Source organism: Larimichthys crocea, chromosome XV (genome assembly GCF_000972845.2).
Source record: "Larimichthys crocea isolate SSNF chromosome XV, L_crocea_2.0, whole genome shotgun sequence".
NCBI classification, from domain to species: Eukaryota; Metazoa; Chordata; class Actinopteri; family Sciaenidae; genus Larimichthys; species Larimichthys crocea.
In genome coordinates, this window is record NC_040025.1 from 17,542,626 (window position 1) to 17,665,170 (window position 122,545).

Genomic DNA, 122,545 nt, shown 5'->3' on the forward strand with positions numbered 1-122,545 from the left:
TGAAGGAAGAAGTGCTATTTTTTTAGATTATTTTTGGACTTTTGAAGCTTTATATGACATAGTGACAGCATGGTAAGGAGAGAGTGGGGATGACATCCAGCAAAGGGCCACAGGTCAGAATCTAACCCTGGGCCGCTGCAGCAAGGCCTAAGCCTTCGTACATGGGGCACTAGCTCAACCAGGACACCACAAAAGTGCTTTTTTTTTTCTTATATGAAGTTCGCGATACCATAATTCAAAACAGTACTGCATTCAGAAATCTTACTCAAGTAAAAATGAAATTATGAAATTAAAAATGTGATGGTTTTTGAATGGTTGAGAAAATGATTTAATCCTTTCTGTTGAAAATGTGTCATTGAGCTCCAGTAAAAGAGCTCATTTAGTTTCATTTAGATTTCATCATCTCGTGCTGAATGCAACTGAATCTGCAACTATTAACTATTAATTACTATTATGAGATGATTTGATCTGTTATGCTGTGTTGGCAAAGAAGAACATTTGTTGTTGTTTCAGTGCACTCTCAGCCCTCACAGCTCCTTCTGACTCTCTGGAGTACTTTACTAATGCTGCTTCTTTTTAACATCTTCCCACAGCCAAACTGCCTAAATGGCTTGTTTCATTTCCTTTCCAGACAGCTGGTCAGAAATGGACCCAGCAGTTTTGTCGGCTAGCCCACAATGGTCTGCATCATGTCCAGTGTAGACTACCACAGCACCACAAGCTAAACTGCAGTGTGTGCACATCCAGGCTCAGCCAGCTCTGATACAGCAGCACTGACATAAGTTGGGCTGTTGGCCAGAGTAAAGGCTGCACACGCTCATGCATCCATTGCATCGCAGACGTATTATGCACTGTCGACAGGGACACATCATCTGCCCTTTGAGCTGTGAGGTCCATCACCTGCTGGCTTTTTAGAGCGGCTCACAGTGGCTCATAGTTTATTCAAGTGCAGTCATCATACATCAGGGTCACACAAGAGACACATCTGCACAACTCCTGTTGTTTTCATGTACTTGAGTTTGAAAAATGACAGAGATGAGTATTCCAGTCTAAATGTAGCTTCTCTTCTACTGAGTGGTGGCTTTAATAAAATGCTTCTCCACTCCCACAGGCCATCTTGGAGTCTATAGAGTGACGTTGCTTTAATTGATATTGGACTACATGTACTCAGAGTCCCAATAAAGCACAGACCGATGCTGCTGCTGCCACTGTTGTGTTGGTTTTGGCCACACAGATTGTGTGCGTAAATGTCAAGCTATTTGTCTCCCAGGCTGCGTCACACTTCCTCTCGGCTGTCCGGTGCACTTTGAAGAACATCTCACTATTCTGTATCCTGTAAACAAATCATTTCCCACCACAGTGTAACACATGATGTGTTACACAAATAGCTGAGGTGACTTGATAATACACAGACTAGAGTGTATATGTGCACATATTAATGGGAATTCCACCTGCAGGATCTTTTAGATGTTTATCTAAAAAACAGCACAAACAGCCAACAGGCCACTTCCCATTTTCCCACTGCCCCGCCACCTGATCCAGGAAAAGACTGTGTCGGTGGACATTTTTCACACTTTGAGCGGCATTTTCCTGGCAGATCAGGACTGCGTGGGCAGAGATCCATCAGTCTTATTTTCACATGGCTCTTTCAGCTGCTGTCAGCTTCCACAGCAGAGGCCAGATGGTCCTCCGTGAGGCCTACTCAGAGGACTAACCCGACAGCCGCAACAGCTCATTACTGTTTGACCAACTAGTCTCACTGCAAACAACGCTGAGCTTTAGCAGCATTCTCAGTGAAGGAGGCCACATGTTGCTCAGTAGAAAGAAAGAATGTGGAATGGATGGTGTTTTTTTTTCTTACTTATATCTGATTAATGTGACCTTAAGAGACATCTAAGCCAAATATGTTTTTAGCATTGCAGGCAGCTTGGCGAGATGTGCACAGAAAAAAATGTTTGAATCCTTTGACTGTGTTCAGCAGTGGATAAAAAACTACACAATGTTGCTTTATAAAGTCTAACTAAATAAAAGAAAAACACTGAGCACATTTGGAGATTTCTGCCACCAAAGATGGGAGAAAACCCCTTTCAGAAGCAGGATTAAAACAAGTTATTAAACCTTGGGGTTATACTATAAGTAGGTGAAGTGGTGAGGGATATAGATAGCAGTCATAATCAGCTGGAAGACTATTCAGACACAGAGAAACAGGTAGAGCAGGTCACAAGAGGCAGCTGTTTCCGCTCCATTTGTTTTTTCCTGTTGGATGAGCAACAAGTTGTGTGCGAGACTTCATGCACTGCTGTGAGAGCCTCAGAGGTCAATTAACTGACGTAGAGTGAAGGGAAGTAGGAAGCAATGAGACGACTTTAAGAAACACCCAAATTTATTTTGGAACATTTGTTTTTTCTTAAATATATTCAGACACATGTAAAGATATATAGCTACTTAAAACAGTGATCTTTGCATTAGAAATAACAGTAATGTTAAATATAAAGATCAAATTGTTAAGAATAATCCATCACCAGAGACCATCTCACAGAAAATCTTGAGGGCAGAGGAACATGGCAATTATCTCCACACTCAAGCCCTGATGGACCACAATGCACCTTCTCTTCCAGGATCCCAATTAGACGGTTGAGGTGACTGTGGCCTCAGACACCCACTGACAACCAGCTACCTTAATAACTGCAGCATCGCCACAAACTGTAAAGAGGAGAACCTTTCATGTTTCACTTGTGGTGTGTTAAAGGAAGAGCCAAAAATATCTCTGGAAGGACAATAAAGATGAAATATTGTGTTTTCAGCTAGAACATTTTAGCAAAGCTGGTTGGCTTGTAAAAGAAGCTGTTGATGGATAGAAAACCTTCTCACGCTAACAGTGAACATAGGAAGTTAAAACTGTAGACCCAAAATGCAAACACCAATCACAGACCAAATGTATTAGGTAACAAAAGTGAAATGTGCAGGGGCAGGTGGAAATCTTGCTAAGAGGGAATCCAATTGTAGCAGCAGGGCTGCTGGTGGCAAGGTCCAAAACGGGAATGAAGACAAGACAGGGCTGAGCGTGGCAGGTGGATGGTAGGTGGATGTCCTGAAGCACAGGGAAATCAAAATTGGCAAAAGCACAATCAGAGAGTTGGGTGTTTGTTACCACGATGGAGACTGAATTATTTGGTGGAGTCAGGGAGGTTGAGCCAGTCTGCAGTGGTTGGTTAGATGGTGAGGAACAGGTGGTGAGGTGGTCAGACAGGTACGGCCACACCCAGAGGGAGAGAGAGAGACAGAGAGAGAGGGGGGGGGGGACAAGGGAAGAGAAAACACAGGGTAACTATGAGGCAGACAGCTTCATCATAGCAAAAGCAAAATAACACTCTATTAGAGATAATATTTATTTTATTAATTCATTTGACGTGTGCCTACATGTAGGCATTGTTACATTCAAATAAAAATGCAACCAAAGCCGAGTATATGAGACCTCTAGCCAAAGCTAATTTGCAGTGCATGTCCTTGGTTAGGCTTTTAAAGTGTAAAACGCAGAATACTGCGCTCAGTTGGTTTTTTATTTAGCAATACTGTTTAAACACAAAACAACAGAGGTCACGGTGAAACAGGAAGAAGTTTTAAGTGCACCGGGAAGAGAGAGAGGGGCGGGAGTGAAGTGAAGTCTCAGGATCCATCAGAGTAATACAGTATAAACAAACAAGACCATAGACAAACACTGCCATCTGAGAGCACCAATCATGTCTTGATTGAATCTATCTGGAAAACATTAGTGTTGTAACAACAGCTCAACTCTGTTTAAAAAGAAAGATACTTCTGTGAAAACTTTTAATGCAAAGTGTCCTGAGCATAGACTAAACAGACAAAAGCATGATATATGAATCCGTGAATGCACTTTAAACTTCTGTATTTTGGTATACTATATGTATTTAATCCCATAACATACAGCTTCGCCCTTGAGTAGCTTTGAGGTTGATGGTCATTGTTTAGTAATCTGAGAAATGACGACACTGAGACAAAGAAAAGGCATTTAGCCTCAAACTGGGCCACGTTTATCAGCTGATGAATGAATAATTAGGTTTTCTTATAGCTGTATAGTCATATCTTTGTTTACAAAGCCTTTTGGACTATAGTTTTATTTATTGTGCTATACAGGGAGGATTAGCTGGATGCTGATGCAGCAACTAAATGCAGACACAAAGGTAATAGTGAACAAAACAAAAAAAAAACTTTAAGAGTAACACAGTAAAAAAAAGGCAGCTGAATAGTCTAGACAAAAACAAAGTCAAACAGTCAGCGAGTAAATCGGTCCACAATCAAGTCCATACAAACAAAAATCCAGAACAGGGACACAGGAAGAAGCACAGAGACAAAACAGGGACCTGACAACTGAAACCAAAAAAACACAGAGACTAAATGCACACGTGAAGACAAGATGATGAGACACAGCTGAGAACTAATCAAGGACAGGTGAAACTAACAAGGCTGGAACAGATAATCAAAATAGGTGAAACACAAGGCAGGAAATAAAGTAACACATGACACAAAAAACAGCAAACACTAGACCACAGGTGTGGTTTAAGTACAACAAAAATGTCTAAACAGATGTTTTAGACCTGTGGATCAAGGTGCAGCGCTCTCTCTTCCAATAGCTGGCAAGTCGAAGTGCCTATTTTCTGTACAACATTTTTATGGCTAAGCGTTCTTTCAATTAGGGTTTAAACACAAATCTAGCCTGACATAGTCATTATTTTTATAGGAAGCTTTAAAATCTCCACTCCAGTCTGAGATGAATACAATGTTAGCTAAACATTAACAAGACTTCTGGTGTCACCAAATTCCAAATGAAAAAATAAAGTCCACCAAAACAAAGCATTACTCATCAGACATAAAGGCCAGACATATGAGCAGATGAAAATGTCGACATGGCTTCCTGTGATGAGTGTAGGGAGATATCTGGCAGCAGGATCTCTGGAAACCCTCGGAATCGGTTCATTCCCTCAGATCCTTGTCCTGCAGCGCTTGGCAGGAATTTTGTACGTCAATATTGTGCTATTGATCTCTCTTAATCTAGCGTCTTAACTGAAAATACAACACACTCTTTCACATGCTGTGACAGTGATGGCTCACACCAATTTCAAAGGCAGATATTCCCCACTTGAGTTATACTTACCTCTGTGTTCCTGGAGGGCGCCTCTTCAAAAAATGTGAGAAATTGGATTTTACTGCAACAAATGAGTTTGTGGTTGCATTGTAAAACACAGATATACACACAGTCATACACAGATATGACATGTAGCTGAATAATGACTTGAGCTTCAGGTGAAAGTGAACCGTCCACACTGAATATATATTTTCCATTTCCATGTTCCTGAGCTTTTGTCCCACGGTGGTGGGTATCTCCAGATGGTTGATGAGGCTGATTTGTTGCATTGATCACTGCATTGACTGAAGCTGCTCCTATGGAGATCCTCTTTGGTTGCCATGGTTTCAGATCTACACTAAATCTGTCAGTTGATGCTGCCTCGTGGGAGCTTTTTGCTCATACCAGGAAGGTTGGTGTGAATGAAGAGATCCAGATGGTGACCCAGATGGTGACACCTAATGTGCAGATATGACAGTGTAGGTACTTGCATGTTTCGTCCCTTTGGAGTTTGTCAATTTGAAAGTGAATTTAGCAGCTATACCTCGAGAAGTAACCCCTTTACAAACACACTTTGCATTAAGACCACTAATTAATTATGATCTCATGAATGAATAATGTATATCGTGTATGACAAGACACTAACAAATCATTCATTTGCTTGTTCGTTTCTCAGTCCACAGCCCTGTAGCTGAGCTACACCTGTCATGTGACAAATGAACGAAGACCTGAGGATGGACGCACAGTTGAGTGAGTCGTGAACTAATCATTTCTGTTTCCTGTCCTCCTGACTGAGCTTATGCAGCTGCCATGTGGCGAGGGACGGTACTGCATGAAAATGAACGAATCACTCACTGAGATGACTCATTACTCCCGAGTCATATAAAAGATTAGTGACCAATGAACAAATCGTTCATGACCGAAACATCACTACCAGTTTGAAGTCAGATAATCCACCCACATACAATTAAATGCTCCTTGACGAGGCTGCAATCAGTAACTAGACAGCAATATCAAATATTGAAGTCTGATGAATAACAATGGCGCCTTAATGATTCCCCACCTAGCTAGGGAAGGCCTTATTACTAATGCATTAGCCATTTAGTGTGTACTGGGCCAATCAGAAGGGATGATTGCACCCATTCAGCCAGTCTGTTGGAGTGCAGCTCCAAATGCCCCGTCCGTAATGACAGCTGAAGAGGAGTGGCTGCTGATTAGACTTTTGCTGAGAAAGAATGCATGTTCTCATTCTCTAAGTCTTTGTTCATTTCAGAGTGATGTAGAGACTTCATAATGCATGAGTAAACTTGACATATTGTGAGATCTTAATGTTGCAGTGTTACTGTAAAGAGATGTTTTAACAGAGACATTAACAACATGTGTTGAAGTGTTTTTAGGGTCGCCTGATATTTATTCATGAGCTCTTACTTTTCACTTGTATTATCCAATTGAAATTTTTGCTTTTCAAAGTGTCAGGAAGTGACTTCAAGTGAATGTATCTAAATGGGCTTTGTATTTCAGAGACCCGAGAGAGGGATGGCGAAGAGGGAAATGCACATACTAATGGCTGTGTTATTTCCCGCCTGTCTTTAGGCATAATGGTCCAAGCTCTTACTGTATACAAGACACCCTCACCCCAACCCCCAGTTACATGACTCTACTAAATGGTAGCAAAGAGCTTTAAGAGAGGCTGTCCAGGGTTCAAAGTTTCATCCAACTTTCCTTGCTGTGTAGCTGACTCCAGATTCAAAACAAGGATAAGCAGCCACTGTAGACATGTCACCCAGAAATGGTTACTTATTTGTCACTATGATTGATTATATTATTGGTAAGTTTGTTCAAGATATAGAAATGTTTCTTGGAAAAGCACCCCATGGTTGTTCAATTGTTTACATTCACAATCCAGATGGGAGTTATGTTCAACTGAGGCGCTGACTTCTCAGAAGACTTCTTTTTACAACCTGGCACAAATCCAATCCGCCGGGTCACTTGGTCAAGGTTGATTGTTAAGACTTCCAGAGCAGGAAGATGAGTAAAATGTTCAACAATCAGGAAACCTGAATGGAGTACACATGGGTCAAAATGTATGTAGCTCACACTTTATGTCAAATAGCAGTGTATGTTATTCTTATTTTATAGATAGATCTTCAGTCCACAGATACACATTACACAACAGTTCAAACAAAGTCATTTGATTGGACATTAACGCTTGTCAAGCTAAGCTAAGCTCAGCTGACTCTGGACTCATATTTAACAGACAAATGTGAGAGTGGCATTAATCTTCTCATCTTACTTTCACAAAATGCTGAGCTATTCCTGTAAGGTGCAGCAGTAGCTCAGTCCGTAGGGACATTGTTTGGGAACTGGTGGACTGCTAGCTGAAGAGGTGCCACTTAAAATCCTGGGCACTGTTGAGGTACCCTCCACTGTTGTGTGACTCTCTCCACATTTGCATGTCTATGAGCCCTTTGTGTGGTTGTATTTCGGACATATATGTGTAAATTTGAGTGAAAAAAAAAAAAAAAAAATTACCCCATTCAGGGATCAATAAGGTTAACGTTTTTCTTAAATATTGCTAATATTTTAATGATGTTTTGTGTCATGTACAAAAATGCTTTGGCAACACAGCTGTATGAACTAGATTCTTCATCACAAATCCAGACACCACTTTCTCATATTTTCCTCCCCCAGTCGAGGCCAAATGAGCTTATAATGAAGCGGCTCTGCTGCCTGGCCTTTCCATTGGCTTGCAAGCTGCTTCTTGATCACTCATTAAGATGTGCACGCACAACATCTGAGTCTTGTGGACAACTGATGAAAATAGAAAAACAAGTATTCACAAATGCAGACATTTATACTCAGTCCTAAAAACAACACATAAAATAATTTACTGGGATTCATGCACATGTTTTATTATTTACATATCTGTACTCCATGTTTAAACATAGTCATCAGCAATATCACTGATCAAACCTTTCCTGTATTATTTTAATCACAAGCTGTTTGCAACTGAGTCAGCTGCCTGTCTGTTTCCCATATGTCCTGATAACTATTTCTGGCCTCCACTGGGTGTGGTGTTCAGTAAACTTCAGTACTTTTCAGTGTCAGCAGTAGCCATTCATCACACATTATATCTAGTTTACCTGTAACCAGCCAGAATGAAAGTACTCGTTCAAATAAAACAATATTTTTTCTGATTATAGTGTTTCTCTGTGTTCACACACGACCATTGTGTGAAGGTGGCTGAGGAAGACAGCGGTGGCACTGGCATGAGTGGAGGACCTGTTGTGATGTATAGGCCACCAGGGTCAACGCTGATGGAGCTCCAACTTTTTACAGCTCACACACACACACACACACACACACACACACACACACACACACACACACACACACACACACTGGGAACAGGGAGTGCTGTCCATTAGTGACCCACAAGAGACACACATAATGCTTCTGCGGCAGAGAGAAAATCCCTTTAGGACAGTTGAGAAATAATTCTCCTGCTCTTCACAGATCATTACATCTTCATCCCTGCTCGCACATTTGGATTGGTTTCATTTATTATTTTGGGTTTTGTTGGGTCAGTGGGATTTTTACTTTAGGACATTAATGATCACGAAGCACTCTGGCAGAACCGTTGTAGAAGAAATGTTGATATTTGATGCCCTGATGGCAATATAGCTTCAAACGGATGCTCTGTCCTTCTGGTTTATTTCACAATTATTTTGCCTGGTTATGATTGTTATAGTTGAAGTCAAATGCTGAGATTATTCACATTAACGTAAGCGCATCTGAAATGTCAAAACAATCCCTCATAGCAAAGGAACTGCTTACATCCACGGTAGGGAAAGTTAAACCTGGAAGTCAGTCTGCAATTTATGATATAAAATCATCATGGAAAGCTTGAATAATAATTTTACAGTTTGCCTTTGTTTTCTGATTATTCATGTTTCTTACCCTGTCAGCAAAACTGCTACATTGCCAGTACATGTTGTTATTGCCAATATAAACTATGTAAATATGTTGCAATAAACCGTAATTATTGGTAGCCCTTGAATCTTTCAAAATATTTGATGCTTGGTTGGTTATGAGAAGAATCGAGACTTTTTGTTGTACTTGAAAATTTCAGCTCTCAAAAGAATCACAGTTCAGACTCCTGGAGTTTCTGACAGCCTGTGTAATATATCATGTAACTCTTTCCTACTAAAAATAAGTTGAAAGCTTCTCTCAGGGTCAACTGCAGAAACACAACGCAGACTGAATCATCTGTCCAGCAACAAAGGTCACTACTGTCACACATTAGGAGCTCAAAAAGAAAGAAAATGTCAAAGAAAATCAGGATAGAAGAGTGTGTGCATGTGAGTGTAGTGATGAGGCTACACAAATGTGGGTTTAATCTTATTCTTTAACAGAGGTATTTCATGTTTTACTTTTACATCTTATAATCAGGGTTGCCAAATATTCAGGCAAATACAAGAATTTCTTCTGCGCTCGATTATTCGATTTACTCGATCTATGAAAAACATGACAATCAACACAATGAGTTGTGCGTCCAGACACAGCATGCCACGATATCTTCTGCTCCCTGTAATGATGGCAGTGAAGAGCTCCTGTGGCTCTACGTCTACTCATGTTCTAAAAGCTAATAGACGTTAACTCTCCATATCGGGATGACCTCTGAACTCAGGAAGCAGAGAGCACCAGAGCTCAATCTGTATACCAACCACATTGTGCATCTTCTCCTTTAATGGCTGGTGGAGCTGGACTTAAAAAACTTATGTCAATACTGTAAGAGAATCTGTATCATTGTGGCTGTACTGCAGGCTGGGTTGTGACTCAACTGCTGCTGAATCCCCTTCAAAAGATGTTTTTTTTTAAAATCTGTTTGATGGATTTTATTTGTTTCTCTTTTTAATTTTTAAGCCAGCAGTTTGACCTCATGCTTTGTAATGTCTCTGTTTCAAAAAGATCAACTTTTGTTGTTAAGTCGTCTTGTCATTCACGTAGATTTAATCTATTTTATTCTTTTCTCTGTCTATTTTAATTTTTGTTCATTGATTGAGCATCTTTTTATGGATGCCCTGTAATTGTTTTAATTCTGTTTGTAACGACAGATCCATAGTCCTAATATTGCAATTTAACACTCCATGCAAACCTCTGAAATATAAAAAAGTAGTCAAACCTGGAATAGACAGAGTGCAGGTAAAAGAAATAGGTGTACCCTTTTATTTTGATTCAGTTCTCTCCATATGTCTAAAATATCAGGTCTTCCATCCATCCATTCCTATCTGTAATCGTATTTTTTTTTCTCTCCTGAGAAGCAAAGCTTTAAAGAATCGAGGGCCCCGTCAATCTTAAGTCGTCAATCTTAAAAGTGAGTCTTATCCGTGATTAAAAGTATCTTCTGATTGAAAACAAAGAGTTTAATGGACTGTCTTTTATTCTAAAAGGAATGACTTGCATAAAGTTAGTTCAATACATTGATCCAAATCTCACTTTTCACATACTTTCACTGCCTGGCCAAAGCGATTCAATAATGATGCATAATTTATATATTACAGTGGAGCTCCTTATGTATAGTGGAAAGTCCACATTGCCTGCTGTAACCTCCTCATAAAGCCATAAATAAGTGAAAGTTTGTTATTCCACCAGGCAAGATAAGAAGTCAAGATGGTCCCTTTTTTTTCACAGCGTCACACCGATGAATGAAATGGTGAAATGGCTCGGGCTCAGCCTTTCTCCATGGAAACTGTGTTCAACATTGTCATGACAACCCTCAACGGAGGAGAAAAAAAAATGGGGGGAAAAAGAGGAGTAATCAAGGATGACAGGACAAGCCCTGACAGATTCTCTGTTTCAACTTCCAGCTCGGACTTGTCTCCTTTGCCCGAGCTCATCTCGTTTTATGAATCACAGCCTCGCAAATCTGTCAATCATCTCTCCTCCAGGGCCCCTGAGCCAGAGATGGTGCTCCCTTAATGGAGTTATTCAGGTGTGGAAAACTATCAGTGACTAACATGATGAGCTTTGTGTTGATAGAGCCATCAAAATATGGCATTCAACCAAATCAAATGATCCAGCTGGGCAATTATCACCTCTGAGCATAGACATGTACACAAGTTTAAAGAGGACTGTTAAGGTGGTATTAAGGTGGTATTTCCCTCTGGGATTAGTGAGATAATTTGTGTTGTATGTTATCTATAGTGTGGCTGCTGCAGTCGTGAGGTTGCCTCAGTTGTTAAAACCTGGTGATTAGGAACATTCAAAAATGACAAACATTAAAAGGTGTTTTTTCTACATGCTGAGCTGCAAAACATCCAACATTCATTTTATAGATATGTGTTTGAGGCTGGTGTTTTATCTGCTCTGAAATATGAATTTTTCACTGTTTTCACTGTAAAGTGTCAGTTCATCCAAATTACAAAAAAGAAAACATCTTTTCTCATACTTACCACTTACCTTTTTTTGGTTTTATTTGTCCACATTTAAAATATATAGATCTCTCTATGACAATACAATACAGGTGAATAGAGTTTTGTTTGTGGTGCCCACAGCACTGACAAATTACTTTTTCACCAATATTTTAAAACCAATGAAGTGACAGGTTATGAGATGAACATAATATAATAAAATTTTAAAGTATTTAGCTCAGTTGGTAGAGCAGCCGCCCCCCAGGGTTCGACTCCGACCTGTGGCATGTCATTCCCCATATCTCTTTGCCCACATTTCCTGTCACTCTTCAGCTGTCTCTATCAAAGCTTGAAAAGACCAAAAAAAAAAAAAAATTCCAAAGTTGGAAGCAAAAAAAGTGTCAGATTACGAAGGACAAAAATCATGCAGACCGACAGGAAACAGCTGTTTGCAACAATACAATGAAGATATCAGTGCAAAACAGCATAAAGTAACATAAATGAGCAATACTGTTACTAACCCACATTTAAAAACTGCAAATGTTATCAGGAAATTACTTTCTAACAAGTGGCAACTTCCATGACTGTGAAGTTAAGCAAAGTGCCAAAAAACTGCAGTTCTTTAAACGGCCACTTGAGGCTGGCTACAGAAAGAGTCAGTCTCCATAAGTTAAAAAGTCTAACTTAGCAGCAGAAATAAACATGTTTACAGCCTGGTACAAAAACAGTTTTGGTCTCTATAGCTAATTTTCTTGTTCATGACATCTATACTGACTCTGAATTTATTTACAGCATGGCTGCTTTTTTAATTGTAACTTTTCAATATTGTGAGCACCTTATACTCAACCTACATTTATTCTGTTGGGCTGAAAGCAGAAATCTAAGTGATGTATATTTCAAAACAAGACAGAAACACATACTGTACTGCCCCTTTAAATACCCTTTAATTAAATACACCTTGAGTGTTTAATAATATATTCAATCAGATCCAGGTCTTAAGATGTTTGAGACTGAACACATAACTTGCCAATTTGTGGAGATAAGCGGAATATTTCTCTTCGCATGTTTATATCCTTCCTGGAGTTAATATCAGTGCAGCCGAACACTGGACTCGTCTGTTTAAGAGACAGAATAAGAACATCTTGTCATGTCGCTCGCTTCTATCAGTCGCAGTCTTGTTTTGCTACAAAAGACCCCTTTGTATGAACACATGTTGTCTGCTTTCATATTCATGCAGCCTTGACTCACCCATGACACCCTGCCCCCCTCCCTCCTCTCCCTTCATCACCACAGTGCACTGCACAATACACCCCTAAACATCAAAACGTTCCTCACAGGCAACAACAGTAGTGATGATTATGCTGAGCTGAGGTAAGCATGTGTGTCTATGTGAGGGTAGAGAGAAAGACTGGTGTTTCTTTGCGTGTGAAAGACAGAGGGAGGGGGAGATGGAGGCAGCCGAGCAGTAATTAGTGTTGTCTGTCATCCCAAATCTCCATGGAGATGTGTTCTGTATGCCATCTACACTTTCGGTACATAATCATGGAGGCACAGGAGAGCAGAAGGCACAGTTGTGACTGCCGTTACACCACTTTGAGCAAGCACAAGATCAACCACCAGACTCCACGACTATAAATAGTCGTACAGTAGATGACACAGCAGCGGCACTACAGCCGCAAACTGTGTAGTTAATGGAAAAAATGCAGATTCCACAATGCAAGCTGGGAATGACAGCACAAAAAAAGAGATACATAAACGACAAGATTTTATCTTCAACACCAGGGGGGGAATGGACTTTATTTTCTATTTCTGCATAGAAACACATGCCTACATGATACAATGTAACACGCACACACACATTCACACTCACACACACACACACACATCATCTGACAGTTGGAGTTTAAATCCATCACAGTCACGTATACAATCCATAATGCCGAGATATTAAACTGATGTGCTGTTTGCTTCTCCGTCACATTCGAGTATCTACAACAGGGAAAACAGGAAATGAGGCTAAATAGGTGAATTATCAAAATAATCATCTTTCATTATTGGTTAACAGTTATTTCATGATGCATGTCATATACAGAGGAGAAGAAGAAGTTAAAGGAATGATCCAAAATATTTGTACTGTGTGCTACATACGTACAACTGTGCTTATACATAATTACAGACCTCTGGGTCAGCATAGAAACAGAGCTAATGAAGATGAAATGAACTTTCCCTTTGTTTATTAAACATAAGGCCACTATGGTAGACCATGAGGAATATATTATAAGTCACAAGTGAAAGAAACCACACTCCTCCTCCTCTTTCCTGCTCTCTCAGTGGAAACATGTAACATGGCTTCTACAGATCTGACACAACCAGAAATGTTAAGGAATAAATCTAATTACATTACTGCACACATTTAAGCTCCATTACTCAACATGAGGCACAAGTGGGACTGATGGCATTGCACTGTATGTGTTTATTTTACTAACGATGGTACTGAAAATCTACCATGTAATCTAAAACATTTGGTCCGGACTCAACCAGTAGTGATGCATCAATTTTATATGGCTAATGTAATAGACAATACTGCTCCATTGATTTTTTTTTTCTTTTTGTTAAACTCTTTTATTGTACAAGGATTTACAAACAATGTGTTGCCTGAGCAGCATTCATACCACGCTGTGTCTCGACAAAATATCTGCATGTTGTCCCTGTGGTTAGTGTTAAAAAGCAGTGGCACGACAGAAGGCAGAGACCGGATGATCAACAAAGAACTCTGGGTCTGTTTTGATGAGGATTGAACAACGAACGATTTCAAGTTTTCATCTAATCCTAGTTCACAGTTCAACAGTTTTGCTGTACAAACTCATATTCACAAGTGTTTGCGTTAACAATGAACAGTTAACAACATTTATGTATATAAGACATTGACACAAATGTCAGTGGTGTTTTTTTAGTTCAAAAAAATAATTTAAAAAAAGAGCTCAAACTGACATTTTTAGTTTTAGTTTTTTTTTTTACATATTACTCCAAAAGAAAATAACACGCTGACAAATGCAAAGCAAAGCTGTTTCCTTATAGTTAAAACAGACTCAATTCAGGTTAAAGTCCCTAAAAACGATATATTAAATCTTAAATCTTCCTCTATAACATTAAATATTCTTGGCGAAATAAGCAACAGTCAACGTTGACAAAATAACTAATAAGATAGTTATTATCTATTGAGAGTTGAATTGAGACAAAAACAACCCACCAGCTTTCATCGGATTCTGGTTCAAATGTTGCTGAATCCTGTTTGGAGCACAGAAACGTGACATTACCTTTTCCCAACAGAGCTGTGCCTGCTTCAAATCAGAAAAAAGGAAAATCTGTAACATGAAACAAACTGTTTCAATGTTAAAAATGTTCATGTATCATTATAACAAGAAGCTAATTCAGAAAATATGTTTTAAGGGCCTTTAAGACAAACTATGACATGTCCACTAAATGATAAGCATATAAATGGTAGCCAGTACATCATACAATGCTAGATCATGCAATACATGCAAAATGCTTTGGAACATGTAAATGAGTGTAAATATGATAAAGCTACTATGCAACTGATTTTGTACCACGGGGTTTTGGATGTGTGACAAAAACAAACCAAAGACATCTTGTTTTGAATGACAAGAATCCGGTCTGCAGTTCATTGATGAAGGAAAAGAAAGCAGGGACCAGAGCTGAGGCTCTGCACAGCATGCACGCCACCGCAGATCCATGCTCTGTCTTCTTTTCATAGCCGATCCACAATCAGGTCAGAGTGGTGACCTCTGGCTGAGCGTAGTTTCCAGTGGCAGCGAGGATGTCTTTACAGCTCTCTGAGACAGAAACACAGTCAAACATGGTGACTTATGATATGAACATGAAAGACCTGGAAAATAGACCTTCAGACTTTGAACCCGTCATGTTAAGTCTGCAACTTATGAATATTTTGATTATTCGTTAATCTGATATTTGATATTTAAAAAAGAAACCAGCATAAAAAGTTTAGTTTCATTTAAAACTTTCTGTTTTTACAGCTGATTGGGCTCTACATAAAAGGAGAAGAAGATCTGAACTGCAGTGGCCAGCAGGAGACTTTTATTAGACCACCCATGTTGTTAATGGAAACCTTTTAGCAGTGATCATCCAGAGGAGTCATTTGGGAATGTGGAAGCTCATCCAAACTCAGAGGCCTTCGCTCTGCTCGTCTGTATATCCGCCTGCTGCATCCTCTTAGCAGCACTTGAACGGTTTGCCACAACCATAATGCACTCATCGTAAGGAAGCAAGCTGCTGTTTGTCACAGTGGTGAGATAACGCGCCTTCGACCAGGACAGTGGTTACTTTTGACAACGAGCGCTAACCCTGTCACAGACTCCCTGTGACGACCTTAATCAGTTCAAATCCACCAGCATTCTGTTCCCACTGGAGGGCGGGAGACCATTTCCTGTGACTGATAACCATCTGAACATCTTCAGACCTGCTGCATCTATTTGTCCTGTTCTCCGTTTCCTGCCATACTGCTCTGTTGAAATATTATCCATACATTATATCCTGTAACACGGGAATTAACCTAACCATCCCCTATGGGTGTAGCTCTGAAGAGCAGAGCCACTGTACCATAAACTCTGTCTGTCCATCTAACCAATGGAAAATGGCTGCAATCACAAAGAAAACCTTCTGAACAAAAACAAAGGTTTATCTATTTTTAACTGTGCCACAACAGTTTTAACGCTGTTAGGAAACACTGAAAGTCCACTTGAACCCCTTTTGCAGGTAATGTGGACTAAAATGTGTTGTCTATGTGTGATATTCCCTTGTAATAGACTGGGATGTCATTATCCTCATACTCACCAGACACAGGGCTCGGGATTGAATTACCCCCTCCTCCCTCTCTCTTTCTCTCTCTCAAAGATTAGTTTTGAGGTGTTCTGGCTTTTCTCAGCTTTTTCACTGTTTTTGTCTCTGTGATTAGAAGACAATCTCATGAGCTACCAGATAATTTGGCGTATTATTAGAGAAATCAGTGTGAAACCAGACTGGGGACAATTTGTGTTTCCTTGTATTTGTGTCTTTCCCAACAACAAAACAACAACAGTGATCGTGAGGCCGTACATTTTATATTGACGGATGATTTCCTCCCCTGAGCACCATGATGCGTCCACAAACATCCCTTCTTTTCATTTTATCAGACAGATAGAACTGAGGTTCTGTCTTTTTGCATGTGAAAACATGCCATTAACTCAAACCAATCAACAACACTCAACACATTCAGGAATTGACAAAGCTTTTAGGAAACACATCCAACTATAATTTCTTGTAATTGGCCGTTGAAAAAAAAAAAGAGTGGGAGTATATAGTATAGTCTCATAGGAGCCAAGCTTCAGTAAGTGCTCCATTTATATGTTGTTTATTCCTTGACAGTGATGTGCTAATGAGCCTTGGTAGAAAAATGCATCTCTGTAAAGTGCAGTTTTGCAGGAAAACACCTTCGGTGTCTTCGGCCTGTTTGCAGACGAGAGTCAGGATGTTGACTGGGGTGGGATGTGTGCTCAGGATGTCAGGAATGAATCCATGGTAGCCAAATATAGAGCCTCTTCTCACAAGGGGCTTTTGGGTACTTTGGGAAGCTCAGATGTGAGATCTAGTGGCCATTCAAGCAGAGAGAGAGAGAGAGAGAGAGAGAGAGAGAGAGAGAGAGAGGGGGAGAGATGGCAGGCTGACAGCGGATGTCAATTGAGAGAATTGAGAGAAAGTAGATTCTTTGTACCCATGTGACCTGTTTCACACAGAGTTTCACACATTGGTGGATCACTGGGACAGTCAAAGGGGTTTCTGGATACATTACTTACATTACAAATAACTGTGCATAACAAGCGTACTAAACAACTGTATGTAACTATATAACTGTGGTACAACTCTAACTTAGAGTGCTCCATGAAGACAATTATCCAAGACAAGCTCCTCCACTGAGTGCACAAAGACAGATGATGCAATTAGTACTACAAAGCTCTTCACATTGATTTCCTTTTGATCTGTCCTGTGAATAATGACTGAAAGCTGCCTTTACTCAGCTGGAGGTAAGAGAGTTGATAGAGGTTTAGGAAGGGATGTGGGTAGATACTGTAAAGTTGTTTTCGCTGACCTTTTAATGAGCATATCTATAGACGTTTATACACTGTATTCTTTTTTGTGCAGCTCTACGGATGGCAATATCAATCAGTCACTTTGGTCCTTCCTGAATTATCTCAACAAATATGGGACGGATTAATGTTTTGTACTGACGTTCATGTTGCCCAGAGGATGAACCGTGACAACTTTGGTGATCATCTGATTTTTAGTGTCATTATCAGGTCAAATTTGTTCAATATTTGCAAAACTAATAAAAAATCAAGCATCATGTTAACGTTGTGAGTCTGTTATAGCACATTGATGTTAGAATTTAGCTCAAAGCCCTGTCTCCATAAACTAAACAAAAACTAAACATTTAATGTCTTCTATATCTTTAATTCATCTCTGATGCTAACAGGATCCCGTGTTTTCATTTAGTCCCGTTATCAATGCTTCAAAGTTTTCACCTGGTCTTTCCTCTGTTAACCCTGATGACCCTGAGGCCAAACTTGTTGCTATTTTGCCAAACTAAAATTCAAGAATAACATATCAATATCAATCTTTCATCCATCAGTGTTTTCTCTTGTGTAATTACAGCATGGGCTACAAACCTTTTACTCTTGTTAAACCTTCTGACAGCTAAAAAGAGAACAAAATTGTGAATAATAGTCTGTAGTTCATGTGAGTCATTTGGTCTAAGAAATAAAAACTCAGCTGTAACTTCCAAAGCCACCCTCAACACAGCAGTGTATAAAAATGGCTTTAAACGATTAAAAGGAATATTTTGGGATCTCTAATAGACATAATTGGTTAGAGTTAGATGTCTGTATGCTAAATATGAAGCCACAGTCTACAGTGTTTTCCTCCTGTTTTAAGTCTAGGCTAGGCTAACTGTGTCCTGGCTGTATCTTCATGTTTAGCAAACAAGCATGAGAGTGGTATCGATCTTCTCGTCTACTTCTCTGCAAAAAAAGTACATTTTTCCCCAAATGTCAGTCTGAGCAAACTGTCATGAATTAGTTGCATACACTACAGTATATGACTTAAACCTGATCTGGACTAACGTGATTTTCTTGTATACACTGTTTGATTCCCAGAGAGTTCCAGTTGAGGAAACACAAAACGCGCTTACAGAACTAAATTTGATTTTCTCAAAGAAGGGAATTACATATAACAAGCAATCCAGCATGCATGCAATACAACGTACAATGCTACAACAAACATTAAATATGCACAATCAGGTATGCACTTACCAGTACGGACATTGGGGTCTCCAGAGGTTAGAAGGAAGCAGGTGGCCTCTTTCTTCGTCTTGTCTCGCCCTCGGGAGCACCGCAGGGACCACTTTTCACTGGGGGACAGCGGCTGGGTCAGGCTGCAGCCTTCCTCCTCTGAAAGGGCCACATTTGCATCCCCATTCTGTTTGGAGTCTGACAGGAAGACAAAAACATACAGCGACGTAAATGCCAAAGCTTTTACTGAGACTACCCCGAGGGCTCAGACAAAGGCAGAGGTATATTGCATAAAATCGGTATTTTTCTGTGATCAAATTCAATTTGACTGAGATGTTATGAGAAGTAATTTGATCCTGGTGTGTTACTGTCTTTATGACTATGCGCTGCTCATCTGTCAGGCAAACTCTGAAAAGCCTTCGGAACTATGAGACTAGAAAGACACTGGCTGTTCACATTATTTAAGGCTTACGGCCCAAAATACGTATCATTTTATACTTAATGAATAAAAACAAAAAATAAGCTTCAAGAGTCAGTGCATCCGAAATACAAAGAAAACATTTTCTATTTTACCTTTAGCTTTATTCAGCCATGCAGATAGTCTGGGTTTGAGATTTCACACTAAGATTTAGGCCTAAATACAGTGAATGAGTTTGTGTCTGTAATCTAAAAAAATGATTTTCTGGAAAGATTTTCCAAGAAAAAAATGGCTGTTATGCTAGGAAAACTACAGATAACAAATTATAAAGGGAAAATTTATGTGATTATTCATGTATTTAAGCAAATATAAGAAACATAAAAACATAATTTATCAGTAATGGCCGCACCATTATTGACATCAGAAAGCTGAGAGAATCTGCATGGCTAGATACCACAAGAGGTAAGACAGAGTCAATGTTTTTGCTGTAATTTGGCTGATCTGACCCTTTGACATTGCACTGCGGCCTAACCTGAGCGGTTCCTGCTGATGCTCTCCTCAGCAGCCAGAGGACACGTATCGCTCTGAGTGCTGTCTCTGTGTGAGTTTGTTTCTGACTTCCCAAACGAGGCAGAGTCAGTCGGGGCATCTGGGTTCGGGTTGTGCTTCTTCTTCTTTTTCGGCAGCTTCTGTTTGGCCATAGCCAGCGAGTAGTACATCCCAAAGTTATTGACGATGACAGGGACCGGCATGGCGATGGTCAACACCCCGGCCAACGCGCACAGCGCCCCTACCATCATGCCCAGCCACGTCTGTGGATACATGTCGCCATAGCCCAGCGTCGTCATGGTGACCACTGCCCACCAGAAGCTGATGGGGATGTTCTTGAAGTGTGTATGATTGGCACCTGTGGGGTCGTCAGGTTTGGCTCCGATGCGCTCAGCGTAGTATATCATGGTGGCAAAGATGAGTACACCCAGTGCCAAGAAGATGATGAGAAGGAGGAATTCATTGACACTGGCCCTCAGCGTGTGGCCCAACACGCGTAGGCCTACGAAGTGTCGTGTCAGCTTGAAGATCCGGAGGATCCGAACAAACCTCACCACACGGAGGAAGCCCAGTACATCGCTGGCAGCTTTAGATGACAGACCGCTCAGGCCCATCTCCAGGTAGAATGGCAGAATGGCCACAAAGTCAATGATGTTGAGCGTGTTCTTGATGAAGACCACTTTGTCTGGGCAGCAGACGATACGCACCAGGAATTCAAATGTGAACCAGACCACACAGACGCCTTCCACCATGATGAGGATGGGCTTGGTCACCATCTCCTTCCTCGACACTATCATTGTGACGTTGTTCACGACAACCTGGGCCGTCCGGTTCTGCAGTTCATTGAAGGCTTCATGGGTCTCCAGGCAGAACGTGGTGATGGACACCAAGATGAAAAAGAGAGAGGCAAATGCAACTCCCTGGATGAGACAGATGAAACAATTATTCAACACAATTTCATGTCAAGCAATCAATAATGTATATTATTATTAACGAGTGTTGTTTTGTGCAAGAGCTTCCATTGAAACCTTGCATGCCTGCATGACGTGTTCCTCTGGAAGACTATTTTTCAGTGCATGCCATATGAAATTATATTATAAGACTTCTTTTTATCTACAAAAGTATCACCAACAAAAAAGACATGGATGTGTCAATCAAGTCTACACAACAGCATGTTTTAAGAGATTATTTTCTGGCAGAGTCAGTGAGTATCAGGTGATTGACAGTAAACAAATGAAAACACTGTTATGTGAACACGAGTCAGGCAGAGAAAAACACAATAAGACACAAAGTTTGACAACAACAAAGTAAGGATGTAAGTTTATTGTGGTGGATCATTGTCTGTATAGTTAGTTTTGCATGTACGAGGTTAAAAAGCTTCATCTAAAGGGGACAAAATGAGGCCTGATACAGGGATGCTCGAAGTCATTCAGATTTGGGGATGCTGAGAAAAACTAACCGTCGATTTAATGACGTCAGACTTACAGCAATCTGACAGTAAACATGAACACAAACATACTGCAGGTCAAGGCGGTGCACGAAAACTCTGCCCAGTGAAGGAATTGTTGATATGAGACAGCTGTCACTGTGTTTTCTGTTAAAAGATTAACAATGGAGACTGAAATCTGTAGTGTAGTCCATACACTTTATCGCATCAGGCTTCATGATCAAACAATCAGTTGTTTTTAGTGTCTCCAATCTGTTAATATGCATGACCTCTTTCAGTTCTCTCCCCCAAACATCTTTCATCTACATCATAATCTGCATCTATAACTAAAATCACAGATCCTGTTGTCATAATGGCCTTTGTAGCTCTCTACTTTGTTTTAGTGGGACACTCTAAACTCCCTAAAACTCATCATGTGTTTGTGTGTGATGGATCTGACCGCAATCTGGTCTGGAAATCAGGTTGTTTCTGTATTGTAGACATATTATTGATAAATAATGGATAGTCAAACCTCTTTCTTACCACAAATATTATGCTGGATCAAGCTGCAGATATTTCAATTCACCAGCTGACACTGCCATCACTATACCATGTCATTAGCATGCCCTAAATGTTTCTTCCCTAGACCAATACAACGAGTGTCAAATAAAGTGGAAAACATTGCCCCCCAAAAAACAACATCAAACATAATCTAGTTTTTCTTGCTCCACTGCCACTGTGCCTCCTTATGACATCCTATTACCTGGCAGGAAATAATTCATTGTTGTGATTTTCCACTGACGATGCAGTTTGAAGATTAGTGAATGAAGATATATATATATTTTTAAAGTTTTTATTATTTGAAAAATCACTTTATCCACAGGAGAGCCAGGACAACGTTCTCAGCGAAGATTGACCAATTTCAAACCAATTATCCCCAAGGACACACAGACTGAATCATGCTGAGAGAAAACATGAGCTCTGCCCATCACAGACAGCAGGGGGCGGTCATATGGTGCAGTGAACTGACTTACTGAACCAACCATAAAGCTACAGTGTCACTTATTTCACATGTATCATAAGGTAAACAGTCTCAGAATGTGATTTTGTTCTGACAAAGGAAGTTTTCTGTTAATTTGGTTACACCAGATACAACCAGAATCGAACCACAACAGGAGGAGGAGGAGAAAAAAGACGAGCAGAGCACAGCAGCAAGAAAGACAGACTCTGGATAATGAGCTGAGTCACCTGTCGGGTTTATCAGAGATCTGTCTGTGCTTTAATACAATTACAGTGCAATGCAAATTATCTGTTTTAAACCCAAACAAAATGGCCAGTCAACCACTTTTACAATTCACAGGGTTTGAATTGAATGATGTGGCTACTCACCTGACTCAGCACACACATGCACACATGCCTGTGTTTGTGTTAATATTGTGTGCTAACTCATACCTGATCTGTCTTTATTGTTTACTAAAGCCTGGTTAAACTGTAATGCCTCGCCAACCTTTCCAATCTTTCAGCTGGATAAATATGTACCTGTGGCTTGCATGCACTTAGCTATTTTCTCCCTCCAGGGCCTTCTCACATATCATTCATCTTTATAGTTTTTGGGTCTGTGATTATAAAAACAAATAAACCATGTGATGTCCAATGGGAGCACTAATTCATTGTGGAAGAAATAAAATAAATACGAACTGGACAGTTTACAGAGTTAGGTGAGCTGGAAGAATAGCAGGTCATGTTTAAAACAAGAAAAACTGACACTGCACGCATGTAAATGTACAGTATAATACACCTCTGTTTAAATCTCTATGTGCAGCTTTCCAACATGACAACATGCTTCAACCTCGTCCCTGCAGAGCTCTGAGGCGCCCACAGCTCTGTTCTCCTGAGAGGACGAGCCGCAGGACAAGAAGCCCCAGGAGGAGCTTGGAGTTATCCCAGTTGGACACGGTTTCCCTGAACATCACCAGGGCCATGAGGATATATCACAACAAGCTCAATAGGACAGAAACTAAACAGAAACATTAGCAGTGGCAGAAGATGAGAAATATTTTTCTGGATGTCTCTGCCAGTTTTTACAACCAGTAAATGATCTTATTTATTGTCCTCTGCTAGGCTCTTTCAGTCAACATTAGTAGAGGATGAAAGACTCAGACATTTTCCTCAGTAAAAGTGTGAATACTAGTAAGTAGTCAAATTAAAGTGAAAGTATTATCAGAATAATCTGTACATTTTTAGATGCAAAATCTTAATCTGCAAACTAACTACAGATGTCAAATAAATGTAGAATAAAGTAGCAGAAAATGGAAATACTCAGGCGGTTATCTATCAGTGCCCAGTGGTCAGTATACATGTGTTTATATTTCAAGATCCTGTATATATAAAAATAAGCTATTGTGTATATATGTAGATTATTTTCTTGTGTTTCAGTAACACTGAATTTGTACACAGCCTTTATTTACCAAAAATTAATAGTACTTGGTAGTACTAATTTACATACACACTGAGATTCAAAATGTGTTTATCATTGTGTCCTCTCGTCCATAATTTCCTATTGGAAAGCTATCAGGACAAAAGAGCCAGATATACACTCGCCAGATAACTAAGGTGGTCTCCATCAAACAAGATGGATCAGCCTCTGCTGAAGCACCTCGATTTCAATTAATAAAAAATGATCCCGGCATCATCAATCTTTTCTGGAATCTGTGTCCCATTTCTTCACTTGCTGCACGATAGGTCTAAATATGAACCTGACTTATAGAGGCCAGTGCTTTGTCAGAGAAAGATGCCACCTCTGTGACACAGTCACCTCTAGCAACGAGCTACACCAAGCAATATGTGGGACCTCCATGACATCCCACCACTTCCACCTCCCACCCCCAAACAACCAGCAGGTTAAAGCCTTGTCACTTTCCTACCAATTTGGCAAAGCGCAGGTTTTGGCACACAATAAGGCCATAATTTCCAATTTGAATCTCTTTATTTGAACAGGGACAGTGTACAAAGAACATTAATATTATATAAAACAACGAGAGCTGTAAGAGCCTGTGGTCCCTCTGCAACATTATACAGGATTAATCCGTGAAGAGAACACTTCTTCAGAGTGCCAGACGCCATCAAAGGTGAGCATTTCCCCACTCAGGTTGGTTACGGTGACAAATACAATACTCTTGTGAGGATGACGAGCATGCAGATGAGCTTCCCTGAGACATTTTGTGCATACATTTTTTCTGGTTGTGCAAACCGAAAACAGTTGCATCAGTTGTCCAGGTGGCTGGTCTCAGATGATCTTGGAGGTAAAGTGGGCTTGTGAATGTGGGTGGATGTACTGCCAAATTCTTGGAAACAACATTAGTGATAGATTATTGTGGTTAAAATGAACATTTTGTTCACAGGGAAGCTCTGGGCAGTTCGGCAGTCAGCACACCGACTGGAAGCTCCCTCAAAACTTGCAACATCTGAAGCATTGTGTCATGTGCACACACCTGCATCATAGTTATGCTGTTTAATCAGCATCTTCATACGCTACCTGTCAGGCGGATGGATTATACTGTCAAAGAAGAAGTGCTCACTAAGACAGATGTATTTGTATTACAGTGCTAGTTAGTGGTTTGTGGGAAAAAAGAAAAATCTAGTCAATAGGCCTTATGGAGATGCAGAAAAAGACCTCAATAGTCAGCAGTGATCAGTTCATCAAATAATGTCATAACGCCTGTTATACTGATCACAGCGTATGACAAACTGAGAGTATTAAAAAAGTTGTTGCCTCGATCGTGTCGTGTACATCATGTTATCTGTTTAATAATGAACATCACTTTGCACCGAACAGCCAAACAAACATCCCTAAAATGTATTTTTTTTGTCATGCTATGTTCAACTTTGGCCCTGCATTAAGAAAAAACTCACTCAGAATGAATGACTAGTGATTTGAATATGTTAAATTATTAGTGACATCAAAGAGACAATAGTAATCACTTAGGTTATATTTAGGAGAACTAATTCGGTCTTTCAAATCAAAAGGCAACCTGGAAATATCACGTGTTGCTGGTTACTTTAACAATAGAGAAAAAATTAGGTTCAGTTTACTAAAAATCTTCAATAAATGCAACTATCTTATTTTTCCAAACTGGCTTCAGGGGTTTTAAATGCATGTTTCATCATCAGGTCTCTGTATTGGTCTCACCCATCTATTCATCATGTATTCATTCCAACTGACAGTGTAATCATGTTGAGTATGAATAAACACCATCTTGCAGTCGGGCACATTATCACACTTTTCCGGCTTTGACAAAAACACATCACACAGGAAGGGGTCCTGCACTGAGCTTTGGTATGACAACAAACCAGCAGCCACCAAATAAAAACCTCCCGTTGCTGCTCAGATGTTTGTGATGAGCCCAGCAGCGTTCAGTTTACTCGAATGCCAAACGGTTTATCCCAGAACTAAACAGAGCTGGGTATCTGTGGCCAGGGGCACCTCTGCAAGGAAGGTGTTGGAGGTCTTAGCACACACAAGGACAATTTCCCACTTATAAAAGGCTCAAGCAAAGTCGAAACAATAACAGGGCACAGCTTGACCTCACACCTGTGTGTATGCGTCTGTAGGTGGTTGTATGACTGCCACTTCTCTTGCTGAAAGTATTTCAGGTTCTGTAGCGAAGTGTTTGTCTCTCTGGTTGTTTGTATCTCCATTATTTGCGTGTGTCCACGTCTGCAAGTCCCATTTAAATGTGTCTGGATAGTTTATTTAAGGCCTGACACAAATGGAGACCACAATATCATGTTTACAGCTCAGTAGTGGAAACTTTAAACACAACCACAGTGTTAGAGTGATTGCGATAATCTCTGTTTGCCACCACAGTGTTTCCATGTTGGTCCTGTGAGCCTGCTGATGGTATACAAGCAGGAATCATTATGAGGCCAGATGAATGTTAACACAGAGCTTTATTATTTTACATTTCCTGGGAATGTAAATGTAGCTTCTACAATCTTGCGGTGGGTTAAAGCTGATACAACCACTATATAATGTAGTTTATATAACATGCAATGTTAGCTATGTAAAATAAAACGATGGAAGACAGACACTGAGCCAGGCTTATGCTCTTTGGTCTCAACCAACTCCTGAGAAAAATATCTGTCTCTTTAGCAGCTGAGTGCTGCTTGGTCCTAAACAGCAGTATAGGACCAAGTAAACAAAAGTAAAGTTGGTAGAACAGCTAATCAATGGTAAATGCTATAAAGCTTCATAGAGCTGATGGTAACTGTAGAATTATTGCTAATTGTTGAGTTTATCACTATGATGACACCTTTCACGTTACATATAGTCAACTGATCTATATTGATCATTTGCTTTGAGTAAAGGATCTGAACACATCTTACAATACTTTTTTTCAAGAAATCTGAAATCTAAAAGTCTCTGAGCACTACACCTAGAGTATGGTGAAGCCTTTGAGGACATTTAACGCAAAACAATGGTGCCAAAAAGACATCAGTCCAAGGTCATCAGGTGTCAGTGTCCAGACAGTGCAGAGGTCCCCTGAGGGTACAGACGCCCGGTCCCAGCTGGGAAAATCAGAGCGTGAGGGAGCGAGGCAGGACGCGCGACAAGCAGCAGGCTGTGCATCAGTGTGCAGCAGCTGGGGAGTCCCATCACAGCTATCTCCTCCAGCTGTTCAGCATCACGCTCTGTGCTAACACGGACGCACCACAACAACAAACCTTCTGAGCAGTCAACAGCTGCAAAGCCAATGAGAGCCGCCACATGTGAGTTTTCTTTAGAAACCACGTCACAGTGATTCATGCCTGAGAGTGTACACCTGAGGACGGAGGAGATTTAATGTCCACCAATCAGCCAGTCAGCTGTGTTTCTCCTGAGTATCTGTAGGGAAGTCATCCATTATCATGTTCATGGAACAAAATAAGCGAAAGCGAAAAAAGCAGAAGGGATTATCTGTAAAACATTGTATGACACAGTTCTCCCTGCTACTGAAGTGCAATGTGTATTTTTCAGCTTCAACCTTCATCATTGATCAGTTTAGTGCAGAAGGGACTCAGTGGTGAAGACTGACCCTCACAGAGCAGAACATCTTATTAATGGAGGAGGAAGAAAGGACAACTCCAGGTCAACAGGTACAAGAAAAATGATGATAATCCTTAAGACCAGGATGGGTACTGCTTCATCATCGGGGAAAACCAAATAAGGAACAGGAAATTCTCATCGACGCCAGAGACCATTTCTGAAGAAAGGGGCGTTACAATCTCCCTTTATTTATTACAACTGAGCATGCTCAAACCATGAGATGAACTACATTTTGGAAGTATAATCTGAAAATAAAGCTAGAAAATTAAACCTGAGCTGCAACTTTACTTTGTCAAAATCCAAAAGACATCTACTGCAGAGGTTACACTGTGTTTATCATAACTTCCAGACAGAAAATGAAAGCAAAGTTGCATGTGTGTTTTCTGTCAAAACAAAGGCTGGAAATGAGCCATAAATTTCAGTTATATTATTCAGTGCTGATCATCAGTCAAAGCTGCTCATATCTCTTGAAACAGTGGGCCAGTAAAAATACTGACTGCATATATTAGACAAATATGTTAAAATGTGCAGATATATCAAGTTAAAAGACGAGTACACTGAGCTTAGTTTTGTCTCTTTCCCTCTGGAATGTAAATATACTTTCTACAATCCTGCTGAGGTTTCAAGCTGATAAAAACACTTTTCAAACCGCTTGGTAAGTCTTCTTCATTGATGAATAAGCTTTTATTTCATTAATTGAGTTGAACTAAGTGAAATATTTTATTTCAAGCTTTTTATAATCAAATGCTTTTTAAAAGCGGAAAATCACATTGATGGTTGCCAGTTAACTTGCAGCTCAGACGCCAACAGTCCACATGAGTGATAATTGCTCTTTGGTTCATCCTGAAGTAAGATGATATTTTCAGTAATGTGTATTTATGGATTTTTTCGTCTGCCAACAAGAGAAAGTCTGTAACTCTGTGCAGACTTGGGGATGCATTGGTTGATCTCAGATTAGAAGTGAGCAGAATCAACAGCTGACATAATCACGCAGGATTACATCACTCTTTCACTGAGAATTCAGTGTTATAAAAAAAGTCTCCTTAACGAGGCTGTGCTGCTTTTATATGATGTGTGAAAAATCAAATCCTGTGTTACAGCAGCCGAGAAAATTGTCACAGCTGCGAAAACTGGAGAAACAACAAGTTTAGCTCAAAATGCTGCTTTACTATTTATCAGTAACGTGTGAGAATTAGTTTCATTTTAATTGTTTTCCTCAGCCCTAAAAGCAGAAATGTGGTGATGGAGATGTGGTGAAGATATTTCTGCAAAAGGGGATATGTTGATTTAACTCCATGAACACAAAGGTGAGATGTCGAGATTTAGCTTTTATTGGGCTTACATTTTCCTCACGATATTGATATGTATTAATATCAGTAAATCTTGGCTCATACAACATTGGTTAATTGGTCATTTAGGCATCAGACCTCAACAATCCCACATCAGTTAATCCTGTGGTCTCACAACAAAGACAAATTGATTTCTTTCTCTATGTGGGATAAAACCTGTTGTTCTTTTCTGTGGGAAAGGCAGTTTTAATTGCCAACCACTGATAACAAGTTGCAGCCCATTACCACAGTGGTGATTAATTACCGGCAGCAGGGCTGTGGATTAATGAAATATTTCAATATTTAAGGTCAGGTACACCATCAGTGTCATGGAGCTCTTCAGGTGTTTAATCTGAAATAACATGCTGTTTATTTATTCTGATTACTATTAGAACATTTGTATTGTTTTGGCTTTGTGCTCCAATAATGTGGTGAGAAGGGGAAACTATCTGAGGTTAATGTTCTGACTTTCAGCTTTAAAAGGTATTTGAGTGTTCATGTGTCCATTTGTTTGGTGAACAGTGCAGAAATTGTAATGTAGTCATTTTAATACTTTGACCTCAACAATGCAGCAGATAAGTTATTCTAAATATGCAGATAAGGCAGAAATGTTTTTGACTGGCCAAGGTGGTCAATCCATCTAAACATGTTTCGACCCCTAAAAGAAGCAGGATATAAAAACAGTCTGCTGATGTCTTTGAGTCATAAACGTGAGCAAGAATTTACAACCAAATATTAACTATAATTACTTTATATTAAGCATGTTCACAGTGACAATGCTCACATGCTAATGTTGATGCTGATAACCATAGACTGTATTACACATGGCCATAGTCACCTACAGGTTTCTGAAGAGCCATTATGGGGCTAAGAGTGTGGTGCAGTCCTGACTCCACCGCCTCCTGGCTCATCCAAACATGAGCAAAGACGTGGATTGTAGAGGGAGCTGAATGAAGCCTGGCTGCTCAAACAAGTCACCTGTAAAAGCACCTACCTGTCAATCAAACGCTCTTAATTACGCAAAACTTTAAGCCTTAACATAAGGCAGGTGAGTTCTGTGAAAATGTATCCTCAGTATGACACAATACTGTTTTGTGTACCAGGCTGTAAACATTTTTTATTTCTGCTGAGAAGTTCGACATTTTAATATGGAGATTTATGAAGATATGAGATGTTCTGTAGCCAGCCTTGAGTAAAGGGTTGATACAAAAAGCAGTGTTTAACCTAATAGCGATTCACCGGTTTAAACATTTCAAACAACGACAAATTGACATTTGTGGTGGCTGCTGGGGCAAACGGAAAAAGTCAAGCAATCTGATACATCATTTGGGATCCATGAATGTCTGTATAAGAATATATAATATAAATGGTAGCGAGGCCAACAAGGACTATGATTCATACAAAGTTCAACTGACGTGAATCTAAACACAAGCTCAAATTAAACCTGAGAGTCAGCACTTTAATCTCAGAGTCATGGTCTCATTTCATATCTAATGTGCTAAAGTAAAAAGCCATTACTGTTCTAATACCTTCTAACTGCACTGTATGTTGTATAGTACATCACTGTATGTGATTGAGGGGTGCCATCATCAGTCTGGAGGTTTCATGTGCTGTCTTTCACAGAAGTGCACCACGTTAATGAGGAGGATGTGGCCTAAATGATGGACAGATTAACTTCCCTCCGGCTTTCAAGAATCACATTACCTGAGATGAGCTCAGGGGCGTTGTGAAATAAAAAGGCCATAAAGGTAACGTGAGTCCCTGAAAATGCATCCTTTCAGAATGCACACAGCAAACATGCATACATGAATTGTGCAGACAGGAAATGGATGGAAAACATTATATTGACAGGGTCCATATGTCTCTGCCCTCACTCATTCTTATCACATACTTCCAGAAAGATTCAGTTCTGATTCACTTACAAATATTCAGTGGTGAGAGACATGATAAACTGGCAGGCACAGCGCGGTCATCTTCGTGGTGGCAGCTGCGACTCAAAGACGTCAGTTGTTCTACAGTGACAGCCTGCAAATGCCACCTGGACGAGAAGCTAAAATAAACACTATTTGTAGTGTGGCTGGCATGCAAAAAGAACGCTTTAGTTCTGCAACATTGTGAGATCTCTGAATAGACCATTCAACTCCACAAACAGAAATTAGAGACAGCACCAGCCTGTCTCTTTCGAGACTAAATGTATTTTTCTTTTTGATGAAAGCTCCTGGCCCTTTGCCCGACAACTCCTGCTATAATGACACTCGATACTTGCTTTCACGTTTACTTCACTAAGCACTCTGCTGCTTTTGTTGCGAAGCCATTAGGCATAGCATACTTTCAAATGCTTACAGCTGGCTCATATTCCCTGCGGAAGAAATAAGAGCAAATTGATTTTAATTTACAACAGAGAAACATTTATTTTACTGATAAACCAAACTGAAGTGTATCTGGTTCATCGTTAGAAACCGAGATAACTTGTATATGTTAAAATAAATAAACGATATTTGAATGAAATATTCTCAATTAAATCCATTTTAGATTGATGTTGATTTAAATGGATAATTATCTTTCTCCTGCCTATATGTGCATTTGGACCCTGTTCTTCTGTTTAATATACATGGTATGATTTACTGTATACAGATGTACACGCCAGCCTTTCCAACACTCATGTTCGGAGGACTTGTGAGCGCAAACTTTGCACAGGATGTGTGGGAACACTTCAGCTGCTCTGTATTTGTGCCACGAAACAGCATTTTGTCTATTTTCAACATGTTAGTAAAATGTCATAACAAATATTGAGGTGAGAGCTGAAAAGTGCTTATTCACATGACTGAAAGAAAACATTAAGCTGTCTGAGAGTGAGTGCAGCCCTTGAAATGCATTATATGAAAAAAGGTATTACAAAATCCTTTTGTCGTGATCTATAACAAAAAAATAACTCTGATCACTGAAGTTTGTTACAGAAACATGCTTAAATATATGAGATTTTGATCTGCTCTTTGCTCCAATGTAAACCTCTCTTGGATGAAACCGGGAACGCTATGTTACAAATCTGCATGACCCCAGTTAAGCCCCCTCGAGCATTTTTGTTTTTAAAAAAATAAAGAAATGTGTAATTTTCCAGTTCGATCTGATTACATAAATGCACTTCTTGGTGTTTGGACACATTGTGTCGTTATTAACCTATGACTGCATAGTCATGCCTGATGCCTGATCAATCCACTACATGTGATCGTCGAGCATCTCATCTGAAACCATATGGGAATTAATACAATGTTACAAAAGCCGACACTATTCTGTGATGGTTTTCTACAAGATTTTAGAGCTTGTCCGAGGAGATTTGCTCCCATTCTGCCAAAACAGCATCAGTGAAGTCGGCCCTGGCTCACAGTCCACATTTCAGGTCATCCCAAAGGTGTTGGATGGAGTTGAGTTGTATGGGCCAATCAAATTCTTCCACAACAAACTGGGGAGATAGTTTCTTTATAGACCTGGCTTTGTGCACAAAGATAGTGTCATGCTGAAACAGGAAACGATTGCAACAAAGTTGGATTTGTGCTGTAGCACAAAAACTTCTCAACTCAATGAAAACAGTAATGTGATCGTATGCTGATTTATTGTCTTGGTTGGAAACCACTTGTCAAAGTGGATGCATGGTTTTGTTATTGTATCAGTTTGCATTTATTTACATTTGTTTGAGCTGTTTAATCACTTTCCTCACATCGGTACCACTCATCGCAAGTTTGTTTTTACTGGCTCTGTGTTACAAACAGAAAGCTGCTGACTCTGCTTTTACAGTCGTGACCAACTCAAACAAACAAGCAATGTTTTTGTAAGATTTTATGCTAAAGTGCTGTTTAAAACATGAGCAAAGTGATAAAGAGGGCATTCATTGTGCTTCTTTTTTAAGATGTTCAACCCCTGGTTAATGTAGTCTCATCTGTTCCCTGAAACACAGTCAATGAAACAGATGTTAAAATACGAATCGTAGACAGAAAGTGGACGCATCCAAAGAAAACACTGTACAAAGAGTCAACTCAACCCATCAAAACTTCCCAGAAGTGAAGGAAATCCAGCGTGTATTTGAACGTAGCAGGTAGTCACAGGGATGTCCATGTTGACAAGATGAAAAAGTGCAGATATTTATATTTATTCTGACTGTTTAAATTCAGTTTTTGTTCTTTAAAAATGTAAATATCAACCACAATACACAAGCTAAAACTGCTGTTTATCTTGCATACTGTCATATCTTACCGCACTTACCTCGTGTGCATACAACCTGCTACGTCAACCATATTTATTTCAGCGCCCTTTTTATACATATGTAACATATGTAATAACTAATCAATCAGAAGCTAGGACTTAGACTGAGGTAAACGTGAATAGAATCAGAGAAGCAAATTCGAGAGAATATCGTTGTAACTGTAAACGTAACAGTTTTAAAGCTGTAAACATTTAAATTTAAATAATTATTGTGTAACACAAATGTATAAATAGTTACCTGTGTAACCATTGTAAAATGCCTTTAAGTAAATTAACTCAAATATAATTAAACTTAAACTCTCAAAATATATGAATCAACTTCCACTAATGTATAAACCTTACATATATTATTTTTACTTTTAGCTGTACATAGTTTAATGTTACGTGTAGCTGTCAAGCTTTTTGCTGAATTTATGTCTATATCTGTGTAGGTACATTGACAGCAAAGTGAAACCAGAGTCAAATTCCTTCCTTCCTCCTATACCTGGACAATAAAAGTGATTCTGAGATGCATGAAAAGTATCAAACTTTTGTTGTTTTTGTTGTTTTTGTTGTTGATTAAGTTGAGTTGGCAGATTTTTCCATTAAAGAATAAAACAGAAACATTTCAGGCCACTGAGAAGTAAACCAGACACCAGTACACTAGACTGGCAGTGTTATTATTATTTCATGTGTTATTGGTTTATTGTGTTTTGTGTTGATTTCATGTACCCAGGAGGACTCAGTAGTCAGTACTGATAATAAGTGAATCATGGGCATTGGAATAAAGTCAGTTGAAATCAACCCTTCAGACAACAACCGGACACATGCTACAAGTTAGACTAAAGCCTCTGGTATCAGAGAAATCCTCAACAATAAAAACTTTCACGTGCCTGTAAATACAAACCCTGACTGTTTGCACAAACAGCACAGGTGCAGATTTTACTGCCATACCTGTAACTACTGCAGCCTGATTGGCTGAACCTTGTGGGGACACCTGTTGATTAGGACAACGTGTGCGTCTTTTTTTTCCTAAATGGAAAATCACTTGCAGGGTTTATGGTCTCACACTGACATGTCACTGTTCATTAAAGCGCACATAGGACAGAAAACACCTGATGAACTCACCCTAGCTGCTCTGGATGAGTATGGGTCGTCAAATAAGGCCCAGATTTTCGGCTGCCAAACTTCGCAGCAACCCCTCGACCTGTCCGGACAGTCCTCGATGCCGAACCGCCTCGGTATCTCCCTGTCGTCATCGGTGTCGTCTGGGTCCGGCGGTTCAAATATATCCAGGGCCTCCTCCGCGTCCCGGTGCTGCCGGTAGGTCATCCAGCAGCACGGCTCCACGTCGGTCTCGTCAATCCCCCAAAATGCAAGCTCTTCCTCGAAGAGCGGGCCGCACACGTCGGCCGGGCAGTGCAGCTTGCCGGTTCGGTAGTAGTTTAGTACATAGGCGAAGATGCCTGGGTGTCTGTCGAAGAAAAACTCGGTGGTGCTCGGGGGCGCAGCATCCGAGTCAGAGCTGACCTGCGTGTCCGGGTCTGCCAGCCATGCCAGGCGGGTCCCCGGCAGGGTCCTGAGGGTGCTCTTGTAGGTTTCATGTCGAGTGCCACCCACGTTTATGATAATTTTGTCAGAGTCTTCCCCTCTGGCCATTTCCTCCTTCAAACATGATTTAGACGGAGGTTTGTTGCCCGATTTGCGCCCTCGGTACGACGAAACACACACAGAGCTTATCATTGAGAAGCAGGGACCTTCTGGCTGCTCGCCTCCTCCGTTACAAAATGATATCCACTGGTACCAAAAAAAAAAAAAAAAAAAAAAAATCAGAAAATTAACGCAAAGTGCGCCCTCATTTCAGACCCCAGTCCTTATAATGACCCGTGCGCCTCATTTATCCAGAAATAAAACAGCCTAATGGTCCAGACAGCGCCAAAGTGAGACGCTCAATACAAACCACCTGTTACTAAACTCAGTCTGATTCCGCAACAAAACGCAGGTGGTCAGACTCACTGTGTGCGTGTGTTTCAATGTTTTCGTCGAATAGATTACACAATGTGACTTAAATTCCTGCTGCCAGATGTTGCATGGAGATTGTTGGCAATTTAAAAAAAAAGATGATATTGGCTTATTACGCACGATAGTACGGAGCTATTAGATGAACCACTTAACCTGAAGTAATGTGTCACTCCTCACAGCCTTTCTCACAAAGCTCATCCAAATGTTGCAACGCCAAAATCTACAACTATTCCTGACAACTTTTCTCTCCTCCACACAAGACGATGAAGCCTGGGATCGATCCTGTGTCACTGAGATATTCCTCCAGTCCTTCTTCCTGCTCAAAAAAACGCTTCGCGTGCCAGATGTGGGGTTGTTTTGCAGCTGGGGATCTGTTGCTTCTCCACAAGTAGTCTATCTTCCCTTAGCGACACAGCCCGGTTGGATGGTGCGTTCAACAACAGGCTCGACGGATTAACTCTTTGGTTGCCGGCGGAGGTTGGCGCATTATTGAACCACTCCCTCTAATCAGACCGAGAGAGAGGATGGGCTGAAGTGTGTGTGTGTGTGTGTGTGTGTGTGTGTGTGTGTGTGTGTGTGTGTGTGTGTGAGAGAGAGAGAGAGAGAGAGAGAGAGAGAGATGTTTCATGAGAACATGCCGACCTGCACAACAAAGCTTAAAATTGTGCAGCATGGGATTGCTTTAGGTTGTGCATGTGTTCATGTTCATGTACTTCGACACACTGATGGAGTACTGTATATAAGAAATGCACAGAAACATGACATGACAGACTTTAACAGACTCACATCAGGTGATTTAACCTCTTTATATTCAGATTAATGTCAGTCTAGACTTTCAGCAGTGGCCTTCGCAGTGGACTAACTAAAATATTCAGATGAGATTTAGTAGTCCAAGATTATTATTGTTATTATTATTATTATTATTAAGCATGTACAAAGTGTGATCCAACAGGTAGCTTTGAGTCCCTCAGTGTGTTTACAAACTCATGCGGTGCTGCTGACACAAACTCAGACTGCCACCTAGTGGATCCTACAGTGAACCACAAGGTCAAACCTGTGGAGAATCATCATGTGGTGATTAACAGTGTGTGAAATACTTTGTCACAAGTGAAAGCCAACATGTTATTCAACGCTGAACGGGAATCCAAACTATGAGTTGTATAAAGTTACAGAGATGTATGAAATCTGATAAATGGAAGTCTGCATTTTACAATTCTGAAAATGAATGCAGTCAGAAATAAAGAAATAATCTTACCACACAGTTGTAACCATCTCTTTACCATCTTTGTTTTTTATTTGCCTTCTTCTTTATATTTTCTTGAGGCTGCATTAGCCGCTGCTACCTAAGCCAACTTGACTCTCCAACTCCAACAGGCATTGTGGGTAATGTAGGCGCCATTTTTTAAGTGAAAAAAATAAAAAAAAAAAAAAAAAAAAGATGAAGTACTGAAGAATATTGTGAGTATTATCATAAAAATATACCGTAGAGTAAAGACACTATCAGTGTTGCTTTTATATATTATTAATTTGTTACCACTGATGATCCACACAGGTGTTTTCACTTGTGTTGTCTAATTAGAGCTTTTTCACAGCACCCAGTTTGACATGAAATAATAGGATAAACAATGATACTAATTAAGGTTTAATTCAATTCAGAGTCAGGATGCTGCTGTGGTGCATGTTGGCTTACTGGAACAGCTCTGCTGCAATAAGTGGAACTGAACCTTAATTCGTATCATTGTAAACGCCTGTGTTTCACGTGTTCACGTTAAGATGGTTGCTGTGAATAAGCTCGATAAGGCCTCTTCTTATAACTGTCTGTCTGTCTGTTGGGATGGGGCAACTGTTATCTTATAGAGATATCACATTATACATCATTTTCACAACACAACATCTTTACTTGTCACAGCAGGAAAAGCACAGGTGTAAGCAGTACCATTAATAATAGCTCCATTTCATTTAGTGTCCCAGTATTCCACGACAGTGACAGAGCATGCACATTACCAGAGCCCTGGAACTGGCTCATCTAAATGTAATGCAACAATCAATAATGTTTATTGATTCCACCTTGCGTTTCATGCTTTGAAAAGGCTCTATTCCCAGCATGCCTCCACCCAACACAACATACACCTGAAAATGGTAAAATTTGAAAAGTGAGAACACCTGTGTGTAGTAATAAATGTTGTGGAGTAAATTATAAGGATAAATGCACATTCCACCACTGTTTATTTATCGACACATCATTTCTCGGTACTTGAATTTATTACTGTTAATGCTTTAGATGTTGCAAGTATGTATGATAAGGTTAAAACACAGAGATCAAGAAGCTACATTATTCTAAATCTAGAAATACCAGACAGTGATTCTCACTTCTAAAAGAGAAAAACAAACACTTATGTTCAGGTAAACTGCAAGTATGTTGTTATTCATCTACGTTTTGGTGAAAACTGAAACAATTTTAATGCATTTGTTAAAAATGTATCACTTAATAAAAATCATCTGTGAGCTGTCCAGTACAGTAATAAATTTCTTTAGTGTTTTATTGTTCAAAGAATTTTTATTAAGACATGCGAAGAAGAAACAGTCAAATTACTTCATTTTTGGTATCAAACAACAGCGATATGGTCAGAGTATTTCTGTAAACAAAATGCTGATGCCTCTGGTTTTAGTCAACTTCCTCAATAGTGGGGCCCTTGGAGCTGCCTCCTGCCTGGCTGCCACATCCTCCTGATGGTGCTCCTCCCTGGTACAACTTGGTCACAATCGGCTTGCACACCTTCTCTAGTTCATTCTGTTGATGTTCATACTCCTCCTTCTCTGCCAGCTGGTTGTTCTCCAGCCAGGAGATCGTTTGCTTGCACTTGTCAATGACCACCTTTTTATCCTCCTCGCTAATCTTTCCTTTCATGTTCTCATCCTCAACGCTGCTCTTCATGTGGTAGGCGTATGACTCCAGTGAGTTCTTTGCTGCAATCTTCTCCCTCTGTATGTCATCATCAGCCTTGTACTTTTCAGAGTCCTGTACCATGCGCTCTATCTCCTCTTTGCTAAGTCGGCCCTTGTCATTGGTGATGGTGATTTTGTTTTCTTTGCCAGTGCTTTTGTCGACAGCGGACACATTCAGAATTCCATTGGCATCAATGTCGAAGGTTACCTCCACCTGTGGGACACCTCGGGGAGCAGGAGGGATACCTGTGAGCTCAAACTTGCCAAGGAGGTTGTTGTCCTTGGTCATGGCTCTCTCACCCTCATACACCTGAATCAGCACACCTGGCTGGTTATCTGAATATGTAGAGAAGATCTGGGTCTGCTTGGTGGGGATGGTGGTGTTTCGTTTGATTAAAGGTGTCATAACTCCACCCGCAGTCTCAATGCCCAGAGACAGAGGAGCCACATCCAGCAGTAGCAAATCTTGGACATTTTCTGAAGTGTCACCCATCAGGATAGCAGCCTGGACTGCTGCACCATAGGCCACAGCTTCATCTGGGTTGATGCTCTTGTTCAATTCTCTGCCATTAAAAAAGTCCTGCAAGAGCTTCTGGATTTTGGGAATTCTTGTGGAGCCACCAACCAGGACAATTTCATGGATCTTGGACTTATCCAGCTTGGCATCTTGCAGAGACTTCTCAACTGGATCCAGTGTTCCCCTGAAGAGCTCTGAGTTGAGCTCCTCAAAGCGTGCCCTTGTGATTGAGGTGTAGAAGTCGATACCCTCAAACAGAGAGTCAATCTCAAGGCTAGCCTGGGTGCTGGAGGACAGGGTCCTCTTTGCTCTTTCACAAGCAGTGCGCAGCCTCCTCACTGCTCTCTTATTTTGGCTGATGTCCTTCTTGTGTTTTCTTTTAAATTCCTCTACAAAGTGGTTGACCATCCGGTTGTCAAAGTCCTCCCCACCAAGATGTGTGTCGCCTGCAGTGGATTTCACTTCAAAGATGCCATCTTCAATGGTCAGGATGGACACGTCAAAGGTGCCTCCACCGAGATCAAAGATGAGCACGTTGCGCTCCCCTCTTTTACCTTTATCCAGGCCGTAGGCGATGGCTGCTGCTGTGGGTTCATTGATGATCCTCAGAACATTCAGTCCAGAGATCACCCCAGCGTCCTTGGTGGCTTGCCTCTGGGAGTCGTTAAAATACGCTGGAACTGTGATGACTGCGTTTGACACTTTTTGTCCCAGGTAGGCTTCAGCGATCTCCTTCATTTTAACCAGGACCATGGAGGAGATTTCTTCTGGGTAGAAGGCTTTGGTCTCCCCTTTATACTCAACTTGGACTTTGGGTTTTCCGCTATCACTGATCACTTTGAAGGGCCAGAGCTTCATGTCAGACTGGACAACAGGGTCGGTAAACTTTCTCCCGATGAGCCGCTTGGCATCAAAGATTGTGTTGGCGGGGTTCATGGCAACCTGATTCTTGGCAGCATCTCCAATGAGCCTCTCTGTGTCAGTAAAGGCCACATAGCTGGGAGTGGTTCTGTTTCCCTGGTCGTTGGCGATTATCTCCACTTTGCCATGCTGGAAAACCCCGACACAAGAATAGGTGGTGCCCAGATCAATGCCAATAGATATTCCTTTAGCTGACATCTTGCTTGTTGTTTTAGAGTTCCTAGAAGAAATAAGAGAACAACACTTTTTCATTTTCTAAAGCTACACATGAAAAAACTGATCACTGCCTCTGAAATTATCAGATTACTTATGTCAGTAATATTGACTAAATGTTTATTGTGCCATTAGTTTTTTCTAATGTAATTATCAGACACATGTTAGCAGTTCAGTTCAAATTAAGGAAACATGGACTGAAAACTCTTATTATGTTATGCTCTGCTGAGCAGACTGCTTCATGACACAAGTTTAATCTAATTAAATTGCTCCACTACGGAACTGTAAATTAATAATAATGGTTAAAAATGGTTACAGTTATCACTTTGATTTATGTAGTCCCTAAATTAGAAAATTAAATATTCCAAACCAGAAGCTTGAGGTCATTTTTACACATTTCCTATAATTAGATATTCAAATTCAACTGTTTCTCGAATGTACTGGGAAATTCACTTCATTCTTATAGCATAGTGTTAACAAAGCCATAATATAAAGCAGAATTAATGCACTAATGGCAAGTTTTAATGTCTATTTAATGTCATCTTCTAGGAAACAAGTGGATTAAAATGACCACACCATTACTGATATGTAAGAACATAAGGAAATCTTCCATCATGTTTCCAATAAAATTCATTAACCACAATCAGATAATAATGATGAATTGCTACTTACTTTCAATGATAATCTCTCTGTTTCTCAAAGATTGTTGAAGGATCTCCGCAGAGTCTCCTCGAGTAATTCCCTTTGTCTTGAGCTTTTGCCTCTGTGTGGTTCCTCTTGAACTAATGCTTGAACTGACTCGGGCCCGTGGCTTATATACTTGTAACCAGGTTTCCAGAACACTCCCTCAACCCACCCCTCCTCCAAGCTCAGTGACTCAACTGTTAATATTAGCAACTAACGCAGCTGGCTTGGTGCTAGAGAGCTGGGGAATATTCCAGAGTGGGACAGTAGTTTGACGCTCGGCCAGCAGGGCTGACTGTGAGGGAACACAATGTAGTGAATGTAGGACACTGAGGGGGGTATGTGGAAGCGTTAGCAGCCCTGAATGCGAGCTTTATCCCCAAAAAACAAACACTGACCAAAAGGGGCCTCTCTCTTTCATTCTCTGGCTTAATATCTTGCTATAAACCAAAAGAACTTGCTTTATTGCTGATTTAATGCATTATTTTACATACATAGTATACACTTATGCATTTTGATCACATGAAACATTACTTTAGGTGACCCTGTTGGATCAAATTAAGACAGCGACAATCATATGGCAAACATAAAGTCTAATATTTTTTCTCAACATATAGCTCATACATTAGAGTTACAATTAATACCAAAAGCAGTGGGAGGAAGACATTAAATGTACCACTAATAGATGTGGCTTTACAAAAGAGGAATGTTCATTTAATTAAGGTCAGTGCTGATATTTATGTGTTTATAAATGATTTAAAAAGGCACATTCATACCATGGCCTTAAAGGTATTATCCAGTCAAAAGGATGCTGCTCGTCAGTCAGAATGATCTCAGCTGGAATTTGTGTGAGCAAATGGAAATGGTATGAACTGAAGGATGTTATAGTAGTTTAAAAATGTTTTACTGGCTCCTCCTCAACATTTTCAGTACTTCCTTTTTTAGGAATGCATACAGCCTGTTATGTTTGACAGTAATATAACATCTTAATCTGTTGTTAGCAGAGTCAGGAGAAGCTCTGTGTGTTATGAAATCATTTTAGAGGAGTCAGGAGTCCGGAATTTAAAATGCACTTAGGCTATTATAAATCGTCAAAACAAACAACACTGGGTCATATTGTTTATACAGGACGTGCTATATTTCATCACTGTGGTTGTAATGAAGAGGATGACTGGATGTTACCTTTTAGGGCATGTATGCAGATACCATTCTGTGAGATTATTTAAAGCACACACAACAAACATTTCTAAAATAATGTACATTGTAATACAGAGTTTGTTTTGGCTCAGCCCAAACCCTACCCCATGGAATGTACTCATAAAATATTAATGTCAGTGACAAAAAACAAAACATAAATCTGTTCCATTCTTATGGCCATCATTTGGCACTGTGCGTTGGGTAAACAAACAAATCAACAACTATGTGATCTACAGAAGCATTAGCAACTAAATAAGTACATACACATGAAAGCATGCAATCAGGCTTTTCTTTTAAACATGTGACATGTAAAATGTTAATTGGTTATACATCATATGTTTCCTACAAGTCTTACTCTTATTTTTCATATGTAACACCATGTCTGAAGTGCTATTAATAAGTTACATTCAGCATAAGTAAAATAATTCCTCCGTTTTGTAGTAATTGTAATTTTAGAAAATAAAATAGATATCTCTGTTTATCCCAGGGCAACTGTGTGTTGAGGATTACACCATCAGACAGACAGTCTGCTTAATACCTGTGAACAAAATGAAGTGTTATTGTACACATGTTAATTCAACCGCTTATGTTAAACTGACACAAAATATAGGAAATGCTAGACAACGCTAGTAAAGGATGGACACAGGGTGGGGGGGTGAAACCTACCTGTAATAATTAGGTTTGAAGGGGCCATTCTTGTTGAGGCCCATGTATTTGGCCTGCTCGTCAGAGAGCTCTGTCAGGTGGGCATCAAAGTTTGGTAGGTGCAAACTGGCCACATACTCATCTGGAGGAAAAACACAGAATGAAATCTACATTGTCTGGAGAGATATTCACTGGATGGTGTCATTTGTATGTCAAGTCACAAGGTGGCAACAATGAGCAACGCAAATAAAGTAGGCAACAGCATGCTTTTTAAATAATTCTATATGATTGTTTTTTTTAATTAACCCTCTGATTAAACTATGACAAACTTGTAAACCGAGTCTTCTTTTTCTTACCCATCTTCTTCGGCAGGAGATACACATCCTGTTTGTAACGCCCCTCTGGAGCATTGAACAACTCGATCAGGGCCAGGGCCTACAGAAAACGTACAGTATGGCTGTAAGACTCACAAAGAATGTCAGGAAGTTATATTTTATAGAATGCTGCTCTAAAACCCGGAAATGAGTTTGCATTTTTGCACATCCGGTCCCTTCGTCTTGATGTCAGTGGGTTTTTCGAATAGGTTTTTGTTTAGATATCTAGAACAAAGTTCTGTGGCTAACACAAGCTTAAGATATTTTCCTGTTTTGTTCCACAACATAATATATGTTAATTTTGAAGTTTTTGCACAAAAAAGGCAGTTACAAACAAGTGTCTGAGACTACAGAGGTTGTTGGGGATATTAAACGTCATGATGCGGAACAGTAGTGATGATGCTGAGGTCCCGTGACTGTGATGTAGTTTGTTCATATTGTAATGTTGTCTGCTGAGACATTCACACTTCAAAAATGAATCTTGCTTAACAAAACATTAAGTATCAACACTTCAAAAATGAATCTTGCTTAACAAAACATTAAGTATCATAAAGATATTTTGTCTTAGAGCTTCCTGTATTAATCCAAAATGCAATAGAAAAATCCCATGGACTATTTGTCAAGAGAACCAGGGCGATGCTAACTTCATCGTGCCTGCAGCAATAATAGCAGGGCTGTGTGGTGGGAGAAAAATCTGTCCTTCAGCTGCCCCAGAAGTGTCAGTGACAGTCGCCTCAGAGACAGACAAACTACTAACCTGAGTTGTAGCTGTGATGGACAACACAAACGTAGGCACTGTGGAGCAGCTCAGATTTAAGAGGCGACCCTGAGAAATAACAGAGTACAGTTATTAACCTGTAGTCAAACAGACAAACTGAAGCAACAGCACTTAGAAGTTCTGCTGTGACTTAATAAGGGATCATGTGAAAGTATGCAGCTGCCTTATAAACCAGAGAGCACTTAGTAACTGTTGGCTGACTTACAGTAAGTTACATATCCAGACCTTTTTATACTTGAATATTATCCATGGTTAAAAAGATCAAGCAGATTAAACTAGATTATTTCACTCTGCAGTGCTTGATGACCCTCAGTTATTGTGACAGTTTGTATATTTCTATATATTATAGAACACCACAAATTACACAATAGAAATGTTTCTTAGCCTTCTTCGTAGTAAATGATGTAGATGTAGACTGATTTTTGTGCAGGTCTAAGTGTGTTAAATTTGTTAAAAGATATTAAATATGATATGACTAATCATAAGAAAAAGGCCAGTGTTTAGAGGGTCTTGGGACATTACCTCTGCAAGCAGAACAACCCTCTTTCCATCGGGCCAGATGATATGGTCAACCTGAGAGCGTACCCTCTCCCAGGTCAGCTCAGGGCTGCGCAGACTCGCCTGAGGACATAAAAAGCAGGTCAATCCTTTAACTGCATGCCAAATAGAGACAACACAGGTAAAAGAATAAAGGTGAGAGGATTTCATGCAATTTATTTGCTAACATGTCCATGTTAGAAAAACATTAAGAGAATTCAAAGAATGGTGAAACACAAGTGTTAAAAAGTGCTTGGCTGTCACTCTTTAGCATCTCTGAGATGCCCATAACTACAAACTGATCAGACTGTGGTTGTACTTTGTGTAACTGTGTTAATGTGATCATGGCATTCCTGCAAAAAAAAAGAGGCTTCCTCTTAGTGAAACTAAATAAAAGTTCAAAAAAGAAAAGAAGGAGACACATTTCATGGAAGTGAATCATTCAGTCTTGTCCCTTAAAGATACAGGAGTTCAGATGACATCCTGTTCATTAAGAAAGAGGCATTCTGGATTTCTAAATTGGGCATTTTAAACTTGAGGGGGTTGAATGAGGAATTAGACGTGAAGCCATTTTGTACTAGAGAGTCCACTTGATTATATTTGATATATATTAAAGAACAGGATTTTTGTTTAGAACAACTGGAAACATTAAGATCAACCACAGATTGCCTTGTCTAAATATTAAGAGATGGAATAGACTTTAAGTTACTGTGTTTTCATACATTTGTTTGAAAGTCATTTTTGTATGCACTAAGTGTTTGTTTTCCATAACGACTCCTTATAAGGGGCTGGTCAGGATGCCAGTTCATCACAGGGCCGACACACAGAGACAAACAACCATTCATGCTCACATCTATGAGCAATGTACAGTTTAGGGTGTAAACCTGCATGTCTTTGGAGTGTGGGAGGAAGCAGGAGTATCCACAGAGGCCCTGTGCAGACCCGGGGAGAACATGCACACTCCACACAGTAAGCTTTTTCTTATGAACCACTGCACCACAGGGCCACCCCACATTTTGTAAATAGTTTTCATATAAGGATGATGACTATGTTACTTTGTATGCTATAGTATTGATAACTGGATATTTATAGATCATATGACTGATACGATACTACATATAAGGAAAACAGACACCACGCTGATGAAGACAAAAAACATTTGGTGATGTAAATAAAACGTGGTGCAGTGGAGAAAAGCTGTGACTAATTTTGCTGGCATTGCACACTGGTCTGACCTTGCTGTGTGTATGTTCCCGATGTTAGAAATTTAAATACAAATTCTCAGACACACATATTTACAGAACACTCAATAGAGTACAGTCACATAAGCACACATTACCACATCGATCTCAGTGTTGGAGTGTCCCATATTGCAGACGATGCAGCCATTCTTCATTCGGTCGAGCTGTTCTCTGGTAACAACGTTCTTGTTGCCTATAAAATAAAATAGTGATTTGTTCGTGTATGTGTAAACACAGTCATTCCAGAGGGTGACACTGACACAGAAACATCTGTTTATGTTATAAGAACAGATTTACATCTACATGTAAATTGTGATCACACACAAAACATTTTAGCATTTAGATGAAAAGTCTGTTTTTGACCCAGAGACCTTGAATTGAAATATTTCAATGAGGTGTGCATTTCACTGTGAATCACTGTGATTATCAAAGCATAAGTAATGGATATCGCTGCATGGGGCACAGTACCAGTGCAAGTTATCACCACGTCCATCTGGCGGATGACCTCACTCAGCTTGACCACTCGGAAGCCGTCCATGCTGCGTGGATACACAGAGATATTTCCATTAGTTAAAGCAGCACAAACATTACGAAAACAACTTAAAACAAATGGTGATAATAAATTAAAAGAAAATCATTATTTCCTGAATTATTCTTATCTAGTACTGTTTTTAACAGGTGTAATGAGACTAAATATCTCGGCTATTATATTGTCAATAATTTATCAGAAGTTAAAGATATTTACAGACAAGCTGTAATATGCTTGCGTGTAAATTTAGCTGTGAATGTAGCTTTATTTAGAGCATTTCTGTACTCCATTACATACAGCCCACCCGTGGCACTTCTACAGTACAGCAGAGGCTTAACATGGCCAATAACGATGGCATGAAACTGCTTCTTAAAACTTCCGTGTTGGTGTAGTGCCAGCCAAATGTTTGTACATGTCAGTGTGCTGACCTGCTCTGCTATGATATGAAATATTATGTACAGATTTATGTGCAGGCTGTCTGCTTCACAAAATAACATTACTGTGCCGTTGAGCTCGGTCAGGTTTACATCCAGACTGTGAAGCCACTGGCGCTTCTGGCGTTGGGTGCAGTTATTAATATAAAGTTACATGTGATGCTATGTATTTACTGTTTTTATTTACTGTTGTTATTTGTATGTATTGTCTGTTTTAATGTAATGTGCTATGACCTTTTGTTTAGTGTTTTTAATAAAGTTCATTAACATTATTATTATTACTATTATTATTATTATTATTATTAAATTGTCTTTTTGGAAACAGCTAATCTGATGCACAACATGGAGACAAAAGCATAACTGTGGGAGCACATTTACTGATGGAGCGGTGCTGAACGGTAATGGTTAGTGACTCACCATGCCTGCAGGGCACAGATGGGGTCGATCTCTGTGATGCACACAATGGCTCCGAGGGCCTTTAGAGCAGTGCAGCAGCCTTTCCCCACCTACACACCACAGGACAGTGCAATCGGTGTAAACATAATTGTGTAACACATGTAAACAGGTCTGCTGCACCTGTGAAAATCCATCCATCAAAAGCAAGATTCTTTTTTTTAAATCGAAGAATGATTCACCTCTCCATAACCACACACGACAACTTGTTTGCCTCCAAACATTATATCTGTGGTCCTCTTCAAACTGGCAGAGACAAGCACAATGACACACACTTTTATCCACACACACTCAAATACAAAAACTCTTCACACTGCAGTAGCATGTTTGCAAACAATGGCAAGCTTTTTCGGGATGATTCATTCTCCTCACCCATCCAGGATAGATTCACGGCAGCAGTAAAGGTTGTCAAACTTCTGCTTGGTGACTGAGTCGTTCACATTCATGGCAGGGACACACAGCTTGCCAGCCTTCGACAATTGGTACAATCTGAGAGGACACATGGGAGAAACATGTTCAGGCAGACATGCACATATCCACACACAAGCTAAGTTCTTCAATTCTGTGTGACCTTCTACTTTCCAGACCGACTAATTGATTCCATTGAGAGTTGTACATGCACAGCTGCTGTGACCTGCTGTCGAGTCATGTTTCTCAAACGGGCTCCAGTCAAATTAGGCCGCTGACCTTTTCCATTGATACCGTCAGTGTGTATTGATACTACTATGACTTATATAACTGATACTGTTTGTGCTGACAGAGTATGGTTTATATCAATCATCAGTAAGGTTGGTTTGCCTCCAGTTCAACTCCATCGAGAGGACAAAATAATGTAAACACCGGAAAAGGATTTACAGGGTTTAAATTTAGTACCATTTAATACCTTTTTAATACCTTCTAAATATTTTTTAAAACCTCAACGCAACTAGTCATGTAGCAAAAACAGGATCAGTAAATGGAAGTGCATGCGCTTCTATTTATCACTCTGGTCAACAAGCTCTTTCTTGAAAACCTTATCACGTAACCAGTAACCCTAACCAGTTTTGTCTTTCACTTTTGTCTTTTTGCTATTTCTGAACCAGGAAACACAACTTGAAACAGCTTGTCTCGTCCTGAGATTCTCAGGCCTAGCAGAAGATGCAATGGCTGCAGTGGAAGTTTGACTGGTGGTGGTACTCGGTTGGAAAAGTGTATTGGACATACTAGCAGCACAGAAATTTGATATTAATGGCTTCTCTCCCATTAAGTTGTCAGTCAATTGAACAGTTAGTTGAGTTACGCTACTTGACATCTAAAGAAATGACACAATGCATAAGAGTTCAGCACCACTCCACACATAACCATGTTCTCTGAAGAAGACATCAAGTATACTTGACCAACAGTGTTTTACAGGAGGATGCTTGTGAACAGCTGTTCTATTCACACTTTGTCTTTTCAATGTCATTTTCAGTCAATGAAATCAAACTTTTGTGTGCAAAGCTTGTTTCAAGTTTTACTCCAGCAATCAGTCATGTACAGAACTACATGTTTAGGCTGAGGATGAGGCTATATTCATGATTTTGTACTGTCATACTAACCAAATACGTCTTATTCAGAGCCATTACAAAGTTTTAGGGTGTTCCCGTAACCATGGTAACTCATGGTGCCGGAGGAGAGGGAGCAACGCTGAAGAGTAGAGTCGTAGTTTCACACATGTAGTAACAACATCGGTGTCAGACGAGTTCTCACGTTGACGAAACTTTACAAACCGAGTCTCAAAATGACATCACAGCTCTGTGACGCAGTCAAAAACAGATAATTGATAATGTTGCAAGCTTTAGTACCAATGCTCTGTGTTTAGATCCCAGCTTTAAACAATACCACTGGCTGTGTGACAATCTGCCAATGAAAACATCACCCCCCTGCTCAGATATACATTGATCTCATAAATGGCCTCTGTGAACTCTAAATGACAGAAATAGCGACGAAGAACTCTAATGCATCCTGAGTCCACTGCTCTGCACTATGGGAAATAAGTCTACTGTACAGTCTATGTAATAAATTCTGGTGAAGTTTTAATAAACAAACTTACAACAAAGCACATACTATTCTTAAAAAAAAATAACCCAGGGTTTGATCAATATTAATAACCCAAATTCATTCATAGTCCATTATGGGCCGTCATAAGCTGTGCCACAGACGAGATTGTAATTTATTGGTGGCCAAAAGAGAAATGTGTTTTGTTTTTTTCATTCTTGTATTTTTGGTCATTATTGGCAGTAATCATATCTATCCATCTTCAACGCCAAATAGAGTCCCTGTATGCCAAATTGTGGCCAAAACTACAAAAACAGACACAGGGTGTACATAAATATAAATCAAAATATTCCATTTAAAAGTCAAATCCATGTCTCATCTCACCTGTGCACACCAGTGACGCTTTCCTCCACGATGCCTCGGACCTTCTTGAAGACACTGGGATATTTCTTGTATACCCAATGGGTCAAATCTCCACCATCATCCAAAATCTGACAAAAAAAAAAAAGCAGAGTTAACGGTATGAAATATAACCTCCACCATCTATGATAGCAGAATGGAGGCCAGATAAAAGAGAATCTGGTGCTGGATTTATCACGGGATTGTCAGGTTGATACCATATTGGCCTGCCAGCCCTCCGTGTTGACACAGCGATCGATGCACCACCAGAAGTCATCCTCTGACTCACCCTTCCAAGCAAACACAGGTACCCCTGCAGGAAACAAAACACACGCACCTAATGGCAAAGACAGACGACAGACGAGAAGAGGGCTGGCCAGCTGCATGAACAACAGGTCCATTAGGGCAGCATACACAGTGAAAACACAAGCACATGATTACTTGTCAGACACAAGGCATTTCAAACAAAATCAAAACTAGACATTTTATATAATTTAATGTAGACATCATAAAAGGTTCATGCATAGACCTATAATTAGCCATTAACGTCCATTCAAGTTGAATGGAAAGTTATAATTATCAGAAATATACAGGTTTAATTCCCACAAACCGTGGCAAAACTTAATACTTGAAGCTATTTATGAGCTGAGATTTAGCTGCAACCAAGTTGCACGATAGGAGTTTCTCACCTGTTTCAGCAAGAGCAGCAGCCACCTCATTCTGAGTGGAGTAGATGTTACAGGCAGTCCAACGACACTGGGCACCGAGGGCCACCAGAGTCTCAATCAGAACCTAAGAGGAAACGATAGAGTATACGAATAGATGAAAAAGTAGCAGAGGTGTAGAGGAGAGCAAACAGAGTAAAATGAAGTGAACCCGGATTAGAAGACATACTGCTGTCTGAGCAGTGATGTGGGTACAGCCAACTATCTTTGCCCCAGCCAGTGGCTTCTCCCCCTGGGCTCTCTTCCTCAAGGAGATCAGGGCAGACATGTCTGGGGAGGAACAGATTGAGCAAAAGTTAGGGGAAGCTGAAAGGACATAAAGGTCATGTTTTGTTTTGGGAGAGAAGAGAATGGTGGACCATTATGAATACAAAAAAAAGCCCTTTCTACAAGGTGGACGTGCAGTAAATGGCTGTAAAACGGAGACTGATTAAACAACAATGTCACCAACAGCTGTTGCCGCCCGGGCTTTAAGCCTGAAGAACACTTGTCAAGCACTCACGCCGCCTCATCACTCACATGGGCAATGTAAACATCCAGAGAGACAGAAGAGAGAGGCACTGATTTGTATACAAAAAAACATGCCGGATATGAGAGAACAGGTATCACAAGACGGAAATAAGTAACAAGTGATGAATAGAACTGAGAGAAAGAGCTCCGATCATGTTTCCAGAAGCAGGGTCATAAACTGTTTTGAAATCAGAAAGAGAGACCTTTATCAAATAGTGTCAAAGCAGCAGATTCAATGCCACGTGATATCTGGGAACAAAGTCACAAAGCTCTCTTTGTAGAAATGGTATTGATACCAAGTCTCTTATCTGTCTGTATCATAATAAAATCACAGAAGTTTGATGCAGCATGTAGCATGAGTTCATCTCCGTGTAGGAAATATGATTCTATAAGCGACCAAACACGACAAACACCGGCTCAAGTTATCGGCTATGTATCCTTCAAACTAAAATCAATAATCTTTGAAATGCCTGTGAGCGCTTGTTGTCCAACACACAGTACCTTGTTCTGCAATTTCAATTTCACGGCGGCCGAATTCGGCCTGCTTGATGTTCTTCACACAGAAGTCACTGCTGCCGTGAGTGTTGACCTGGGCTTTGTCCCGGGGGGACGTCTCATCATCGGAGCTGTCGGTGTAGGACGCAGCTGGGAAATGAACATAAAAGGTCACTATTGTGGAAATACGTACAAAAGAGCCAATCATGAAATATACACTTCAAATCTATTGTGTGTAGGGTGGAGTTTGTGTGTGTGTGTTTCCTGTGTGTTTCCTGTATGTGTGCGGATATTGTTATGCCTGCCTTTTAACAGAAACAAATGATATAAACAACAGTCTTGATATAATCCCCTAAATGTGTTTTTGTGACCAAGATACATAAGGAGGATATTTTATAAAATCAACACTCCTAGATGAACTCAAACCCAGTTTGGTTATTTCTTGTTAAATTAATGGCTGATTTATCGCTCTAGCTCTACTTGTGTTTTTATGTGCCTGCATACAAATATGCATGCTTATATACGCTGCATTTGTGGATGAGTGTAAGTACTTTATTCCAAAAGATGATAAAAGCAGAAACATAAAATTCATCAGCCATTTTTTAAAATAAACTAATTATTACTAGGAACATTTGTGAATCAAGATTTTACAAAGACTTTTACTCTCAGGAGCAATTGTCAGTAGGTAGAATTGTCAGTTTAACGTCTCATCGAAACCTTCAGGTGTGCAGTACCTGAGCTGTAGCTGTCTGTAGAGGACTGCGAAATGGACCGAGAGAGGGAGCGACGGCCTGCTTTGGTAGGATACTTGCTGAATTCTTGTTTGTCCTCCGTGTTAGCGAACTGGATCTGGAGTGGACCAGAACAAAAACAGTCCACAATGTCAACATAGAAGGCAAACAAAATCCAAACACTGATTAAGTGTCTAAAATTAGTTCAGGGGACCAAGAAAGAGCAGGAACAATGCATCATCATCATCACACATTAACAACGATGACGCTCTCAGTTATGTTTATGAAATTTGTTGGCACTCTTTTTAGTTTACATTTGAACTCATTTAACTCTTTCAGCAACCAAAACAGTCCTTTCAAAGGTAAATCACCTGAGCCTGTTACAGCAAATGACAGGTGGATCAGGAAGAAAGGAGCTGATGCCTATTTTTAGATGCTCCCTCCTGCTCTGTGATTTATGCTTTGTTCAAATACACAGGCTTCAGTTGTTGCTGTGGTTCATCATGTCAACCAAACCCTTCAAAGGGCCCAAGATCAAAGACCTGGAAACACATAAAGTGTATCAGTACACATTGGATATTTTCTAGACTCAACTAACCAGTCTTTGGGGTCGCTGTGCCAAACCACCGTTGATCCAATAGTTTAAAATTATTTCATTCAGGTACTACTGTAAACAAAAGCCAGTGTCTGGTGTGAATTTGGCTATATTTAGGGATTGGCAGACTCATTTTAACACCCTGAAAGTGCAACTGTTAAGTTGCACAAGCACAAATCAACAGCCAGTTGTCAACATTAGAAACAGTAGAGCGACCAAACACTGAGGTCCTTTAGAAAACTGGGTCACTCAGGACAATGTGAAGTTGCTAGTTTACAGTCCAACAGGACAGTCTAACTCCATTGATCCTGGCAATAATTACAAATGTAGAAATGTCAGAAACAATCTCAACCTTAATGCAAAAACTCTTTATTTTCACATACCTTGGAGCCCAGGTGGGCTGTAGGCTGTAACTTCTATTCTGCTTACAAGAGACTGTTTTTAGACGGGCACAGTGGAGCAGTTACTCAGCATTTTACTTAAATAGGAAGCTTGCAGGTGGGTTTCAGGTTTGAACCTCATGATGTCCTTTAGTTTTAGTCCCTATGACTTCCATTTATCTGTTCTCATGTAAGACTAAATATCACATCTGGCAAACACTGATGTTTATTTGCTTTCTGTATATCACTCTGACTGCTGCCGGCCACAAATCCACTACTACAGGTATAGCAGGTAAAATATTAACATTGTCTTGAATAGAAGACATTGGTTTTCAACCTACCTCGACACAGCGAATAGGTTCATATATATATATATATATATATATATATATATATATATATATATATATATACTGTAATGTTGTTATTTTGTGGTTATATATTATTTTAATATTAATGTTGTTATTTTGAGGCTTTACATGTGGTTTTATAGGCTGACCATGTTCAAAGCTCAATTCAAATGCCAGCTTGTTGCTTTCTAATAGACTTTCCAATTCCTGATCATTTCGTTATATAAAATGTTTTCTTTAACCACTGTGTTGAAATGGTATGTCTCAGCAGTGAGCATCTTCACATTAAATGTCTACACTGCTTTGTTCTTGTCCTTTGCCTCCATGACGAATCCTTTCAAATGTCTTTCATTGTGACAATGTCGGAGGTGTTCCTTGTTCTCTTATTTTAGATGTCCATAGTACATGTTTGGACTAAAAACTACTGTGCAGGCCAACAAAGTTGACACAACACACAGATGATAAATCCGGGAACACATGAATGCCAGACTAACAACAGTGAGTTGGGTAACATTTGAGTGTGATGTGCACTGCACACATAGACATCAGCCGACAACAGGTCTTACAGGTAAAATGTTAAAGACCATGACACTGAAGAGTAATGACACAACATGAAAGCAAGACTAAATGTGCATCAAACGTAATAATGAGAGGATGTTTCATGTGAGTGTAAACTCACAGCTGGATGAAACTGGCATCATGACTCAATTACCTGGTAGTCACCACACAAATTTTAGAGGAAGCTGAAGCTGATCGAATAGAGGTCATGCGGCAAGAACCAACATAACTTATGAGGCCTAAAGAAAATAGCGTAACACAGCCATATTACTTTATATGAAAGTAAAGTTTGAGAAAATGTCAAGTAAGTGTCAGAAACGTTTGAAACAGTAGTAACTTCAAGTGTTTATATCTCACAAACCCTCTTTCCATGTGCAGTGACACATTGGTTTCAACAATCTACTGTGTCAGTACAAAGAAACTCAAGAAGCTTGTGAGACGGTGTGAACTGAGGAGAACGCTGCGTGTCTCTGTTTTCACAATTGAGAGTGTGTCCTGTCTCATACACTTGCAAAATACTTCTTTTATGTTTGCTTTGCATCAGTTTAGACTCTTGAGGATTCGGCAAAGGTTTTGCACAGTCTCCTGGACTGTTTTCCCACCCGCCAAAATCAGAGAGTCCTTCTCTTTGGTGCTTACAGCATTATGGAAAACAAGAGGTTAATCTGATTAATGATGAATTGCTCCGTGTTACTTAAGACTGCATTCTGCTTCTGCTACTCTTACACAGTAAACTATCCCAGCGGTGCTAAAGAACCTTGTCCTCTTGAGAAGAAGACTCAACTTCTGTCTGCATTTTTCGCTGAACATTTTAGTGAAACAGAGTGAAGGAAAAACACTTCTGTGTAGTCCATCTATATAATTATAAAATCATTCCATGTGACTGCAAAAAGAAGACTTGTGATATGCCAAAAGTAACTCCAACACATCTGTGTGTGGAATATGTAGTATCTTTAAGCATAAGTGTGCTGGATAAGTTCTCGCATCGATGCATTAGTAGTGACTCACCCTTTCTCTCCCGTTCACATGTTTGTGTGCCATGGCTGCCAGTCACTGCCTGGTCTCTCCAGTTTTCCAGCCTTACTTCCCTGTGCCTGTGTCCTCTGTGTGATGGTACTAGGTGTCCCTGATGCTATTATCCCAGAACACTCCCAGGCAGAGCCAGGGGGGAGGTTCCCACCTATTATCGTGATTTCTAATGGCCAACCTGGAGAGAGAGAGTGAGAGAGAGAGAGCGAGAGAGGCCTAGAGAGAAAGGGGAGGTTGACTCCAACTGGGCCTCTCTCTCCCTCTTTCTCTTTCACTCTCTGGTACTGCCCTTGACAACCAGGTGCTAAAGTCAGTGTTATAGGCTTGATTTTTTTAAGTGCTGAGAGAGCAAATGCAGGAGCACGTTGCCAGATTCAGACATATGCACAAACAAGACATACTTACAGAAGAGAAGAGAGAGAGAGAAAGAGAGAGAGAGAGAGAGAGAGAGAGAAAACACACATTTGCTGTAGCTTTTATTTTCAGGCTCCTGATTTAGACTACTAAATACAAGGGGATTGACAGGAGGAATTAAACCCTGTTTCCATTAGCCTTCTGCTGCATCAATAAGCAGTCCATCCAGTCCCATCCTACGGCTAAAAATACCCTTTCTCTCTTAGATAGCAGGCCAGGTCACAGACTTAAGCTGTGGTGTGACTGTCGGCCGACAGTGTAAAGGGTTCAATGGAGGCCTGGCATAAGACGACATCAACTACTTAACCAGACACCAGCGGAGCTTTGTAGTACAGTCCATCTGAGAAGACATACAGTCTGATCCACAAACATCTTTGTATACACAGTGGTCACATTCAACAAGTCCAAGACAGAAAGCCTTTTCATTTGGTTTGATTGACATTTGATTGAGTCCAGACAGTGTATAGACAGTAAAGCAATGCTCAAGTCAAAGATAAAAAGATAGAAATCATCGCACTGTACGAGCAGGCGCCTTTTTAGATTAACGCATGCATGACTGATAACACAGTGTTGTGAAGAAAACATACAGTGTGCTAATCCTTCCTCCAGAACGACGTGACCTTTAGCAGAAGCTATGTCTTCTTATTACTATATACAATCTTCAGTGAATATGAAAAGGTTACAAACAGGCCACCATACTATGATATTAATATAATTGTGTTATCAAAATTGTATTATTATACAATTATATATACATATTTTATACATTATGTTATTTAAAAAAGCCAGAATGCAAATGACAAATGCTGTAGGTAAACAAGAGAGATCCTTTTTAAAAACCAAAAGGCACGACAGAGAACAGTTGAAAAATCATGAAACTAGTCCGTATGGATGTGTTATATTTCTCAGCTTATGGCGACTTTTGCTTCAGTGTTGGTCACACTGTGGTACAAACACAGTACTTCACTTGTGTGGACTGTGACAGAATTAAAATAAACACCAGAAAGAAACTGTTCATCTTTTTTCTTTTCTTTTTTTAAAACATCGACAGTGTCACATTTTATATTTTGTGTGATTGTAACATCATTTAAATCATTTTGATGTCATTACATCTGTGTTTGTAGGAAAATGTTAACTGCCTCAGCCTACAGTATGTGATGCTTTTCAGTGTCTTCAAGTACAATCCTACCAGTAGGGGTCACCAAAGTCACACATTTATACATCTTACACATACTGAAGGGGCTTTAAGTTTGCATTTTTAACTCTATCTCTAGTTTTAGTTTTTAACGTCTGAGGTTGAGGTGAGTAGATCATCATTAAAACTTGCTAGGGGAAAGAAAATCTGCATTTGACCTTCATGAAACTCTGCAATATGTTGTCAGACAAAATAAATATAAGGTATAAACACTTTTGAGAATCAGCCCTGCAGGCATGAAACAGAAATGATGATGCATGAACAAACTCACAGTGAAATCCCAGGGGGGGTGTATTGTATAACTGCTGGATGGATTCAGAGAGAGGAGGCAGAGTAGTGGTGTTCTTTGACTCACCCACACACACACACACACACACACACACACACACACACACACACACACACACACACACACACACACACACACACACGCTTTATCACACACACTTTTAATTTGTAGCATTGATTGTTTTTGTTTTTGTTCCCCTTTGAGTTGATTATATGACAATACACCAGCCTTAGTTAAATATTATTAAATGAATAATAATCCAACAATTTTATTAGTTTTATCTTCTTTTTTTATTCACAGTATTTGTTTTACCTGATCATTTTTTCCATGCAAACAGGTGGCTCAGTTTGACACGGGGTCGCACATTTATTCAAAAACACGCTGCTTTGTTTTCAGAAGCGGAGTTAACATTCCTACCATCCAATATGTTTTCAATCAGGCTCCCTGAGGCGACTCACAGTCCACACGTTATTGCCTTGTCAGACAGGGGGTCTGAGATAATATTCTGAAGTCTGTGAGCCCCGCTGCTGGGAAAATATATATTTTCATTATTATGAATATTTCGACCACCTCTTGTGGGCATACTTACACTAAAGATTTAGACTTTGGTGCAGACAAAACACAAGTGAGACATCATTTACAATAAACATTAACTTCTAGTAACAATAAGGGTACACCTCACATTACATTAGCCCACAAATAAAAGACAGTTTGGAGAAGCTCACATTTTGTTAAGACTGTCAGAGATGTTCATTCAACTCTATGGTGTGCAACAGATACAAAGTATATTGGGACGTCTATAATCTGCTCTAGCAAATGTTCACTGAACTGTCTCTTAGTCACGATGTTGCTGGTCTGCTTGTGATTAGTAGTCCTCCTCTGCCATTGCAGTTTTCCTGTCCTGACAAACAAATCATCGTGACTCCTGAATCTGCAATGCTTGTGACAGATTTATACACAGACTCAGTCAGCAACTACTAACTTACAACTAGTCACAAGGACTGTGCAGTTATTTAATGTGTCACATGTGAGGCTGGTTGTACAGCCCCAGGGTAAATAAGTATAACATTGAAATTAATGAAAATAAGGATATCTGCTCACATGCATGCCAGTAGGCTTACTAATATATTTACATATCAGGCTATGATGTTGACACACACTGCTACATTAGGCTCTAGAAATCACGATAAAATGTGCACCAATAGAAGAGCCATTCTCACAAGTTAAAGGTCACCTTGAGGGATGGAAAAATGCTTCACAATCAGGTTGGTAAACGTGATATGGTATTGAAAAGTCCCAGAGGATTTTATAATAGCATCTGTGACACAAAACCAGCCGAACACAAAAAAAAGAGTTTTCTTTTTAACACCTGAGCAGGGTAAGAAACCCGTCCACTGCCTCCTCCATGTTTATCCACCTCCTGCTGCCAGCTGTTACACACGGCGGTGGATCTGTAATGATATGAGCAGCCACCTCGAGGGAGTCTTTCATTCTGATGACTGTTCTGTGCCGTTGCGTAACAGCCAAGAAATTCAAGGCCTTTTCTCGCAGCCGCACCTTGTGCTGCTGATACATTTTTTATCACACTGTTCTCATTACTAACAATGATGATATCCACACACACACACACCTGAACAAACTCAAGACTGATATCTCAAACACAAGGATGAGTTCACTAGTTACAGATTAATTCTTACAAATTAAAAATCTACGGGTTGAAATTCCTCAGTAGGACCTGATTTAAAAACCTCACACTCAGTGTGTCTAAGCTCAGGTATGTTAGTCCATGCGTTTGTTCACTTTGCACAGGCTTTTGAATGAATGAGAGGTTTAAGAGCTCAACTTGGCTTTTGCTTGTTTCCTGCCTACAGGATGTTAGAAAGATGTAGACATAAACAGGAAGGCTCTAAGAAGGCAGATTTGAACAATAATCCAGCCAATGTTGAAATTATATGTTGTTATGTCAGTAATAACATAGTAAAAGCTACGATTAGACATGTGAGCTTTCTTTTGTGGCCTTCAACTTCTTTGAGATGCTTTATTTTGAATGTGGCTGTAACATACAGTAAATGTGTGGCGCTGCATCAAAGCTGCTGTTCACTTGGAAATGCAGATGATGAGTGCACAGCCTGGCCTTGCTGTACATCCACTGCAGTACAATGCGTACTATCCTCCTCACATCCTCCTCTTTAGCCCGGAGGCTGTGCACTGACTGACTGACTGACTGACTGACTGATGGCGAGCATCACGTTTCTTACCTTCTTGACGGATTTCAGTGTGGGGACTGCGGTGAACGCTGCGGAGGGCATTTCCCCGACATTCATATTCACATCACTGCTGTTCTTGCTCACAGTCATCGCTGAGTATTTCTCCGCAACGTTTTCGGTCTCTTTGACATATTTCGTGGCTTGTTTCACCTCCGTTTTGCTGTCCACAACCGAGTCGGTCATTGCATCCAGGTCGTATTAACAGTTACCGGAGAGAAAGAAAAAAAAAACGCCGGTTGTAGGTTGACTTCAGGCGGACGTCAGCTTTGTCCGTCGCCCCTTTTGTTGTTGTTGTTGTTTTTTTAGCTTAAAATGACCGAACAACGATGGAGCACTTCCACTTAGACCTCGATAATAATTAGTCTGCTCCAACAAAGATTTAATTTCACAGCGTCACTACTTTCTAAAAGAGAGGCTCAAACACTTGTCTCTGTGCTCCGGCTCTGCTGTCATCCACAGACAGCAACATCACAGTGAGGAGGGGGCGGTTTGTTGAAACTGTCACCTGAGCAAGTGGGCAGTGTTTAGGCGGAGATCATCCAGCCAGCCCCGGTGAAGAGGGAGAGGGAGATAAACCAGCTAACGCTTCATACTCATGTTAAAATGTGTTTGTTTTTGTTTTTTCTTTATGTCAGTTTGAGCTAATTGTTACTGTTTATATAAGCCGGTTCTGTTTTAAAAGTTCGGTGTCGGTTCTGAGTTGAAGTTGTCCCGCCTCCTCAGTTGTGATTGGCTGAGCCTGGTACCGACGTCTGTAATCCGCAGCGTGTGATTGGCGGAGCTTGCTTGGGACAGTGTTCAACCTGGGAGGTCTAACTCAGGGCACAAGACCACTTTATATGTCCCATATCAGAGAAAAGACTGAAATACTCCAATGTAATGTGATGTGATGTGATAAAGTATTTGATGTTGGCTTGAAAAAGTATCCAAACTACAGACTCACAAGGCAATCATGCAAACAAACCAAACGTAAAGTTGAATTTTGATAGTGCACAAAGTGAAAACTATTTTTTAAAGTGAGAAATAAGGGACACATTTAGTTCAAAGCATAATCCCAAAAAAGTGTTTTAGTACAGTTCAAGGACTGATTTTCTCTAAGCATAATTCAAATAATAAATGTTAGCTAGATAATGACTTATATACTGACGGTATGAAGATCAGGTAAGATATGATGACTTTAAAGATCCTACAGCAGGGAAATTCACCTGTCACAGCAGCTCATATACACAAGGTGTATAAGAAATTGCTCATAAATAAGAAATATATAGAATAAAGCCATGAAGTCATGCTGGTGTTAAAGAGTGGGAATAATAGTCTATCGCTGAAGGAGCTGTTTAAGGCCCCCACAGTCTCATGCAGGAGGTAAGAGTTGTTCATGATACATGTCAGCTTTTATGTTATATGTTATGTTATGTTCAAATTATTTCTGTGAAATGATCCAATGATCCATAGCTAAAAGATTCCAGTACTCCAGTAGGTAGGTAAATATCTACTATCGATTGGTAGATTTTCTGACAGCAGTACTGTATAGTTACTAGATTTTTGCAAATAAAGATTCTACTGACAAATATTAATTTCTAAAGTATGATGAATTATTAATTAAACAAAACAAAACATTTTGACTGCATGCCAATAAAAACAATTAATGGGATGTCATGAATGAATAATGAAAAGATGACCGAAACTGCCAGTAAAGTAACCACAAACAATCTTGAATCACTTAATAAAATTTAATTGACATAGGTTTCATGAATTCGATGTCCGTCCAGCCTTTTTTCTTTATATCAAAAAAACAAAACAAAAAAAACATTAAAGAACTGCATCTGATGGGTAAAAAATCATCTACAATGAAAAAAAAAAACACTTAGGTGGACTCAATCAATGAAGAAGTAACTACATATTTTTTTTCCCTTACAAACACTGTCTAACCGTGGAATTGTATAAAATGCATCCACAGAATTGGGCAAATCAGTAAGTACATCTGATAAACACTGGGAAAGAAATGAATTTCTGTACAATATGTTCACATTTGTGTCACATTTCAGTTTTGCCTCGGTGGACAGAGGTTGGACTTGCTGAGTCCATCACCCACACAAAGTACATGGGTTGAAAAAATGAAATATCAAAATACAGGGCATCACATAAAAGATATAGAACACAAGTGTAGCATCGACGCTTAATGAGTGTATATCTGTACCATTTACAAAAAATATTTAAAGCAACAAGAATCCGCTAGTGACAGAAATCGCATCTTTTTAACAGACCAGCCTCTGACAGAGACACATTTACATTGTATGACTAGCACTGGATACCCATGTTTCATTAATGTCCAAACAAAATCCTTAAAAAAATAAAACACTGGTCCTAAGTGCTTGACCAGTTAAGCTGAACATGGAAGCATCCTCCATTTTAAAAGAAGAAGACTAGAACAGTCCACAGGCTCAGCAGCCACATAGCCAGCTCCCTGGAAGCCCAGAGTAGGAGTGGAGAGATGACAGAAGAAACCCAGTGGCAGTGCTGTGGTGGCCTGGTGAATGATGGGTGGGGAAAGAGGGAGCAAGAGGAGAAGGTGCGGCAGATGGGTTAGCTGGGATGAAGAGTCTCAGGCAGGGTAGAGTTCACAGGCAGAAGTGACGACGTTGACGACAGTGCTACGAGACTCGGATCATCTGAGCCACCGTCTCATCTGCTGCTGCCTGGGCTGCTTCCTGCTGCTGCTGCACCAGAGGAGGAGAAAGCATCATCATAATAAATTATGAGAAGTTTCATTCCAATCCCAACCTTTCACCTAATTCAACACAAATTAAACAAGTCTTTCAGAGGCAGTCAGGCAACGCTTAAGTTGACAATTTGTAACATTAACAGACTTGAGCCAGTACATTTTTTTTAATTATTGATCAATGATGTAGGGGATGCTTTCCTACACACAGCTTCTCACCTGCGCCAGGGCCAAAGCCATTTCCTCTTTGTCCTTTGGTGAAAAGAAACGTCCTCCATCTCCTCGCTTACGCTGCATAGCGTGACGGTGGCGAGACTCGTGTAGATATTTCTGCCAGAGAGGAAAATGGAAGTAAAGTTTAACATTGTGCCACCTCTTTAGCAGTACTGGTTAAAAGGTCACTTCACCCACCACAAAAAATAAAGCTAATTTCCTTATTTAGCCTATTGGTGGTGGTTTTGAGGTACCCATCTCTGTGATCACATGACAAGATCGCACAAAAAGGTAGGCGAAACATGAGAGGAACACAGGCTTACCCTCCTTTCTTTGGGGATCTTGCCCTCAGCCTCCAGCTTAGCCCGGGCTTGTCTTCTCTTGAGGATGCGATGGTACTGTTTGGCATTGACATACAGAGGTTCCTCCTCGAGCATCTCAGCCCCTGGCAGAGGGATACGCTGCATGGTGGGAACTGCACCACCTCCGGGCACCATCTGATAGAGGTAGAGACACAAACAGGGACATAGTGCTTAGAACATCGGGCATGGAAAGCATACTGACACAAACAAGCAGTGACTGAGTTACAGTACTATATCACAATGCAGCATTCACATTTAAAGCCGCGTGTTAGAAGTCCTGCACACCCACACAGATGTTCTCAATCATTCTAGCTGAAATGACTTCTCTACAGGCTGACACTGGGGGTTATGATGGAAAGTGCATGATGTCAGCAAATAGCCTGAACTCTGAAGAAAAGTGCAGGAGAGGTGAAGGAGATGTCAACAAACAAGTCTGTAAATAGCCACACAGTCCTGAAAAGATGTGTACTCAGGCAAAATAAGCGAAAACGTGTTGGACGGACAGGGTGTTCGGGTTTTTCAATAAACACGGTAATATTCACTGCAATCAACAGCACGGTTCAACAAACTAAACTAAAATGTTCCAATGCTGGAAGTTTCGTGGTTAATTTTATCATCTTTTGTTGATACAATTTACAAATTCAGACAACACAATTAAAAAGGACCAGTGTGTAGGATTCAATGGCATGTAGCAGCATAGTTGCAAATTAGTACCCCTTGTCCCCCAGCCCCTTTCAAGCATGTAGAAGACACTACGGTAACAGCTGGCAAATGTGAATCGTACTATGTAGTGCCAGTGTTTAGGTTTGTCTATTCTCCTGTAGAAACATAGTGGACTCTGTGGAAGAGGTCCTACAGCTTCTGTGTGTATAAAAGGTTAATTTTAAGGTGGCAAACACATAATGGTTTTTATTTTCAGGTATTATATACACAAATGAAATAATATATCATACTTATTATATTCCATTTCTGCTGTATAATATACACCCCCATCAATCTTACACACTGGATTTTTAGGTCCAACCAAATCATTCATTCTTTTTTTTTGGCCTTTTTCAAGCTTTATTTGATAGAGACAGCTGAAGAGTGACGGGAATGCAGGAAGAGAGAGACGGGGAATGACATGCGGGAAAGAGTCACAGGTCGGATTCGGACCCTGGGCTTACGCAGCAAGGACTGAGCCTTCGCACATGGGCCGGCTGCTCTACCAACTGAGCTAAACGTCACTCCAAATCATTCATTCTTTATACCATCACAATATGATTCTATGAAATACATCAATATGTTTTGCACAAAAATTCTAAATTGATAAATGGTTAACGGACTCTTAAAAGCTCTGTGACCTCCACCACATCGCACACCCCTGTGTGAGTCTAGATTTTAGAAAGAAGATAATAAGATGCTGGATACCTCTGCACAGGGTCTTACCATGACCATTCCACCTGCATTGACCATGTTACCAGAGACGGGCAGGGTGACGGTCACAGTGCCTTGGCCGCTGTTGGTAGTGTTGGTGTTGGCACCCCCTGCCTGTACAATCTGGGCGCCTGCCAAGCTGGCAGCTGGGATTGTGATCATTCCTGCAAGCAGATTATCATCACCGTTCTTATTAAAAAGGCAGTTCTTCTGTTTATAGAAATCTACAAAGCAGAAGCCAAACATGAGATGTAGTAGAAGATTTAATTTACCCTGCTGCAGGACGGTACCATCTGCATTGACAGGCTGGTAGACGATGGTCTGTCCATCAGCCGTCTGTGCCACCTGTTGGCCCTGCACGCTGATCTGCTGCCCCTGTGGGACCACAAGTAAGGACAGAGGGCACTCAGTAAAGATTAACAATGGTTTGATCAAATGGACTTGCCACTAAACTAGTGAGAATTTAACACCTGGTTCTGTCCAGCTGTGATAGCCGTCTGGGGCTGCTGTATGATGATCTGCTGGGGCTGACCCTGCTGGCCCTGGAGCTGAAGAGTCTGACCACCCTGCAGCTGGATCTGACCTGGCTGCACCAGCTGGATCTACAAAAGAACAAAGAAACCACCATACACAGATTAGCCTTGGTTCACTTTTCAATTTGATGGTAAATTCAGCACATCCCAATACTTATTTTCAATTTATTATACCTGCACGGCAAAATTTAAAATAATATATTGTTATATAAACAAACAAGTCAGCAACGGCTACAGCATCTGATTATTAAATAAAAGCAGTCACATTGTGCTTCGCATACTATCTAATAAAAAAACAATTCCACAGAACACAATGTCCTCGTACAGTACGTGGTATAATTTGAATACAGATCTTAATCTAGTAGCTGAGCCTCATCCCTTACCTGCTGTAGTCCTTGGGCTCCAGATACAGGGACCTGCATTATGGTTTGACCCTGACCCCCCGACATGGCCTGCACCATTATGGGTTGCCCTGATGATGTGATAAGCTGCCCACCGCTCACTTGGACCATCAAAGGCTGTCCTTGGACCTACAGAGAGATACAGAAAGATGTTATTAACGGCACTGCCCGTGTTCGTTCCGTCAATATCACTTATGTGTGACTCGCAAGCAGATGATGTCAAATCAGGAACATCCACTACATCATGGATAGAAGTATTTGATCATTGTTTCTATTTGGGGATGTACAAGCAACAAACCATCCCGTTCCATAGTGAATCCAAACTGTAGCCCATGTATAGGTGCGGCTATTTCTGTCATGAAGTTAGCGAAATACAAAACCTCTGCGTTCATTGGTTTTGTACAAAGCAGAATACTGCTGCTGAAGCAAGAGGGTACACAAAGTTCATTGCGACTTAATTTGCTTAGAAAGCACATGCTGCTGCCGTCAAATTAATTTGCATTCGTGTCTGCAATTTGACAAGTACAGATGGTCCAGCGTGCATCCATAAATGACCACAATGGATGACTGAAAGCTTGTGGCAGCAGTTGTGCCGTGGGGAAAAAATACCAGAGGGAAGCAACCCTCTGACATTTTGCAACAAGATGACGAGGAAAATATAGATGATGAAACATGACATCAGTCAGTAGTGACTATGAATCCATGCTGAATGCCGGTTCTTCACAAACAACTGATATTTATATTTCAAATGGCGTCCGTCATCGTCAGGAAGAACACCATCTGACTTGCAAAACAGAACACACCTCAGACAAACAGTAGTCTTACGAACAGTCATGAGAGCATAAGCGGAAACCCGAGGTCGACACACAACACACTGTGCTGAGGGACATGCAGTTCAGGCAGCTGTAAAGACATGCTAGGGGGAAGGAGGATGAACCAAACAGCACAGATGGGTCATGAAAAAACAGTTCTGGTTGTAAGCATGCAATCTGGTCGTGGCTGCGACACTGTCATGACACTGACACAGGGCGGCGTTGACACCACTACCTGGAGTGTCTGCACCTGCTGGCCTGAGGCCGTCACCACTGGCGCCTCTGTTTGCAGCTGCACAGCCGTCACTGTGCCCTGTGTCTGCAGGCAAGGCAGGACAATACATTCTCAGACAGGTTATTATCAGGAAAGTGAGATCTGGATCTGGAATCTGCTGCTTTAATTCTGGGTACCTGTTTGTCACCTGGGATCTTTTAGCAGAGGGTTTAATAGTCCATGCTTGTTTACATGGAAACATTGTGAACTCACCTGCTGTGAGATCTGTCCATTGGCAGTCTGCACAACTATCTGCTCCCCTGTAGTAGTGGTGGCAGTGGTGTACTGCTCCATGGCTTGTTATTGTCACGGTCCTCTCTTGAGACAAAAGAAAAACACATACAGTATTAGCTAGCATTCAAATTATGACTATTAATTCATACTGATCCTCCAGGGAGAAATCAAGGTTGTTTTTCTTACGTTATGGTTGGACATTACTTATTTATGTATCCTTTTAATATCAATCCAGCAAGCTAACTTATATTATAACACGCCAAATATTGTGTCTGAAATTAGGAGGTGATACATTCACCCAGTAGACTGATATAGGCAGATGCTGCCTTGTTTAAACAGGGTTTGTTACCAGGGGGGTTTAGGGAGAGCTAACACGGTTAGCCAGCTAAAAAGCGTGGTAAATGCCAGAAAGCGCTGAACACAGGCTGGTTAACCAGCTACAATGCTAACACCAGCCTGAGAGCGGGTTGTTGTGTCTTATACCTTTTATTTACTGGGTAACCTTCACTGGTGAGAGAGGGGGACGCTGGCTTTATCAACCATCCCTTTGTTCGAGATTCAATATTTTAGCTACCTAGCTGACGCTAGCTGGGGCTTGTCGACCACCACAGATCATGTTTCTAACGCCGGGAACAAGCTGTTATCCACAGCCCAGACAGGCTCGGGGACGAAGCGGTCGAAATCAAACTGCTATCCGACTCTTTTTTTTGCATTTAAGCAGGGTTAGTAATTTGGTTGGTCCGTAGCAAACCAATCCGTGCTGACAACTACCAATGCCTTCAATCGGGTCTCCCTTACCGTGTCTCCGCTGTCCGGTATCCCTCTGATTGGCTCCAGTACAGCTCGCTAAAGCCCAATCAACAAAGTGAGCGGACAAAATGGCGCAAATGAAACAACGGCGCCTGGGAGGAGGTGCGCAGCTGCGTGACAGCTGAACAACGGAGGGGGAGGACGGAGCCGAGGCTGCAGGGGAGGTATCCACCGGCAGGGGTCTCCACTCACTGTGCTTTCTACCACAGAGCCCTTAGGATGATAGATAGATAGATAGATAGATAGATAGATAGATAGATAGATAGATAGATAGATAGATAGATAGATGATTTGCTGCTGTAATCATTTTATCATTCATTGTAACTGTACAATATGGGAGAGGGATCCCTCCTCAAAGGGTGTCACTCCCTGTACAGATTGTAAAGCCCTCCGAGGCAAATGTACTTTGTGACTTTGGGCTATACAAATAAAATCTGAAATCGGATAAATATTTTATTGAGGAGAAGGAAATTCAAGCATCCAGTAGCAGCATGCAAACATACACTGAACATACATTAGAATTAACCTATGACACAGTATCCATACGTTAAAATTAACCCGAGATAGATCGAAATTTAAATATGTACAGAGAAACGAAACATTTGCAGAGAAATTAAACTTTTGCATAGGATTTAAATATGTACAGAGGAATTAAAAATGTGCAGGGGAATTACACATTTGCATAGAAGAAGTTAATCCGTGCTAACATCTATATAAAGACTATATTTAAAAAAAAATAGAAAGTGACTGTAGAAATAAAAATGTTTTTATGAAAATATGAGAAAGAACTACAAATGGGGATAAAGGACTGTGTACAATTAAATTAGGATTTCAACAGATGAATGAAAGTCACAGTCTGCAGCTTGTAGCAGAGGTAGTCAGAAATGACAACGACTCTATTCATCTTTTTATTATCTATCATAACAATATTTAGAGTTAAAATGATATAAGCAGCCATAGAAATTAAAAATGCAGTTCGTGTTTCGCTTAATTTATGTGCACCTCCTGGCCGCTGGGCGGCAGCACCGCTTCGCCTCAATGCAGTCAGAGTGATGTTTGCGGAAGTACGTCCACGAGTTTCAAGGGTTTGACGGCATGTCTGTGTCGGTGTCTCCTCCATAACATTTAACCTGTGCTTAATGCTATTAGCTCACAGAGAGGGGACACTCTCCGTGAGCATGGCTCGACCTCTGCAGGTCCTCTCCCTCCTCTCCAGGCTGGGTGCTCTGTCAGGGATCCCCTCAGCTTCCACTAACTACTGTCGGTTTGCAAGCAGAGGTGTCCAAGGCAGTAAGGCGTGGATGGGACAGAGCCATGCACACAAAGACAGAGGACAGTCAAACAGAGCTTCGAGATACAAAGACGAGACGTATGATGAAGAGCTTGGATGGGAGGATGTAGATGATGTAGAAGACAAGCTCCAGGCTTTGGTTGAGTAAGTGACAGCAGGAGTAATTACACATGAGTGTGCAATGCTTTGTGTATTCTAAGAGTCATCCTGTGTTGTTTTTCAGTGAGGGGCGAAAGAGGCAGAGGACTGTGAAATATCATATCCTGAGAAGGCAGATGACTGCACCAGGAGCTCCACAGAGGAAGCTCACCTGGGACGCTATGGAGCAGATCAGGTGAGGAGCATCTCAGTCCAGCCACCATATTATCTGTCTTTAATGTGATTGCATAAATGAGGCTTAAATGAATGAATGAAAGTGTGTAAGATTTAGGATAATATACTGGCAGGAATGGAATTTAATATTCATAAGTATGTTTTAATCAACTAAGTATAATTAACATGTACAATAATGTTGAACCGCCATTTTTTGCCTTTTTTTATGTGAATCTCGCAGCTATGTGCTTTAAAGGAGAGGGTGAAGTGTTGCGGAGTATTTATTTAGTTGCAACTTCACTGCTAGGTGGCACTAAATCCTACACACTGGGCCTTTAAAATCAAATGCTTCTCAATTTTCAGATACCTGAAGCAGGAGCAACCAGATGAGTGGACTGTAGAGCGTCTGGCTGAGGGCTTCTCTGTCACCCCTGATGTCATCCTGAGAGTCCTCAGGAGCAAGTTTGTCCCCACGCCGGAGAGAAAAGGCAAGCAGGATGCTAAATTAATGGCTGAACTGAGCCAGCAGGTGCTGCCTTCAGGTCATGGGAAAGGGCAGGACAGGCTGAAGCTGCCTGGAAAGCGCACATCAGCTGTACTCCCATCCGGAAGACAAGAAGGTGCAATGGTGCCTGTGGCTGACCAGACTTTAATGCTGCGAGATGAAGTCTCACAGGCTCCTGTCACTGTTCTACCCGCCCAAGTCAGAGGGGGTATTAGTAGAGACGCCCCAGTGACACAATCAACAGAGGAGGACAGCACCACAAACACAAATCCTACAAAGGAAGACAACGAGGATGAGGAAAGTTGGGACGGACAGGTGTTGACAGAAGAAGAACTTGAGGAGTTTATGGACATGGAAATGCCCACTCCTGTGATGCAAGTTGGGAAAGATTTCTTTGATGCAGAGGGCAATTTCTTGTATAGAATCTGAAGATGTTTTGAGCTGAACTGTTGGCAATATTCTGCTTGATGGCTTTCTGAAAGGATAATCACTGTGCAGGCAAAATAAAGGATCAATTTCTGTACTCAGTTATTTCAGCATTTGTTCACACATGTATTTATTTGTGGATCTTATCGCATTGTTTCCCTTATTCACATGTACTGTACATAACAAAAGTGCAGATCTATAAATGCTACAGCATAAACAACCCTAGACAAATCCCTGTCTTGAATGGGGATCCATTAGGTTTTCAGACATTTATTCATGCATTCATGTATGGTATTGAAAATAAAACTGGTAATGATGAAGACAGACTTCATTGGCTCCATATACATCGATGAATCATTGTAGATAAAGGTAAATCCTTAAATAAATGCAGCTTCGTTGCACTAAAATATATTAACCTACTTACAGCAGCCATCCTAAAACAAAAACATGATTCAGTAACTGATCCCTTTGTAAACTCAAAGTATCATTGACAGATGACTGACAGGCTGTGACAGAAATCACTATGTGAGCTGTCAGTCAGCCACAGAAAAGTATTTTACAATTCTGGTTTTATTTATTTATTTTCTTAGGGCTCCATTTTTCTGGTTCATATTATTTCTGTTGCTGTTTCTAAGAAATAAGAATCAGGCGACAAAAATAGAACATATGAATTTATTGGCAAACCCAAAGAAAATTGTCTCAAATATACAGAAGAGAGAAACATAGCAGATACAAAGATGTAACCTTGTATATTTACAGAACCATCACAATGACTTATTTATTTATACAGCAGTTTTACTGTAAGAAAAATGTGTTACCTTCACTTAATGCAATCATCATATAATAACAAGCCAAGTGTTTCCCAGTGTAAAGCAGCTACATAAACACCCTGTATTCAATCTGTTCGTTTTTTTTAATTTGAGTTGACTTTTCTGTCAAAAGTGTCTCATGCCAAGACATGAAAGATAGAATATCCAGGTTATTGTAGTTTTTTTTTTTTTTTTTTGACAAAGCTCTGTAGATTTAAATATTATTTAAAGTTAACATGCGGTTCAATGGTAGCTCATATGAAACAGAAAGTTCATTCTCTGCTCATCAGGATTCATCTTAGACAAAAAGTGCAACTTATGAGTATAATGGACATATTGGATGAAACAGGTTGCACATGATATAAATAAACAGTAAACAGACGCTGGCCACACATTTGGAGGGCCTCACATCATGTCCTCACACCAGGCACTTGTATAACCACATCCGATTTACTGCACTCTGAACCTGCTAGTCGCAAATAAATAAAACCTGTATGAAAGCATTTAACATGAAACAGACAAGTAATTGTGCAAAAAAAAAAAAAAATTTAAACAAGGAGAGAAAAAAAACCCTGTAAGACGTGATAGATGAGACAGATATGTTGAGAGGCATAGGCCAATCCAGTGTAGCTTCAAAATGACAGTAGTATCACAATGATTACAAAGGGAAAAAAAACAGCAGTTCACTCTAAAAGACACAGATGAGAAGTTGCAATAACCCTGTTATTTTAAACAATCTGCTCCAACTCAGATGCAAGTACCAATAAAGAAAAAAAAAGTCTCACACAATGCTGCAGCTGATACAAACATGTATGTTAACTCTTCTAATAGGCTACAGTGTTAATTATGCTATACATCATTTACATAATTAAATTGTTTTCTCGCATTGCTCCTGTACTGTTACCAAATTATATTGGTGTATTCATCTAAATCGGATGTAAAAATATTTGTAGATATTTACTATCAAACTATAATTATTTCTGTCATTTCTGAACGTCTTTGAACCGCAATTTGTCACTTGTTACACAAGTTCAAAAGTTTGTTAGTACAAAAACTGATCAAATGATTTTAGACATCACGTATGACTACAGTGATTATTACAGTCTTATCACGTTAGGTCACATTTAGGAAAGATGTTAAACTACAAATTCTAAGCGTACAAAGGACCTTGTGCTTTAGGCAGTTTGCACTGTAGACATTAATTTCTCAACAACTCCTGTCTTGAAACAGACACACTTTACCATCCTATACATGGATGTGTAATGTGTTTCACTCAATGAAATCTCCATTCATTAAACAGAGTAACCGGATACATTACAAATACCGTGCCAATGGGATTATTTAACGTGCATGGGCAAGATACTGAATCTAAACATGTTATTGCTATGAACCAAATGCAAATGGTTATTTCCACTTGCGTCTTATTACTTCAACCACAGATCTCAGTGCCATGGAGCACCAAAAGAATGCAGGTTAATATTCCAGATACAGGGAATTTCACAAATCAGTGCCCAGAGTGGAGGAGGCTAAAACCCCCCAAAAAACAATCAAATTTACATATTCTTGGCCATCTGTGGGCACACTTTTTGACCAACAAATACTTAATTAAAAGTAGGAATTAAGACTAAAGTTGTTTGGGAGAGTTTTTAAATTCACATTGAAAAAATGTCAAAGAAAGACATGTTTATATACAAGTGCATGAGAAAAAAGGACAAAGATCTTCAAATGAAGTGAAAAGTATTTCCAGAAGTATTTCCAGAAGTACTCAGGTTCCAGGTGATGGAAGAGGCAGGACCCGTAATGCAATGGTGGTGGATTTATACAACTAGCTTTGCTTTGGAACCCATTACTCTGGCTTTGTCAGCTATTCAAGTTACTGCATCAGTTGTTCCTTCCCTAAAAATAAATAACTCAGAGATTCAAACTCCATTAACAGAATCAATAACTGAAGCACAACACTACACAAGACCTCCTTCATAGTTCTCCTCAACTGTGACATTAGTCCCAGGATGCCTCCGCACATTCATTATACTTCGTAGCTGACAGCAGATTGACACAGACTCTTTGTCTGATAGCTGAGGTCAAAGTTCATACTAGAAGGTGAAAGGAAGAAGTAGCTGGAGACAAAATAGTGACGGGAACATCGCCCAGCCAAAGGGTGAACAAGAAACCTGTTGTGCCTGTTATTCAAGCAGGTCCTGTGTAAAGACAAGGAAATAAAGATACCAGTGAAGCAAAAACTAATACAAGTTAGCAAACAAAGAATTTTTAATACTTTTGAATTTATGTTTAAATTTATGTCAAATTCAATTACTAAAGTCATCTAGTTGGAGGTGAATTCATATTGATGTCATAATAAGGTCAAATAAAAACCAAAACACGACTAAGAGACTTATTCTTATGGACAGATTACTGATGTATTTAAACATGTTCACTTTCACTATGTTATAAGCAGCACATAGACAAACATTTAAAGTATAAAGCAACAAAGCATGACTGTCCCTCCCTTCATTCTGACTGATTATCCGGGACACTGTATTGGTAAATATTGGCCTCTCAAAGTTTTTTTCTGTATCAGTAAAGAAATGACTAAGATTATTTTGAGGTCATTTAGAAACAGTGTCATTATATAGTTTGTCCACCAGGGAGCACTGAAACATTTGCTTCTCACCTGCCACCACAGGTCACAATTCTTCTAGATGCGGTTGTCTATGCTAAGCGTTTATTAAGAAAATGAATATAAGCTAATAAATCATCATTGTTGTAGGCTATACTGGGTTTTTTTCTACACAATCGTATCATAGGCCTGTGCAGTAGGTTTGCACAGTATGCTCACTGTGGGAACCTTAATGTTTAGTAGACTGCTAAATGAAGCCAATGACATGCAAATGTTTTGGGGGTTTTTTTTCTATACCAGCAGACCTAAGCAAACCCACATTTCCCCTTCAGTCTCTTTACTGTACTAAAACAACATTAAGGTGTCATATTGTGCTACATGCTTTTCATCCATGTATGAAAACCTAACCTATATAAACCCTCAACAAAGAAAAACAACTTCCTTAGTTTTTCTTCTCTATATCTTACAGCTTACGTTTTCTACGTGACATTAAGCATCAACAAGGTTTAGAGATAAACACACATGCTATTGATTCGGCTGCCAAACAAAGGCGCAGTCTCACAAGGAAAGCAAGAGGAAAAGGTATCCACTGTACCTCATCTGAGTCGTCATGAAACTCGATCTTGCCATTTTGAGTGTGGTTGGTCTCCAGTGGGTCATCTATCCCCTCAACAGTGTTGTCCTCGACATGCTGCTGCAGCACAGAGTACCTGTGAACCAAGAACCTGTAGGACACATTCAAAATACTGTCAGGACACTTAAAATCATCTGAGTCATGCAGAAAAACCATAAAAAAACCAAATACAGAACGTGTAAAACAGGACATGTTCCACTTGGTTATGAAAAGATACACTAACCTGCCACCACAGACGTATTTCTTGACGAAGAGAACTCCTGCAGCGATGCTCAGCAGCAGGGTGATGATGATGACTGTTATGACGATAGGTACAGACCTGGAGGAGCGACTGTCAATCTGTAAAAATAACAGCAGACAATGGTAGTACGTTAACAGATATATTGCAAGTAAACATAGGCATTGATAAAAAGTCTTAGTATGCACAGGTACTGACCAGAAGTTCTGGGCCCACCAGGTCGCTCACACACCTCTTACTGAGGTCAATCTCTTTGCGCTCAGGAATATTTCCTCCCTCACATTTATCTCCAGGGATTTTTCTATAGCTGTGGACCAAAGACACAAACAAGAGTGTATAACAGTTAGTTTGAAGTTTGTACTGGCTCTTTCAAATACAAATTAGGTCTAAATAAGTTCAAAATCATTGTATTACGTATCACAATTACATATGTATACATGAATGTGACAGTCTTTCCTAGCTACTACACATAATGGTTTAACTTCAGCCCCTTCTCTCTAACAACTATTCAGTTTACAGCGAGGCAAAAATCATTAAACATTCTTCCTCACTGAGGTGACAGAGTCACTCTCACCCTCATCTGCTTCCTCTAACTGACAATTACTTCCTCATTCCCATAAACTATGACAAAGACTGAACAGTCTCTCTAGTTCTCTACCCTGAAATGTGTCAGTGCTGATGGCCTTATGCCACATATGTTTTCAAGTTTTAAATAGATAGTATCTGTTTTGATTTTGAAAATGCAGAAACAGACTCCAAAGATATAAAATGTTTTCAGTAGCATGATGACAAAATTAACCTTAACCTAACTCTAACCCATTGTGACTATTCTGGTCAAGCAAAGTGAGTGAGCAAGTACTACCTCTGTCACCTTGTAAAAAAGACATTGCCTGTTTATAGTGACACACAGATCTGTTGAGCTTCGAGGATGAATCTGGGGCCTTACCCACTCGTCTGCAGTTGCTCCTCTTTGCCGTGCAGACAGAACTCCAACACTTTGCCTTTCAGGTCCGGCTGTTCCACACACTCAGAGCTGTTCTCCCGACGGTAGTATCCAAAGTCACTGCAAAGAGTCAGAAGATGCCGGAATGGTAAAAAAGGTTCGGGAGAAAAATGACCTGCATTTAATCTCTGTGTTTGACCAATTGAGTTTGTTTGTTTTTTGAAGTTGTAATTCATTTCTACTTAACAAACCACATCAGGATATGTTTACACTGTTCTTCAATACTGGTGTGGCATGTTTAATGTGTACTCTTCCTCAGTTTACTGTATATTGTGTTTCAATGTGCTTCCATTACAGAGTAAATATTTAGTTTGCTCCAGTGTTTACACCAGTAATTATATTTTACAGTCTATAAAAGCAAACAAAGCCAGTTAGCAGGACTCAGCAGGACAATAAAATTCCTATTTGTGAGGTTTAATGCAGTGTCTGACGTCTGAAGTATGTTTTTTGTACACTAACTGCACAAAAAGTATACTAATGTTAGTCTGTAGTATATACTGTATAGGAGTCGTATGTCATGGAATTGGGACACAGTCAATGTCTTACCACAGGAAGTCATCCAAGGTGCACAGACACGGGGTTGGCACGGTGTTGACTTTGTAATCCCGTCCGTTCCAGCAAACAGAGTCTTTCCTGAGACGCAGGAACCTCTCTTTGTATCCCAGCATGCACCCATCTTTGGGGTCACTGATGTCATCAGAGTGAGCCAACCACTGCACATAGTCCTTGTCATCACCTGCAAAACATCAATATTATGGACTTACATTTAGTCTGAAACACGTGGGAAAAATATTGACAAATCCATTTTTGTATCAAACGTATTATCATGTCACTCACAGTCTCTGGTAAGAAGATCCCTGAAGTCAATGGTGATGGAGATCCAGTACTGGCTGAGGAGGTTGTCTCTGTAGCCCCAGATACTGACATTCATGGAGCGGGCTCCTGGCTCTGATGCCAGACCAGTAAAATAGATGGGCTCTTTGGCAAAGGTGTACACACCCCAGCACTGTCCTTCATCAGTAGAAAATCTGTCAGGACGTCAAAGAACGCACAAACATTACCAAACTTATAATAACACAATAACATATGAGAGGAAATTACTTTTAAATCCCAAAATATTATCTTTCATAAAAGACATTTTCACAGGTCACAGGAGAAAAAAAAGCACAGGTTTAAATAGGTAAATTTATGATGGCTGAATCCCATTTAGCTGCTTCAATTTCAGGGTCCTTATTTTGTGAATGCTGACTCACTGTCACATTGATTTACATGAATATAACGTAGCCATCGTAAGAGGGATAGTTAATTTTTTTGAAGTGGGGTTGTATGAGGTACTCATGCATAGTCACTGTGTTATCTATAGTAGACACCTTGCCATCAGACAGTCCTTTCCCTTGGTACTGCACTCTATTCCTACACCTAAGCCCAACTGTGCTGCGCATGGCATATTATGCCACAGATCGCCGGCAGACGGCAAAGTAAAGCAGTGAGAATATGCTCAGTATAGTGTACGCTTAAACGGATATTGACTTTTTTTTTGGGTGGGCCTTTTTTGTGGCTAAAACACATTTTTCCGCTGACGCTGTCCACATCAGTGCTTTGCTTTACATCTGTGCTTCTGCAATTCAAACTGAAAACATGCTGACTGCCGTCTACTGTAGGTAACACACTGACTGTGGAGAAGCACCTCAAACAACCCCTCTTCAAAAGCCCCATACTATCCTTTTTTATATTAATATATATATATATATAAATATAATATCTATAAACAGATAAAAACAAATAAAAATGCCATAATCTCGGGGCCTTGCCCACAGATTAGTTTAATGGTCACACATAACTATACAAATATGGTCATAGTGAATTGCATATTGCATATTATTATGATTATTATTATTATTATTATTGTTGTTGTTATTATTATTATTATATAAATCATTTATGAAATTAAAAATAGTATAAAAGGTTAGCATTAAGAATAGAAAATGTTATAAATAATTATTTAAAGAATAAGAAGGAGAAAAAAAGAACTACAATAATAACACTAGCAATAAGAATTTTTAAAAGTAAGTAATTAAAGTATTCTTAAGTAGTGTTCTCATTTAGATATTCTTCACTCATATGTAGTATGTAGTATGTATGTTAATAGAGATTAGTCCAACCCAAACTCCTCCGTCCACTCTGGCTGTAACTCACTTAATCTTGTTGATAGGCTGGGTTGGGTTGTGCTCCACAGCAACCAACAGCCCTCCTGAGTCGAGAATAGCATAGTGATGGGGCCCATCGAGGGCCTTTATCCAGGTGTAACCCCCATCATCAGACACATACACATCAGGCTTCATCACTGAGATGGCATCCCCAACACTCCCTGATGAGATACACAGAAATGTTAAAAAAAAAAAAAAAAAAAAAAAGAAATTTTGATATGAAAGCTTAGCTGGGTATTACCATGAGCTAAGATGAGACCCACAGCATTTGGTTCAGACAGAGGAAGCATAGGGACGTTCAGTCTCATAGCAGTGCTGTAGGCTGCGTGGATGTGGAGACTGCACTGTGGAAACAAAGACAAGCAGTATGTGGTGTCTTACTGTTTAAAGTACCAACATGAAAAAATAACCCATTGCCACAATACATGTACCGTAACCTTTTTTGGCCCCCTTATCAGAACACAATTTATCATACTCTAGAATAAATGTGATACAATCTATAACCCACAAAAGTAAAGTGTTTTCATCAAGACGGATCAAGTTTCTGTCTATGTTTTTACTCCAGACACTCAGTCTGCTCTCTTTACCTTGTCTGGGTCTTTGGCTGTAGCATCGCACTTGGTGTTGGTAGGTTTCCGCAGGGGAACCCATTCTCCTCCCTGATCGAAGGACACCACAGACTGCACAGAGTTATCTGGAACAACAAGACAAGGACAGGACATTTACAGGCAGTATAAGCATGTTGTTCATACACTAACATAAAGTGTTTAAATAAAGCTTTAATTCAAGCAGAATGGACATAAGAAGAAGAGCAGACAGCAAGCAGCAGACATGAGGTAACATTTGGCTGGTGATAGGTGGGGTATTTCTGGTAAAGTGTCACCCAGCCGCCTCAGACAGTCAGAGCAACTAACACTGAACAGCTAATTAAATATTTACCCAACGCTCTCCCTCAGGTATGTAATGGAGAAGTCAAACATGTGTGTGTTTTCTGAGGGGAATCTGAGTATAGTGTTTTGCTATTCCTTTATCTAAGCTCAAGCACATGAATGGGGCTACCTTCAGCCAGGACACTGGAAATGAAAACTCCTCGCAGGGAGGTGACGTTAGTGAAATCTGTGTCACCCCCCGTGGTGGTGTAAAGATGACGCTCCAATGACTTGGAATACACAGTGCCCCGGTCATCTGATACAAAAATGGTGCCAAATCCTGTGTCTGTAGAAAGAAAAAACAGATTGTTTCACAAATACTATAGAGAAAATCACACATAATGCTCTGCTTAATGATATAAAGAATGACCAGGGGAGGTTTCTGTGACTGACCTCCGGGCTCGTCGACATGCATGAAGACCATCTCGTCGTTCGCTGCCAGGATGGAGTAGAACTGCTCGTGACCAACAGGTGGCAGCTGGGCCATGTTCCACGACTCACCCTGGTCCACAGAGACGTGGATCATCCTCAGAGTGCCCTGGAGAGGAAGAGAGAGGAAGGAAGGAAAAGGAGGGAAAGAGGGAATAATAAGATCAATTTGTAGAGTAACTACTTCCTGCAAATTAGAGACCTGATGTGTAAAATCAGTAGAGTTTAAACCCCATATCTACTCATAGTTGTCTTTTTTTTTTTTTTTAAACCACAGGAATATACAAAATACTACAAAAAATGACACTGTGCCATATCTCAGCTCAAAACAGCATATTACATTTCAAATTAAGTAAACTGAAGCTTTTTCTCACAAACAGTCCAAACTATCAATATTTTACCTCTCGGTGCCTGATCATGTTTCTGTATCTGCTGACACTTTGGACTAGCTGTGTATACTGACCTTGCCTGTCATTACAGAGGCAAAGAGGAAGCGTCCACCCAGGCCAAAGGAGTAGATCTTATTGGCAACAGTCTTGGTGGTTTTGCCATAGTCTGTCGTCCTGCGCAGTTCCAGCATTCCCCGATCACCTAAAAAATATATACAGAACAACTTAGGAATTAAAATGCAACAAAAGGATGCAAATTAGTAAATGTCACTAATAATTACATATTGTATTTAAGAGTAATATGAAACTAAATCATGAAAATATATGTAAATACTTATTTAGGATTATGTTATCGTGATGCATTTCTCACTACCATCATTTTATTCTTCATCCAAAATACAGTTAATCAATAAAAAAACATGTATTTAAACATGTATTATGTAACATTTGTCTTTTCAACTGTCTTTGCAAGTTCAAAAGATGTTGTACTCCATGTACTGCAACACAGTAATATGCATATACATAAATAAATCTGATGAAGTCATAGTAGCACATGCTAATATTTCATGTCAGGTTTTGTTTAAAGACAAGCTCACTTACTGCAGGATCCATTGAGGCTGGCCGTAAAGAAGATGGTATTTTTCCTTCCCCTGGAATCAGAGTGGGATGCACCAAGAATTTAAGACACATATCTGAGTAGACAGAGTCCGGACTATGCAAGCAAAATACACGTAGACTGCTTTGTTGATAAGGACGTGACAGTTCTCTGTAAGCTTACAACACAAGGAGTAAACAGTTCTCATGCAAGACTCTTTGTGTGCCCTCAAACTATTCCTATAATGGGCTGACACACGGCTGACATGGCTTATCAAAAATAACTTGCATACAGTCATACCCTTCGTAAACACATACTTTATTTGGAGTGTAGTTTTGACTTCAGAAAGCCCCTGCCCCAGTTAAAAATGACCCATTTTCCTGGAGCCTGTTCAGATCAGTGTCTTTTGGATCGTTATAAAGGGTTTCATTTCAGGAAGACGTGGAACTTTAGTTCTCTCTCTCAAACACTGTGACTTTGAAAACACAGAGTTAAAACCAAAACTAAAACAGATATTTAAAACGGACAAGGTTACTAGGTGACACATACCAGGAAGTGTCTCTAAAACAACAAGAATGCTGCAAGGGTTTGGCCTCAACAGGGCTGGTTGAACAGTCACTGATTGACATGCAGTTTTACTGGCTCTAGAGAAAATTATGAAAATGTTTGTATCTTAATTATTAATATTATTATAAATGTTACACTTATCATTAAGGGAGGGGGGTAAGTTAGGATTGCAGAATTAGAATTCAAATTAAATATAGTTTACTTTGATTACAAATGAAGTAAAGGTGAAACTTCACTGGCTTCTATCACCTGTAATCATTAGCTTGTTGGAGAAACTAAAACTAAAGAAAGAAGAATAACATCTAGTATATCATTTCTTGAAATCTTTGCAACAGGCCTGACAAATCTTTCACTCCTCCCTAGTCTCACTGAATAGAAATATTTCCCTGAAATGCCGACACTTAGGGATATTGAATAACATTACTGTTTGTTCACTAAACATCTAACAAAGGGGCTTATATAAGTTTGTCTCGGTCCTTACCATTTCACCAGGCACACCATGTCATGGACCTTTTTCCAGTTGCTGCCAAAATCTTCAGACAGCCACAGTTCATACTGAAAAAACAGGTATATTGAATAAATAACTCACAAGTTCAACAGCAACGACACCACTGTTTATACAGGCCAGAAGAGAGCTGTCTATACAGTTTGTTTGCATGGCACACCTTGAAGTATTTTGTGCATAAGAAAATGAGTGACCAACAAGTCCTCTTGCCATGGTGGCCTTGCTTTAGGGTTTTACAATAGACCATTAAAAAGGTCACATTGCATTGTACACATTGTAAAAAATCTGAGACAAACACACACACACACATACAAAACTGGAGCTTTCAAGTCTGTATATTCTGGCTAACTTACATCCATCCAAAACATAGCTCTTTAACATTTGCTACTTACACTGTTGCTGAGGACCAGCAGCACATTGGAATCGCCAGGATTGTATGTGATTTGCATGAGGGGGACAAAGGGAAGGTCATGGTGGGAGAAACTCTTTCCAAAGTCATCGGAAACAAAGATCCGGAATCCATGACCTCCAGACACTTCTCCTGTCAGGATCACCTGCAAGCCAAGAGTATTATGCACATTATTGTAGTGCTCCACTCGTTGAAACGTCAAGTAAATGTAGTGAAGTTACAACCAGAAAACTTGATGAGGACGTGACTTACTTTCCCAGAGTTCTCGGGGCCGATGGCGATGCCAAACTCTGATCTGATGAAGGTGTTGTTGATAAGGCTGGTCACATCTTGGAATGTCTTCCCGTAGTTCTCACTGGCAGACAAATAGGTGGAGCAAAAACTTAGATGCATATCAAAAAACAAATAACGCACTTTGTCCTAACAGGGGAAGTCATGAAAGTTACCTTCGGTAGAGTTTGGACTGCCCAAGTCTTAACATGAAGAAGGGCACCTGAAAAGTTGTCAAAGCCAGGATGACCTAGCAAGAGAAGAAGGTTCAGTGTGAGGAAAGTGGAGCACGGATCATTTATTAATGTGCATGACACCCTGATGTGAGGGAACTCATTATGTAATCTACAAGGCTCTTTGCAGGCAGACACTCCTGCCACCTCCAGCACTGCATGACAGACAAATAGCGTAGGTCTTTCATTTCAACAGCATGACCTAAATGACTTTTTTCTATATAATTTTTTTTACTTGAGAGTAATTTCTTATCAACTTTGATCAAGCAGCTGTGACAAGTCAATTTCCACAGTGTGAGATTAAATGCTGTCTTGTCTATATCTTATCTTATATTGGGTGCAAATGGAGAAAAATATAAACACTTACCCCTGTGCCATCTCCAACCCAGGCCAGCGACACTGACCCACTTAGGTCATTAAAGAGATACTGAAAAGAATGGATTAAAATACATTAAGAATAAACACATTTAAAATATACAGCACCGGGTGAGGTGATTATCTAAATATCTGTGTGAATGATAGGAGAGGAACAGCCATTTTTGCCTCCAGACTGTATTTTTGTATTTTATGCTTTGACTGGCACCATGTTCCCCCTTCACTGTGTGTACAAGCATAGGTTACAAAAATGTTCAAAGTGAAGCACAACTTGTCAGACCACACAAGCATTTCAGGAAACACAAGGCTCCGAGCCAAATGCTGAAAACTCAAGTCAAGAGCCAGGTTTTCACTCAGGATGTTTTTTTTAATACTATTGCTTTTATTGTCATAGAAAGGTCTTACAAAAAAGGTCTTCCTGAACCCATTCAGCAGCCAATTACTCTTCAACTACATGAACATTGACAAACTGCTTGAGGCAGGTCTCTTTCCGCAGCTCATGCTGTAAGCAGCTTCAGCTCCAGTGGGACCTGCAGCAGTAACCTCGAGGGGAATGACGAAGCTGAGCCTCTAGGAATTCTGTTGACATAAGATTACCAAGGCCAAAGTATACATGAGCTGCAATGCAAAGTTGATCACATGTCAATGAGGAGCTAGGCAAATGAGCAGTGCAGGGCTCGGCTGAGGTCAGCCTGGGTGTTTGTTTTGAGGAGAGCGCTGCATGGTTGCTTAGATAGTTGCATTTAAAATCCATAACACATCTGGTCAGACCAAATTTAGCCTACTGTCCTATCCGGGATTAAAGTGCAAGTAGAAACAAAAAAAAAGACTGTATCCAAAACACCCCCTGCTTGTGAACTGCTTTCACTACCACACAAACTCAGCTTTTAATTACAAAATAGCTACCACACAGCCAGTCACATGGATTCCCCTGAGCCGATTTCCCTGTCAACATTCAGGCACATTCACTGTCCTCATATACAGAATACAGCTGCATCCTTGAGAAGAATCAGATATAGGTCATGGCCATTAGTGGAGCATTTCAGGAGCTATACAGCTCCTGTTGGGCTACAGCCTACGTAGATCTTAAAGCATGAGGAAATAGGCGTTGTTGCTGTTTCACTACACTCTATTTCACTGCACCAAATATAAAAGAAGAAAAATAAATCATGGCAGTCCAAAACTGAAAGCTAACAGAGAGACGAGAAGGCACATTTAATGGCTGTCTGAGCTTGAGAAAAGATGTAGGAAGAACCAAAACTTAAGACTCTGCAAAGTATTTTGATTATGACACATGATGCTTTAATTGCTTTTGTTTTATTAGACCGAGCAATATATCCTCTCTGACTGTTACCATGGGCTTCAGGGCCTATAGCTGAATGGAAAACAAGCCCATTAGGTTTGTGATTACACTGAATAGCTGATTAGGCCTATTCGTGCACCTGTTTAGCACCTGCGCATCATCTTCTCGAGGCTCGTTTAATTGTCAGACGTGTGAAGAGTAACAGGAGCTCAGTTGGTAACTTACACTGTGGGTGTTGTCGGCTAACTTGGTGTCATATCCTTGCAGGGTTTTGCAGGAGTCGCCCTGCTCGGTGCTTCTTCGTTTTATCCTGTGCTGTGCTGATGATGCAGCCAGCCATGAAGGCAGGGACCTCTTGACGATTTTCGCAGCTTTCTCCTCAATGTATGAATGCTTGACAAAAACCGACTGTCCGGGTTTGGATCCCTGCTGAAAATCTAAACCGGCTGTGAGAGTGAAGACAGATAACAGCAGGATACTGGGCAGCAAAAGTCCCATCCTCGTTTCTAGTGTCACTGGTAAAGAAAACACAAAAAAAGGAAGAAATATAACCCCCCCCCAAAAAACGAGTCTTTGTTTATCCCGGTCTTGCCTAGAAATTGAAGGTCGCTACAGCTCTGCCGCGGATGACATTAACAAAACACAATAGTCCTGACAGCGACTATTCCGGGCTTTAAAAACACTGAGCACCCTCAAAGCTGCGACTGTCTCAAAATGATTAAAGCAGGAAAATAAAAATCTGAATTTAATTTAACCGGAATATTTAACACCAATTATTGACGGTGTATCCCCTAAGCCAACATGATACACTGTAACGATGGGGCAAATTGTGTCTGCACGTCGTAATGCTCTATGCAGAGAGGAGCCCCTCTGATTGGCTGGCCGACCTCTCCGCTGTTCTGATTGGTCAGATTCTAAAAGGGCGGGGTCAGGCTGAGCACCATTATAATGAGATGTCAAAGCCTGTTGAGATAGGTTGAGCAATAGCATGTCATGTAAATCCATCAAGACACAACTTCATTTAAAGATTTCTATGCAACTGTTCTCAAACTTCTTTTTCTTTGTTCTTCTTATTGGTTTTTATTTATTGGAACATTTCATCATTGTATGACCTAATTTTATTTTACGTATTTATTTATGTGTATTTTCTTATTTCTTATGTGTATATATAAGGTGGGGCTTTAAGAAAATACAGGTAACATTCAAGGTTGACAATGCATAATCATAATCAGTTGGCTCAGCCCTATGAGTCTGCCCATGAAGTAATAAGTAGTTGTGTGATTTGTTTGAAGTTTAAAATTTATTGTCCAAATTTTTTCAAATGAGCTTATTTTAATGTTTCTATTTGCCATATGATAATGTTAGTGAATTTTTAGCTATAGTTAATTTTGTATGCAAACATTTCTTCCCACTTGTGCCACAGTTTAATCTGGATTTGGTGTGATGTTGTGTGGATCAGACATCTGGGTAATGTCTCCAACAGTCTTACCATCAGTGAATTGAAATCCTGTGCACAGTGTATTTGAAATGGAGGGAAAATATATAATGACATTTGCTGACTTTTGAATGGAAGCTATTTTGAAAGAAACCCCTTATTGCATTGACATTAACGCACATTATTAAATATAGTATTTAATTTATTTAGTTTATGTCTCGGCATTCCAGTCTCAGTTCTAAGTCGCAGCAATGTAACTGAGAGAATGAGTTTATGATCATACTCAAAAGCACCAAATAGGAAAACTATACTTTCTATCATATGATTTGAACTTAGATTAATCACAATGGATGTTTTTGTACAACCCGCTGCATTCTTAAATCGTATTTGTTCATTTTGGCAGTTGCAATGAGTCAAACTGTGGTCTTGATTAAATTTGTGCATGTGATGGGACAGTGGGTCATAACAAACGCATGACTTCTGGTCATGTGTTGCAGGGAGGAAAAAAAATCCCTGTACCCACAGCTGCCTGTGGCCTGACTGGACAGATTCAAACTACAGACCACAAACTGTAATCCAAATATAACAACATGCAGTTTTAGTTTTTCCCTGTGCCAAGTTACCTTTTCTGTAAACCTCCACTTGGTGTGATGTGACATTTGCCTAGTACCAGCATACCAAAACTGAATCTCTGTTGGTAGAAGATGGGAGGAACCTGATCAGTTAGTCATGCTCAGTATTTAAACATTGTCATGCTTAGCCTTTGGTGTGGCACAACCTGTCTGACAAGTTTGCAAGCTCGCAACACCAACAAAACGGTGTCATCTCACTACAAGCAAGGATAAAAACTTGTTGAACAAGTTCGATGTTTTCTCTGATACCATGAATTTGAATCCACAACACAGCTACAATTAAATGTGCCTTGTAACAGGTACTGTATGTCCTTTCTGTGTATTAAATCTTGCTTTCGTATTTCTTGATTCCCAGATTCACTCAGAAAGCCCGTCTGTAGAGCAGCATTCCTCCACAAAGGCACTGTACAATGGAGTAGCAGCCCCTCCCCCATGGCAGCCCAGTCAACTATTAGTAGGTGAAGAACAAAGCCACTCTTATTCTTTTGAGATGTACTCTGTTAGGATGAGAACTGTGCCTTTCAACAAGGACCTAGATTTTACTTGGCTGCATACTGTGTTGAAAAAAATAGGTAAATTAAGGGATGCAACCAAATGTACCTACATTTACCTGCTCACCAAGACCAAGAGCAAACATTTACATTAAACCAGACAGAAAGAATCATATGGAGAGCTTGTACGTGCAAGTGAGTTCAGCCTACAGTCAGTCTACATTGATGGGAATCATGGGAAACTTAGGTTTGCTTTGCATAAAGAGGTTTAGTTTATTAATGCTCAAGTAGTGTCTGTGGAACTGGTGACCTCTAGTGAAAGGTAATTGCCATGACTGAGGATTTTTGGGCACTGGTAAAATTACCAACCTCTCTTTCTCTGTCTGTCCACCAAATCATCCCACAGTGTAACTGGCTCAATGTTAACCTCACTATCAGCCTCAAGCTGATGGGTGGTGAGTGTTTTGGTGCATAAAGATTGTTGTGTGTCACCCAGGTGCAGATTGTATATGTACTCTGCCACCTCCAAGTTAGGTACAGTGCATACAGAAGATAGCACATGGTTTAATTATACGCCGAGAGACCCAATACTTCTGGGCTTTTATAAAGTGAACATGTAAACAAACATAACTAAGCTCCGCTCTACAAGACAGAGTGACATGATTAGATAATAAAGCTGAACCCAATTAGTCCACATTGCACCTTGGTGTTGCAAAGTCTTCTAAAATTGCAACTAATTGACATACACTGAATCTGGGGTCTTTGTGGCTCTTGAGGCCCCTGGGCAGTTAGCAACCCATCCATCCCTTTTCCATAACCACTTATCAGCATGGATCCCAGCTGACAATGTGTGAACCGGGGTACACTCTGGACACGTAATCAGTTCATCACAGGGCTGACACATAGAAACAACCATTCATGCTCACATTCACACCTACAGGTAATTTAGTTTTACCAGGAAGCTGGAGAGAAACCCATACAGACACAGGGAGAACATGCAAACGCCACACAGAAACCCAGCTGGGGTTCAAACCAAAACCTTCTTGCTGTGAGGCGACAGTGCTAACCACTGTGCAGAGTTCAGTCACATTTCATGGAGTTAAACGGTGCAAGGAACACTATAATAAATACGGCATAGATAATATATTACTGTGGGTTAGTATGCATATTTTATGCAGAGCGTGACGTTGATAAAGTGCAAATTATATGATAAGGTAGTTTTCAGTTCAGATATAAATTATGCAAGTACTTTATTGTTACATTTGTTCTACTTTGATGAACTATATATAATGTACTTAAATGCTGCATTCATTTTAAGCATAGCTGCTATAACCAAATGACTCATATTGTTGTTTGTATTCTCACTCTGCATAGAAACATTTTGCTAGTTTCTGAAATTTACTTTAAAAGAATCAGCAGAACAAACACATTTACTGATGGAGGGCAGATCAATTTATTTAAGATGTAGGTTTATAGATTTTATTGTGATATTTTTTTACATTAAGGCACGATGTCTCTTTACTAATCATTACATTAGAATTATTAATAATGATGATGAACTTGATTTACATAGCACCTTTGGAAACAGTTTAAGTGCTTTGACAGACAAGCACAAACAGGCAAAATAACAGGGAGCTGAACACTTTAAGAACATGGAAGTGTTGGCATATTTGACATACTGGTCAAGAGGAAAAATGTATTTATTTTATCATATATGGATGCCATAAAATATATTTTTAAACTAAATATGTTTAGTAATATACAAATAGACAACAAAACCAATTTTTAAAAAACAGAAACATTCAAGAACATACATCAACACACAGCAATGTTAAGATGACTGTGCACTTTTATGCCTAAAAAAACTCTTAAATGTTTCCACACATTTTCAAATTCTCCTGCCTTTCCTCTGCTTATACAAGTCAGTCTCTCCAAAACACACAATACAAGATGGCATCTTCTTTATCCATACACGTATCATGGGTACATCCATTTTTCTCCAAGATAAAACTAGGCTTAGATTATCTAATCTATCCTGGAAGGTGCCTGGAGATCAAGGAATAATGACTGAATGCTAAAGGAGAAGTTTTGTTGTCTGTATTAATATTATTTATTAATTTAGTCTCATCTTAATCATTATCTGACTCTTTAACGCCAGCATGACTTATGCATGACTTAACATTTATGTTATATTATGTTATGTTATCTTGTCTTACTATTACTTTCATATGTGCACAATTTAAGAGGGACTGTGTAAAAAGGAGGAGGTGAGTTTAGAATTGTGGGGTAAAGCAAAATTAGTGTATATGTGAATAAGACATGACGCATAAGTAATAATAAAGATGTGTTACAAAACTCCTCCAGTTTAACACATATTTCACCACTTGGACCACTCCGTCCCAGCAGCGCTCCTGTCGACGCCTCGCCGTCAGTGATCACGTGTCATCTACTACAACTCGCTGAAGTTGGAGAAAAGTTTTGACAAGCCCCGGAAGAGTTGCTGAAGACCCAGGAAAAGGAGTCACATTGTCGGATAATAAACGCTGTTTTATCGCCGGACAAACGATGGAATCCGTCGCTCAGGTAACGGCACAGGCAGCGATGAAAACAGTTTTAGTTACCCCTAAAATAACGGGACGTCTCTTTCTTTTAGAAAACACCAAACTGTGTTCAGCAGTATAACGGCTCCTGTCTCATGTTGTGTCTTTATTCCTCATCAGAAAGTGCTGACTTCAGGGTTCAACCTTGATTTGGGGCCTCTGAAAGAGCCGCTGGCTTTCATCCGTTTGCTAGAATGGGTGAGTTTAATCAAATCATATTTATTTTAACCATATGTGTGTGTGTGTGTGTGTGTGTGTGTGTGTGTGTGTGTGTGTGTGTGTGTGTGTGTGTTTGTGGCGGGGTTTCTTCTACTTCTTCCTGGAGCTCTTCATCCCTGGTAGCAAAAAATAACCCACAAATTGATTATGCCGTTTGTCTTGTGACTCACTGCACGCCTGGAGAAGCTATGCAACCCCCCCCCCATCCTTTGAGCTGTAACACCGTTTCAAATATGACATGCACAGTCTGCATCAGTGCAGCCCAACTGTTAACCTACTTAGTTATTTGACCTGATAGGTAAACTTAAATTAGCTTCTTCTTGTAGGTGCTTTCACTTCTACTACTACACAGCTTATTGTTTATGTGCATGCCTTGTACATGGTTTCCTGTTGTATGTTGTTATGCATGTAACTGTATAAGCTTTCCCCACCACGGGGAAATGAATAAAGTATATCTAATCTAAAAACTGTAACGCAAGAATTTCCCTTCAGGGATCAATACAGTACTCTATAGTTATCTATTTTCCATATGGCTGAAAGATTACAATAAGTAATAAAAGAAAAAAAAAGGAACACGGTTCTGCTGAACTCTTGCACTGTCCACAGTGATGGCATCCTGTGATTAAGGATTTCCTGTCAAAAATGTGTTGCATAAAATATAAGGAAGTGTGTGTGTTTCTGCATATGTGGCAGTTTGATCAGCACTCTGTCCTGAACATCCCTATATGATTATGCTAACGATTCTCTTCTTATCTCTTGTCTGTGGTCGCAGGTGTTCTCCATATTTGCCTTTGCTACGACTGGAGGCTACAGCGGCACCACCAGCATCAACATCCAGTGTCAGGGGCGGGGCAGTGAAGAAATACACGCAAGCTTTAACTACCCATTCAGGTGTGTGAGCAAACACAGTCTCTCATCCCTCAACAGCTAGGAGCCACATTACTAGACTTTGTACTTCAACTATTGTCATAATTAATAATATAATATTCTGTTTGTGTTTTCACAGGTTGATGGATAATCCTTATAACATTCCTGACTGCAAAATCAATCAAACGACCACCACCACTGCTTACCTGACTGGAAACCACGCATCCTCTGCACAGTTTTACGTCTGTATCGGGGTGTTTGCTTTCCTCTACTGCATCGCCACACTAGTCCTCTACTTGGGCTACCAGCACGTCTATAGGGAATCTAGTCGTGGACCCACTGTGGTATGTTCACCTGGATTCTCCATATTTTTCATTTTCTTCTGGTCAAATGCTTGTGCTTAGCCATCTCTAAAAACCTTTGCAATAGAGTGAGATGAAATTACACGGTGTGTAAAGTGCTACAGGCTGTGTAAATTCATTGGTGATACCACTTATTTGAATCGATGAATTTGTTTTTTTATCTATGCAAGCAGTATTTAGATTTTATGCTTTATGTCTAACATTTTGCATTTGGTGTCAGCTGCTGGATTTAAAGTAGCCCACCTCATCTTGGAATCTAAACTGGAGGTCGAGGAAGTGCATGTAACAGAGTTGTGTAAATGAAACAGTGGGAAGGGTGTGGTTCCCAAGCAACTGAGTGATATACTGCACTAGGTAGTCTGTTTCCAGAGAAAGCTCTTGAGTGATCATGGTCGGTTTAGTGGTTTTATTCTGATCGTATCTTCTTTTCTAAGGACCTGTTGGTGACGGGAGCCTTTGCCTTCTTGTGGTTGGTATCTTCCTCTGCTTGGGGTAAAGGCTTGTCTGATGTGAAGTGGGCCACCGATCCTGTGACCATTGTAAGCCTTACTGAAGTTTGCAAGGGTAGCACCAACAAGTGCACCCCAGGTGCTATGCCTCACATGGGCCGACTAAACGCCTCCGTGGTAAGTTGTATGCAAATTAGTCTTTTCCAGACACACTTAAACTTGTGAAACTTGGTTTCATATATTTAACTTTTGTCTTATTCTTTGGCAGATTTTTGGTTTTCTTAACCTTATCCTGTGGGGCGGTAACTGCTGGTTCATTTACAAGGAGACGCCATTCCACAAATCAGCCAACCAGCCTGCAGAGGTGGAGGGAGGAGTTGGGCCATCGTAACTACACAGCTTCTTCATTTCAAAACTGCCCTACATGTAGTTTTATTAAATTAGTCATTTTGGTACTATTTGTTCAAAGATAATTCCTGTAGATTACAAGACATACATTTCTAAAATGGACTGCTCCTTTTTTGTATTGATTTTACATTTAAGCCTGTTTAATCTCAAGTACATTTCAGAAACTAAAACTTGAGTTTATATTGAAAACGATACAATCTTTAAATAAGAGCAGTCAAATATGTTAATCGGACAGATGCTCAGTTTGTATGCTGTAACATATTTATACCCAGGTATTGAAAACAAAGTGTCCTTTATTTCCGATGGTACTGCAGGTGTGGACTGTACAGCCTTATTAGTGATGAATCATAATGCAGCGTCTCTGTTACCTGCCAGCAGTATTTCTGTACCATACAGTACATCATTTCTGCCATCAGCATTTTCTTTAAAAAACAAACAAACCAACCAAATAAACTCAGGGCTATTAACTGTGCAAATTATAAGATGCCTAATAAATAAATACCTGAAGTGCATTTATTATTAACATAAGTCTAAACAAATTTTAGTTCAATCGTAAGACATACAAGAAGCATTAAAAAGTATTAATGTAAAATAGTTGCTCATTGGAAAAATAATTCTGTTGCCAATATGAGATTATTTATAATGGTTTTGTATCTTTTTTTTTTCTTTTTTTTTTACATTAACTTGCACCTCATCATCTCACTAAGTAAAGGCTAAATTTACTGTTTTAGTCTCACAGCTGAATATTCCGTTGAATGTAGTGAAAATCTCCGTTTAGAGGATTTCAAACTTTTAAAAACTTACTTGGTAGAATTTGTGATCTTTTTCCTGAAAGGACTGTTCTCTTTATCCTGAATGTTTCTAATATTTAAAATTAAGGAATTTCTAAAACACCCCAGAAATGTACTATGTTATTTCAGAGCTAATGTACTATCAGTTGTATAGCCTTAGCTAGTTGTTAGTAGTTGGTAGTTGCTGTTTATTTGCCTGATATCTAACCTGTTACTAATTAATCGCATACTTGTTTTGTTGCTTTTGTCTGGCTTCTACCTTCACTTTGTTTCAATGGAAGCCAAGTGTTTTTTCTCTGTTACTGACATCATTATGATTTCCTACTTTGATATAGTCTGCTTGATTCACAGTTTTGAGTTTGATCCACCACTGTGCTGATAAAAGTGTCACATAGATGAGACTGGAGTTCCTGTTACAGTCCAGGAAGATTCTGCATGGACATGAAATGCTGTGTGTTATTAAAAGGAAGAACTGGATTTGTTGCGTGTCTGATTTTATGCCTGATTGTTTCACTGGTGGTAGCACACATACTGCACATGTTCATCAGGTGAACACACACACACTGGACATAAGAATCACAGTGGACTCAGGTGGTCTCAGTAATCTGGGTTTGATAATATTGTTGAGGCATTCAGCAAGCTAAATCAGTTAACATGCAATACAGTTTAAAACGCACTAGGTGGCAGACATGCTGCTTCTACCAGTCATCATCAGCTGACACAAAAAAACAAAATGCACACACACACAAGCTTTTAAATGAACCTCCTGACATGCATCAGTCCAGTTTAAGGTTGCATTCACAATGCTGTGGTCTGTCATTGAATCAGATACCTAATCCATTCGTGTTAATATTAACCAAAAAACCTCCAGGCTTTAGTCAGGCTATAATCTAGAAATTATACTTAAATTGACATTATGTTCAGCTTGTATGAACCAACCAAACTGCTTATTTTTAGTTTGGTTGAAATTATTGTTGTAATCTTTTGCAACAATTATGAAATGATTTGTTGATCAACAGAAAAATAATCAATGTTGATAAGTGATCAATAACAATCCTTAACCCTCAAACAAAATTATCAGTCATTGTCCAACTTCTTAGAACATTTTATGTGTTTTGACTAAAATAAGACACTGATAAAAATGTGAAAAGCAGTTTAACATTAGTCACACAAGTGACATGTGGCAGATTAAGATGAAAATGAAAAACATCCAAGGACAATTTTTATACACATAGATATAAACCTTTTATATCTACAGATGCTGCAGGTCCTTTTCCATGGTATTCACCATGCTTACAGGTGCCAAGAACAGACAAACTAAACATTGTCTCCAGGGCCTTTTGAGTTTTTTATGGCCACAAAAGTTTTTCCTTCATGCAAGGAAGGAGAGGAGGAGGCGATGTGATTGCCATTAGCAACTACACTGCCAGATGGCACTAAGTTCTACACACCAGTCCTTTAATTTTTTCTAACTTTAAGAAATACATTATCCATCTTATCTTGTGAAGCTAGGTGACAATTGCTGCTTCCAGCAAATCAGGATGGTCCTTCTAGCAATTAAGGATGTGAAGGCAATAACTTCTCGAGTCTTGCCTGTAATGGGACATGGCACACTCTTCCCTTAAAGATCTTTGTGTAAGCGGCAAAAATATCAGTCCAGAATGTAAAAAGTTTGAGGCACAAAACATGTGATCTGCTGGTTCACCTTTACACTGAGGGCAAGAGGGGCCTGCATGAGGATATACTTCATTAGGTACACTTGAGGAATCCAATATAATCCAATACAACTCTGCCATAAATTTGACTTCTATGAAGCTTATGATGTTTCAGTTTTTGTTGAAACTGTCATTACCCACTAAGCACTACCTCTGCTAAATGCTGTGACTTTCATTGTCTACAGTCTAATTTAATTGTATTTTGATCTCTATTTGTAGTTCTATTTCTTATTTGTCTAAAAAAAACAATATAATTTTACTTTTATATAGTTTTCTATTTGTAAATTGTAATGTAAATTTGATTTTAACACAGGTTTAGTTTCTCTCTTCATTTCTTTGCACATGTCGAATTTCTATGCACATATTTAACTTACTTAGCACAGGTAAAACATTTTTGCACAGGTTTAAATGCATATCTATTTTATAGGTTACCTTTAACCTGTAGTTTTACATTGATCAAATGAGCTTTTAAAACAATTTTAAGACGCATCAGGCCGTAATGTGTGTTAGATACATATGTCTTCATTTAGTATGTTTCATACAGAGTGTGTTGTCACACTGACAGGCCACTGTGGCGTTATTTGCCACACGGCGGCGAGCTTGGTGACGCGGATGCGATGCGCGTGAACTGACGGTGTCAGCTTCGTGAACGCGCGCAAGAGCAGCAATGGCCGCTTTGGATCGGCGAAATCCTAATCTCGACGATTTTGTCGGATTAAACTGGAGTTGTTGGGTAGATAGGGTGAATATTTTACCATCTGACGGTGAGTCTCGCTCCCTGTCCCGGCCGTGGTCCATCCTCACGTCACAGAGTCACACATCCTGTGATTTATTTGTCGTTACATACACACAGAGAGCGGCATAAAGGGCGACCCAAACAAAAGACCCGCTGGGTCCTAGTGCAGGGTGCGTTTTTTTTTTGCTAAGGTGGTTAACTGACAACAAACAACAATAATTAAAATTAAATGATTGTTTCTCACTCGTCTTATTAATGTAGTAATAAAACACGTGTTGTGAATACAACACGGACGGTTTACCTGTGCACAGGTGGATACACCGTTAGCCTGAGAGCTAATGTCACACCAAACACAACAACACCAGCGTTAAGATACTTAGGAAGGATTTGTCCTGCTCGTTAACGGCAACACTGATCAGCTAACGGCTGGACCTGTGAAGTATGACGTTGCTGTGACAGGAGATGCTTCATGTGCAAGTTTTATGTGCTTAACTTTTGTTTTTCGGAGTAAAATCAGGCTCTCAAACCAGGAGCTCCGATTTGATTCGAACGACATGTTCCGGGTTTCACTCAGCACGGCTAACCAGATATCTCATTACACCTGTTTCTTGGGAGATGCAGTAGTTCATGCTGGCTGTTTTGTGTCCTTTTCATGCAGCTGGGTCCAAGGCTGAAGACAGCAGCAAGTATGGGAGGAACTGCTCTGAGACAATGACCCTCAGGAAAGAAGGTGAAGTCAAGAAACCCTGTGTTCATTCAGCATCTCCAAGAAGTGTATTTAACTCTGTTTTCTCTACAGATATGCACATATATGGCTACTGCCCGGCACACGATGAGATCTATCTGGTGGTGTGCAGCCACTGTGGGGAGGTGGTGAAGCCTCAAGCCTTTGAGAAGCACTGTGAGAGGCGTCATGGTCCTCTCACCAAGATGTGTGGACAGTCGTCTACGTTGGCTCCACAGCAGCGACCTCGCCCTGGTCTCCCTCTTTCAAATGTGTCTTCCTCTAGAGAGAGGCAGAAGGATGGCAGGTGTCAAGAAGCGAGTGGCCCCTCTTCAGCTGCGTTACCTGTCCGCCAGCACAGGCCTAACAAGGCCCAGAAGGAGACAGTGAGGTATTTACTAATAATGTTTGCATCAGAAAATAGTACCATTATGACTTATGGCTCTATTCAGCTACTGAGATTTTATGTTTAGTTTATTCCTAATAAGAATATCATGTATTATTATTGACTGTTGTCCTGAGCAGAAGTGGAATCAGAGCTAATGTTTCCAATTTGGACCCATGATTGCAGTGTTTATGATCATGCATTTTACTTTTGCTTACTAATTAGCTGTAACATTTTTGCAGCTAATCACAGCTGTATGAGCACGCATGAATATATATATACATACATGTATATTATAACAAAATATTATAGGGAATGTACAGCTTTTGATAGTGTAATGTGTTTTTTAATTAATATATTTAATTTTTCACCTCTATGTTCCACTAGAGGGAGGTCACGTAACTCCAGTGGTACCCGTACTATAGTTTGGGAAGCATTGGTTAACATCACAACACTACAAAGTGGATTTACTCCTATATTGGAGATGATTAACTCAGACATGATTAATTTGTCCTTTTTGCTTCCTTATTTACTTTGTTTTGTTTTGTAAGTCGAGCTGTAAGAAGACAGCCTAAAGTTCGTTAGTATCATGGATAAGTTTAAGTTTAGAGCTGACATGATATGCAGTTATCTTATTAGTTCAATATGTCACTGACTCAGTTGGCACAGCAGAAGAAACCTTTTTACACAAAGAACGTCTCTAACTCCCTCTGCAGTTTTCCGACAGTAGAGAAGCTCCCTCAGGAGAACCTTCCCCTCCCACAACACACCTTGTCCACGCCTCGCCCCAGGGTTCCTCTGTGGCTCCCTGGACCTCTGCCCCCTGGCCACTGTTCTTCCTCCACTTCTGCACCAGAGAGACCCTCTGCACAGAAATCCACAACCGGGCAGTCCATAGAGCCACACACTCCTCTGCGGGGAACGAGAACCTACAGCCGGATCTACAAAAACACTGATAGTAAGCATGCTGCTTTTCTGCTACACGTCTAAACTGTCCTCGTAGTATAATTAGATAGTGTGCCGAAGTGTTGCCTATTATTTTGTTTTAGAGAAAACGGCCATATGGTGCTCCATAAACAGCATGGATCATGTTGACCGTCTGTGTCCTGCTGCTGCTCACTGACTACTGTGTTTGCTTTCTTTCCCATAGAGAAAGAATGTGGCCTGAACAAACGCTGCGCTGTTCTGGATCCAGAAAGGAAGAAGCTGTGCAGCCAGGAGCTTATATGCAACGTAAACTCTCACTGTTACCATTATCTTTAATGTTGTTCATTATTAACAGATATATCTGAGTCTTTTGCCTCAGAAAACTATTAACAAATGCATTGTTTGTTTGGGATATGATGTAATGGCTCTTTTTTCCCCTCACTGTGCTGTTCTTCTTACGCAGACTGGTTCCATCCAACAGCAGCAGAAAGCGATGGGAAAGACTAAGACCTTTGATCAGCTCGCAGTGGAGCAGAGAACAGCCTCAGAAGGTCGAGACATGGAGCAGCTTCTTGTCAAACCGAAAGACAAAGAGCATTTGGAAGCTTTTGAAGATAAAAAAACAACTCAGGGCTGTAAATACAACTTTAACAGCAATGTCCACATTCTCAGGTATGAAATATTTTCGTAAGATTTCATTTTTATTTTATATATTGTTACTGCAGATTTATGTTGTGATTCTGTTCATGACCTTGGATAAACAAGGGCACAAACCAGTCTCTGCTTATACCTGTTTAATGCAGACAAAATAAACAATGGATTTTGTTAAATAGCAAAACATTTAATTAGAAAAATACATATACAATGAAATTATATTGATATAAATTATAAAGAGTTTACAAATGCAAAGCCACTTGAAATTGAGAGGCCAGTTTGTTTGATTGATCTTAAGTCAAAAGTTAAAAGAAGATTTTTTTATTTTTTTCAAAGAGAGTGTGTTTGACAGTGGTAAGTAAGTTGGTCATGTGTTTGTTTGTGTAGCATGTAAATTGTTTGGGAAGCCCTGCTGCATAACGTACTGTATCTATTCTATTTTCTTCAAAGCAGGACCAGGGATCCCTCTGAAAGCTTTCCAGACGAGGAAGGTGACAGCACTGTGGAAGTGGAGGTACAGCCTCCCTATCCATTCAACCAGAGCCTGCTGTCAAGCGAGGAGAGTGAAGATGATGAGCAGGAGGAAGCCACAGACCTCCCTGCCACACCCTGGCACCCTAAACCTCTCGGGGTGAGTCCAGACATACAGAAACACAGCAGCGGCCAGTAGAGAGTGGGATTTAGTGTCATAGGCTCGTTTCAGACTTAAAGTAGACTCAAAGTAGTTCTGTTAGGGCGGTCGGTAGTGTAGTGGGTTGTGCGGCCGCCCTGTGTGTAGAGGCTACAGTCCTCACTGCAGCCGGCCCCGGCTCGAAACCCACATCGGACGGCCCTTTGCTGCGTGTCATTCCCCCTCTCTCTGCCCCCTGCTTCCTGTCTCTCTTCAGCTGTCCTATCATAAAAAAGGCATAAAGGCCACTAGGCCAAGTTCTGTTTTAATGTTTTTAGAGGAAAATAGTGGATTTTGATTTTGTGATTGTGATCTTGTGATGTATCAATATATACTGACTACTGATTCTTTATAAAGTCACTGTTGTCAGGAGTGGAAAAGGACATCTTTCACACACGAGTGTCTGTACTTATAAATCTGTTTCTGTTCTGTAGCTATGCACTTTTGGATGCCGCACGTTGGGATGCAGCATCTTCACCTTCGACCGGCGCTGGCAACATCTGCGGTTTGCCCTCAGTACCATGTTGGAGCACCATGTCAGCACACACTTGTGGAAGTGAGTAAGAAATGTCACCGGAGCACCTCAATGTAAAGAAAACATGTTGCTCATTGAGCTGGGAGGCATCCAGTCAGAATCCAGTATCTGACCTTTAGAGTCCGAACACACTGTAGACCAGGGCGCTCAGCTCAGTCTGGTTTATTTCCTTTAAGAATTTATTATTATATATTAAAATTTTTAGTATAATACTTTGCCAATAGTTGCTGGGCCGTAACATAACATTTGTAACTATTCATTTTGAAATAGGAAACGCTTGACTGACCAGCAGTGTCAGTTACTCAGTAACTCAGTAAGTCTTGGACTTCCGTGTCTAGAGGGCTGGTCCTGCTTTGCTAGAGGGATTGATTGCATTGCCAGGTAACTTGATTTTCACAACATTAGCAGACAGACTTAAGAAATGCTGTTTGCCAGACTATTGTTCAGACTCAATCGCTGAGATGTTAGCCAACATTTTTGAGGATTAGCCACCGGATAACCTGTCTGAGACTGTAAATGAGCCACCAGAACCACATCTGAGTATGTGAAAATATCTTGGATGTTTTGTTTTCATTTTGTTTACATGAAATTACACTGAATACACTAATTAGCCTCATGTTTTTCTTTTTGACTCAGGAAAATGCCTCAAGTATCATCCGGTCTCAGGTCACGGCATGTCACACCTCCAACTGTAGGATCACCTGTTTGGACAGGAGCCAGACCCTCCAAATCCACTGGCTCCGTTAGCAACGAGTCTACCTCACTGGGACAACTGGAAACCAAAAGCAGTCACAGTACCAAACCACCTTCTTCTCCTGTTGGACGACCTGGCAAGGTTCGTCTGACTGAGACTGAGATTATGCAAGATACGAGCGCAGCACAGAAAGCTGCCAAGCTGTCACAAAGCGCTGAGGACAAATCCTCCAAGTACATCAGGGACTCCCCCCTCCACGAGAAGAGCCAGCCACATGTGCCCTCCTCACAAGGACCAATAAATGGTATCTTGTCACATGGAAAGAAGCCATGTCCTCCTCTCCACCGCTCCTCCCGCAGCAGAGTGAGGCCCCCAGGGATTCAGCAGAAGGTGGTGGGCTATGACCACAGGGGTCTTACCCAGAAGCGCAAAGGCAGCAATGAGTCACAGGCTCTATGCTCCACACTATCCAGAACCTCCAAGTGTCAACGCTTGTCCTCCCCCTCCCACTCCAACCTCCTTGCCTGGAAGGGAGAGAATATCGGGGATGTGCTCGCTTGGGGCCTGGATAAAAGATCCAACTCTTAAAGAGTGAGTAGACTGTTTTTTTGGTGGATCTATCTCTTTAAGCTGGAAAACATGAATAAACAATTCATGTGTTTGCAGGTGACAGTTGTTTACTTCTCATCTCTGCAGCCAATAAAGAGACCAGCCTTAAATAGACCACATGGAGGAGAGGCCTGCTGCAGGCTGTACCTGCCGCCAGGATAGTGTGAGTGTGTGAATGTGCTTGTTGTGTGTTTGTGTGTATGTTTCTGTCCACATTTGTTTATGTCTTCATATTTTTATGCACTGACATCAGGAATAAATATTTGTCAGTATATTACCATATACATGTGTATTTTTTACAAAATTGCTATTTTTCTATGTGATTAAATGTGTCAGTTTATTACCTGTGTAAGAATGAAAAATACCTCATACTGCGTCATGCTGCTAAAATGACTATTCATGGCAAAGCAATTAAAACTTCTTGAATCCTATAGCCCTGTGTCTTTTTATTTTTTGTTTCTGTAATTAAAGATAAATTAAACGTTGCATTTTCCGGGTATATTTGAAAGCTTTTCTCCAATTTTCCCAATAGCTTTCCCAATATTCTCCCCCACATCTTCTGATGAACCACCGATGTATTTATAGTATTTCTGTGTACAGACAAACACTGCACAAGTACATATAAACTGTGTAAATTATCCATTAAGTTATATAATAAGTTCCAATTGTATGAAAGTTCTGCGGTGGATCTCCACGGTAGCTCACCTGGTAGATCACGTGTGCGTCACGCGGTCCTGTTTGATTCCAACTCATGGCCCTTTGCTGCATGGGTGCTACATCAAAAGTAGTTTCATAACGATGTTTTAAAAAAATCTTTACCCTCATTTTAAATTTTGTATTATTCATATTTGCATAGAATGTACAAAAAATAATAATTTTACAGCTTCTCTATTGATCATTATCAGTGTAATGGTTTAGAAAAGAAGCGACTAGTAAATGTCAGTTTACATGCAGCAGCAGGACATTACCTCATGTTACCACTAGATGGTGTTGAGTTATCAACGTTGCTCCTTAGAAAAAGCAAACTTGGTGAACCTTTAACCATTTCCACCAAGTTATATAAGCACACACAAACCTATTCAGTCATCAAATGTAGGTATATTTCTGTTACTAATCAAGGAAATACATAGTGTGTTGTGTTTAAAGTATCCCAAAATGGCACCTTTTTATTTACTGTGTTAGCAGTTCTTATAATAATTTTGGCAAAATGTCACAGCTTTGTCCTTAAAATACTCCATATCAGCCACAAAGATTTAGAAGCAAATCACTACAGGAACATGTTCCTGTCGAAGATTTCTGGAAATAGTGAGAGCAGTAAAAATGGAGGCAGCACAAAGTGTAAATCTTGATCTTTTATTAAGTCAAATGATATCAGTGTTCTTTATTTTTAATGCCTACTAGGTTGCACCTATCCTGCAATCAGGGAAGCTCTAGCGTACCATGCAAAGCCATTCCACTACAGCTGCGAGACCTTTCAGATTTTATCGCAGTGACCAATCAGCTCATCTCTGAAGCCGTGGTCAATAAACTCTGTGGTTTAAATGTTGGTAAAAGCTCATTTCTTGTTGTAGCAAGGCTGTTAAAGTGGTGAGCTTTTAGCCCCACAACCTCAAGGATGTTTTACTGTAATTGCTACTATATAGTCAGATCAATGGAGACCACTCCCTTCCCTATTCTGAGAACTAATCATTAAGGGAACAGTTAATGTGTCATTACTGCAAATAGTAAAGGACCTGTGAACTGCACAAACCAAAGTCTTATTAATGCTGCAAATGTGAAAACCTTTAAAATACAATTATTATGTTTTCACATCACATTATATTAGAACTTAAAACTGGCATAGTCCTGAGAAGATTTATTCACCCTCTGTCTACAAATCCATTCATAACTCCATTGTGTTTCAGGAATTAATTTGTGTGGGTGGAGAGATCTCATGATTTTTCTACGTTTTTAGAAAAATATTCTTTGAAAAGCTGTTTCTTTAATTGTTGTAAAGTATCTTTTGGAGAACTCACCCTACCTACAACTACCTACATCACCTCACATAGCCACTAATTTGATAAAGCACCGTCCTTTCTCCTTGAATTGTTTATGGCTTCATGAGCAGAGTCAAATACTGACTGAAAACTGAACTGTCGGCTACATACTCACTGCCCGTTAGGATGTATCATGTATGATTCTCAAAACTTGCTCTCCTTCTATGCAGCTTTTGATTCACGTTCAATATATATATATATTTTTTTGTTTGTTTGTTTAACCATATTCTTCAGCAGAGTTAAGTGTAAAATACATCCTATTTCAATAAAAAACTAAATCCCACCCGCTTAAAAAATAAACATTTATGTCAAGACTTGAATGTCGAAACATCTAACAGTAGCACAGCGGCAGACGAAAAGCAAAATGATCAACAACATCAGATTATACAAGAATACAGTCAGTACACTGATAAACATAGCAATACACAACTAATCAATACTGAACACAGAAAAGTGAGTCTTAATAGACATATATATACTGTATATATAGATATATATAGGAAGGCAGATTTGCTTTGGAGAGAACAAAGCCACTTTTTTCCTCTATGTTAGGACCCTCGCAATAGCACTTAGTTTTTCTCTGTACAGAATTGCAACTTGTATTTTGAGTGACAACCCAGAAGAGAAGACCACCCATTAGTCACGGCAGATTTAACTCGATTGACACTGGGTTACTGCAGGGTAAACACATGCTATTCCTTGACAGTCTGACAGTTCACTGGGTACGATTCAGCATCCATAATATCTGGGTATGATTTAAAACTTCAGATTCTTGCATTCAGTAGCTTCCCGAATGGCCTTGCCTTAATATCTGTGAGGTTTTAGATTGAGAAAACAGGGAACAGCGCATATATTTTTAGTTCTAGTGGGGCTAGATCCCTAAAAAATGGGACCGATTCTTCACCAGTCTGCAGTAGTGCTAAATGTGGCTGTATTGAAGTGCGTCTTATGGTATTTTTTGCTGCTCTCTATTTCTCCACCTGGTATTCCTATGTGTGAGGAATGGGATGATTCACACACCACCTCTCCGATAAGTGTGACTTCCTTTTTTCACCCACACAAGAGATGCTGTGGTGCACACTGCAACTGTGATTATAACATTGATTTTGCGTAAAAAAACAAAACAGAAATGCACCCAGAAATGTGTGCATCTTAACATTTTAAAGTATACTGACATTTAATTGCAAGATGTATGTGATTTTACATAACTGTTCTTACATATACATATGCTGTGGTATTTGTTGAAAAAAAAAGCACTGAGCATCAAATTTATGCTTACCAAATTTTTATCTTACAGTGTCCAATCATATGAGTCAGTGGGAGAGCAAATGTTAAATGAAAGCTTCAGGCGTTTCCCTCATAAACAAATTACAGACTACTTAAAGGGCATCACGTTCATTGTCTGGTTGAATGATTGCTTTTGAACTTAAGTGAGGGCAGCCTCGTAATGACCAAGGTACACAAACAAAGCAAACGCATCTGGGCTGTCAGTGTACAGGGAGCCAGAGAGAATGGCTTTGTGTTGCTGTGACTCATGATAACACACCTTTCCTCTGTGGCTCAGAGAGACAAAGACATGGAAAGCACAGGGAAACTGAATCCCTTCAAAAGATGAAATTAGCATTTACACCGGGCTAGCCTTGTTGTATTGTGACACAAACGCCACACAGTTTAATGAAATCACTCTTTCTTGTTTGGGCCGAGACTCAGCCTCCCAATTTAAAACCTTGTTAATGAAATTTGCACAGCACATGAGGTGTCATTCATGTTAAATTCAATTCACTTGAGATTAAATTATAGTTGTGAAAAAGCAAAGGATATTATAATTGATACATGGGCTTTCTGTCAGTAGCTTCTAACTCTAGAATCAGCTCTCTCTTGTCAAATAACGTGCAGCCTTATAACCTTAATCTTCTTGAGGAACCCTGTTGATTTAATTATGTGGTAGACTCTAATGTTTATGTACATCGTACTTCTTTTTCTACCTACCACAGGGCTACAGCAGCTACCTTTTAAATCAGCATGACACTACTAATTGTCTGAGCAAAGTGCAAGATCATCTACAACATAATTCATGACATATGACTACACCGTATGCAGGTTTATGTTTGATCAATGTTTACTAAAATATTTCAGGGTTTTGTGTCAGGGCACATTTTACACACAGGAAAGAATACATTTGACTTAAGCCGGTAGCCTTTAGCATCAGCTTGGCCTTTTACTTCCTACCTGTGTGACTGAGAAAAACAAATGCTATAACTTGGCCAAGAAGAGGAGTCAAACTCTGCAATAAGTGGCACCTCAGTGAATGACAAACAGAAGCCTATTTTGCTTGCAAGGAACATGGTACCTATCTGTATACAGACAATATGTTGATAACCAGTCAAGACAAAACATGTCCCTGCACTTAATGTGTGTCTGCTGGAGATGTTCCATGTTCTTAATTGAGTAAGGCTTCAACAGTATCTTTTGTGTTATACCATTGTGACTATTTTGATTCATTTATACAGTGATCTGCCTCGAGCTGTTCATCTGTTTTATACCATACCTCTATGTAAATTGATCCCTTAACATAGCGAAAAAAATCTGTCCTATATCGCTACACATATGACTATGAACACGAATAACGATCGGTCTGATGAACTACATCTGAGTGCAACTAAATATCGTCTATGAAGTAGGATGGAAGTGACCTGTGATGGCCTCTTAATATAATGTTTGTGCACAGCCTCAATATAAATGACTAAACGTCTGATGAATCCACATTTCTTTTGGATCATACAGATCATTCTGGGACCTCATATAATGTTTTTTAGCATGCTTTTTTCTCTACAGATGACTCAAGGCTAATGGCAGATGTATACATTGGCTGGTGATGGTGGTCTGTCCATCTAAGTGTTCCTGTGTTGATTGAAAGAGGGCTAAATGTATCTATGCTCTATTGTTTATGTAAGATGCAATCTATTATAGTTCTTGTAATAAATATAATTATGAGCCAGCCATGGTTTCAATATATATGCCTTTTTTTCAAATCTAATTTCAACCTGTGCATTGTATCATAAGTATTTCCCACACATTAGCAGTTTAATTGATCACTTCCTGAGTGCTGATATCAACAATATATCATCTACTTGTGACTCTTATAAGACTTCAGTAGTTTCCACGGTTCATGTACACTGCCATTCCTTCACAGTATGAATATTAAATGCTACAGATTAAAATGCTGGAAAAGTCTCGCTCATTGTCTGTGTCGACAACAAGACAGTTTTTTTTTTATTATTCCCTTTGAGATTCTTATTTCCACTTGACAGCAACTACAGATGAACATCCTTCCTCCGTTTCCAGGTCACAGTCACAGTTTACATGAACTAAAACATGGCCAGTCTTTCCCAGTCTCATCTCAGACCACCATGGGAGTGTCTGAGAAGACGGAGCTGATGGACTCTGCTACTGACTTCTTCCTCTTCCCCTTCATAAGAGAACCAGCTTCCGCATCCAGATCATCATCATCCTCATCCCCATTGGGGTTCAACTTGCCGTTCTGGCCCTGCAAGTCCTTGGAGTCTATGAACGCCACATGCCTGTTCAGCTCTGCTTTGAGCGCTGGGTCCTCATGGGTTGGTGTCACACTGAGCATGGACGAGTGAATACTGTCCTCACCCCGAGCTTTACCCTTATTGGGGCAGCAGAAGCAGCGACATGGTGTCAGATAAAGGTACATGAGGACCAGCACCACACTGGCTAAACAGCCCACCAAAGTGGTGTATGCTGTGTTCAGTGTGTCCCCGCCCCCGTGCATGGTGAAGTTGTGAACCTTCAGCACCACATAAATGGTCTCATTGAAGACCTCGCTCATTGCCAAGCAAGTGTAGGTCCCAGAGTCCTCAGATCTCACTGGACTAATCTGCAGACTTCCATCTGGCAAGACTTTGGCTGTCTGGTTGCGTCCAGGTGTCACTAGCACATTACCAGGCATCATCCAGGTCTTTAACATGTTCCTGTGTTTGGTGTCACACCCAAGGATCAGTGTTTGCTCCAGAAAAGCCTCTTCATCTGCCTCCTTGAATGTGCTGCAGTTCATATTGTCACCGCTGAGATCAAAAACACGTACTTGGGTTTTTTGTGGTCCAGGCAGGATACATGTGTAGTCATCTTTGAAGTCCACAGCCGAGTTGAGCTTTCGAATATACCAGTGGGCTAAGAGTGTGTACAGATCACAGTGACACAGCAGAGGGTTATTGTGGAAGTAGAGGCCATTTTTAATCCAGGCAGGCAACACCTGGAGTTCATCAAGGGATATCATCTTAATCTTATTGGAGGACACATCCAGGAGGCTCAGTTTCTCCAGGCGTGACTTTTCCTTGACCAGCTCCAGAGGGAAGCGGGAGATTTGGTTCTGACTAAGGTAGAGCTTCTGAAGGTTGACCATGGTGCCAAAGGCTGAACGGTCAATCTGGGAAATTTGGTTATTGTACAGCAAGAGGACCTCTAGGTTGACCAAAGGCTCAAAGATGAATTCATCCAGCTGCCGCAAGTTGTTGGAGGACAGGTCCAAGTAGCGCAGGTACTTCACATATACGAATGCCTCTGAAGACAGGAAGTGGAGACCATTATGGCTGAGGAGGAGATTATGGAGCTTCAGGAGCTTGACTAAGGTCCACTCAGATCGCAGCCGCGTTATATTATTATAGCTGAGATCCAGCACAGCAGTGTAGAGTGGTAGACTTGTCGGGACGGTGGTCAGATTCATCTTGGAGCAGCTCACTATGTTCGAAGCACAGATACATGTCTTGTGGCAGTTTAGGGCGGATCCTGCTGCCCCTGGAAGCCAGAGTAGAGCCATGCAGATGACGAGGGAGAAGGCCCATCTCTGACCCTGATTCCAATGAGGTAATGTTTCCAACAGGCTGTCACCTGTTCTGGCGGAGGGCTGCAACATGCTAACAGTTGATCTAAATCCCACAGAGGTTTACTACGATCCCATTCTCAGAGAACAGCATGGGAGAGCAGCTGGAGGAATCCCAGACATTCCTGATTGAAGGCTGAAAAAAGCATAAACAAAGGCAATCAACAGATATTATTATCAGACAGAAGTACAGATTGTGCTTTGTATTGAAGACTAGATAGATAGATAGATAGATAGATAGATAGATAGATAGATAGATGTGAATATCATGCTTTGTAAAAACAAAATAAACAAACATATATACACATATAGAACACAAGAACTCACTGTCAGTCCCACATTGAACAAATCTTTTAAATATTAAATAACTCATTAAGCTCTTTTAGATGCTGTGTACATCTGCACATCTATAAAACATGACTATGTGCTCAATCATGATCCCTTGACATCATTTCATCTATTTAATTATATTGGCTGTTATTTATTTAAGTATTAAAAATAGTCTACTTGAATTTTAACATTGTGGCACTTAGTATAACTGCTTTATATAGGTAGGTAAGTAGTTAAAGCTCTAGAAATGCATCATATTTTCTGAACTCATCCACTGTTTTGCAAGTAATAGCTTATGCAAATAAAGAAGTCTGCATGCAGCCACATTCTGAATCAATGCACAGCATGGACTGGCTGCAGTGTCTCCCTCTTAAACCTAAAATGAAAATACTGAAGTACAGTGTGTGTGCATACCGCACAGTACTTTGGTAAATGTCCTCAGTCACTTCCCACCTCTGCACCCGTGTGAACATGCAGTATTACATTGCTCATACGTTGTCCAGCGCATATATCAAATGAAGTACTAACTTTCCTCTGCTGCTTTGCACAATGCGTGTCTTCCGTTAAAACAAATACACACGCACACACCTGGTACTCACGCTAACCCATGTGCATTCACACCCCTGGAAGACACGCATTGATTTTCTTCCTTTTTCCATTTCCCCTCTCTCTCCCTCTCTCTCCCCCTCTTCCTCTCCTCTCTCTATCCCTCTGAGACACAGGATAAAACACTGTTGTGCACTAAGTACAAATAAATAAAATGCATAAAAATATGAAATCATGCAAATGTTTACATTATGTCGTTTTCTAAGACGTCCCTGTCCGTTTGTAGAAGCGCAAACGTTGCACTGCACCATTCTGCTCGAAAACAAGCGAGCACAACATGGAAACGTGAGCCGAGAGATGGAGAAGGAAACCGAGAGAGACACCTACCTTCAACCGGGATGCAGCGGTGTTGGATCTCATTAAAACAGCTCCTCGTCTGTTTACAATGTTGCTGCCTGCATGCAGATAGTCCCCGTCTGAATGAGTGTATGTGTGTGTGCTGTTGAGGACAACAACAACGGATGCAGGGAGGAAGGAGACCACGAGAGATATCCTCGCCAAAATAATCCACGCGGCGTCCAATACCCGGTGCAAAATTACGCAAAAACGATTACGTAAAGAGCAGACAACACACACACACACGTCCTTTTTAACTGCTGACAATCACCGATGAGCGATTCGCGATTCAGATTTACTCAGATGTCTTTAGATGACTTTGCCTTTTACCCTAACATACTGCTTTGTGTATACACACGATCGCACATACGTCCTTTGTAGTTAATTGGCGCAGATTGAGCGGGTCCGGCTCCTGTCGGGTCTCATCAGCAGCCATGGAGATAATTGAGAAAGAGCAGTCTGCAGCTGACAAGCCTCCCCGTTGCTCCTCGTTGGCCTTCTGCGGTCTGACTGTGTGTGTGTGTGTGTGTGTGTGTGTGTGTGTGTGTGTGTGTGTGTGTGTGTGTGTGCAGCACTGCTGTTTCTTTCTGCTGCAGTGGTTGACGTTGTTTTTCAGCAGAGGTAGTGCGCTCAAACCCAGAAGGCGCTGTTTACAAAGATGCGCTGCGGCGATGCACTGAAAACCCCACGGGAGAGCTGAAATAGAGGGGGAAAGGAAAGGTTCATGTTAAATGTTACAATTCAGATACATTTTTAAAGGTTTATACTCGTTGTATGAGTGTAAGATAACACGTATGGTGGTTTTACATCTACATCATCATCATCAGTTTACTAGGATAAAGTTTTTATGTCACTGATTCAGTCCAACAACAAGCAAAAAAACGCCTAACCTCTGTGACCTTTCACCCCACTGGTCTGATCATCTGTCAACCAAAAGCGATGCAGCTAAACCAATTTATTTTGTATTTCTATGAAAGTATAATATTTGGCGCCCAGGTGGTTGGTTGTTCATCTCCCCCCTTGTCCGCTTTATAAGAGTTTCACTTACATGTGGCTGAATGTGGCTATACTAAGCTGTGACACATTTTCATCTTCACAGTACCATCTGACAGCTGAGTATGTTGACACTGACAGTCACTACATGTTCTGACTACTGCCACTATTTTTATTTTGTTATGATATACAGTACGTAGGTTCCCTCGTTAACTGTGAACTGGACTTTCTTTGGTTGTCTGGAATTAGTAATACATGTGGTGCTTGTTGTCGGTTTTATCTGTGCCTAATAAATTAGTGATTTAGCTGTTGTTAAGCTGTTCTGTGTTTAAGTCAGAATTAAATGTCTGAATTAGATGTCACTATCAGCTCGGTTTAAACAACATCCAGTCTGAATTTAGTGACATCTAGTGGTGAAGTTTCAGATTGCAACCAACTGAAAGTCCATCACCTCTCCCTCTCGGTTCAAACATTCAGGAGAAACTGCTGTGGCTGTGAAACTTGTGAGAAAGGGTTCTATGTGGAGCCAGTGTTTGGTTTGTCCCTTCTGGGCTGCTGTAGAAACACAGAGGTTCAACATGGCAGACTCCATGGAAGAGGACCCGCTCCCACTCTAGATATAAAAGGCAAATTTTAAGGCAAGAAAAACAGAAGAATTTTTATTTTCAGGTGATTATATACTGATGAAAACATAGTTATTAATATTATATTTCACTTCTGTCAATAGATACCCTTAAATGTTACACACTGGACCTTTAATACTCAAGAGACTTAAACAGCTCCTTCAATTATATTATTTATGTGGAAATTCAGTTGTTTATTTGTCCAAGTAACATATACTATTTACATCAATACATTATTTTGTAGATGAGTGCTTCAGATAGGCGGGCAACCACCAGCCTGTTCAGCTTTGCAACAATGATTTCTTCACATGGCTCATGCCATTCTTGCTCACTGTGCGGACTCTGTTTATGTATTTGATTAGGCCTGTTTATGAGCGCCGACTGAGCGGGGAAAACCTTGTCATTTTTATACTCAAGTGAATCCACCCACATGCTGCTTTTTGAGATTTTTTCGGGTTTTCCTCAATTCACAGATCTGCAGCTACAGCAAGCCTGGCTTTGGCAAAGCTGTGAAAGCCTGTACATTGCCAATAAGCTGCTACACCAGCGTAGCCTCCTACTCGAAATGCCACCAGAAATCATTGTAATAAATGAAGGTTGTAGCACAGGATCATTTTAATGTAATATGAATTATTACCACATTATAAAATAATATATGAATGGATGCAACCCTTTATCATTATAACACACCAGGTAATCAGCACTGTGGCATCCCTGTAATTGGAATTATTTAATTATTGGTCAGGCCCTGAAACTGAGGTCATTTTAAATTGCATTTCTGTCGTTTTACTTTTAAGAAGTTCACACTCATTTGATGAAGAGCAGAGTAACCATGGGAGAAAAAGCAGACCACACAGGATACTGTGACCTTTTGTGTCTCACTGTTCTTCAAATGTCTTTTTTCTTTTTTTGGCTTGGGTCCCCTCCGGTGTGGGACAAACATGGCAGAATAGATACAATTGGAGGAAAGCAAATTCGGTCTCGAGGCACAAGACAAATCCTGTCAACCAGGTTTCCCTTTGAAAACAAACAGTGTTTAGACAGTAAAGATCCTCATATGTTGGACTCTACTTGAGTTGAGAAATAAAGTGGGACAAAAATGAACTAATATGATATTAATTCTCAGAAATGTATTCCATTAATTATGTAAATATACCTTCTGGAGACATCTCTTTCTTTCTTACTCGACCTCAGGTATAATGCCAGGAAACACAGGTATGAACCAGAGTGACTCAACATTGTGTGAAACCTCTGTCTGACCAGAGATTTGTAGCATTGTGACTCTTGTGAGATGGAGCTGAAAGTGATTAATGTTCTGTTCGACTCCACTTCCTGCTGTGATAGGGATAGTGTTGCCTGGCAACAGCCTGCGGCCTTTCGTTGACTGTTTTGGCTCTGTGGCAAATCTGAGGTGGCCTTGGCTTCTCTTGTTTATCTCTGTGTGCCTGCTAAGATGAGGTTTCTAGCACAGATCGATGTCCTGACCCTTCTCAATGCACACAGGGACTGACACACAAACGTCTCTTACCAAATGTACTTTCCTGTTCCGTAATTCATCAGCTCGTAATATTTTAAAATGTGACAATGTAACGTTTTGTGTTTTTTCTGCACAGTCACTCAGAGTTTAAAGAGATCCCATATTCCACCACTTATTAATCATTAAGTGGTGGCAGTGTTTGTTAAGTGACTATGGCTCTTATAACCAGCACTTTAGCGGCCAGGCAGCCATTACCCTGCCTGAGATGAGTCAATAATATTTCACAATCGATAACGTATAGAGTTATGACAGACTCTATTCTGAAAGCTATTAACCTTATTCGAGGCATTGGAGGATTATCAGCGTGATCTTTTTGGTTTTAAGCCTGGTCACAGAGATGTGAATGATGTTTACATACAGCAGGCTCTTATTGTGCTCCACCTGGCTGCTCTGCTGACACGGTAAACACATACTCTTGTCTCTGAGCTGACTGGTTTACACAACATACACAAATGAATGCAGCTAGACTACATGCTGGCTGAACACATTAGACCTGCAGCTGGGTTCATAACATGGCACAAAATACAAAGGTTTATTTTTGTCCTTACTGGTGACTCTTTTTTTTACCCCTATTGTGTCATTGCCTTTGTGATTTTGAACCTGCAATAATTGTTTTTTTGGCAACTTGGAGTAGCGGAACCAAGTTATGAACACAACGTTGACATATCATTGTCCTTTGAGTTGCTTATTTATATATCCAAGAGATACAGATCAGCATTAGCATTCATTTGAAGTCACACCTCAGGCAACCTGGCAAACTCTCTTTTGTGTTGTTTTTGGTCTCCACCAACTCCTGAGGGATATATATGACTGTTTAGCCTCTAAATGCTCTACAGTGTTCACCAGCCAGTTGCTGGCTTTGTAGCGTAGAGTAGTTTTTTACATAGGTGCCTACTGAAGCTAGAAGTGATGTTTATAAGTGAGTGATAAGATTGAACTAAACAGAAAAGTTTCATCACCTCTGCTACTTCATAGTCAATGCTGTGGGCGTGTGAACACGCAGCAAGGTAGCAGATAGCCTAACGTCATTTAAAAAAAAATTAAAGAAAGACTAAATTTTACATTCTTCAAGCAAATCACGACAGCACTTCTAAGCACATTTGCATACAAATTTAGCATTTATCAAAATCGAAATTAAGTTTTAATAGCACCTTGTGTAGAAAATTGCAAAAGCAAATAAATAACCTTTGTCTTGCACTGTGTTGAGTGGGTCTTAATATTTAGCTGAGGGGAGCTTCAGATTTGCATAACAATCCTCTGTAGGTTCATCACGACACTTGGGTGACCCCGATGTCACATTGTTTCATATTGTCTTTCAATGCATTGTTAATATAAAATATTAACAATATGAAATATCACAGCCACTTTAAAGTAATTGAAATGCAAAATACTGACTTGTTCGTAAGTACACAGGATGGAATGAATTTCCAACAGTTTGCTACCTATTAAAAACTGTTTTCTCACATAAAGTCCCCATAAAGTTTTTTAATTTCCTGATATCTATGTTATTTACTGAGTTTCCTGATAGACAGATGGCAACGATCCACTAAAGTAGCTAACTGCAAATTAACTCCTGCTAACTATATCAGCTGAGGTGATTTACAGACTTCCCTGATGAAAAAATAATTGCTATGTAGCAAATGTCTAACTGTCGTTAGATTGCTCACCCGTTCAGCTAACCAAATTGATTCAGTGAAGGGATGCCAGGAGCCAAACCCAGTAAGAAAAACACCTTAGTGTGTTATTGTATTCCCTACCAGAGTGGCCACCGCTAGAGGTTATGTTCAGTTTTAGGTCTGGAAGATAGACAGTGACACTAGCAACTTCTGTGGCTGCCATATGAAGCCAGTACAGAAGTGCAAGAAACTGCAGTTCCTCGACATGAGGCCAGCTACAGAACATGTCAATCTCCATAAGCCCCCATGTTGAAATGTCCAACTTCACAGCAGAAATAAACATGTAACCAGGCTTCATTCAACCCATCTCAGTTCCACCACATTGCATGTCTTTGCCCATTTTTGGATTAGCCAGGAGGCGGCGAAGGTACAGGTCATGCGTACAACGTCCATGTTTTATACAGTTTATGAACACAACCTACAATGCCTAGCAGTGGGTCTTTACCGCACTCAACACTATTTGCTACTGCAAATGCCAATCAACATCCATGACGTCCCTCCCTGACATTAATATATGCAGAAGCACTCTGCTGTCTGTTTCATTGGTACTGTAAGGGTGTTAATGGGCTGAAGTGTAATTGTTTTACATGTGGTGCTGATCATCCAGGTAAACAAAAGGACAGCTTGCACCAAACACATTGTTAATAATGTATTAGTCCTAAATAAATGAGTCAAACTGTAGTGTGTCTCACGCAGGTACTGTAGCTAAGTGAGGTGTTTATCTCATCAGGAGTCAAGTTGCACTTCTGGCAATATCACTACCCTCTTGCAAGTGGGAAATGCTTCTGGAAGCAGGGCAAATAATATATATATATATATATATATAACCCATAATCTTTGTTTAGCCTACGTCTCGACTGCTCTTGGTTTCCATGGCAACACTTTCAGTTTTGTGTTTGATCAGAAGTACAAGGATGAAACAAGGTCACCCAACAATCATATCTCAGGGAAAAAGCCCACATGGATGGCACATGCTTCAATAAAAGCAAAGCTGTTTGTAATCTTGGCACATCTTATTCTCCCATTGCCTAGCAACAGGCCGTGCTTTAGCCATGTGCACTATCGACGGCTGAGACCACTACTCTAAATCATGGAGGAAAGGCTGCAGGTGTCAGCCTACACTGAGGCGCTGTGAACATTAACAATGGGTGTAATCAGGAGGCAGGGCACACATTGTTTTCACTCACTAATTAAAGCTGTCACTAATGCAGTTACAAGCTTTGCTGTAATAACTAGGCATAATTACCTCTGTCAGGTGAAACTGTCAAGACAAGGACCCATTACAGATCTATTTTAGGCTGTATCTGGGAAATATTAAATCTGCAATCAAATGTACCACAAGGAAAGACAAAACAAAGGATCTAATTTTGTTGATATTCTGAATAGAGCGCGATTAAGAGAGAGAGGTATTGGAAGACAAGGCATTTCCCAGTCTGTGTCTTTAATACCTGTTAATCCGTTCCTCAGGGCAAAGATAAAGGAGTTGATGCATGCTGGCTGTTCCCAAAGGAAACAGTTGATTCTCTAGTAATTAACTATGTGGGAAAACAACGATAATCCTCTGTCTTAGCAATAAGAGCCATGCCCCTGTACTCGGCCAATAAGACGAGGTCCCTTGGAGAAGGCAGGAAAAGACTCTAAATAGTCAGTGACTCACTGCCTTGAAAATGTTTGGCTTCCTGTGTCAGAAACAAGAATTCAAATATGGCTCGCAATAAGTATTTATGTGCTGCTGGTTAGAAATTACAGCAGCAGTTTTATCCTTGAGAACATCTTGTATTCTGGACTCCTGTTTTCTCTTTTCATGTCCAGTTTTTTGACTCAGCGTCTCCTCTAACTCCCTGCTCCAGAGCCATTTTGGTAGTGTGTTAGAGAGGTGCAGCAGATGAGGAAACAGCAGTCAACACAGAGCCCATTACTTGGCAGAGAGGACTTACCGTCCCTCACAAATGACTGAGAGTGCACATCCTGAAGTCTCTCATTATCTTTGCTAAGAGCCTATCTAGCCAGAGTGGACAGGTTAAAACGCTGACCTACAGGGCTTGTTTGCTCAGCACTTGGCTTCTCTTTTCCCCTCACTTTTCAGTTCTCAGTTCCTGTGCCTGTTCCCACTAGTGGCACATCAAGCCTGGATGAAGAGGTTTTCTCTTCAGCTCTCCAGTCAAACGGCAATGATTGTGCTCCAGGGGAGCCAGAAAACTGCATCTGTGTTTTGGAGTTGAGTGGTGTAAATGAGGCTGAGAGGAAAGCATGCATGGATCAGGGTGCTGTCCTCAATATCTTGTTATCTTGCACATATAATTCTTAATTTGAAAACAAGAAGCAGAGTAATTATCATAGCACAGTAATACACTTTGAAGTGGATACACTGCTGCAAAATCAGAATGTAAATGGAAAAGGTCTCCAAAACCTCAGCAAGCTTAATATAGAAGCATTACATTATAATGGGGTGAGCGCTATATGATACAGGAAGGGAGTGTAATTGAGAGGCTGAGAGTCTATACCTCTGGAGGCATTACCCAGACGAGATCAAGGAGCCTGAAAACATAAATATGCCGCACCTTTGTATGAAATGCTGATGAAACATCCTCTAAACCATAATGTAAGTGGTTGAATCCCAAGCTGGAATGGGAGGCATTGGTGGCACAGGAAAGGCGAGGAGAGGAGACACATGGGACTGAAAGGGGAGATAGTTGATGGAAGGAGAAGGGAGGGTGGCAGAGCGAGAAAGGGTTTGACGCAATGCCCTTTGGCTTTTCTAATCCAAGTGTCCCGTTGCATCATTAGATCAGGGGTGTTTACTGCATGCCTTTATTTATTCAGCTCCAGGCTGTGAATAATGGAGGTTCCTTGTCAGCGGAAGTGAAGACACAACCAGCTCAGGCGATTCAGTTCTCCTGTGGTGCAAGAAGTACTTTTAACTCTAAGTAAGATAAAAAATAAAAAAAAGTATTACTATCAGTATATAGAGTTATGTTTTTTATTTGTTTTTTTATCTACAGATGTGGGTCCTCTTCCATTAAAGCCTTCTATGTTAAACCACCATGTTTCTACAGTAGCTGTAGACAGGGCCATTGATGCTTTTTGTCTATTTTAGTGGCAGCAAAATGCACAAAAAATATGCTCTGTAAACAGACCTCCCTAAATATTACACGCTGTAAGTACAGAACAAAAGAACAGAAATATTATCATCGTAACGTACTTCAAGGTCGAGTGAGTAGGATTTAAGGGTTTTATTTACAGAATGTAGCAGCAACAACTACTGTATGTTTTCATTAATGTACAATAAGAATTATTTATTTTTTAGAATTTGCCTTTTATATATACAGGTCCTCTTCCACAGAGTTGTTGAACCCCAACAACTGCAAAGCTACATGTCACTTAATCCTCCACACTGGGCCATTAAAGTATCAGATTATTATTATTACTTATGAATTACGGTGCATTTTAATGTTGCTGATGTAAAAAATATTTTAACCATATACTGTTGAGTAGTCCGAACACATCAAATTTTTTATGATCTGGTTTTGTGTGTAAAATTTGAATCTTAGATATTACCGTACAACATTTTCCTCTGACATGTTGTGGAGTAGAAACATAACGACACTTAAAAGAGTCCTAGTAATTAACTTTCTAATGTAATTGAATGTACAACTCTTCGATCCTATCTCTAGCTGCTAAATTTAGTCATTCACATAGCACTCAGGCACACCTTCTCGATTCCCATCAGTGGCTGGTTGACTATCAGATACTGAGATGAAGTGAATGCCCCCCACCCTCCTCCCTACACCCGAACTCTGGCCTTCACAGTGCCAGCCAAAACTGAACCTGACTGCCTTGATTGCATAAGGCACATGCCTGCACTGCAGTGACTCCAATATGAATAAGAGGATTTTATAACCAGGTTTCAGAAGTTCCCCTATCTCATCATCCTCAGCCTGATCCTGTTAGCATGTGGTTTATTCAGTGCTACATTGTTCTAGTGTGATGTCAGTCCAAAAAGCCAATTCAGCAGCAGCCCCAGACAGACAGACAGCCACGCGTTAGGATGAACCTGGGCTTTGCAGTTGTTATATAATGGCTGCTGATGCTGATGGCAGTGTATGATGAGGGAGTGAATGAGTCATTTGCTTTGGTGCTAGAGAATGTATCTATTATTTAGGTGTGGGTTTGCCCTCAGGTGCTCTCCCATATGCCCATCCAAGACTGGACACTCAGTCAGAGATCTGTGAACGAACATCAGAGATGAAAGAGCTTCACTGCGGCAGTGCAGCTCTCCTCCAGTGGTGCACAGTTCATTTTAAAGAAGCAGAACATTGTTTTTATATACAGAAGGAGAACATATAAGTTTAAGATGCCAAATGTACCAGAAAGTAGATTTTTTACATAAATTGTTGTCATTGCAGGACAAGTACAGGCGTAACTATAAACATTAACCAAGGCTTTATTCCAGTGTCCCAGCAAGCCATGACAGTGTGACAACTGGTGCATCATTAATTTCCTGCTTTGACCTGTCAAAATGTCTTTTGATATTAGTCAGTTCTTTAGTCTTAAGATCTACAGTATGAGAATAAAGACACTTATTTTTATCCTTTACTCTTATCTAAAAACACATTTGAATGTACTATTTCTGCATTTTATACTCAGTTGACCTTTACAACTACTGTGGATGACATGAGAGCTTGAGAAACTAAACGCATACACACTATTAAACGTGTCTGCCTTTTCTGTTTCTGGCTATGGAAGAGAGGTATTACATACTAAACATTCTTGAAGGTTATTTATAGTGTAATATTTTAATAAGCTGTATATTCCTGCATCCCCTGCCAAACAGTGAAAGTGTGGGTTGTGCACTGATTCCCTGTTGTGATCTTAATTGTCATTAAATGGGATTACGATGCTGACTAATATATTTTCATTCCAGTGGCCTGTGGTGAAAAGCTTGAGCACTTCTACTTAAGTAATGTTCAAATATGTGTAAGCCCCTTAACTAAAACACTTTTCACAGAGGTAAATACTGCATTTTTACTACTTTATATTTATTTGACAGAGTAACTTGTTATTTTGCAAATTTGCAGAGAATTTACATACAAAATACATGAACGACTTTTTATACTGCTATTGGGTTGATAATATGATTTATAAGAATACAAAAACATATAGTAATTTATTAGTACTTTACTTTTATTTAAAGCTGCATTCATGGATTTTTTTCAAAATGTAGTGGGTTGTAAAAAACGACACAATGCTGATGTGACCTGCAGAAGGTTTGATAATTCTCTGTAGGTTTCCACTGCTCATACCTTTTGTTCTGCTCTTTTTTACTTCTTCCAGTGATCAAATTGAGGTTTCTTTAGTATTCAGAGACACTGGATGACTCATTTGGAAAGCCACAATGCTACTGCAACCCTCGTACCATCAGATTTGGTGCCTGACATCTGTGTCGTGATAATGGCTATCCAGAGTCCAGGGGCGTCCTACACACGGCAACCAAAACAACTACAATCAAGAGAAGAAGCCCAGCGCTCCAGGATCACGAGAGGGAGAGTGCTACTGTAAATTAAACTGATTTGTTTCATGCCTGTGTCAGTCTGTAATAATCTTCTGCTTTGGGAACAGACGTGTGGCGAGCTTTAAAGGATTTAAAAGACTTCTCTTGCTGTTGCCTGTATTAATCACGGCTCTTTGCTCTCAGTAGTGTGTGGACATTTTCTGGGAAACGGGTCATTATTACAATTCCATCCTGTTTGCTGTCATTGTCACAAAGCTGTGTGCCTGTTAGGAAGTACAGATAAAACTCTTCCTCTTACACGAACACACAGTTTTTATTTCCCTTTGAGCACTTAACTGTCCTCTTTATAACATCTTTAATGGATTTATCACATTCAGATCTCAACACTCCTCATGTTGTCAGAAATAAAAATCCTATTTGTCCTTTTGATTATTCTGCCTCCCCCCCAATAAACCCACAAATCTACACAAGCACAATATTTATTTTCTTGTCTGTGAACACTGTTTTATGGTGTTTATTTTGCATTCTGTGCCCAGGCTTTAATCACATTTGGCATGCTTTGGGTTGAGCTCCTTATTTTTGTTTTTTTAATTGAGCATAATACACATGGTATCCCCAAGGGACATCATTTGCTAATTAGTATGAATCATATATCAATTTTATTTAGATTACAAGTTTTTTTTAGCATTACTGCTTGGTCACCTACATTGGACAGAGCAGCAATGACGTGTGTTAAGATAATACAACACCCATTACAGCATGCAGATTACTGTCAGAGATCATAGAGAATAAAAGTGATCCTTCAGGCCATAATATTATATATTTTTCTGAATTAACATAATGTGAACAGGCATATTTCCCAAGAAAGAGCATATATATATGAGCTAAAGGAATATTTCAACATTTCTAGCAGAATTTAGTTGGCGTGATACGAAAATAGGAAACAGCTAGCCTGGCTCTTTCTAACGATGTATCGGTTTTATTTAATCTGTACAAACACCGACGTGTAAAAATGACAAGCTGAAAATCTCAGTGCTGTTAGGTTGCACTCAGACACAATCCAGTGCTGCAGCAAAAACTCAGGTTTTTCCATTCATTGGGGTGAGGATAGTCTAATTTGGCTGGAAAAAAGCAGCCCAACGTCACACCAATTAGATGATCAGATCAGTCAAGCCCCTCCACAGTCAGCCTCAGAAACTCAGGCTATCCCAGTGGATTCATGTACTAAACTATGATATGATAAATATGTTGTGTTCATGCACCCAGCTTCTAAATCTATGTCTGTCTAAAAATTTAGACTGTAAAATAGAGACACAAAGAAGTTTCTATTGGTTTGTGTCAGATGGTTTGAGAAAGAGACAGTGAAAACATTGGTTGAAAGTCTTTGTGCTAAGCTAACAGGCTTATATAACTGATATGAGAGTATTAGACTAATCTTTAATCTGTTTTTTTGTTTTGTTTTGTTTTTTGTATTTTGTTGTCTTCAGGTAAAAGTCCCTGGCTGTGTTTCTGAGTAGTGTGTTTTTCAACCACTGTGTCTGAGTGTCCAACATGCTTGAAGGCTGCTTGTCTGATTTCCAGTCTCTCACCAGTCTGACTGCTGACAGCTGGCTTGTATTATTAACTGTGCAGCATCTGGCTGAATTTCACAACATCAACATCCCCTCCTTCTCCTCCTCTTCCTCCTCCTCCTCCTCTCCACCCCGCCTGCAGGACTCAGCTCTAATGAGGTCATAAGACATGAGCAAGACTGCAGTGGAGAGAAAAGACTAAGATGAAGGCTGAAAAGATGCTCTGCACCGGAGTCTGACTTGCAGTCATCATCTGGTGCTAATGGTTTTTGTCTCACAGGAACTGGTCTATAGAGGAAAGCACTTTGTGCCCTGAGTCACTGATTGAACTACATTTGATTTGATTTTAGACAAAAGCTCACAAACTGTACTAAAGACAAGGGAAGTTGTTACATCGATGTTTCACTTTTGCAGACCTCTGGCATTTATATGTTCTCATAAATATGTATGCCATGACTATTTCGGCTTTTCTGTCACCTAATGTTCATTTGGACAGATAGAGTGAGTAATTCTTTTTCACCAGCTGTCAAACCACAGACAATAGGTTGTGCAGTGGAGCCAGTGTGATACTAACACACAATAACTTTTTTATTTCACTCAGTTACACTGTGGCCTTTACTGAAAAATACAATGCATGAAAATACATGTTTCACTCATCAGTGTGTCACTGAGTGAAATAGTGTAATTCCAGATCATTCCATTGGAAACCTTTATAATTATTTTCCTCTTTACTTTTAGAAATGTAAAATGTAAAACTTTATGTAAATTAATCTGTTAAAATACTCAGTAATACTTGTTACAATCTTGGATAATTTATCAAAGAATTTATTCACAGACAAATATTATCATTAACTTTTAGAGGAAAAATAAATAAATAAACAAATAATATAATATAATGATTAATGAATAATAATAATTACTTCCCTGAGTTTTCCTCTTGAGGTTCACATTGATGGTTTTGAGTGAATTATAGAAGAAGAAGAAGAAGAAGAGGAAGAAGAAGAAGAAGAAGAAGAAGATTTTGATCCCTCAGTGGGGAAATTGTTTTACACCTTTTACATATAAAGGCTTGAAATAAAACCACGCAGGTTGTGTGACTGACTGTTTTTACGTGTTTGTTTTTTACAGTGCAAGATGAAGGAGACACTTTTCATTTAGTGCCACCACCAGGTCAAAACTTTAACTTTATCTGTATCTCTATCTCTGTCATAATTATCCTGACTCGCTGAAGTCAAGCATTAATGTGCAAATGCTCTTCCCCCAATTAGGGTGAACTAAATATGCATGAGTAGTCGTACATGTCACTGAACACAGGGTGTTTATCATTTTCTTGACTTACCCACCATACCCACCCAATCATATCCAGTCTTTACAGCAGAGGCAATGTTTGTCACTCTGTAGGCTAAGCCTTGATGTTTGCCTGTGAGGAGAGAAGAGGTCAGAGTCCATGAACAAATATCAACTACATAATTGATATATAATATATAATAATATATATTTATAATATAAATTTGTATTTCCATATAATCTAATAAACATGAAGGGAAAAGAATGAGCTAATTTGTTATGTAACTACGCTTTTGTGAGAGTTAGAATGATCCTCTTCTGAAAAATAAAAAGTTAACAGATTACTCCTATAACATCCAAACAGATAAAACAAAAACTGAAAGATGGTCTAAGTGAAGACACAGCTGTGTCCTCAGCTGTGCTGACATTTAGGGCAGATGCTCACTGAGAGGAAGTGCACTTTCCATCAAAAGGACCTGAGCACTCATAATTATGGTGGATATTGATGTTATGTCTAATACTGCTGAGTTCAAGCTTCTTGGTGTAAGCGAGGAGGGGAAAGAAGATCCACAATCTAAATGCAAATATGCCTGCCAAATCATTGGAGACTTGTGATGTATGATCATGGGATAACCTACAGAGTGGAGGGGATGACCTCTGCTTTGGTTTTGCTTGATGATACAACCACCTTGTTTCTAAATTGTACTGCAGCTGCAGGGAACAAGTTTGCTGTTATGCAACTCATACGAATTTAGTCAAGCTTCAGTTCTGAGAAGAAACAAAGAAGCCTCTTGGAAGAGAGGTCCAGTTGTCCCAGATTTAACTCCTCAAAGAAAGATGATCTGGACAACTGAGAACCTGCTACAGGACAAGCTCTCCCTGACTCCACCTGCAGGTGGATCACAGACTTCCTGTCCGACGATACCACTCTCACTGGACTCACCTCGCCTGCCCTCATAACCCTGTGCGACTCCCCACTGGACACTGTGGACTCTTTCCATCATCTCCCAGGACCTCAAGTGGGAGCTGAACATCAGCTTCCTCGTCAAGAAAGCATAACAGAGGAGGTTCTTCCTGTGGCAGGTGAAGGAGTTCAACCTACCAAAGACAATGATGGTGCACTTCTACGCCGCCATCATTGAGTCCATCCTCACCTCCTCCATCACCATCTGGTACGCTGCTGCTGCTGCCAAGGACAAGAGCAGACTGCAGTGTGTCATTTGCTCTGCTGAGAAGGTGATTGGCTGCAATTTTCTGTCTCTTCATGACCTGAACTCCTCCAGGACCCTGAGGCGTGCAGGAAAGATTGTGGCTGACACTTTGAAACACTGTCCTCTGGCACAAGGCTGCAGTTCATTATCCTGTCTGCTGGCCTCATCAACATCTGATGCTGACCTTCACCATCCATCCAACCAGACCTACACATTACATTAACATACACCTTTCAACTTAACATCTTCTGGACTACTATGATATGTTCAATATCTTAAATGTTTTCTTGTGCACCAAAAAAAAAAACTGTTTTTATGATTTCTGTTTCTATAAAGACATGTTTACTCGTTTATAGATTCAGAGAGACTGTGACGATTTATTCTGCTTTAGCTTTGAATGTTTATAACACATCTCGAACACTTAAACTAACCCTTTTTTTTGTAATGAACTAAAAAATGTAGGTGACTGCATTTGGTTTATTTGATGGCTCAGTACTTATAGGCCCAAGAATCATTATTTTGGTCACCCCATGGGGCTGGACAAAATAGCAGAAACACAATGTTATGCAAACCTACACACTACGTAAAAGAATCCCAACTCAGAGATTCAGTCCTAATAAAAACAAAGTGAATGTTACACTAACTCTGACATATAGGGTTGAATTATACTGTACAGGTGTCCCCCTGCTGTAGGTCAACTGTGGTCCTGAGATTTGTGTCCTTCTAACAGATGAAGGTTGTCTGCAGTGTAAAGAACCCATAGGCTTTTTGTGACTCCAACAAGGACATCTCACCTCAGTTCACCACTGGCCAGATGCTACAAATTCAACTCCCAAAGTCCCAAAATGTTTCAGAAGGGACGGAGTAAAGAGTTTTACTTGTAAGCTGATGTCTGAATGCAAATCTGTGTTTTTAAGTGTTCATAAGTTGTTCAGTGTGAGTTTCGCTGAAAAAACATTTTTTAAAATTTCCTAGAATCTGAATTTTATAAAAGAATCAGTGTAATGACTGAATTACTCACAGTCGGAGAGTGAATAAAAAACTGTGATTCGGAGGGGAGTCATGATGTTCTCACAATAAAAAGTGTGACATTGAAAAGAGTCATGGAGCATCTGCGGCCTTGAGACGGTGCGTTGTATTTTTCCAGTCAGTGTTTAAGGGATGAAAAGTTTACATTTTACTTGAAACACTGCAAATCTAAACATGATGAAAAAGAAAGATATACATTTCCCTTTATTACAGGAGTGATAAAACAAATGATACTGTAAAATCAGTAGCAAGAATCAGACGCATGTCTGCAAGAGGCCATTTTATACTCTGTTTTTCATTTTTATTTCAGTCTTGGCAGTTCAGTTTTATTATGTGCCCCCAGGCAGACAGCGTCCCAGAGCGTCTGCACTGATCAGTGACTCAGTGTGTACAGAGGATGACAGCCGAGCCAACAGAGAGTGCTAATTGTATTTGTTTGGACTCCAAGCAAATCAAACCAGTTGCCGTCATTGGTTAATGTATTCTACAGTGCAGGTTGTCCCAGGACTCCCAACAAGCCACCCTAAGCTGTACTTATGATCTTTATTGTTTAAATCATCTCTAAAAAAGATTTCAATCTTGCAGTGTATATACATCAAACTGTGAACTACATATTTCAGTAATGGTCAGGTTTTGTTTCCTCAATAAATGTTTATAACCAGGAAGGATAAAATACAGTATGTTATGATCTACATGCTCTAATAACTCTAGAGGAGTTAGTGGAGCATGTAGATGAACATTTAGTGGCTCCTTCCTCTGCATCTCT

At 40.1% G+C, this 122,545-nt stretch overlaps 9 protein-coding genes across 24 annotated transcripts; 3 read left to right on the top strand and 6 right to left on the bottom strand.

Annotated features, from left to right (window-relative positions):
* Positions 1 to 14,396: 14,396 nt before the first annotated feature.
* kcnc4 (potassium voltage-gated channel, Shaw-related subfamily, member 4) lies at positions 14,397 to 36,378 on the bottom strand. The gene is made up of 5 exons (XM_019259228.2): positions 36,237 to 36,378; positions 34,088 to 35,510; positions 19,868 to 20,804; positions 18,939 to 19,115; positions 14,397 to 15,410 (listed from the first exon to the last, which is right to left on the bottom strand). The coding sequence occupies exons 2-5, from the start codon at positions 34,700 to 34,702 to the stop codon at positions 15,343 to 15,345; spliced, it is 1,797 nt and encodes a 598-aa protein (XP_019114773.1). The 5' UTR covers positions 34,703 to 35,510; positions 36,237 to 36,378; the 3' UTR covers positions 14,397 to 15,342.
* Positions 36,379 to 37,518: 1,140 nt separating this feature from the next.
* On the bottom strand, positions 37,519 to 40,365 carry hspa1b (heat shock protein family A (Hsp70) member 1B). The gene is made up of 2 exons (XM_010740692.3): positions 40,251 to 40,365; positions 37,519 to 39,585 (listed from the first exon to the last, which is right to left on the bottom strand). Exon 2 carries the CDS (start codon positions 39,561 to 39,563, stop codon positions 37,647 to 37,649), a length of 1,917 nt encoding a protein of 638 aa, XP_010738994.1. The 5' UTR covers positions 39,564 to 39,585; positions 40,251 to 40,365; the 3' UTR covers positions 37,519 to 37,646.
* Positions 40,275 to 59,092, bottom strand: ahcyl1 (adenosylhomocysteinase-like 1). 3 transcript variants are annotated; one of them, XM_010740703.3, is made up of 17 exons: positions 58,395 to 59,091; positions 51,330 to 51,444; positions 50,602 to 50,745; positions 49,760 to 49,860; positions 49,555 to 49,657; positions 49,084 to 49,178; positions 48,851 to 48,957; positions 46,823 to 46,939; positions 46,633 to 46,696; positions 46,415 to 46,503; positions 45,503 to 45,573; positions 45,133 to 45,227; positions 43,779 to 43,877; positions 43,236 to 43,304; positions 42,461 to 42,539; positions 42,126 to 42,246; positions 40,275 to 41,997 (listed from the first exon to the last, which is right to left on the bottom strand). In XM_010740703.3, exons 1-17 carry the CDS (start codon positions 58,584 to 58,586, stop codon positions 41,991 to 41,993), a joined length of 1,668 nt encoding a protein of 555 aa, XP_010739005.1. In that variant the 5' UTR covers positions 58,587 to 59,091; the 3' UTR covers positions 40,275 to 41,990. The 3 variants fall into 3 exon arrangements, with proteins under 3 accessions (XP_010739005.1, XP_010739020.1, XP_010739012.1); XM_010740718.3 differs by lacking the exon at positions 58,395 to 59,091 and adding an exon at positions 54,218 to 54,336; XM_010740710.3 differs by lacking the exon at positions 40,275 to 41,997 and having other exon boundaries at positions 42,122 to 42,246; positions 58,395 to 59,092.
* Positions 59,093 to 60,118: 1,026 nt separating this feature from the next.
* Positions 60,119 to 66,320, bottom strand: nfyal (nuclear transcription factor Y, alpha, like). Of its 11 annotated transcripts, none has more exons than XM_010740736.3 (10): positions 66,166 to 66,319; positions 65,347 to 65,451; positions 65,092 to 65,178; positions 64,030 to 64,176; positions 63,584 to 63,715; positions 63,386 to 63,488; positions 63,108 to 63,277; positions 61,659 to 61,832; positions 61,342 to 61,452; positions 60,119 to 61,117 (listed from the first exon to the last, which is right to left on the bottom strand). In XM_010740736.3, exons 2-10 carry the CDS (start codon positions 65,425 to 65,427, stop codon positions 61,055 to 61,057), a joined length of 1,068 nt encoding a protein of 355 aa, XP_010739038.1. In that variant the 5' UTR covers positions 65,428 to 65,451; positions 66,166 to 66,319; the 3' UTR covers positions 60,119 to 61,054. The 11 variants fall into 11 exon arrangements, with proteins under 11 accessions (XP_010739038.1, XP_019114857.1, XP_010739030.1 ...); XM_019259312.2 differs by having other exon boundaries at positions 60,119 to 61,120; positions 63,126 to 63,277; positions 66,166 to 66,317; XM_010740728.3 differs by having other exon boundaries at positions 60,119 to 61,120; positions 65,095 to 65,178; positions 66,166 to 66,315.
* A 907-nt stretch (positions 66,321 to 67,227) lies between these two features.
* On the top strand, positions 67,228 to 68,813 carry ngrn (neugrin, neurite outgrowth associated). Its single transcript, XM_019259239.2, has 3 exons — positions 67,228 to 67,612; positions 67,692 to 67,802; positions 68,144 to 68,813. The coding sequence occupies exons 1-3, from the start codon at positions 67,317 to 67,319 to the stop codon at positions 68,712 to 68,714; spliced, it is 978 nt and encodes a 325-aa protein (XP_019114784.2). The 5' UTR covers positions 67,228 to 67,316; the 3' UTR covers positions 68,715 to 68,813.
* Positions 68,814 to 69,369: 556 nt separating this feature from the next.
* On the bottom strand, positions 69,370 to 83,055 carry sort1b (sortilin 1b). Its single transcript, XM_010740755.3, has 20 exons — positions 82,449 to 83,055; positions 80,913 to 80,972; positions 80,489 to 80,562; positions 80,295 to 80,397; positions 80,026 to 80,187; positions 79,610 to 79,683; positions 78,567 to 78,616; positions 78,041 to 78,168; positions 77,542 to 77,686; positions 77,279 to 77,434; positions 76,807 to 76,913; positions 76,461 to 76,563; positions 76,209 to 76,380; positions 74,850 to 75,040; positions 74,559 to 74,748; positions 73,956 to 74,072; positions 73,208 to 73,316; positions 72,995 to 73,110; positions 72,733 to 72,862; positions 69,370 to 71,718 (listed from the first exon to the last, which is right to left on the bottom strand). The coding sequence occupies exons 1-20, from the start codon at positions 82,719 to 82,721 to the stop codon at positions 71,704 to 71,706; spliced, it is 2,475 nt and encodes an 824-aa protein (XP_010739057.1). The 5' UTR covers positions 82,722 to 83,055; the 3' UTR covers positions 69,370 to 71,703.
* Positions 83,056 to 87,206: 4,151 nt separating this feature from the next.
* On the top strand, positions 87,207 to 90,954 carry sypl2b (synaptophysin-like 2b). Its single transcript, XM_010740766.3, has 6 exons — positions 87,207 to 87,364; positions 87,502 to 87,579; positions 88,373 to 88,491; positions 88,607 to 88,811; positions 89,264 to 89,455; positions 89,547 to 90,954. Exons 1-6 carry the CDS (start codon positions 87,347 to 87,349, stop codon positions 89,667 to 89,669), a joined length of 735 nt encoding a protein of 244 aa, XP_010739068.1. The 5' UTR covers positions 87,207 to 87,346; the 3' UTR covers positions 89,670 to 90,954.
* Positions 90,955 to 92,771: 1,817 nt separating this feature from the next.
* On the top strand, positions 92,772 to 98,557 carry atxn7l2b (ataxin 7-like 2b). 3 transcript variants are annotated; one of them, XM_019259231.2, is made up of 10 exons: positions 92,772 to 92,956; positions 93,587 to 93,658; positions 93,728 to 94,043; positions 94,754 to 94,995; positions 95,188 to 95,270; positions 95,428 to 95,636; positions 96,069 to 96,249; positions 96,723 to 96,844; positions 97,460 to 98,108; positions 98,184 to 98,557. In XM_019259231.2, the coding sequence occupies exons 1-9, from the start codon at positions 92,860 to 92,862 to the stop codon at positions 98,103 to 98,105; spliced, it is 1,968 nt and encodes a 655-aa protein (XP_019114776.2). In that variant the 5' UTR covers positions 92,772 to 92,859; the 3' UTR covers positions 98,106 to 98,108; positions 98,184 to 98,557. The 3 variants fall into 3 exon arrangements, with proteins under 3 accessions (XP_019114776.2, XP_019114777.2, XP_019114778.2); XM_019259232.2 differs by having other exon boundaries at positions 98,214 to 98,557; XM_019259233.2 differs by having other exon boundaries at positions 96,072 to 96,249.
* Positions 98,558 to 100,362: 1,805 nt separating this feature from the next.
* amigo1 (adhesion molecule with Ig-like domain 1) lies at positions 100,363 to 106,995 on the bottom strand. 2 transcript variants are annotated; one of them, XR_002041979.2, is made up of 3 exons: positions 106,332 to 106,995; positions 102,543 to 105,204; positions 100,363 to 102,512 (listed from the first exon to the last, which is right to left on the bottom strand). XR_002041979.2 is itself a non-coding variant. In XM_019259307.2 (2 exons), the coding sequence occupies exon 2, from the start codon at positions 105,099 to 105,101 to the stop codon at positions 103,563 to 103,565; it is 1,539 nt and encodes a 512-aa protein (XP_019114852.2). In that variant the 5' UTR covers positions 105,102 to 105,204; positions 106,332 to 106,995; the 3' UTR covers positions 100,363 to 103,562. The 2 variants fall into 2 exon arrangements, 1 of the variants encoding a protein (XP_019114852.2); XM_019259307.2 differs by having other exon boundaries at positions 100,363 to 105,204.
* Between the last annotated feature and the right edge of the window lie 15,550 nt (positions 106,996 to 122,545).

Coding starts and splice junctions, on each gene's coding strand:
- hspa1b (XM_010740692.3), bottom strand. CDS start 39,563: ATGTCAGCTAAAGGAATATCTATTGGCATTGATCTGGGCACCACCTAT.
- ngrn (XM_019259239.2), top strand. CDS start 67,317: ATGCTATTAGCTCACAGAGAGGGGACACTCTCCGTGAGCATGGCTCGA. Junction 67,613..67,691: donor AAGCTCCAGGCTTTGGTTGA/GTAAGTGACAGC, acceptor GTTGTTTTTCAG/TGAGGGGCGAAAGAGGCAGA. Junction 67,803..68,143: donor GACGCTATGGAGCAGATCAG/GTGAGGAGCATC, acceptor CTCAATTTTCAG/ATACCTGAAGCAGGAGCAAC.
- nfyal (XM_019259309.2), bottom strand. CDS start 65,427: ATGGAGCAGTACACCACTGCCACCACTACTACAGGGGAGCAGATAGTT. Junction 63,489..63,583: donor TCACAGCTGGACAGAACCAG/GTGTTAAATTCT, acceptor GTGGTCCCACAG/GGGCAGCAGATCAGCGTGCA. Junction 61,453..61,658: donor AGATCCCCAAAGAAAGGAGG/GTAAGCCTGTGT, acceptor CCTCTCTGGCAG/AAATATCTACACGAGTCTCG.
- sypl2b (XM_010740766.3), top strand. Junction 87,580..88,372: donor TCATCCGTTTGCTAGAATGG/GTGAGTTTAATC, acceptor CTGTGGTCGCAG/GTGTTCTCCATATTTGCCTT. Junction 89,456..89,546: donor GCCGACTAAACGCCTCCGTG/GTAAGTTGTATG, acceptor ATTCTTTGGCAG/ATTTTTGGTTTTCTTAACCT.
- sort1b (XM_010740755.3), bottom strand. CDS start 82,721: ATGGGACTTTTGCTGCCCAGTATCCTGCTGTTATCTGTCTTCACTCTC. Junction 80,563..80,912: donor GGGTTGGAGATGGCACAGGG/GTAAGTGTTTAT, acceptor TTCTCTTGCTAG/GTCATCCTGGCTTTGACAAC. Junction 74,073..74,558: donor ACCTTGGATGACTTCCTGTG/GTAAGACATTGA, acceptor GACTCTTTGCAG/TGACTTTGGATACTACCGTC.
- ahcyl1 (XM_010740703.3), bottom strand. CDS start 58,586: ATGACCGACTCGGTTGTGGACAGCAAAACGGAGGTGAAACAAGCCACG. Junction 50,746..51,329: donor TACAGACAGCTACAGCTCAG/GTACTGCACACC, acceptor TTCATTTCCCAG/CTGCGTCCTACACCGACAGC. Junction 46,504..46,632: donor TCGTGTGTGGTTATGGAGAG/GTGAATCATTCT, acceptor TGTGGTGTGTAG/GTGGGGAAAGGCTGCTGCAC.
- atxn7l2b (XM_019259231.2), top strand. CDS start 92,860: ATGGCCGCTTTGGATCGGCGAAATCCTAATCTCGACGATTTTGTCGGA. Junction 92,957..93,586: donor GAATATTTTACCATCTGACG/GTGAGTCTCGCT, acceptor CTTTTCATGCAG/CTGGGTCCAAGGCTGAAGAC. Junction 95,271..95,427: donor GCCAGGAGCTTATATGCAAC/GTAAACTCTCAC, acceptor CTTCTTACGCAG/ACTGGTTCCATCCAACAGCA.
- kcnc4 (XM_019259228.2), bottom strand. CDS start 34,702: ATGATAAGCTCTGTGTGTGTTTCGTCGTACCGAGGGCGCAAATCGGGC. Junction 19,116..19,867: donor CATCAGCAGGAACCGCTCAG/GTTAGGCCGCAG, acceptor TCTTCCTGTCAG/ACTCCAAACAGAATGGGGAT. Junction 15,411..18,938: donor AGACCCCAATGTCCGTACTG/GTAAGTGCATAC, acceptor TTTCTGTCTCAG/AGAGCTGTAAAGACATCCTC.
- amigo1 (XM_019259307.2), bottom strand. CDS start 105,101: ATGTTGCAGCCCTCCGCCAGAACAGGTGACAGCCTGTTGGAAACATTA.